The following is a 144,179-nucleotide window of genomic DNA, read 5'->3' on the forward strand; positions in this document are numbered from 1 at the left end:
CATATCCTCCCATGGCTTCTTCTTCATCACTCTGATCTTCCACTTCTCCAAAATCCATCCTTTTAATTCTCATTCGTCCTCTGGTCTCCAAACGTGTCGTTTTCTTTTTACTTTTTGTACTTGGATACATCCTAATAGTTGTCTCTGCTTTCCCCACTTCTATAACCTGCTCAGCCTCATTCTTAATGTGGTAATTGCCCTCTTGACTAATTACCGGAAGCTGAGGATAAACTTCCCTGAGCTCCATCTCCTTCTTATACGGTGGAGGTCTCTGTACTGGAACTACATGTGAGAAGGGTGCATCAATCTCTGCCATTAACTTCTCTGTTTTCTTCACATTCTTTTTCATTTCATCTACCGTCTTCTCTTCACAGTCTTTCTTCATCTCCATCCATTTCTGTCCCTCCTTCTCAAACAACTGGAGAATGCCAAGCTCCATTTGTCTCTTCTGTTTACGTCTTTCATCTTTTCTTCCTTTCTTTTCGTCTGCCTTATATGTGGACACAAGCACCTGTATTGTTTTTATTACTTCTGGATTAAAGGTTCCTATCACTGACCATGGTTGCTCAATTTCAGGCCAACGCTTACACCATTTCTGTGACATCATTGCAATACCTTTAATTAAAGAATTATTCTTCTGAACTACCTCAACAGGAGTAGTTACTTTTGAGTTATCCATCTTTGATATAATAGTAACACCCCCTTTTTATCTGTAATCAAATTCAACCTAATTAAAAATTACCTTAACTCTATTCTATTATCCTATTATTATGTTTATTTTAATTGATACACTATTATTATTACTACCTATATTCCCCCTTTTTATCACAATCAACAAACAAATGAATAAATTTGCCAGCTTCAGAGGATGCAAAAACAACCCTACAGATGTAAGAGCAAACAACGCCAGGTCCACACACAATATCAACCATATACAAACAACCGACCAAATTGCAAGGTACAGCTTCCCCAACTCAGCAGAAATTAAACTCTGTTATTTGAATGGTCAGTCATTGCCAAGCCTCAAACTGCAACATACATGTTATGTGCAAACAAATGAATATACTGTTGTTGTCCCAAATCTGATTACCAATCAAACAATATATGTATCATCAATATCAACCCTTAACAAATGCATAGAGGTCAAAAAGCAGGTAGATTAGAAAGAGTCTGTGGATAAAATCACACTGGCCTTATTGCTGGGTTCAGATGCGTGTGCTGTCGTCTGCAAGCCTCAAGTTTCATGTGAGGTAGACCAGCTGTTCTCTCCTCTGCCTCCAGACACCCCCCTTGTCCTTTTGCTTCCTTCTTGAACTCTCACCCCATAAAAAGAGACAACAGACAAACACTTTAACATTGTAGAAAACCACTAAGTACAATACACTCTTCAATTTGACTAACACATTCCTGCCAACACTTTCCTTTATTATTTCTTTAAATATAAAGTCCTTTTTCTGGGGCTCATATATTTTAACAGTTTCCAAAGTCCTCCAAGAAGAGGCTCATAGTATTTTAACCAAAAAAGTCCCGACCAAAGGCTCATACTATATTTATCAAACGTCCTTTAAAGACTCATATATTTAGCAAATGTCCTTAAAAAGGCTCATAATATTTTAGCACATACTAAATATGTAAGTGTATTATTATTCTTATCAACTAAATCTCTTATTTTACGATGTTAGTAACAACCGTTTTATTCACATATAAAGTCTAACCTATTACTTCATAATACCAGTTGACACACACACAACAAGGATCCACAGACAACAAATACAAAACACACAAATTTAAAGTGATCACACATTTCTCTTCCAAATAACTAGGCCTCTAACTTCTCTCTAACTTCTAACTAACTTCTTTTCACTAACTACTATTTTCCCTTTCTCTATTAACTATTCCTATTTTCTTCTCTTTTCTTTTTTAGGCGATTCTTTCTAGCGGTCCTAGACCTGCCCTAGTAGCCTCAAGCTATAGAACCCCTTTTCTCTATTCCTATTTAACTCTTATATCCTCTATTCCCATTTTCCTCTAAATTTACCTCTTTTTTTTAAACAAAAATCGAAATGTTCCAAATTCCCCCTGGGCCCAGGAGTTCTCTCTCTCTTTCTTTTTTTTATCCTATTTTTACTTTAAGTCAATTCCTTTAAAGCCAATAAAGCCAATTTTCACACTGCAACTAAAGACCATGTGTCTTACTAGTTACAGCGGTAAAGGGCCCGTCCACTTAACTTTGCACGATGTGAGTTCAGCGCCTCATGTTACTAATTAGGCTTTTCTACTCTTATTTCTTCTATTCCTTTTCTATTCTCTTCTTCACTTTTTCTCTATTTGTAGGCCTACTCTTATTTCCTTTTATTCCTTAATCCTAACTTCTCTTTTTCTTATCTTCTTATTTCCTTTAAATCTATATCGTCCTTTCCCCCCTTTTGCGTTGCCGGCAATAAACCCCCCAAATTTAGAAATTTAGAACGATGAACAACTTCTAACAGCAGCACAACAACCACCTCCACAAAGAATCTTTCTGGTGTGTCCCCACAGCAACACTGCACAGTCCCCACGAGCAAACCAGCGCACAATATTGTGAAAAACTCACCCTGTATATAAGCCGGCTGATGCGGGAGTCAGCTCCTCAGGACTGAAAACAGATGCCGAGAGGCCACAAACACATCCTGTTCGTGATGCCAAAATTGTTGTATATTGATGTGCTGAAAAAAGAAGTGATCACCGCTGACAAGTCTTATCTTGCATTTAAAAAGGTTTATTTACAAGAAAGAACAATGTCAAACTCTTGCCGAATCTGAGAGAGCTTCTGGCCAATCGTCGAATCCCCTCTCTCGTTCAGCTCCCACAGTCACCTTATATAAGATGGTCATCCCTGAGAACCCCCATACACAAACAAAACTTTATGTCTTATGTCCTGGTTAGTTTTACGAGCTGGCATCTGGTAAATGACCTTTTGACCTTTGAACTTTATACACACTTCACAACCCCCAAACACAGGAAAGGGACAGAAGAGAAAAACAAGAAGATAATATACTACACTAATTAATATTGATCCAATATTAATAGATTTATTCTTTCAGGATAAAGTGTATGCCTGTGAGTGGTGCCCCCTTTTGATGAGTGCAGTTATTACACTTAATTGTTAAATAATTTGATTTCCCTATATATATTATGGTGCGGTGTGCAAGGCTGAATCAAATCAACTTTTCCTGCAAACAAGTGCCCTGTAGAGTAGATGACACCACCGAATCTCTACCCCCCACTGAGGATCTCTAATGCTGCTTTGATGTAGTCGTGGTTTGTGTGCAACATTCAACTGTGTATAAGTTACTGTATATGTGTCCTTCCCTTTAAATGTGAGTAACTGAATCCTTATATTATTTTGAGCTCTGTTCCACCATGCTTGTGTCGCCGTTTGCTATATATTTAAAGGCCTTATTGACACAGAATCATTGCCGTGATGTTCCACAGTGATAATGTTTGTCATCTGTTTTAATTAAACTTTGCTGCAAAATTCCAGAAAGTTGTAATTAATTCAGACCCTCTGCATCATCTTATCAGCGTGAGAAAGCAACTGTGTTAAAACACTCAGCCTCTGACTTAAGTGTTTGACTTTTAATTCTGGCTAAAGCTAGACTTGTGTTGTCTCAGTGGACCTGTGCTAAAAAGAGAATTTTAAAATTTATATACAGAAAAGCTGCCGTTCTTATGTAAGTTGTGTCTTCAGACCGCAAATAAGTTCCTGATCAAACACTAATTACCTGTAGAAACTGTTAAGTTGGAAGTGGTTAACATTTGTTCTGAGGTCCCGTTAGAAAAGTAAAACTGAGTATTTTACTGTTGAGAACTGCTGTGGCATGTTTTGTTACACTTCAAGCATGTCTTATGAAAGCTAAAACTTAGCTACAGGGGGTTGTCCAAAACGCCCTCCTTCTTCCTCCATTTTGTTTTGCGGCTCACTCCTTGTTGTCGCTCTACAGCGCCCTCCTGGCCATTTTAGAGTGTTGAACTTCCTGTTTGCTCTTGTCTTTTTCTACCCTGTATGGACAGTGCCAACGCTAGCCAATATGAGTTTAAGCATTTAAAAGACAAAAATATCTCTCTTTTGTGGTAGCTTTGGTCAACTGAATTTGAGGTGTGTTATTCATTTGGTGTCTTCAATTGCTGATAATTCTGAACAGTATTAACTTAAATGTAAAGCTTTCATTAATCTTTTGAAATTTGAATTACTCATTCAATTATTTCCTTTCATATTTTGGTTAAAGTTTAGTTGTCATTTATGGTTCTAATCATTGTTAAGTTTAAGGTTGGATTCAGGATATTTTAAATGAATCCTTATAGGAAATTGTTTTGTTGCTGTTGCTTCCATAAAGTTACAGCTAGTCAAATTGTCATTTTGGCAGTAATGATAAACTAAAATTCATGCTTGCATATATTAACCAATTACCATAGCTTTTGGAAATTTTCAGTTTTTTATTTAAGTGTTACTACAGTAAATTGCTCACAGATTCAAATAAACAAAATTCTATTATACCTTTATTTGATTTGATCAATCGAATTAAAATACAAAATATTTTAAACAAAAATCTTAATCCCCAGAAAAGAAGAGAAGCTCAAATAAAGTAAAATAAAACAGAATAAAATAAAATACACCTTTGTATATACGAAACTTTGAAATTAACATATTTACTTGTTTTTCAATGTAATCATCTTGCCTTTTTGCATTTTCGTTATCTGTGAACACAACTACAACTCAAACTCATTAACCAATCTACGCTTAAAATCAGAATTAAAATGATGTGTCCAGTTCTGTGTATACCCTCCATTCTAGGAAACCTTCCCGATGATTTTGAATCAGCACTTTTGGAACTGATGAAACTTAGAAACATCCTAAATGAAAGACGTACAGAACGTGACAAGTGTGAGGGACTTGTTGAAAGAGCTGCTTTGAAAATAGAACGGTTAGAGGAACAAGCTAAATCCCAAGCTGAGTCCACAGAATCTGATCTTCAGTATATTTAAAAGATACATCAAAAACTGCTGCAAGCTGGGGACCGACCCAATATAGCACATTGACAAAAACCTGCAGAAGCAGAATTAACAAAAGTTAAAAGAATACTTAACCACACTCTTGAACAACAACACAAGCCTAACGTTTCTGGATAGTTCTTTTCAGGAACAAAGAAAGGATGTCCAGTCTTTGAAGACTTCAGAGGGAACGTGCCCTCTCGCAATGTGCCACAGGAACCGGACTGTGAAGGAGACATTCCTATTCAGCTTCCTAAACTGACCACTTCTACCTACACGGTATGTGAACATACAGACAGAGATCTTGACGAATCGCTCATAAAATAAGTCGCTTAGAGCCAACCCTTGGTGGCTCAGACCAAACCAGTCAGTATCTTAAAGACAGTGACTTCCATCTTCAGAGGTTTCCTAATGCCACTGTTGATGATAAAATCTATCTGATCAAAATGACCTCAAGCCGAGATGTCAGCAGGTTAGTTAAGCAGCAACCAGACTATATCAGAAATGATTATGATTTGCTCTGTGAAACACTGCTGACGAGAATGTCACAATCTTGAATGGCATGAAGGCCGGTCCCCTGAATATGTTTCGTCTAATATACACTTTGATTTTGATGACTGTGCCCTTGAAAACAGCTACAGCAAAGAAGAACTCGAAGTCATTCAACAACTGATTCACACCATGCGTGAGAAGAAAAAGGAAGAAGCTGACTTCTTTGCCTTCACTGGCACAAACCTTCCTTCACAGGTGGATAGAACCCACCGATCTGAAGTGACAGAGCAGTACTTGAGCTCCGAGAAGCTTAGTCATGTTACAATGTTGGGCTTGAATGACTTGACGCCCCCTGATGAAGTCTGGATGGATCAACCTGACTCAGAGGTGGATTCTGCCACCCACAGTCATCAGCCTTTCAAGACGAACCACCCTTTTGGCAATTTTTGTGCCATTAAAATGAAACAGGAAAGTCACCTAGATTTTACCTACCAGTGACACTGGAAGGTGAAATGGTGCATGAAGCACTTCTTGACATAGCAGCCAACGTCACCTTAATGTCTGCAGCACTCTTCACGAAGCTGCAGGGCAAACCTCGTCAGGCATGCAAGACCTTGTGGCTACAAGACTACTGTTCTGATATCCAACCCTACAGTACTGACTGTACCACTATAACAAACCTGACTTGGAAACGATAAAGAATTGGCCCAATGACCGTCATCCACCATGTGTACGTGTTTCATGTGGACTCTTTTCTGCCTTGTTGGCCAAGACCTTCTCAATCGATTTGAACCACTGATCGATTTTAAGTGCGAAAAGCTCTGGGCACAGGTTCGCGAGCCTCTGCCTATCTCCCCTTTTCAGCCAGACACAGCTCAATGCTATGCCTTGACGACACATCTTCAGAATCTCAACGAGGACTCTCTAACACAGAACAGGTGCTTCAAACTGTCAGTGTCTTCTCTGTTGAGTCCTCACCTGAATCTGTCTCTGCACAATCTCAGTGTGCTCAAACAGGGGGGTCTCTACCTGTGACCATCAGTCCAGAATCTTTTGCCCTCCCTCCCACCCCGGATGTCTGTGCACTTGACTCCGACACACCTGTCATCACATACGACGGTCTGCTGTCATTCCAAGTTCAAGATCCAGCACTTCATAGGCTGCATCTCTGACACAGATCTCGAGTCCATTCCTGGTCTCACACATTACTGCGACCGTCTTTCTTTGTGTATTGTCATGGACCTTCTGGTTTACTGCATGTCTCTGATGCACTCACTTCTGGTGCCCTCGTTGTACCTCAGATGCTAATATATGCCCATGACTCTCCAAACACTGGACACAAAGATGTCACAGCAACACACGAGACAGTACTGGCCACACATGCAGAAGAATGTCACTGATGACATCAAAGGTTGTCTGGTCTGTCACCAGTTTCAACCACCAAAACCACCCGACAAAGTCTTCCTACAAAGGAAAGGAATTTTCTACGCTAAGCATCAGCACATGACCGACTTGAACAAACACTTAAAGGCTACTTCTGCCTTTGCCCAGGAAAACATGAACAAAAGGATAAAAAGACGCAAAGATTTTTATGACCAGAAGGTCATAAAAGAAGTGGGGGACAAGGTGTACTACATCTTCACTACAACCACTGGGATCACAGACAACCTCTCTCTGGTGTACCGTATCCACACAAGGACAGGTCAAACAGAAGGGATCAGGGATTGAACAGAGACGCCAACATCTCAACTAGGTGTTAAATACATAAATCTTTCACATTCTGTGGTCATTAATTACTGATAGAAAATTAATCAGAATCAGAATTACTTTATTGATTCCAAAGAGAAATTACTTTTCATTAATTCAATTCAATTCAATTCAGTTTTATTTATATAGCGCCAATAACAATACAAATCGTCTCAAGACGCTTCACAAAAACCAGCCTGCAACCTCCAGAGCAAGCCTGGGGGCGACGGTGGCAAGGAAAAACTCCCTTTTAACAGGAAGAAACCTTGAGCAGAACCCAGCTCATATGGAGGGACCCATCTGCCGAAGGCCAGCCGGTTAGAAACAGAGAAGATAGAGAGAAAAGAAGAGCAGGAGAAACAAGATAAACAAACTTCTGTCATAGATACATACATCAAGCGGAAGGAAACATGTAGGGTCTAGTAATATAACACATAGCTGATGATCTGTGACAGTTTGTGAGTATAACAGGAATCATGGGCAGGTTGGTGAATTGTTCATCTAGGTAGGAGTGGACAACTGGAGGAGGCCATGATGACTGGGGCAGATGCAGTTTATGGAGCTCCACAGGTCTGACAGACCATGAAGACTGGGCTGGTTGATGAGGCCACGGCAGCAGATGTAGCTTAGGTCACAGGTCAGATATTCAGCACTCCAGACCAGAGACCCTCACAAGATGATGGAGGGGGCGGGGAGCGGAGGGGAGAGAGTAAGACACAGTGGTTAGTAAATTATAAGAGATAGAAAATAAAATGATAAGATATTAGAGGACAGGAGCCAGAGAAGAAAGAGGAGAGGACATGTCCTCAGTGCATCGTCCCCCTGCAGCCTAGGCCTATAGCAGCATAACTAAGGGATGGTTCAGCTCTAACTATTGTTGCTACCACATATGGTAAATTTGAGGCATTTCTCAATGCAAATCACCCAAATCATGCACGAGCATGATAGTTAAGTATGGGTGGGATTTATCATCACCGATTACTTCCCACTAAATATTAGACGTCCGATGGATGTACAGATCATGTCTATGTTGCATCAGTCCAAGACCAATTCTGGACGTCTACATGATGTGCAAACTAGGTCCGCTATTGGACATCTAATTATGACCACATTTGGACGTCAATATGCCATTCAAAATTTAAAGGTCATACTAGGTAACTTTTTTGGAGGTCACACAGACATCTAAAGCAGATGCACGTTTTTTTTTTTGTTTTGTTTTTTTGTTTGTTTTGTTTTGTATTGTTTTGTTTTTATCAAACTTGTTGTTACCAATGTGAATAATTAGAAATGTAAATTACTTAAGATTTAACACCATTTTATTATTAATTTATTTATTTTTTTATTATTATTTACCTTGAAATTTAAAATGATTTACCTTTAAATAAACTAGCAGAACCTAAGCTAACAGCACTGTTGGAAAAAGCTGCCACTGGCAGAACAGCGCCCCCACCTGTGTGGTGTGCAGGATGAATAATCATCTCCACTGTTTGAAATATTCAAGATCATCTTCCTCCTCATCATCGTCATTGATGGCAGGGTGGCCTGGCACGCGAAAAGTCTCCTCTTCCTCATAACACAAGTGCGCAGACAAATTATAAAAAATTAAACACACACAATCACAAGGGCATAAAACTGAGAAAAAATGCAAAAAAAAAACAACAACAAAAAAACAAAAACAAAACACTCATATTCATGATATATAGTTTGAAAAAATCTAGAAGTAGTTTAAACTTCTCATTGAATGACTATAATGTTCAACAGCAGTTACTTAATGCCCTTAGTTGTTTTGCCTTATTTATACAAATATCCTTTTTTACTATGCATCAGACTATGTCTAAAGATGGACATACAATGCTAACGCTAGTTTTACCTACACAGGGCGTATGAAATCAATTTGTGGGTTTCACGGTGATGTCACACCGCTGTCAATATGCTGTCTATCTGCTGTTCGGTCGGTTGCAATAGAGATAAGGCTAAAAATACAGGACTTACATTTTACAATATCCCCAAAAACAATGAAAGAAGACAGAAGTGGGTCGCTGCCATTAAAATGGATCACTGGACTCCCACAGAACACTCCAGACTCTGTGCTGAGCACTTCATCTCAGGCAAGTTATGTTTACGTACGTAGCCAAGCGTTAGCATGCTAACAATCGCAATATTAGTCACAGAATAAAAATAGCCACGATAAATCAACGCTTCAGTATTGTTTCAGATAATTAAGATTACTTCATTGTGTTTAATTTAATTGAATTACTAGTCAGTTAGCCAAAAACAAGCTAGCAAATGTAACACGTTTTCAAGCTCATAAAGTAGTAAATAAATATACAACTTACCTTTCCCATGATCCCATGATGGTCCTCCAGGTGATAAAGTTTTGCCTCGGTGACCCAACCTGAGGTGAAGTACCGGTAGGCTTCGGTGCTCTTGTAAGCCTTCAGGGACTCGCCTGTATAGGGGGATGGATTATGAATTAGATAATTGTATATGTCAGCAAAGGACAAATTTGGCAAATTTATGGCAATTAAGTAGGCCCCTGAGGGCACTGGTACAGGGGAGCCAAGAGGGGTTGAGTCCTCTCCTCATCCAGAAAACAGTGCATCTCCTCATCTAAATACACTGTTTTCAAATGGAAAGCTGATTTCAGTACGGATAAAATGATGATGATAAAAGCATGATATCAGGCATACTGTCAGAGCCGGTTAGCTAAAGATTACGTGGCAGCTTTTAGCCTACTGTGGCTACAATTGGCATTACACCTCTTCGTAATGTTAGCAAAAATGCCTATAGTTAAAATGTGATTACTTTTGAAAACGACCATAGTGCCTATATTCTGAAGCTTTACATTTACATGTATGCATTTAGTAGCAATGCGACTTGGTCAATTGGCAATTACGCTAGACTCCCTTAAAGGTTAAGTGCTTTGCTCAAATGTTGGCAGCTGAGATTCAAACTCAATTGGGCGGTTAGCAAACTAGGCATGCTACTTAACTGCAACAGGCCTCTTAGCAGCTCAACAATTGCTATCACTAACGTTACGTTAACTAACCTGAGCTAGGCTGGTAGCTAAGCTAAAACTTTTCCTAAGCTAGCGAAAAGATCAAGCTTCTAGCTTTATATCTCTCTCACGGCGGGGCATATTTTATAGGAACAAGCGAAAAAGGGGAGTAATTTTTTATTATCAAGAACTTTTGCTTGAATACAAGCCCTGGCTCATGCCAGATCTCCAGCCCCGTTTTGAGGGCACTCGCCTGGCTAGGAGGGCCCCGACTGGGAGGCATGGCCCTCTTGGCCACCAGGGGGGCAGACCTGCAGTCAGGCAGCCCCGGACCCGGTAGCCTGCAACTCCTCCAGTGCCTGCACCCTGGACCCGGTCACCCGCAACTCCTCCAGTGCCTGCATGTTTGTGTGTAAAGAAGGAATCCAGATTGCATCAATGTCAAAGTGTCTCCATTTGGAACAGTTGAATAGAGGGATGCTGGTCGGATACGCAATGTCTGTGCAATATGTTTGCTCCGTGCGCTGAATGACGTCTGCACTCTGTCGCTTGTGTATGCGAAAGTTTATGATGTTTCAAGGAGAAACGTGGATGCTGCCTTGTTGAGAAGAATTGTTTTTGTGGATGGATTTAAATATCCCAGTTCGCTGAAACTGAATGAAAAAGGGGTTTAAAAAAAATTAGTCAAACAAATGGCGCTGCCTCGTGCTCTGACGTGGAGTCTGGGAAAAGGGATAGGAAACTCACTGAAAAGGCTTTGGTGAATAAAATGAAAGGTTTGATACCAAAAATGAAGGAGCTCATAAAACAAAGGGAAAATGTGTCTCAAGTGAAAGAATTTTTGGGGAATTTAAACACACTGTGTGAAAACGCCACAACCTCACACAATGAACTGTTGCCTTTGCTTCCTCATGATGAACTCATTAAACAAAAGGAATGGTTTTCAAGCATTATGAACTACAGCAATATATTTCAAAAGGACACTCAAAAATGGATTGTTGAAACTGAACAAAAAATCGCTCAGGAACAACAGGATTCACCAGAAATAGCATTACTCTCTGTGGAAATGAATGAAGCAAATGGAATTGAGGATGACATTAAACCAAGTGACAGTGTTTCAAATGTTGGATGCTCTTCAACTCCTTCTGCATGTTTAGTGGCATAAGCCAAGCTGGCAGCCTTAACCATGACGCACAAATTATTAAAGGAGAAGCATGCTTTGGTAGAAGAGGAACAGCTCTTGCACAAAAGGAGAGAAGCGCTCACACTGAACACTGAAATCGCAGAAAAAATGGCAAAACTTGAAATTTTCAAGACAAAAAGCACAACTAGTGGAAAAAGAACATCAAAAGCCTCAGACAGAATGAAATCATATTTGGAAAAGGCACAAACTACACAGTTATTCAATGTCAGTGCAGATGAATTCATTCCAAAGCAAACTGAAACAAATATGTATTAAGCCCTTAGAAGCCAGGTCCAACTGGACAACCAAGCAGCAGACCAGTGGTCAGCTACTAACTATGTCAGAAACGAGATACAATTAGCCTAGCCACAGAAATAAAAAACACCAGCTAATTAGCCTAGACACCAGCAGTAGGTAATAGGGATGATGGGAATGCAACTACACTCAGACCAGGACATCTCATCCTTCTGCCTATCTCAGAAACGAGATACAATTAGCCTAGTCACGGAAACGAAACACTCGAAAGCACCAGCTTAATCTAACCGCCAACAGTAAGTAAGAAATTATGAGACATGCAACTATGCTTCAAACAACATTCCTCCCCTCTACCAAGATCAGAAGTTACACACAAGAAAACACCAGCAAACAAGCCTAACTAGCAACAGTAGGCAGTGTGCTGCACATCATTGGTTTTTTTAAGTGGGCAACTCCCTTCACTGACGTTTCGTTAAGTTAGGCCCACAACACCTTAAGAAGGCTTAACAGTAAGCTCCAGCGTCCCGGAGACCAACTCACACAGGAGAGCATGGCGGATTTCGCCACAAATCCACGGCAGTCGGCCTCCACTGGACGCACACAAGCGATCTCTCAGCTGCTAAGCATTTCAGAACCTGGTTGTGGCGCCAGGTGTATCTACCTTGGGAGAGACTAAGCCTACAACCTGACAAAATGTGACTGAGTGTACATGCACAAGAACAAAGTGGGCAGGCAGCATCCTCCCCTAGCCACTGGTTTAGGTTCTGGGGAGATGGCAGCACATCATAAACTGCCCCTATCATAAATCTAATCCTACTAGCCTCCATGCTCCACAGCTCTCTCCACGACACCTTCCCTTTCTCTACACTCTCCGAGTTCACCCACTGTCCTTGCTTAGCCTGGGACACTGCCTTCGTGCATCTCATTATTTCCTCTTGCCTACGAATTTCCTCCACTACCATCTTCCTCTTTTCTGCCGCGGACGCCTTGCTCCACAGAGGTTTCCCTGCACACAGTCCCAGGCCACCACGCCCTTGCTGCACATGCCCCATGATATCCCTGAGCCTGAGGGCAGCCTGCGCCTCCTGAACCGCATCTCTTGGGTTCTACTTCCTCCCTGTTTTGACCGTGGGGGCTGTCCACCTGATTACTTGATCTTTTGACTGAGTAAGTCATCTCCAGTCTAACCTTAGCACACCTAAACTCCTCTGTTAGACTAGTTACTGGGAGCTCCAGTATGCCTTTCCCATACAAGGCTGCACCGCTTAAGCAGCGTGGGACACCAAGCCATCTCCTAATTGATGAATTAATCATTCTTTCAAGCTTCTCAACCTTTGTCAGAGGGACCTCATACACTGTCAGTGGCCACATTAGTCGTGGCAATAACCCAAATTGCATGCACCATAATCTCAGCTTTCCTGGGAGCCCTGACCGGTCTATGCTTGAAATGCCTTGGATCATATGTTGTCTCAATCCCTCAAACTTTGCTACATCGCTGAGACTTGCGTCATACCACCTTCCGAGACTCTTCACTCGCTTCTCTATCACTATGGGAATCACCTCCTCATTTATAACAAATTTCTTACGGGACTCCATTAGGTCCGGGGGTTAAGGAGGCTCTTGCGCGCCTCACCACCTCCTCTTTCCACCTTGGTGGGCTAACATCACACTGCTTGCCTATTTTTCCGATTGGTAGAATATCCGAGGGTAGTACCATTTTCCTAAACCTTTCCTTATCTTTATGTACCTCCACCAAGTACTCCTCAAGTTCCTGTTTTGGCACCATCAGGCTGCCATTCTTCTCTTTAATAAATAGCGACTTCACAAATCTAAATGGGTCCCTATAGAGTGCTACTCTCGCCCGCTCTTTCTTTCTCCTGTTTTTCCTAATGCTCTCCGCTCTTCTTCGTGCTGCCAGACGTTCCTTCACACCAGCCTGCAAGCAATTAATGCCTTTCTTCTCCTCTGTGGCCTTCTTCCACTGCCCCTAAGCAATCTCCTCCCCTGTATAAGTCTATCAATTTCCTGCTGACGCCTAGACCTGACTACCTCTCCTTCTGGTTTCTTCAAACAGAATGCAACATCATGAACAAAACCAAATGCAATTTAATATGACCCCATTCAACACACAGGATTCACACGGACAACAAGAATTTAACACAGTGAATCTGGAAACCAGTAATGACGTTCTTGGCATCATGAGGAAACAAAACGAAATAACAACATTGCTAATGCAACAACAATGCCTCTCAGCCCTACCTAAGAGAGAGATCCCAATTTATGATGGCGATCCATTAAAATATTACACGTTCATTAAAGCTTTCCAGAATGGAGTTGAGAGGAACACAACTAACAGCTGTGATCGTTTATATTTTTTGGAACAACACACGAAGGGTCATGCTAAAGAGCTTGTGAGAAGCTGCCAACACACAAATCCAGAACGAGGATACACAAAGGCAAAAGCTTTATTAAAGGAACAGTTTGAAATGAACAAAAGATCGCCTCTGCTTACATGGACAAAACCCGTTCATGGCCTCCAATTAAAGCAGAAGACATAAAGGCCCTGCAGGACTACAGCCTCTTCCTCAGAGGCTGTTGTAACGCCATGGAGGACGTGCAGTATCTTTATGATATGGCTATGCCTTCAAATATGTTGAGCATTATTAAAAAATTGCCCTACAAACTCAGAGACAAATGGAGAAACCGAGCATGTGAGTTGCAAGAACGATGTGACCGAAGAGCTAGATTCACAGATATTGCTGACTTCATTGAAAGGCAAGTAAAAATCAAGACAGTTTGGCAAATGACAAGACTCTCAACCAATAACTATAAAGAAAGGAACAAACAAACCTAAGTCACAGTTTCGTCCTGGAAACAAGGGGAGCAGCTTTGTTACCACTGTGGGCCCTCTGGAGAACAAACATCAAGTAAAGAGTCTAGTAAAGACTGCCGTAAAAGGATTTCCTGTTCAAGATGTAGCCTTAAACATCCCGTACTTCATAAGGAACCCATTAATGATTCGGAGCAGACAGACAGGGCTCCGTGTCGATAACACACTTGTGTCAAGTGGTCTTACGGGGGCTGGAGACCAGTACTGCAAACTGCCTATTGTGCCGGTACAGGTTAAATCTAATAAAGGAACCAAAATTGTTATCACTTACGCTTTCTTGGACCAGGGGAGTACTGCTGTGTTTTGCACTGAGAGCTTAATGCAAAAGCTCCACCTCACAGGGAGGAAGGGATGCATTCTCCTCTGAACCATGGGCCAGGAGAAAGTTGTAAGCTGTAACATTGTGTCAGGACTGGAGGTTGCAGCACTGGAGGGAGACAATTTTCTTGAGCTGCCAAGAGCTTACACACAACAATCCATGCCTGTGAGCAGAGGAAATATTCCGACTGAAAGGGATATTAAACAATGGTCATATCTGAAAGACATTCACTTACCTCAGATTAATGCAGGAATAGAGCTACTTATAGGAACTAATGTTCCTAAAGCACTGGAACCGCTAGAAGTGGTGTGTAGCGTGAATGATGGACCACATGCTATCCGTACCTTGCTGGGTTGGACTGTTAATGGTCCACTGACAGGAAACAGTGGAGGTACTGTTAACTGGAAGCATCCACAAATAACTGTAAACAGAGTTTCAGTCATGAACTTTGATGACCTCTGGCAGCAACAGTTTAAGAATGACTTCCCTGAAAGCAGCATTGATGAACCACCTGCAATGTCAAGAGAGGATCAAAGATTCCTGGAGTTTGTCACCAACTCAGCACAACAGGTGGATGGGCATTATCAGATTTCATTACCTCTCAGGAATATTGATGTTACCATGCCAAATAACAAGAGAATTGTTAAGCAGCGTCTGTGTTATTTGAAACGAAGGTTTCAGAAGGACTCAACATTTCATACTGAGTACAACACCTTTAGAAATGACCTGCTGGCTAAAGGCTATGCTGAGAAAGTGCCCAAAGAGGAGCTGGACCGTGGTGATGGGAAGGTATGGTACATACCACACCATGGCGTTTACCACCCCACAAAAGGAAAGCTCAGGATTGTGTTTGACTGTGGAGCAAGATATCAAGGTACATTGAATCCTCACCTTCTACAGGGCCCTGATCTGACCAGTTCTCTGATCGGAGTGGTGACCCAGTTTAGAAGAGAACCAGTTGTGAGAGTCGAAGGGTGGATTTTGTCTCACAAAGCGGTTGAGTAACAGACCTGGAGTGTTGAGGTCAGTAGATGCATGAAGCCACCAGGCTTTGGAGAAGTGACTTCTGCACAGTTACATCACTTCTGCAATGCCAGCGAACACAGATATGGAACAGTTACTTACCTGCTGTTGGAAACAAGGAACTCAGAAGTACACAGTGCTTTCGTGATGGGAAAGGCTCGAGTAGCACCTTTAAAATGTGTCACATTCCCCAGGATGGAGCTTGTCGCTACAACTATGGCCAGCCGCATTGATATGCTGTGGAGGAAAGAGCTACAGATGGATCTGCTGGACTCTGTGTTCTGGACAGACAGCACATCTGTTCTGAAATACGTCAGGAATGAGACTTCTCGGTTCAAAATCTATGTTGCAAACCGAGTCTCACAAATCCTGAGGGTTTCCTGTCCGGCCCAATAGAGGTATGTAGACACCAGCAGCAGTCCAGCAGATGTGGCCTCTAGAATTGCGAGAGTTGGTGTGTTTGTTGCCGATGCTACATGGGTGTCGGGGCCTCACTTTATTTTGCATTCTAAGAGTGAATGGCCTGTTGAGCATGAAGACTTCAATCAACTTTCCTCTGGCGACCCTCAGGTCAAAAGCATTGCTGCAGTGAATGTTGTTCAGGCCAGAGAAGAACCTGTAACTCACCTTACTGAATATTTTTCCTCTTGGACAAGTCTGAAGAAAGCAGTGGCATGGCTCTTGAAGATTAAAACCTTGCTCATGTCCTGTGTAAAGAAGAGAAGACAGTTACACCTGACCTTTGCACAGTCTGACATCACCAAAGGAAAACAGGCATCCTCTGTGGAAGAGCAGATACAGGATTTTAAAAGGACAGTGGTGCAGAGAAGCCTTACAGTGGAAGACTTGAACCAGGCTGAGCTTGCCATCATCAAGTTCTGCCAGGGAAAAAGATTTCCTGAGGAGCTAACCAGTCTGCAGAAAGGGCAGCCTGTTACGAAGTCCAGCTACCTCCATAAGCTCTGTCCACAGTTGCAAGATGGAATCCTGAGAGTTGCCGGTTGGCTCAGTAGATTGTCCATGCCTATGGAAGAGAAACATTCAATAATCCTGGCAAAAGACCCCCACATCTCAGAGCTTTTACTTAGACATGTACATCAAGAAGTTGGACATGGTGGCCGTAATCATATGCTGTCTAAGTTGAGAGAGAAGTGCTGGATAGCTGGTGTGACTTCAGCCATCAGAGTTTTGTCAAGGTGCATCACCCGTAGCCGTCTGCATGCTCTGCCAGTTCATCAGCAGATGTCAGACTTGCCTCAAGGAAGAATTGTGCCAGATGAACCACCATTCACTCGTGTGGGTGTTGACTGCTTTGGACCATTCGAGGTTAAGGGTAGAAGGAGCATGGTAAAGAGATACGGTGTTATATTTACTTGCCTTGCCATCAGAGTGGTGTACATTGAGGTCGCATCATCACTGGATACAGATTCCTTTAATAATTCACTCAGGCGTTTCATTGCCAGGAGAGGTCAAGTTCAAGAGCTGCGATCTGACAATGGAACAAACTTTGTAGGAGCGCAGCGTGAGCTAAGGAGGGCCATTGAACAGTGGAATCAGGTGCAGATCCATGATGTCATGCTTCAGAGAGGAATCCACTGGCGCTTCCACCTGCAGGCTCACAGCATGGGGGAGCTTGGGAACGGTTGATATGATCCATTCGAAAGGTTCTCAACTCGACCTTTAAAGTACAAAACTTGGATGAGGGAAGCCTCCATACAGTGCTTTGTGAGATTGAAGCCATAATTAACAGCAGGCCAATCACCAAAGCCTCCATGGATCTGAATGACCTGGAAGCACTGAAACCAAACCACCTGCTACCATTGAAATCCTCAGCAACGTTATCACCAGGAGTATTCAAACCCTCAGACATATATGAACGTAGGAGGTGGAAACAGGCTTAATATATGTCTGATTTGTTTTGGAAGAGATGGGTTAAGGAATACCTACTTCAACTGCAGGAGCATAAAAAGATGGACAGGAGTGAGGAGGAATCTTGTCGTGCGAGATCTTGTCATCATCATGGACAGCACGGCAAATCGAAGCTCTTGGCCTGTGGGACGAGTAATACAAACCTTCCCGGTTCGTAAAGGATTGGTTTGTCAGGTGCGGATTAAAACCCAGGGCAGCCGCTTGGAGCGGCCTATTACAAAGGTTTGCCTACTGCAGGAGGCTGAAGCCACTTGAGGCTTTAGTTGTGACTTTGTTTTTTTTTGTTTGTTTTTTGGTCTGTTTTGAGATTCACCTTGGGTTTTTGACTGTTTGACTTTGGTAAGACTGTGGACTTTTGAGTCATGTATTGAAAAGACAACATTTAAAGGGATCAACTAAATGCCGCCCAGAAGCAGTCACATTTGGAATATTCAAGTTTGACACTGGGTTTCTTGCGTGTCGGGGTGTGGTTGAACGGGCTGAGGGCCTTTAGGAAGGGCTTCATGGGGAACGTTTTGGGAGAGGGCTTTGTCCTGGGTGGAGTCTTCGTCATCGGACAAGGACAACAGGGGATACTTCTGGAGCACAGAGAGGTCGAGTTTGGAGATAGAGTCAACACTGACGAGGTCATCCGAGCTGCCAGAAGAATATCACAGGAACTTCTGTCTTTGGAGAAGAAGTAATGCTTAAAATTAGATGTATGTAAAATTCAGAGCGCAGCAATTTGCAGCACATAAAAAAATAAATAAATAGCTGCAGCTTGTAAAAGAAGAAAGAAGATTTCTTGTTGAAAGTGTTGTTTGTTGTGTGTGTCTCCTACTTGACACTGTATGTGTCAAGTAGGAGATATGCCAGACAATGATATGCCATCAATCATTGTCTGGATTAAATAATAACCGTCCTTGGAGATATTAGCAACACAATAAATGCACTTGTAATAAGTAGCTAAATTGTGTCCTTGCCTCTTTACATGGTTGAAATGACATGCTACCGGGTCCGTGTCGCTTCCCGAGGTCCAGCATCCAGTTCCTCTGGTGGGGGGATGTGCTCTGGCAGTGGTATGCCGTGACGGTGCGTTGTGTTGTGCAGGACATCACGGGGCATTACAATGAGGCACACCTTTTCTGGTCATAGAGCAGCACTCCCCCCGACCTGTCTAAGCAGTGCCAGCGGCCCTTCAGCGGGCCGATTGCCCTCTCCACCAGTGCCCAAGTTCGGGACTGGAGGTCATTGTACCTCTCTTGTTTGGTGCCGTTCTCAGGGGGTAGCCACGGCCCCCTGGGGTCAAATAAAAGCAGAAGACGTGCGAAATAGATTTAGTTTCCTTTGTTCATACACGATTTGAATGAATCACACTAACTTTTTTCTAATTATAGGTACTTCAGCGGGAAACAAACAGCTAGGACAAAACCACTTTATTTAAGCGATAAATATTTTTACGAGAAGCCACCCGTGCGCACCGTGCCAGCCTCCAACCTGTTCCCAACCTGTTCCCAACCATGCTGTTGGTCATAATGAACGAGTCATGTGTTGAACCAGGCTACCTTGCCACGATGTTAGTATATCATATATTATTTGAACATTTATGGAAAAAGAAATTCATCCTGTAATGTCGCTTTTCTAGCAATGTGTATGCAGTCAATAGCTACGGTTACATTAGGCAAACCGGCTCTTGGTGTAAATTGCGCTTTAATGTTGGTCTGTTCAACAGCATTATATGGGAATTCGATGTACCTGGATGACATTCTGATGATGCCGTCCCACACAGCTGGCATGGCTCGGGTCAGGGTTGACTGATACACTCCTGACCGGTCGACCAGTTCCCGCTGGAAACCCCCTGTTGCCAGGAACCCCAGAGTGGTCAGCACCTGTGTGGGCACGGACAACCCCTGTCTCCGCGCTGTGTTGCGCTCTAGGGCTGGCTGTAGCTCTGCCCACAGCTCCAGTAATACTGGCCTTGGTAAACGAAAACGACTCATGAGCCAGTTGTTGTCGTTTGCGAGTATGTTCACGAGAATCTTTGTGTTCTCTAAACACTCTGGCCTAATATTATCATCTGCGAGGTCTTCTAACAAAGCCAAGGCTGCCATTGTTAATACCATTTTCTTCATCACTTTGGGCATGCTTTTATATCTATCCATGGTTACAAACCTCTGAGAACTACTTGATTTCACATTATTGACAGTTCATCAGCATCGCCTCTTAGTGTCGCCAAAGGAACAATAGCTGTGGACGTACGCCAGCCATGATGTTGGCGGATGTTTGATACATCTGAACATTGACGTTAATGTGGGCGTTCGCCATGTTTCTGGGCGCACGCAACTTTGACACATGAGTCCCCAGGGCTCTGGCTAGTATGGAGTGGAGTGGAGCTGTCCGGGACCTTAGGTCTGGCTCCGAGACGCTGCTCTGACCTCTCCAGCTGCATGCCAGGAAGCAGTGACATCAGGCACCTGGGAGTCTGGCTGTGCAGCGTTGAAGATGATGTGGTGCAGATTAGATATTCTCCTCTCCAGTTCTGAAGTGGTGTGAAGTGAAGCATATGTCTATCTATCTATCTAATTGTGCATTTTTTCATCTGCATATTTTGTGATACATCTGGGAGTGAAAATAAAACAAACAAACAAAAAAAATTAAGCCTAAATTTTTAAATAAAAGACTAAAACTTTTAAAAGACTAAATGTTTTATGACGATAATTATTCAATTTGGAAATTATAAAAACATTCGATTAAATGTGTGGGCTGTGCTCATCATTTTTTTTACAACCTGTATTTAAATTACAGAAAAATGTAAATTATTATTATTATTTATTTATTTATTTATTTATTTTAAGGGTTACAGTAAGTTACTTTCAGTTTCAAATAGATGGTTGGGTTAGGTTTGGGGACTATGGAAGAGTATTAGGTCCACCCATGTAAAAAAAAATAAAAAAAAAATAGACATAATATTAGAGGAGATAAATTTTGTTTTGTATCATGCACTTTGAGAAAAAAGTAGAAAATTTTGAGAAAAAGTTGAAATCTATTGTCATAAAGTAGACCTTCAAACTGGCAGTACCGTATGTGTATGGTAAAGCCGAAACTCTGCAGAAGAGAATTGGGGCTTAATTAGTAAATAATATCAAGAATACTCAGCTTCTATCGGCAGAGAAGGACATGCTCCTGAGCCTTGGAGTTTACGCCCCTCCCTCAGCAGACAAGGCAACAGTGTGTGACAATATCCACGTCACTGCTGACATGCAACTGTCCAATATAATATATCAGCACTTTAATGAAAGTCATTTATGACATCACTGTCAGAAATCTGATGACCTACTTTGTTGTCACTGCCAGTCCACTCAGTCTTCCTAGTGCCATGGAAGATCGCAAGCAGTTTTTTATTAATTTCTCTCTGTGCTCTCTAAATGCAACAGTCAAAGGGAGAGTACAGGCTACCCATAGAGCTACCCAAACAGTGTACACAGTATATAGTAAAGAAACTCTGTAGAGCCCTGTAGAGGATGTAAATGGCCCCAGAAGTACTTTAACAGTGTTCCTGGGGAAGTTATGAGTTGATTTAAAAAGTATACTTACATAAATGACCATGCTCTGCACAACAATTTGTGCAAACAACATATCTCAAACTTAGGGGTGTAATGGTATACATGTCATGTTTGCTTGCACAACATATTTTTAGCACTTGCTAGCACAATGTAGCAAGCTAGCACAAAAACTTTGTTTTGAAGCCAAAAAAGCGGAAATATATACGGCCAACCAATCAAGGATATGGGAGGATATGTCCTTTTTTGTAACTGTTTTGCCTTCATCTACCTGCGCTTTAGATGCGCAGTTACTGATGAAGGGGAGCCTTGACATTTAAAGAAGCATTAGGCCTACATCAGCAGCAGCACTCTATTGTCAATTTCTCATTAGGGCACCTAGTGAACGGTAGGCCCTAAGCACCTGCTTAGTTTGCTTATGCCTTGTCTCGGTTCTGTATAGCTCTGTGTGGGTCTATATATAGTCGTATATATGACTATATATGGTCATATATAGACCCACACGCATGCATGCACACAAAAGGTGCACACACATGCACACCCACACACATTCACACATGCATGTGCACACCATGTTAGAAGGTCCAGTAATATGGCTAGGACCGTTCTAAACTCAACCTCCAGCTGCAGTTACTACGGTACTGAAGCTGAATATACTGAATATACCGGAGCACTGTGTAGCTTCTCCTGTGAAATCAACAGACTGAACAAAACAGGACATGAGGATTTACTTTTCACAAGTAAGATTCAACATATATATTTGGTTGTATTTAGTTGATTCAATAGTTACTGTCCTGTAATAATCTGTTCAATCATGGCTAGCTAATTAGGGCTAACTCATGTTTAGTGCTAGTTATAAAAGTTATGCTACGAAAGTTAAATCTATGAAATTTTATAAATGTGTCCATCAACTGGGGGCCCAGGGGCCTGCTGAACCGTCCAATCCAGCCTGCGACTGGACTCCAAAATTGTAGATCAAGGAGAAAATATCATGTGGTCCACACTATTAAAATAACTGAAAACAGCAACGACAACTGAGACTCTTAACTATTAGTAATACCCACCATATATGACTCTATTTAATGAGGACAAACTCGCTGCACTGTGTAAATTAACATTTATTGTTTCACACCGTTTTTTTTTTTTTTTTGTTTGTTTGTTTGTTTTTTTTTACATAACTTTTCCTCAAGCCATTACTTAACATGGTTGTTTTTTATTTCAAAGTCTCAACAACAATCTTCAGACTAAACTTCAGTACAAAAAAAGGAGGAAAAACCAACTGGCGAAGATTATATTCTTTTGCAACAGCAACAGTTCCTTTGCAAATGAGGCATACAGATAACGCATTTCTGAAGGTTGGCATGATAAATGCGTACTTTTCAGTCCATTTGTCATTAAAGGATCTATTTTCCGCATCAACTTTTCGTTTCATGGCCTTTGAGAGTGCCATTTTTAGCCTACCTGTGTTAAGAGGCCTTTTCCTTCCACTAACTGAAACTGTATTGAAGCTAGTGATGTATTGGTCGCAAACAATCCGGCTCAAAGAACCAGCTCTTTGAAGTGAGTGACGGGAGCCGGCTGCTGATAGGGATTCGATTTGTTGTTGTTGTTGTTTTTTTCCTTTTTTTCTGTTAAAACCGCACGTGATTGGTGAAGATGTGTGGTGGCGTCTGTGTGTCAACACTGGGCAAAGGGGGGAGGGGAGGTTTACAGATGCACACAGCACAGGGAACGCTAAGTAGCACACGAGCTGGAGGGAGGGAGACAAAAGTGAGAGAGAACTTGCGCTAGAGACAGTACGCTGAAAAGGTGAGAGAATGCAGGACAGCAGAAAAAGTAGTAAAATTTGGAAACATTTGAAAATAATCGCCAATTCAATGTACACTATGTAAGGTGAGCATTTCTTACAGAGCAGGCTCCACAAACAACCTGCACAGACACCTAAGAACTGCCCACGCATCAGTTCAATTGGAGGAAAAAAGGCAAACAAGGGAACCTGCTGTTAATGAAGGTGCCAGTCTATCCACTGCAGACGCAGTGGTTAGTAATAGAAAAGAAATTATAAGAGATTAGAGGACAGGAGCTTGGTGCCAGAGAAGAGAAAGTGCATCTCAGTGCATCATTCCCCAGTAGCCTAGGCCTATAGCAGCATAACTGGTCCAGCCCTAACTATGAACTTTGTCAAAAAGGAAAGTTAAATGCGGCTATGGCTCAGTAGGTAAAGCCTACTGAGCCATAGTCATGAACCGAAGGGTTAGCGGTTCGATCCCCCGAGTGTGCCATATGCCAAAGTGTCCTTGAGCAAGACACTGAACCTCCAGTTGCTCCCAGTGCAACTGGCACTGGTGTGTGAATGTGTGTGTTTGTGCCATTCGCTTGTGTGCCATTCGCTTGTGTGAGCGAATGGGTGGATGTGTCTCTGACTGTAAAAGCGCTTTGAGTACCTTTGAGTAGGTAGAAAAGTGCAATATAAGAGCAAGACCATTTACCATTTAAAAGTATGGAGGGTGTCTGTCTCCCAAACCCAAACTGGGAGCTGGTTCCACAGGAGAGGAGCCTGTTAGCTGAAGGCTCTACCTCCCATTCTACTTTTAGAAACTCTAGGAACCACAACTACACCTGCACTTTGGGATCGTAGTGATCTGTTGGGACAATATAGTTCTATTAGGTCGTTCAGATATGATGGAGCTAGGCCTTTCAAGGTCTTATATGTAAGAAGGAGGATTTTAAATTCAAATCTAGATTTTAAAGGGAGCCAATGAAGAGAAGCTAAAACTAGAGTAATATGATCTCTCTTACTAATTCCCATCAGTGCTCTTGCTGCAGCTATTTGGACAGCCAGACAGTAATGCATTGGCTTCCTGCCTGGAAGACACAAATGAACTAGTTTTTCAACGTCACTCTGAGAGAGGATGTTCCTAATTTTGACGATATTATGCAGGTGAAAGAAAGTAGTCCTAGTCACCTACTTTATGTAAGAATTAAAGGACATATCCTGCTCAAATACACCACCAGTAGCACTGGAGGCCAATGTAATGCCATCCAAAGAAACCAGATGATTAGATAATGAATCTCTGCGATGTATAGGGCCAAATACAATGATTTCTGTTTTGTCTGAGTTTAAAAGTAGAAAATTACAGGTCATCCAAGCCTTTATGTCTTTAAGGCATGCTTGGAGTTAAACCAGCTGATAAGTTTGATCTTGTTTCATGGATAAATATAGCTGGGTATCATCTGCGCAGCAATGGAAGTTTATGCCATGCTTTCTAATAATATTGCCCAAGGGAAACATGTATAATGTGAATAATATTGGTCCTAGCACAGAACCTTGAGGAACTCCATAGCTCACTTTCTCATATATAGAAGAATCTTTGTTTACATGGACAAACTGGAACCTGTCTGACAGATATGATTCAAATCAGTCTAATGCAGTTACTGTAATCTTGACCACACTTTCAAGTCTCTGTAGTAGAATACTGTGATCAATAGTGTCAAATGCAGCACTAAGATCTAGCAGGACAATAGAGACAAGGCCATTGTCTGAAGCCATGGGGAGATCATTGGTAACCGTTTCTGTACTATGATGAACTCTAAAATCTGACTGAAACTCTTCAAACAAACCATTACTGTTTAAATGGTCACACAACTGATTGGCAACAACCCTCTCTAAAACTTTAGAAATAAAAGGAAGGTTGGAAATTGGCCTATAGTTGGCTAAAACATCTGGGTCAAGAGTAGATTTTTTTTAAGGTTTAATTGCAGCAGTTTTAAAAAACTGGGGCACGTCCTGTTAATAAAGACACGTTTATCTGATTTAATATGGAGATATTAATGGAAAAACCTCCTCGATCAATTTAGTTGGGATGGGATCTAGAAGGCAAGTTGATGGCTTAGATACTGTAATTATTTAAGTGAGCTCAGGAAGATCAGTTAGAAACAAAGAATCCAAATACTGACTCAGTCCTACAGAGGTTTCTGATGCCACTCCACTTACATCTTTGACAGCTGGAAGGATGCTATGAATTTCATCTCTAATGCCAACAATTTTATCAGTAAAGAAGCTCATGAAGTCATTTGTTTTTTTCCAGGCTATATGAGCTTCTTCAGAATTAGTGGAATGTCAAATTCTTTCCAGTTTTATACCATTGAGCTACCCTTCTCCAATTTATGACCTTTTTTCAGAGGAGCAACTCAACTTAAAGTTATACTTAGGCATGCTGTAGTGCTATCAACAAAGTAATCTATTTGTGTTGGAGTTACATTGTGGTTGCTGTTATCCACATCACTAACATAAGGCACTGAGCTAAACATTGGATAAGTGTCTGTCATTACTAAATATCTTTTCAGTGTAATATATTAATGTAAATTCAAATGATATGAGGAAATGATCAGACAAAAGAGTGTTATGTGTAAATATTGTCAAATCTTCTGTTTCTATGCCATATATATGTACAAGATCCAAGGTGTGATTAAAACAGTGAGTTGATCCATTTACATTTTGAGATAAGCCAATTGAATCTAATAATGACATGAGCTACTGTCACTGCTAGCATCTACATGGATGTTAAAGTCACTTAGTATAATGATTTTATCTGATCTAAGCACTAAATCACTTAGAGAAGAGAATTTGACTAAAAATTCAGAGTAAGGAGCAAGTGGGCGATACACCACAACAAAGAGAATTGTTTTTTGTGTTTTCCGGTCTGGATGAGCAAGACTAAGAGTAAGGCTTTCAAATGAATTAAATCTTTGCTTAAATCTAGGATTAATACATAAATCAGAGTGGAAGATTGCTGCCACCCTCCTTGGCCTGTGCTTCGAGGAATGTGAGACAGTTCTAGAGAAGCAGGAGAGAAGCATGTAGGACTGCAACTGTGCCTTTTGGGCTGAACTCTGGGTTGTCATGGTTTTGCGGGGTTAATAAAATCGGCCTAATTCCTAGAGATAAGAGAAGCACCTGCTTAGCTGGGGTGAACTCCATCTCATCTACACTGTGTTCCAAATTATTATGCAAATGATATTTTTCTCAGATTTTCCTAAATAGTCAATGCAAATGACAGTCAGCATAATTGTCAAGTCATCAACCAGTAGTTTAATGAATTCTAATGTTACTGAACAAACCTCCCAATGACAATAGTATATTTCAAAAATAAAAAACTTAAACTGTTCCAAATTATTACGCACAACAGAGTTTATAACATTTTACAGGTAGTTAAGAACTGAAAATGCTCATCTTTTGATTTTGCAGCATTGGGAGGTCGTATTTACTGAAATCAAAAGCTATTTCATTAAAAAACATCTTAACATGTCAAGTTACATATACCCCTCAGACCCCTTATTTTATAGCAGCTTCACAATTCTTGCATCCATTGGCATTGCTAGTTTTTGGAGGGTTTCTGCTTGAATTTCTTTGCAGGACATCAGAATAGCCTCCCAAAGCTGCTGTTTGGATGTGAACTGCCTTCCACTCTCCTAGATCTTTTGCTTGAGGATGCTCAAAAGGTTCTCAATACAGTTGAGGTCAGGGGAGGACGGGAGCCACGCCATGAGTTTCTCTCCTTTTATGCCCATAGCAGCCAATGATGCAGAGGTATTCCTTGCAGCATGAGATGGTGCATTCTCATGCATGAAGATGATTTTGTTATGGAAAGAACGGTTCTTCTTTTTGTACCACAGAAGAAAGTGGTCAGTCAGTCTGTTTGCTACTTTGTAATGGCATTCAACAGCTGCTCTCTTAATCCAATGTATCTGTCTGGCAGAAACCTTCCTCATTATGAAAGGAACCCGTGTGTGCTCTGAATCAGCCACAAATCTCTTAACAGTACAATGATCACGCTTAATTTTTGGGGAATATCTAAGGATTTCATACCTTGTCCAAGACATTGAACTATTTCACGCTTTTCGGCAGCAGAGAGATCCTTTTTCCTCCCCATATTGCTTGGAACTGCTTATCTGCTTAATAATGCGGAATGCCCTTCTTGAATAGTTTTTTACTTAATTGAGCTTACCTGGCAAACTAATTATCACAGGTGTCTTGGATCACTCTGATTTCAGTGATCCAAAGAACCCTGCGACACAGTGCCATCCATGAGTTTAATTGAAAAACAAAAAATATAATCTTTATGACACTTAAATACAATTCGCATAATAATTTGGAACACAGTGTAATGAAACCAGGCTTTCCCAAGAAAGAGTTCCAATTATCAACGTAGGCCACATTGCTGGATGAGGATCACTTAGAGCTTCTGCTAAATTCAATCAGAGCCTCAGGTAGGGTTCTTCTAGGGTTATTTTCTAAATACAATGAATTCTGAAAATAAATTTGATAATTTTTTCATGTGCTGTATGTCTTGTATGTGTTTTCCCTACAGAGAGGATGGAACAATAATCCATCTGCACACCAGTTCCAGTCCATTTTCCACTGTCTGATGGTTCGGTGTCAGGCAACGTGGTGACGCAGGATGACACTGTGTCTGCAGTGGACATGTCCTCTGTCATTTGACACAATATTTATATGTCAATGCCACACACATGGATACTGGAATATCTAACTGTATAAGATCAACAGGAACCTAAGTGCCTTCATCCAGAACTCAATGGGAAAGTGGAAAACAACTCTAGAGGTCATCTCAAATCGATTGCCCAAATCAAGTGTAGCATATACCAAGGAGGTGCACTATCACCACTGCTGTTCTGCACTGGCCTGAACCCCTTCAGTCAGATCATCACAAAGAGCAGATATGGGTACCACTTCTGAAGTGGAGCAACAATCAGCTACCTGCTCTTCATGGATGACATCAAGCTGTACACCAAGAATGAGCAAGCAATCGACTCAGTGATCCAGACCACCAGGATCTACAGCATTGACCTAGAGATGTCATTCAGATTGGACGTGTGGCTGGATGGTCTCTCCTCTTTATTAGGTACACCTGTTCAATTGCTTGTTAACACAAATAGCTAATCAGCCTATCGTGTGGCTGCAATTCAGTGCATTTAGGCATGTAGAGGTGATCAAGACAAATTGCTGAAGGTCAAACCAAGCATCAGAATGGGGAAGAAAGAGGATTTAAATGACTTTGAGCGTGGTATGATTGTTGGTGCCAGTATTTCAGAAATTGCTGATCTACTAGGATTTTCACATACAACCATCTCTAGGGTTTCCAGAGAATGGTTCGAAAAAGAGAAAATATCCAGTGAGCAGCAGTTGTGGATGAAAATGCCTTGCTGATGTGAGAGGTCAGAGGAGAATGAGCAGACTGGGTTGAGATTATACACAGGCAGAAGTAACTCAAATAACTACTCGTTACAACCAAGGAATGTAGAATACCATCTCTGAATGCACAACACACTGAAGAAGATGGGTTACAGCAGCAGATGACCACACCAGGTGCCTCTCCTGCCAGCTAAGAACAGGAAACTGAGACTACAGTTCACGCAGGCTCACCAAAACTGGACAATAGACGACTGGAAAAACGTTGGCTGATCTGACGAGTATCGATTTCAACTGCGACATTCAAATGGCAGAGTCAGAATTTTGCTTAATGGATCTATCCTGGCTTGTATCAACGGATCAGACTTGTGGTATAATGGTATGGGAGATATTTTCTTGGCACACCTTGGACCCCTAAGTAAAAACTGAGCATCATTTAAATGCCATATTCTACCTGAGTATTGTTGCTGACCATATCCATCCCTTTATGACCACAGTGTACCTATTTTCTGATGGCTACTTCCAGCAGGATAATGCATCATGTCACAAAGCTCATATCATCTCAAACTGGATTCTTGAACATGACAATGAGTTCACTGTACTCCAGTGACATCCAGAGTTACCACATCTCAATCCAATAGAGCACCTTTGGGATGTAGTGGAACAGAAGATTTGCATCATAGATGTGCAGCCGACAAATCTGCAGCAACTTTGTAATGCTATCAAGTCAATATGGACCAAACTCCCTGAGGATTTTTTCCGACGCCTTGTTGAAAGTATGCCACTCAGAAGTAGAAGAAGAAGGCAGATCTGGAGGCAAAATTGGGTCCAACCTTTTACTAGCAGGGTGTACCTAATATATACTATTTTCTTAGGCCTGAACCTTACTGATATAGTATAGTACAGTTGCATTGTGGCCTTGGTTTTGACCTCTCTTCCCAGTGCAGAATGTTTATGAAAACAGTGTTTTGAGTTAATAAAATAGAATTGGATGTGCTCTATATGGATGGAATAAAATTCCAGTTGGAAAATGTTTTTTGTATGTTGTGTCATAAATTAGCTTTGTGTTAATGGCACACTCTTTAAGAAGAAATCATAGACACCTAGACAGATACCTAGATACCTAGACACTGCATTGAGCCCTGACTCGTACTGAACGTTGCCGCCATCTTGGATGTGGCAAAGTGGAGTGATCGGTGCAGATTCCTCATTCATTTTCATCTGGAAGTGTACCAACTGGTTTACAGTACAAACCAGATCTCACGACATCACCTTCCACAGAAAAGAATGAAAGGGGACATCGGGAAATGTTGGAGGATGAGGCCGTGTCCCTGTCTGCTTTTGAGGTGTCCTCTTCTTCAGCAGCAGAACAAACTAAAATATGATATAATGTTCATCAATGCCACTCGTGTAGATAGGTATACATGGTCATTCCTACTATTCGGTGCTGTTTGAATCTCCACGACATTTTGGGTGAAAATGGGCTAATACTTATTTCTAAAAGCTTGGCTTACATGCTTAACTGTTCTCTACCATCGAATACAATGATATGTATGCAGGACTAGTTGAGATTACAATAATTTATTTTAAATGATAATTAAAAAAAATAAATACTTATATAAAATATAAATAATTTCATTACTATTTGTTTCCCAAATATATTAGTGTGTGTGAATGGGTGAATAAGAGGCGCTGTTTGTGATGTTGAATGTCTGCTGCTGTTAACAACGAGGATTTACCCATTATCTTATCTTATTAACTTGAAGCACTTCGCAGAAAGGCGCTTTATGAAGTTCAGTCCATTGCCTTTTTTAGTTTATGGGGCAGATGTGCCACATCTAATATGGCGGACGCGTTGACGTATCGCAGCAACGGACCAACCCTCTCAATGTGGCGTCTAGGTAGCTATGTCTATGGAAGAAATTTTCAAATTGGCACTCCATGTCACAAAGGTTGCCGACCCCTGCTATAGAGGGACAGCGGAGCTCCTGCTCCAACAGACTGACTCAGCTCCGCATCCTTAGCGAACGCTTCAGAACTTCTTTCATACCATTCTTGATTAAGCTGTGACCTACAAGAGATAACTCCACGTTATTCATGTTAATATACATTATTGCATTATTGTTATTTCTATGCATGTAATACACTATATATTTACTTCCGTCTCTATTTCTTGCACATTTTTGCACAAGGTAATACTATATTTTTTGCTTATACTATTTTATTTTACGAGATTTAACTAAGTTATTGTATTATTTATTTATTTATTTTATTTTTTTTTTCGTATGGTTCTCAAGAGTGTTTTTTTTTATGTGCAACTAAGCTACAGTGACCCAGCAATTTCCCCTATGGATAATTATAGTCTAAGTCTTGAGGCAAAGTGGAGATATTAGTCGTGGGTCGCGCGCAGGCGCACGCCATTCTCGATTTATCAATACAATAGTATAAGGACAGCCTGGAGAGCAGAGCCTAGATTAGTGTTCAGTATCTGGACCGAACCGCGGCGGAGAGGTAACAAATTTGAGGAGATGGAGGACAAAAAGAAAAGGAAGGAGAACGAAAACTCCTCCAAGAGCGACAGAGTCACTCTGAAAAAAGAGATTGGGCTTCTGAGCGCTTGCGCTATTATTGTTGGTGAGTAGACAGCTTTTGCCTTAAATAATGTTTGTGAAGAGAGGGTCGATGCGATGAATTTAGCACGAGAACGTGTTTGTGCAGACGGCTGGTGGAATAACTATTGTCATGTGGCTGATGTGCAGCTGTTGCTTTGTTTTTCAGGTTAAAAGAGCATGGCACACATTAGTAGCCAGACAGGGGAACAGTATAATTGTTTTTCAGAAAGATTTTAACTGTCAAACTTTGAAACAAAATAATATCTAAGATGTCTTTACCCTCAACTGCTATGTTGTCTGGTTGTATATCGGGTTTTGGGTTTTGTGTGTCACATCAGTCGTGAGTATCTCAACATAGACATGCCGACGTGGCTGGGTCATCTCATGCTGAACTTTAAAGTCCCACACAGACAAAGCGCAGCCTCCATGTGGTTCTGTGGGACAGTTGAGTACTAAATCTGTAATATTGTCAGGGTTAGCGGATAAACCGACTGAGAAAGGCATTCATGTCATAACTCCAACAGTAACAACCCGCCCATAGTGGTAGTGAACAACCTTTTGAATTCAACTTTTCAACCTTTTGAATATGGTAAGTGGAACGTTTGAGGAAGTTGAGCTGTTGCCTCGATTTCCTGTACAGTAAATTATGAAGCAGTCTGAACAGTCACGATAAGCAGTCCTGCCGAATAAAGCCTCATCGGGAATGGTAAACTCAGTAGGTTACGTAGTGTGGCTTAATTTAATGTATAAATAATCTGACAGTAAAGCAGAGTAGTTACTCCGCGAGTACCATCTGATAACCTGCCTATGTGTGGATGACTGACCGCTGTATTTGTGGAGGCAGGTGGAAAACACTAACACAACTCGGCTCATCGAGATTAAATTTAGCGCCTTCTGGCTGAAGGTGTAACATGTACTACATATCAACCCATGTTGGCCGCTTTAATAATAATAATAATAATAATAATAATATATATATAATTTATTTTTAAATAAAACAACAATGAACTATTTAGGGGGGCTTAAGAGTACTTCGGGGGGGGTTCAGCCCCCCTAAAACAGGCCTAACTGATTATAATAAAAAATCAGTTGCATGCAGTGTTGGATTTCTAAGAATAGGTGAATGAGGGAATGAAGAGATCACGTCATCCCTCTAACATCCATTTTACTCTTTAGTTACAACTTAACCTTGAAGTACTAGTTCATGTTTGTGTTTTTTTACGGCAGTCAGAAAAATCAGCTACACCACAGGTGCTTTTATAGTAGACTGCGGGACCTGGATGCAGTGACCTACTGCGCACGACTTACGCTCCTCAGTATGGCTCGTTCTGTAACAACGCCACCCAAACTCTAGGCGGCGCTGTAAATTTTTGCAAGTCGTGGTTTTTGTTTCTACTGCTTCCTTCACTTTCCACTTCCTACTTCACTTTCAACAAAGTCACCAAAATTTCTTCCGAACACTGCCAAAATTTCACCGAACAGGGGTCATAAAAATGTCTCTATCTCAGTTAACCTCCACAGTTAACATTACAGATTCTTAACTGTTCCAAAACAAACCAATCACAGCTCTTGCACTCTGCGTCTCCGTAGCACATACTTATTTATTTATTTTTGTCAATAAAACACTAACCAAATGTATGGCATAAGAAATAATATTCTAGAAATTTTGAAAACAACATTTCCAGATGTCATCAGCTCCAACAGCACACAGTGGTGATTAATCTGAGCAGTACATTTTGAGAGAGCTGTGGTGCATAGAGAATGAGAGAGTCAGTAGGATTCACGCTTTCAGCTGCGATGCCAAACTTTATGACACAACAAACACAATGCAGGCATTATGTAACTCTGCATCTCACCATGGCCTCCACAATCAAACTGGACAGTGATAAATGCACCCCTCGGTAGTCCTCTCTAGCTCTGCATCATTAGGGAGCATCAGAACCATGGCATGCATCACTGGGCTTTAACAGCTACATATTTTGAGTTTTCCATTTTATTATTTATACTCACTGAATAGTTGTCAGTACAACTTTCTGTAAAATGAATATTTGAACTCAACGGTATAACATTCATGAGATTATCCCTCCTCAATTTATGTACCCAATAAATTGGAAACATACAGTGGTGTCAAAAAGTGTTGCCCCCCGATCTGATTTCTTATTTTTTTGCATGTTGGTCACACTTAAATGTTTAAAAACAAAATACAAATTGGAATATTAGTCAAAGATAACACAAGTAAACACAAAATGCAGTTTTTAAATTAAGGGTTTATTATTAAGAGAAAACAAAATCCAAACCTTCTTGGCTCTGCGTGAAAAAGCCTAACTCGTTGGGTATATATATATTTTCTTTTTAGCAGCAACAACTGCAATCAATTGTTTGTGATAACTTGCAATGAGTCTTTTTTTTCCCAATCTCTTTTTTTTATGGTGGAGTCATGAACACTGACTAACTGAGGAAAGTGAGCCCTGTGGTTCTTGGCATGTTGTTGTGGGGTCTTTTGTGACCTCTTGGATGAGTCGCCGCTGTGCTCTTGGGGCAATTTTGGTCAGCTGGCCATTCCTGGGAAGGTTCACTACTTTCTAATGTTTTCACCATTCGTGGATAATGGCTCTCACTCTGGTTCACTGGAGTCCCAAAGCTTTAGAAATGGCTTTATATACTTTTTTTCTCATTTGCTTCTGAATTTCTTTGAATCTTGGCATGATGTTTAGCCATTGAGTATATTGATTTTGGTCTACTTCACTGCGTCAGACAGGTCCTTTTTTTAAATTTTTTTTTTAGTTTTTTTTTTATTCCTTTATTGAGAAATTCCTTTTCTGCATTTAATCAATCCATTCTTTTACATGGTAGTGTTTACAGGAGCAGTGGATGCCTGGCTCCCATCCCATAGCACTTTAAATTATTTCTTGATTGAGAACAGGTATGGCAGTAATCAGGCCTGGTGTGGCTAGAGAAATTTAACTCTGGTGTGATAAACACAGGCAAACACTTTTTCCACACAGGGCCATGTAGGTTTGGATTTTGTTCCCTCAATGATAAAAACATTTATTTTGTGTTTACTTGTGTTATCTTTGTCTTATATTTAAATTTGTTTGATGATCTGAAATATTTAGGTCATACAAACATGCAAAAAAAAAAATAAGAAATCAGGAAAGGGGTCAGTACTTTTTCACACCACCACCACCATGTCTTTGTCTGTCCAGCAGCAATCAAAGCACAGAACAGCATCATAAATAACGTGACAGCCACAGCAAAAGGTCTCTACTTTTACAGAAACGGGTAAAACGAGTTAAGGAAAAGCCTGCGGCTACTGAAACACTATACCCAAAGTATGGAATAAAGCTTTAACCTGTTCACCCAGCCACATGACATGACAGCCATGCTATGCAGTCACGTCTGTAAAAACATCACTACATACAACCATGGTCATTACCAAATAACAACTAAAAAATGATGATGGGATGGTGTCTAGTATGTTGGTGCATTTATTATTTGAAATGGCTCAGTTTCAGATGCATCAAATAAACCGCAAGTTAATGATAAAGGTGGCTTTTGGAGATTGCACAAAAAAGAAATTACACAAATCTCAAATGGAGGTTATGGATATGTGACATCACAGCTAGTGAAGTCTCCGTGGTTACAGCAACAGAGTGGCAAAAAGTTGGTAGTTGACAGTTGAAAACTAAATTAAAAAAATTATTTTTACAGGCCCCCGAAAGCCAAAGCCTCGTCACCCTTTTAACATGCATTGAATACTACAGTATTGTATGGTTAACATTACTTCTTGATAAATCTTTTATCTAGATACATTTATCATATCAAATGAACTAAAACTTAAACTAACTGAAACTGAGGCTAATCCACTTTTCCAAATCCATACTAGTACATATCGATCATTGTCGAGAACAATTGTTGTTAATTTTATCTGATAAGGCTTGCTGTATTTCACCATGTTTTTGCTCCTAATGAGGCGTGGCCCTGGACAACAATGATGTCAATAAGTCTCTTGGGATTTATTAGATGCTTTGCGTATTTCTCTATCTAGTTTTCATCTCAAAAATGTATGGAAACTCACTTCACAAAATTATCAAGCTTCAAATAAAAAACAATACATTTTGAATTCGGGTATTACAACTTTGTGTTGTGTTGTGCTCTCAGAGTACTCTGGATAAATATTTAATTTATGGGAAGTGTAAATAATCCTTGTAATCTTCTCCGAAGGGAACATCATCGGCTCTGGAATATTCATCTCCCCCAAAGGAGTGTTGGAACATGCAGGCTCAGTGGGGCTGTCACTCATTGTGTGGGTTTGTGGAGGGGCAATCTGTGCCCTTGGGTCTATGTGCTATGCCGAACTGGGTGTCACCATCCCGAAGTCTGGAGGGGACTATTCGTATGTGACAGAAATCTTTGGAGGCCTAGTGGGGTAAGTAGTGGTGTTGCTTGCCAGCTACTTCACTTTATTTTTAGCGCTGCAATTGGTAAACCACATTTTGGTTTCTATATAATATGCTGGCTGCTTGAAAATAATATGCACGTATATATGACCCATGGTATTTTTCATCCTCTTACAATAATGGCCTTGGCTCGCCACCACAACATTGGTGATGTACACTCAGTACTGTCTCTCAATGATTCCTCTGTAGACAGAGCACCAAAGCTGCTGATGGTCCGCTGCTCATGGTGTGTCTCCTGTATGGACGCAATGTTGTGTTGTGTCTTTGTGCTCTCCATGTCTGAGTATCTGTCTCTTAAAATTGATGCCAAAATGTTCTCAATCAAGCACTTAAAACCTGTGATTGTGCTGTCAGCCTTCAGTTTAAGTGCGAAGTCAGGATTAAACTGAAAGGGAGCAGTGAGGCCCTCCCCTCTCTAAATGACGGCCCACACATGACAGCTTATGGTAGCACTGTCTTTAAGTTTAAATTTACATGGTTAAACGGTTGTAATGAAAAAGCGTGTTTATTCTGATGCAAAATCCTGTTTTGTCTCTGCATCCTGTAGCTTCTTGTTGTTATGGAGCGCTGTCCTCATCATGTACCCAACGACGCTTGCTGTCATTGCGCTCACCTTCTCCAATTACGTCTTGCAGCCAGCCTTTCAGAACTGTCTACCTCCGTTCATCGCCACCAGACTCCTTGCAACCATCTGTATCTGTGAGTCACCAACAGTCAAACACCATCTCAATGTCCATTTAGTGCAGATTTGTTTAAGTCATGACTTACTAGTTCTTTGTAGTCCATTTAGTAGTGTATGCCATTTTCGTCTTTGGTGTCTCCAAATTGTACTTGCAGAATATCTGTTAATCATGGTTTCCAAAGCTCTTAAGTCAGTTTTCAATAGATGTTTGAGTTTCAGGAGTTGTTCAGCCAGGGTCACTACTTATGCTGATCACATGGTTCTTCTGTTGATGAACAAAAAGAAACTTAGATAAGTGGAGTGGTTTTCCAGAGAAAATGTTTGAAGTGCCAGGTATTTTTTTTTTATTAACAGTAAAGGCATTTAATGACGATTTGGAAGGATTCATATCTGAGCTTTATAAAATTTAGTCCATCATCTTGTACCACAGTGACAGATCAGCATTCACTGTAAAGTCAACATAATATGTTAAGCCTTTGAAATGTGTAAGAGGGAAGAGCTGTGTAATGCACAGAGTTAGTAACACAATCTGACAGCTGGGAATGTCTGACCTTCCACCTTAGGAATGCAGCCTTAAAACAACAAATTTAAAGCATCGACCCAGTGTAGGTGTATTCTCTACTGCGTTACTTGTGGGATAATAAACAAACACAACATTACAGAATTATTTTAACCAGCTGATGTCTTCATAACACTCTAAAAATATAGAATGTTGATTGTTTGTTGATGAATGACAGACAGTTTGCCCAGTGGTTCCAAACTAACTAGCTGGTTGATGACAGAAATGCTGGTAGGATGTGTCAGGTGAACTGGTTCAATAAATAGCTGATGGCATGTTGTTGATAGTCTGTCAGGCTGTTTGTTCCTGCTGTGTCCCCTGTCATTATGACACCCCGTTTCACAGAATGGTAGATCCACCCCTCTGTTGTTTTAGACATTCAGGTCATCTGACTGCATAAACCAGAAAGAGTCGGGGTGAGGTTATACTCTGCGCAAGGATCTTTTACTTGAGCAACATTATGAACCTTAGGGTCAATAGTAGTATCTTATAATACAGTTGTAGCTAATGTAATTTTCTATGCAGTCAACTCAGCAGGATAAACCTAGCTGCTAGTTTTTACAGCAACCAGTATGGGTGAGGAGAAGCTCACAAACTACCAAACGTGAATCAGACCAAGCAAACCAGTTACTTTTGTCACATAGCCACTAGAAGATAGTATTTTGCTGTTATTGTTTAAATGCTGTGCTCTTATCTGACCAGTGCCTTTGCTCGAAATGCAGGAGTACAGCAATCTGTATTTAAATAGCCAATGGCATAAGCAGCATGTCCACAAGCCAGCCAGTTTGGTCTTGTCTGAACCAGATGGAGAAAGGGAAACGGAGCGGGGGGACTTAGCATTTACAGAGTACACTAGCAGACCTCCACTATTTTTGGCAACAGAATGTTACAACTGCTGCTAGTTAGGTCAAGGGCCCGCTCTGCATAAGTCTGTTTTGGTGATGTAATTTTGAGTGTGGTCTGAGTTTGTGTGTGACTCAGTATCAGTGTCAGACTACATAATGGTGCCAGCCTTTGTGTACGCTGCTAATGACAGGGTGTGTTTTCACCATTGTGTATTGTTTCATGCTCCTGTCACTCAGTACCATGAAAACAGGAAATGGGTAGGATACCTTGCACATCGTTAATGGGTCTCTCATTGGCCAGCTGACATTCTGTTTTGATGTTTAATGTTCCCACTGGCTGTTGAGTATCACCCTCATCCTCCCCTCTGGTCCATAAATCATACATCAGACCTAGGGTCGCTAACATTGTTGTGGTCAGTATTTAGATAAGCTTCACCTGTCTCTTCCACATGTCTGTAACTTAGTCAGCAACTTGCGAGCAGGAAAAAGTATCAGGTTACACAGTAGCCTGATGGTAGATATTGTTGTGAAGCCCACAAGAAATTTTCTCTGAACTCTTTAATCCGCAATTTATAGTACAGTGGCACTTTGACGCCATAGCTACAACCTAGCTCTGGACCCTACACCTGACTGACCTGACCACCTCCCCTGAAACATACTGTAGACTGTAGACTACGCAAAGATGCACCTGAGACAGTCCAACACATAGTAGCAGGGTGTAGGATGCTAACTGGTTCAGCATACATGGAGAAGCACAGCCAAGTGACTAGGATAGTATACAGGAACATCTCTACCCAGTAGGGGTGGAGCAAAAACCCGAATACTTTGAAGGTAGATTTGTTTCTTAATTGTTCAATCAAAAAATATTTCATTTAAATCAAAATAAACATTTTCAATCAAAGATGAAAGGTGTTTGAATGTAAAAATAAATTTGAGACCCCGAAAAAAATAAATAAAAACATTTGAACACTTTTTTTCTCTGATTGAAAGTTTTTTTTTTTTTGATTGAATTGAGTTATAACTTGATTGGAAATATATTTTTTTGATTGAATCACTGTTTTTCGTGTTAGGGCCATATTGTTGGTAGGACAATTGTGTCTTTATCATTCAGTCCCAAAAAATATCACTTCAATCAAAAAAAATAATTTTCAACCAAAAAAATTATTCACTTCATTCAAAAAATATATTTTCAATCAAAGAAAAAAGTGTGCAAAAATAAAACTTAGCCCCAAAGCAATTAATTGGAAAACTTTTTTCCTTGATTGAAACTACTTTTTTTGAAAAGTAGTAAAATTGAAGTAATCTTTATTGTGTTTGGCCCAAACTTTTGCATTCAAACACTTTTTTTTAGTCTTTTTTTGGGGTCCAAGAAGCAAAGCTGCGAAGAACCCATTGTCATTCTACGTTTAATTGGGGGTCCAAGCAGCAAAGCTGCAGGAACCCCATTGTTTTTTGTTAGTGTTATTATTGGGGGTCCAAGCAGCGAAGCTGCAGGAACCCCATTGTTTTTGTTAGTGTTTTTATTATTGGGGTCTCTGAATAGGAACCACTGCTGGCCCATTTTTTTTACATCTCTCCCACCAGGGGGAGCTCAAAAGCCACACATTTGGGCCCAATGGGATATGAGGTCATATCTCGGGAACACTTTGATGTATGGAAGACCCTGCCCCTAGGACACATGCTAAATTTGGTGTCATTAGACCACTCAGGGCGCTGCAGGTAACAAAGATGTCACGTTCGGTTTGGATTTAGACCTGAACTGCTTTTCATTCCCCACTAGGGGGAGCTCAAAGACCACACATTTTCTACTGTCTCTTCATGTGAACCACTGCTGGCCCATTATTTTCACATCTCTCCCACCAAGGGAGCTCAAAGGCTGCACATTTCATCAATTTTCTAATTTCTTTTCATATGTACCGCTGACAGCTGGGTATTTTGCATGGCGTTATCTTGCTGTATGGAGTCCATGACTGCTTGGACCCCTCATTGCTGCTCGCAGCTATATTTATTATTAGGGGCTATGGGGCAACGCCCGAGCCTCCAGTCTACAGCAGCAAGCTGGAGACTGGAGGCTCGGGGCGAAGCCCCTATTGTTATCCCGCGTGTTTCTTCTTATTATTAGGGGCTACGGGGCTTGGCTAAGCTAGGGGCTAGGCGAAGCCCCGAGGCCCCTATTGTTATCCCGCGTGTTTCTTATTATTATTACTATTAATTTTCATCTTCCTCCTTTTTTTCGTCCTTTAACTATATATACGTTTATATATCAAAACATGCGGTTTGATCGGGATCGGTGTGCTATTACTTTTCTTTCCGAAATATAATATAATAAATTTCCCATTGGAAATGAATGGGACGGCTGAAAAAAAAAAAAAAAAACACGCAAAAAAGACAGTTCTTCAAAGGTCTACTGCTCAGGCATACTTTCACCTACAGACTTCATTTGAAGATGAAAATGTAGACACAAGCCTTGTGTATTGGTATATTATTTTCTTGTTTTGATAGGTCATATCGTTGTTGATTTATCACTGTTCAATGACCTTGATCTTTTTTCGAAAAATCTTGTTTTAGCGTGTGGAATGTTGCTACTTAGAGCGAGAGAGCGTGTGTGAAAATGCCTGACATTTGTCTCTTCCCATGCTCATGTTGCACCCTCAAAATGAACGGCTAAAAATCACGTCCATCTTCGTTTTAGCAACTTTTAATAAAAGAAAAAAACTGTCCACGGTTCAACACAAACACATTTTCTTAGCCTGTCTTTTTTTTTTTACAACGAACTTCACTTGTCCTCTTAAAGAGAGAGTAACATTTTCCTCTAAAGGACGAGTACAAACATTTCAAATCTTCAAAATATGCAAACATTCCAGTAAATGATATTTTACCCTTGAAATAATAATATGAATTAACTGTAACGTATGTAAAGCAAATTACTTTCACTGAATTAACAAATATGAAATTACTGTTCTACTTTGCCACATCCTTCCCCACTAAAAGAATAAAATGTTAGCAGCATCAGCATGACTACAGGATATAGAACGACTGTTTCTTTTCCTGCTTTGTTGTGTTGTCTTAATTCATCGGTACATTGGTAGGCCTCCCAAGTCCATTAAGTCACATATGGCAATATCTACCATTCCAACATACTTAATGTAACTTAACATTATACATGCAGAATACCTCTTATGTCACACTGTTACATTGCAACACACTTATTTCTGTATACTCCCTTTCCTATCTACTTATGTGTAGTTTCTCATGTCTTATTAGTCTCAAGAAATGAATTTCTGAAAATGACTAATGAATTACTGTAACTGTATTATTAAACCCATTAATTCAAACATATGAACTTTCCAATTAACATTTTACATTACCAACTATGAACTCTAGCTGTTGCTGTACTTCTATTTTCTTAAGGAAGTAATACTAGGTTTCTCTAATTCATCATATGTAAGAATACATCTTGGTTGACGTGTTCTTGTAGACCGTCTCTCCCTTTCAGCATCATGGTCATCTTCTGAAGACACTGCATCGTCTTGACACACTTGGAGTTCTGGTTCAGGGACTTCTGACTCTGAGTCTGAACTCATCTCCTGCTCCTGAATATCCTCCACGTGTTGTGACTCCTCCGTTTGACCATAATCTTGTGTGATACTGTTTCCATCTTGTGGCTGGCTTCTTCCTTCACGCATGAGTTTCTCAGCCTGGTTTCCTATCCTCGAGTGTCGTCCCTCTGTGGGATTGAATACAGGGGCGTGTGGGTTAAGGTGTGTGTTTTGATTCTGACCAGGCACCCACATCGTGTATTCCTCCTCACTTGAACTCTCAGAGTCTTGGACTTGCGCCTTTGCTTTTGGTTTTTGTGTGGTTTTCCTTTCTCTCTTTCTGTCTTTATTTAGATGCTTGGTACCCTCTACATCAACAAGGTAAGGACAAGGTAATAGAAGGTTTCGGTGTAGAGTTCTCTCTCTACCTTCTCCATCCAGAGGTTTCACCACATACACTGGACTGTTTGTTCCTCTTCTTTCTTTGACTACATGTACTTTCTTTTCCCAGTAAGCACGTATCTTTCCTGGTCCTTCTCTTTCAGATAGGTTCTGGATCAGTACATGGTCTCCAGGTTCAAGAACAGAACTCCATGCTCTCTGGTTGTAGTGTTTTTGTCCTCTCTCACCAGCTTTTTTCATGTTTTCCCGTGCAATGTTATAAGCTTCCTGCATTGACTCTTGCCATTTCTCAGCATATCCAGCATGACACTGTTGAGTTGCTCGTTCTCTGGGAAACATCAGATCAATGGGTAAAGTAGGTTCTCTTCCAAACAACAGGAAAAAAGGAGAAAATCCTGTTGATTCATGAACAGTGGAGTTGTATGCATGAACCACTTTGTTCAGATAGTCCTTCCAGTTAGGTTTTTGTGTCTCCTCCAGTGTCCGGAGCATGCTTAACAGTGTTCTATTAAAGTGCTCTGCTGGGTTAAACTGGGGATGATAAGGTGTTGTCCTTGAATGCTGTATCCCACTGTAGCTTTGTAGCTTCACCGAATCTCAGAATGAATTCATTAAAGATCTTACGTGCGGCTGTTTTACCAGACTTGTTTGGTGTAGCATAAGCTTGAGCAAACTTTGTAAAGTGGTCTACTACTTACCAGAATGTATTCCACTCCACCCTTGCTTCTCTCCAGATGCAGTCGTTATGCTTTGCAGAGGTGTTCTTGTTTTTCTGTTTGGTTTCTTTTGTTTCAAGCAATGACACATCTTTGTCACATAATGTTCGAATAGCTCTCTCATTTTTAGCCAAAAAAATCGCTCTCTGGCTAAAGATATCATCCTATCAGCTTCTAAATGACCCATTTCTTCATGGAGTTGCTGATAAATCAGTGACTTGAATGTTTCAGGAACCACGAGCTGGGATCGTGAGGTTGTCTTTTGCCGCAGGATTCCATCCTTATCCAGCTGAAGACGTGGCCACTCCCTCAAAATGCATTTCACGGCTGCTGATTCTTTGACCTTGTCTTTGTATTTCAGGCATTTGTTTTGCTGTTTTAGAGTAATAACTCTGCTGATTACTTCATCTTCTCTTTGACCTGCCTGAATACTTTCCACTGGTATTTCTTGAACTGTAACTTCACATGCAGTACTTAGTTCAGATAGCACATCCATGTTACATGAAATGGCTGAAATCCAGTCAGAGTTACCTGTGTTTTGTGCTTGTAATCCTTCTCCAACTGCTGCAATGTCATCTGGTTTACACTCCTCTGTGCATTCTTTCATCAGTTTGTCCATTTCTGCTGGTTGGCGGGATAAGAAGTCTGCGTCACGGTTAACAGATCCTGGCATGTATTTCAGAGTGAAGCGGGAATCTGCTAACTCTGACACCCAACGATGCCCCACAGCATTTAGTTTTGCAGTTTTCATTACATGTCAGGGGGTTACTATCGCTATACACTGTAAAGTGAGGGGCATGGAACAGGTAGTCTCGGAATCGCTCAGTTACATCCCACTTGAGAGCTAAGAATTCCAGCTTCCCTGAATGAAGCCTGTAGTTCTTCTCTGCTGGGGTGAGTGTCCTTGATCCATATCCTATCACTCTCAGTGCATCACCTTGACGCTGATACAAGACAGCTCCAAGACCTTCCTCAGACGCATCAACATGTAGCACAAATGGCTTCTCAAGTTCAGGATACACCATTACCGGGGGGTCGGACAACGTGTCAACCAGTCTTTCCAGTACTTGCTGGTGCAGTGCTGTCCACTCCACTGGCTGAGATGGAGGTAACTGGGGGGAACGTCCCTTCTTCATCAGCTTCTTTTCGGTCTTTGGGTAGGACAACAACTCATAAAGAGGCTTAGCGATCCTTGAGTTCCAAGTCAGCAATGAATAATCTGTATTAGCCTAGGAAGCTAACCAGGGATCTCACTTCTCTGTCTGTTTTTGGTTTTGCTCTTTTCAGTGACTGAACGGTCTCTACCTCTTTTGGGTTCATCCTTCCTCTGAAATTACATGACCAATGTAACACACTTCTCTTTTAAAGAGATCACATTTTTGTGGTCTGAGTTTGATTCCACAGGCTTTTTGTCTCTGTAGCACCTTCCTCACATTTTCCACATGAAGGTCAAAGTCTTTACTGAACACCAAAATGTCATCAAGGTAGGGTACACAAACCTCGTCTCTCAGGTCTCCAAGGCATCCTTACATATACCGCTGAAAAGCAGCTGGAGCATTTGTCAGTCCAAAAGGAATCCTGAGCCACTCATACAATCCCCAGGGCATGATGAAGGCGGTGCATGCTCGGCTCTCTTCGCTGACAAAGCCCTGATGGTATGCTTTACCTTGATCAAGCACAGCGAACCATGAATTTCCTCCAAGATTCTCCAAGATTTCCTGAATTCTTGGGATGGGGTGTCGATCAGGGTATGTCTTTTCATTCAGCTGTCGGTAATCTACACAGAGTCGGATGGAAGAGTCTTTCTTTCGCACAATCACTATCGGTGATGAGTAAGAAGACGTTGACTTCTGGATCCATCCTCTAGAAGTAGAGGAGTAGAGTAGATCTTGTATGTGTTTTTTCACTTCCTGGTATAGATGACGGGGGATTGCGTTGTATGTCTTTGTAACTGGGATGTCATCCTTAAGACGTATTGCCATCTGCAAATCAGGAATGCATCCAGTGTCCCAGTCATCCCTAGCAAAAACATCAGACTCTTCTCTCAGCATTTGTCTCACCTTGTCTTGTTGCTCTGGTGTAAGGTGGGAGAGATCGACTGGTGGATCCCAGAGTTGTCTTTCAGGTTTGCTTTCATTGCACTTTTCCTCTGTTGTTTCCTGACATGGCTTCAGATCACCATTGTCATTTTCTGGCTCAGCTATTACATTTGTGGCTTTTTCCTCAGCATTCTTTACTGCATCCACAGCAAACAACCAGCCAAGTATAGTTCTATTCTGTAGTCTGATATCATCATCTGTGTTGTTTTCAACCACAACTGAGATAGTAGCTTTATCTTTACTAGGCTGATTCACCTGTAATCCAGCAGGCCACTGTGCATTTTCATTAGGCTCCAGTACTGCATACTGCTCCTTTAATATGTTCTTGTTGAGTTTTCCACAGACCACTTTTACCATCTTGTGTTTTGGAATGACAACATCCTGTCTTCCCAGCCTTGCTGCCTGACTCTCTGAACTGCTTTTCTGCTTTTTCAGTACTGAATATACTGCTCTTGCCTTTTTGTGTCCAACATCTAATGCTGATCCAAGGCTGTTCACAAATTTGCTTGCTACTGTTCTGTCAGTAGACATGTTGGTCTGTGCAAGTGGGTGGGTGCTCTGTCCCATTTGCAGCAGAAAGATCCAATATACCTTCATTAAGGAATTCTTTCACCGATCGAATCTCAGCATCTGGTAAGTGTTTTTTTTTCCAGTCCATATCAACAATAGACACTTGGGATCCTGTATCCCACAGCACTGTAGTCGGAACCCCTCCAAGGTTACACTGGACAAGACTTTTGCGTCCCACTAGCTTTGCTGTCTTTTATTCTTTTCGTGACAATGGGGTCTGACTTGTCAACATAGCAGCATCATTTAACTTATCACTTGAGATTTTGATTTTACAAGTGCTGGCAGTGGTATCTTTTCTTTTGCGACAGCCAATAGCCCAGTGTTCACTGATTCCATTCCACTGTTTGATTTGTCACACTCACGACACTTTCTTGGATTTCGTTTAACACTGCCAGAGTCATTCTGCTTAGTTTTAGGTGGTTTATCGTCTTCTTTACTTGTCTTAGCTTGGCTGAGGCTAGCAACATGTGTGGTGAGGTTCTGAAGGGCTTCACAGATTACTTTATTACTAGCATCAAGTTTCTCAAGTATAGGGTTTTGCTTAGCTGCATGGCTTTTATTTCTCTTTGCACCACTAACCTGCTCAATGTCTGTGGTCTCTTCTTCTTGTATCATGGCCACTTTTACTCCTCTTTGCTTGGTTACAGATGAAAACTTACTTTTCCTCTCCAGTTCCACACTGTAGGCGGCACTCATTTTCTCGAGTAACACTTCATCCTGTACAGATGGGTCCTGCAGGTAAGGCTTGATATCTACACGTACAGCATCATCTTGTAAGCCTGTCAACAATGTTTGCAAGAACTGGGTCTGTATGAGTTCAGAGTAATACTTCAGCCCTACCTTGGCTCTCTCAGATGCAAAGAACAACACTTTTTGCCTGAGGTCCATGGTACGTAAAGCAAATTACTTTCACTGAATTAACAAATATGAAGTTCTACTTTGCCACACTTGTCCCGGCCATAATTTACACACTAGACACATAATTTTTTTCCACAGTTGTAGACAAACTTGCTGTGTCTCTCACAATGTGCTCGGCAAAGCAGTGAGACGAATTTAAACTGCGAGCCTCTGTTCGCGGTAAAGTACCTGCCTGCGCTCCATTCGCTCCAATGCAAAGATTTATGTTTCATTTATGTTACAACAATACACACCAACACAAACTACACAAGTAACTTTGTGATTACAGTTATACACACACATTCCCGCGTAAGTGCGCCCTCTTCATCCACACTCACACACACTACACAGGTAACTTTGTGATTACAGTTACACACACATGCGCGCGCAAGCGTGCCCTCCTCACCCACAAACCCCCACACACACACACTACACAGGTAACTTTGTGATTACAGTTACACGTATACATTCCCGTGCAAGCAGCGAAACTGCAGGAACTCCATTGTTTTTGTTAGTGTTATTATTATTATTGGGGTCCAAGCAGCGAAGCTGCAGGAACCCCATTGTTTTTGTTATTGTTTTTATTATTATTGGGGGTCCAAGCAGCTAAGCTGCTGGAACCCATTGTTTTTCTACGTTTTCTTCTTCTTATTATTATTATTATTATTCCGTCTTCTGTCATTGGAGTCTATGGCAGCCCATAGAACCGTATGGTAAAAAGTTGTGAAATTTTGTACATTGATTAAGGACAGTAGGATCTTTAATTTGCCTGAGTTACATGTCAGTAAGTACGCTCTAGCGCCACCAATGGGTCAAAGTTGGAAGTACATTTGCGTACGTAACTTTTGAACCGTACGCCCGAAATTTACAAACAATGTATCTTTGTGATCCTTGGATGATGCTGAGTTCATCCTACCCTATGATGTCAAAATGCGTCATGATAGATTTTCCGCCATCTTGGATTTTGTCAAAAACCTTTAAAAAGTTTCATGCGTCGCAAATTTTGTCCAATTCTCACGAAAATCGACTATCTTTAGACCAAGCCGCACAATAGTTACTAATTGCTGTCCTCGCCGTCGCATTTGTACGCCCACCACAGCCAATCAAATGTGGCAGCGTAGGCGCCGTTTTCGATGTGAGCTCATATCTCGTCAGACATGTTGACATCACATTTGAGAATATGGGTCCTGACTCGGACGACACCATGAATTTGGTGTCCTTTGGCCTCTAGGGGGCGCTGTAATTAGAAAAACGTGTTTTTTGCTGATATCTTTTGATGGGTTTGAAATGACTTTGTGATATCCACACGTACTAAAGGGTGCCCCATTGAGAGTTAATGCCAAGTTTTGGTGTTAGCCAATCGTTGTAGTCGGCAACGCCGCCGAACAGGAAATTTATGTGTATCTCGGCGACGCTTTGACTTCCGAAGACCAAACTTGGTCAGACACATTGGGACTGCCTCCGACATGTGCAATAAAAATTTGTCATTCGGCCACTAGAGGGCGTCGAAATTAACAAAATTGCGTTTTTGCTCTTTTCTCTTTACGTGTTAGGATTTCCGACTAGATTTTCATGCCTGCTGATCAATGTTCCCTCTAATTTTTCATGTGTCTGGGCATACACACAAGCTCCCTGAGCACACTGAGGACCACTGTGAGCAACATTTACAGAGTAGACCTTTCTCACTCGAAAAAGAAAAAATCTCACCCAGTTTCACTGCTTGTTCTTCTATTTGCACATTCTCCGACAGCCATTCCATCTTAAAAGAACCGCATTTCTTTTTTACTTTAGCTTGGTCAGTGGATGGGTCGCTGCCCGTTCGTTTCGGCATGGTAAGGGTTGTTGTTAGCTAGCTAGCCTGCACGGCGCATATGGGCAGGGCAGAGGGCACATAGGCAAGCACTGTCAAGGCTATGATTGGCTGCGTAGCATAAATGAACTGTATCGTACCATTGAATGGACACCTGTCACTCACTGAGTTACGTTGCAAAATGGCACAGAAAACAATATTATTGGTCTAATTAATTAGATTTGATTAGGTCTAATATTAGATATTAATTAATACGTTTATGTTGAATTTTATTTTATGTGCTGCATAGATTTTCTTGTGCGCTGAGAATGTGCAAGTAGTGCGCGATTGCGCAAACTTGCAGCTTAGAGGGAACATTGCTGCTGATACTGTGGAATGTCCCCTTTCAGGATCTGGCAAAATTTTTCTAAAAAAATTTCTCAGATTCTCACAAAAACCGTCACAGACCATCTTCAGACCGAGCTGCACAAAAGTTACTTAGTGGCATTTTCATTGTCCAATCCGTTTGTCCGCAATAGCCAATCGAAATAGATGGCAAAGGTTCCAGAAGGGATGTGAGGTCATATCTCGGGAACGCTTTGATGTATAGAAATTAAATCTAGCAACACGTCTCCAGACCCCGCCTCAGGTACAGGATGTGAGGTCATATCTCGGGAACGCTTTCACATATCGAAATAAAATTTGCCCGTACGTCTCCAGCACCCACCCCAAGGAGACATGGTGTCACTCAGGCACGAGGGAGACTGTAATTAACAAAATCGTTTTTGCTCTTTTCTCTTGATGTATTAGGATTTCCGAGTACATTTTCATGTTTGCTGATACTGTGGAATGTCCCCTTTCAGGATCTGGCAAAACTTTTCACGCAATCACAAGAATTTGCCCGCCATATTGGATTTTGTCATAAACCTTTAAAAAGTTTCACGGGTCGCAAATTTTGTCTGATCTTCCCGAAAATCGGCACAGACTATCTTCAGACCGAGCCACACAAAAGTTACCTAGTGGCGTTTTCATTGTTCAATCCGTTTGTCTGCAATAGCCAATCGAAATAGGTGGCAAAGGTTCCAGAAGGGATGTGAGATCATATCTCGGGAATGCTTTGATGTATAGAAATTAAATTTAGCAACACGTCTCCAGACCCCGCCTCAGGTACACATGCCAAATTTGGTGTCTTTAGGCCACTCGGGGGCACTGCAGGTAGTAAAAGTGTCGCGTTGCCTCATATACCGTCATGTATTTGGATGTAGACCTGAACTGCTTTTCATTTCCTAGTAGGGGGAGCTGAAAGACCACACATTTTCTACTGTCGCACATCTCGGCTGTTTTCTAATTAGTTTTGATGCCCAGAGGGCGTCATTCGCGCCATGCCTGCTATTAATTTTCGTGCTGATATTATTGAACTTCCAAAAGTTTTCCCATAGATATGAATGGGACACCGGGAGGGCAGCCATTTTCCCAGCGCGCAGTGCATTCTGGGAGTCGTAGTTTTCGCCGCTACCGACTGCTATGTGTTTTGCAACGGGAATCTCACAAATGTTGTCCTATAAACATGTAAATTACATTCGCAGATGCCGCTCATTCACCAAATAAGTGCTATGACCTTTCGTGCTGATATATTAAGTTTACGCATTGTAAGTCGCGTAAAACTGCCAGAAACGTCCTCATAGACATGAATGAGACGGAGGGCGGGCAGCCATCTTCCCGGCGCGCAATGCATTCTGGGAGTCTTAGTTTCCGCTGCTTCCCCGCTGTGTTTTACCATCGGAACAAATTTTGTCCTATAAACATGTAAAATACATTCCCAGTTCATTCCCATTCATTCACCACATTAGTGTTATTACTTGTCTTGCTGAAATATTAATTTTTCGCGACGTTAGTCGTTGGTTTCTGAACTGTCCATGCTGTGTTTTAGTTCATGCTGGTCGGGCTTCTCCCTCTCTCCCCCTCCCCTCGGAGAGAGCCCGGTGGTTACCTGTTCGCCCAGCATTTGAAACGTGTACCACACGTTTAATGTAGAAATGGAAATTGCTCCTAGTTTCTTTTCATATGAACCGCTGACGGCCGGGTTTTTGGAAATGTTGACTGAAACGGTTTACTATTTTGCATAATATGTGTAATAAATAAATGTCAGTTCTTCTTAAAAAGGGGACAAATTGGTTGTTGTTATTAAATGATCTGTCTTGTTTTCTCTGCATATCTATTATTGGGCTTCAATTAAGCAAAATTATGTTTTATCCGTTTAATTGATTAATCAATGGAATATTTGATAGAATATTCTATTACCAAAATATTCGATAGCTGCAGCCCCATATTGGTGTATTAATCCACATTTTGATCTCGGTCATACAGTTTCTGATCAATCACTGTTCAATGACCATGATCATTTTTGTAGACATTATGAGATTAGAATGGGTGCATGTTGCACAGAATGTTCGTGCTAGAGTGGGTGACATCATCAGCCAGAGTGGAAGAAGGTGTCTGAAATTGCCTGAAACTTTTCTCTTTCCACGCTCGTCCCATGTTCACGGTCACGTCCCTTTCAGTTTTCCATTGACTGTAATGCAAAGATTTTCTGAGAGAGGCAGAAGGGACCCCTGTTTTTAACTCGCACGTGTCTCCAAAAAAATTACTATAGAAAAAAAAAAAATATATATCAAAGACTTCAGGCAACCCGTTCTCATTCCCAACGCGAAAAATGCCGATGATTTGTCACGCCCCTAAATGTCTGATACTGACACAAAAGGTATCCTCTTACGTCTGTATGAAACGCTCTGGGTTCTCACTTGACTCCGATATAAACCCGCTCACGGCAGTAAGAGATGCTTAGAGCAGAGGCTCCAGCCGTCCATTGACTACAATAATAACCTGGTCACGGGAAAACATGACGCCGCAAGCTACAATCTGATTGGAGAACCGGGGATCACTAAGGATTTATTGTAATAACATCGTCAACATTTCTCAACATAAACATGTTATGGCTCTCGCTTTGAATCTTTTCTCATCCGATTCTGAGAAATAAACTTTTATACGTACATTTTTGGATAGCGTAAAAGCCTACACTACCCATAATCCTCAACCACCGACGATTCGTCATTGAAAATGACAGCCCGCCGTCTCCAAATATGGACGTAGGGGGTTGTGTCGGACGTTGAGATCCACCCCCCCAACCCTCCACTACCAGTTAGCTCAGGCTACAGCCGGTCACTCAAAGCGGGAACTCCCTTAATTATGCAGAATTTTAATCCTTAACAAAAAAATTAAATGAAAGAGTTAGAAATCTTTTGTTGGAGGTGTTTTTGGCTGCCTATGTGTCTGATTGTGTTAATTGGATTTGATTAGAGACCGTAGAGATTCAAAAGCTATTAACTTGATATTAAACTGCAAGAATGATGTTATTGGGTTAGCAAATGCTAGCTGTTTTAGCAATTAACTTTACTATGAATGTCACAAAGTGTTTTTCAGCTTTAAATCAATAATTAATAATTACAAAATTAATTATTGCCACAGACACGGTGGTCCATGACAAATTACCAAATAATACAATGCAAGACACAAATTATTATGTATGCGTCATAGGTTGCTATAGCGACAGGAGGCAGACAGTGATGCACAGGCAGGCCTCTCTGTGTCCAGTGTGTAATGTGTGTACCCCGGCTCCCTTCCCTTCCCTTGCATTTTGGCGGTTAATCTTGGCCGATAAATGCTGGGATATACTCCATCACCCCTGGAACCTCAACAGAGATAATTGGAAGAGAATGGATACATGAATAACTTGATCCACAATCCACAATGTGTTCTATAACCATTTTTTGACTACTAAATTACTGTCATTTCATTGAAATCCACAACAATACAACTATAGGAAAGCAGCCACAGGGGTCTAATGTGAGTCAATGTGTCTGACTCTGCATTTGCATAACCAAACTTAACATCAGTTGGTTTCTTTTTTGTGTGTTAGAGTGGAAAGGAGTGGCCATTGGAGTGAGTGCTGGAGAAAGATACCATCTGCTAATTTTGCCCAAGTGCAGAAGGGACTCCAGCGCCATTGTATTTGTTCATATACTGTATGTTGTTTTATAATATGTTGTTATTTCTTAATTGTTTCTGTTAAAATGACTTCCTTGTGTGCCTGAACCTCTCCATTGCCACTCAAGGCTGCATGTCTTTTGCAATTTTTCCTATGCATTATGACTTTTGACATTATGACAGCAGGATAAAGCTGCCGGGCATAATATTCACCACATAAAAACAGTAAAAACACACCAAAATTAGCACTAATAAATGTAAATGTTTATTGTTAATAGCGTATCTCTACTCAAGATATCAACATATGGGTTGGGAATATACCTTTCTGTTTGAAAATGAGTGGATATATGTTTTCTGAACTCTAACATCAACATCCTAACCCTGAAGAATTCAGGAACTACATTTTTCTCCGAGTCACGATACACAACAGCTTGCCGCGCCATACAGTTTGTAGTTCTGATGTGTTCTCTCCATTATGTAAAATTGTGTGTGATCTTAGCAAACTTTGCATGGGCTTTAGGGCCTGGGGAGCACAACTGTTTGATCAGATTTCATCTTTGTCATTGTTAAGAGGTTTTTTCAAGGTTTCAACACTAGTCAGTAGCGCCACATATTAGTTTGCAATTAGTGGGTATTACAGTAAAGGTCACTGGGTTGACCTATTTGCTGGTGAAACTCTGATGAAGGGTGCAAAAACCCTTCTATTACTGCCTCTCTGTTGTACTGTCTGCACAAAGGATTGGGAGAGGCAGGCAGTCCAGACACCTCACACCCTACACTGACACACATGGTGTGGCTGTAGATCCTGAGTAACTAACATATTGTCAATAAGAGAAAACCTGGCCTCTTTCCACTTTTGCGAGGACTCTGTGTTTCTGATCTCCAAGTCAATAGCAGCCAACTCAGATGACATCTCACAAGTCACTGCTGCATCCTCTTCTCCATCCTCCAAGAACTGAAGGAGCTCCTGACGAAGCACGAAGCACCTCAGTTTCAGGCTCTAACAGAAAAAATAAAGAAACCCTGCCACAAAGTCAACTAAATGCTGTAGGTGGTATGGCTTAGGACTGTGCAACAGCCTATACATTTCTGCTCAACTCAACTATAACAACTGTAAATGTCAACTGAAAAAATGACATCACAACATATCAAATTAAGTAAAGTACCTTTTGTTGGGTGACACTGGCAACATCACAACTAGGTCCTTCACTTCGACATTGATGCTGATCAGTTGACACTGAAAGAAAGAGATGGAATATTTACTTACTGAAAATCTTTGCTGAAATAAAGTTTTGAGCATGAATACTGACCACGTGCCGTGCCACTAGTACTTAGACTGGATGACAGCCTTTGATGAATAACATCTCCCCGTCTGTCGCATTTTTTCCAGCGCACTGGTCTTGGTTCAGATTTACCCTGTGCCTCATTCTACGCAATTAACAAGAAAACAAAACAAAACAAAAAAAAACACTTAAAATACAGTCCATGATTAAAGCAAAGCCTATCAAATATCTTAAGTTAATAGAGGTAACGTCACAGAAATTATATATGTGTGTGTGTGTGTGTGTGTGTGTGTGTGTGTGTGTGTGTATATATTATTGTAGTAAATGGAGGCTGTAGCCTCTGCTCCAAGCATCTCTTACCTCTGCAAGCGGGTTTATATTGGAGTAAATTGAGAACCCAGAGTATGGGGCCATTAGTGTAGCAAAACTATTTGCAAATGTGTATTGTCATCCACAAATGTGTAACCGGATCCACAAATGCGAAACCCAATGCACAAATGTGCAACTAGATCCACAAATGTGTAAAAAACAATTCACAAATGTGTAAAATAAATTTGCAAACGTGTACATTAATTTATAGAGACTTGTGTGCCTCTGTAGCTGTACAGCTCCATACCACCAGGAGGCGCACGCACGAATGATAGTGGCCACCGCTGCCTGGGCTGGTCGGATAGACTTCACGATTGGGACCAACGCTTCAGGGTGAAGCAGTTGGTGCATTCACATGCAGAGCTTAATCGAGCTATGCTCAAAATTCGACTTTCTGGCTACAGTCCTTGTCCCAGTTTACATGCAGCGCAATAAAATCAAATAACTGTTCTCCTCTTCCACACTAGGTGGCAATACGTGTCTTTTCAGCAGGATAATACCACGTTAATACGGCCCGTTTTCCGGTTGACTTATTACGTCATAACAAAGAAGAGTCGTTCATGCGGCAGACAGGCATTTCAAATAACAATAGTACTCAATAGTACATTTTTAAAGCTTGGACGTAATGTTCGCGGTACTTCTGGTGCAAATACGTTGCATGATATCCATCAAACGGTTCTTCTAGTGGCTCCGTTTAGCTTCTTCTTCTTCTGCAACCGACTTTCTTGGATGTTTTTGGATGCCAGAGAAAATTGAATTCCAACATACAAACTAGCTAAAATAGCGTTAGCAGTAATAATTTGAGCACAATGCAGTTGTTCTGCATTAGCTGAGGTTATCAAATAGCTGAAATAACTTCACCCGACTCCTATTTCCTAAATAATATAACTCACAAACAGACGTTGAACTGCCTGGGCGTGTTGCTGAGGTCGGACGCTGTTTCACCCTGGAGCGTTGGTCCAGGTCCCTGGTAGTATGGAGCTGTATAGCTACGGAGGCACACAATCCTCTATGCGCATTTGCAAATCGCTGCACGAATTTGTGGATCATCCGTGGCAGTAGTGTAGCAAAAGTCACATGGAAGAAGATGCCCGATCAGGAGGCAGGACAAATCATATAAATCAATGAATTGAGTGAATTCATTGATTTTTACTCAGCATGACTTAGGGCTAATTCACATATGCGCTTCCATTAAAGATTGTGTAGTTACATGATAGGTCTCTGGAAGATCAAGAGGAAGACTGATCTTACAGGAGTAGCTCTAATTTGTTTGTTTGTTTTTTTTATTTTGAGTGAGCACATAATTTGTTAGTCGACTTTATACTATGTTTTTATGTGTGACATCATTAGTCGACTGTAAAAAATGTGAAGTCGTTCAGCTATAATGTCTATATACAGCTCTACAGAAGATCTGAATAGAAAAAGAAATGTTCTTCCTGTCAAAGAGGCATGTTTTATGAAATTCGGTGGTTTGAGTGTTTCCCCAGAGGACATAATTAATCAAGTCACAACAAGGTTAAACTGTTAACCTACCTAATTTCATATGTTTGTTACACTGACAATATTCTCAACTATATATTGACTTAAGAATTGTGGAATGGATGAATGTCTTGTCTGTTGAGCAGGAGCCATTTCTGAGGTTAAAACCCCTTAATAAATCTGAGCTGAGTTGGGATCAGAATCCATTGAGACTAAAAGCAGTAGTTATTTAAGTATGCTAGTGCTCAGGTGGCCTATAATACAAGCCATGAAAGCCACTGGCACTAGTTTAATTTATTTTTCACAATATGTTTGGAAGTGATGGGTCCATAAAGTTTTTTATTTATAATTTTTAATTTTGCACAAAACACTCCTTGAACCGTCACCTTATCGTGGTGGAGGAGTTTGAGTACCCTGATGACCCTAGGGGCTATGCTGTCTGGGGCTTTTTGCCCCTGGTACGGTTTCCCAAGGCAGATTGGTCCTAGGTGAACGCCTGGTGGTCGGGCCTTTGTCCACGGGGCTCAGCCCATAAACGGTTACATGGACTTGCCTCCCTGTGGGCCCACCACCCTCAGGAGGTCCAGGAAGGGTCCGGTGCAGTGTGGATTGGGCGGCGGACCAAGGCGGGGGCCTTGGCGATCTGATCCTCGTTTATGGAAACTGACTTTTGGAACATGGAACGTAACCTCTCTGGCAGGAAAGGAGCCAGAGCTTGTGGAAGAGGCTGAGCGTTATTGACTAGATATAGTCGGCCTCACCTCAACACATAGCGTTGGCTCTGGAACCAAAGTCCTTGAGAGGGGTTGGACTCTCTTCTCTGTTAAAGTTGCTCCAGGTGAGAGGCGGAGGGCTGGGGAGGGCTTTTTGCTTGCCCCAAGACTCTCTGATTGTATGTTGGGGTTCTCCCGGATGGACGAAAGGGTTGCTTCCCTGTGTCTTCTGGTCGGGGACCAGGTCCTGACTGCTGTTTGCGCTTATGTGCTGAACAGCGCTTACGTGGGCAATTACAGCGTGACCTGGAGGGGCATGGCTAGGAGGAACGGCCTGCCTGATCTGAACCCAAGTGGTGTTCAGTTATTGGACTTCTGTGCAAGTCGCAGTCTGTCCATAACTAACACCATGTTCGAACATATTGTTCATCGGTGCTCTTTGCACCATGACGGCCTAGGTCGTAGGTTGATGATTTGAAGTCATATCATCTGACCTGTGACCGTATATTCTAGACACTCGGGTGAAGAGGGCAGCAGAGCTGTCAACTGATCACCACCTGGTGGTGAGTTGGATCAGATGGCTGGGGATTACCGCGCAGACCTGGTAGGCCCAAACGAATAGTGAGGGTCTGCTGGGAACGCCGGAAGAACCTGTCAATATGGTCTTTAAGTCCCACCTCCAACAGCGCTTCAACCGCGTTCCGGGGGTGGTGTGGGACATTGAGTCCGAATTGGCCATGTTCCGCTCCACCATTGTCGAGACGGCTGTTATGAGCTGCAGCTGCGAGGTCGCTGGTGCTGGTTGTGGTGGTAACCCCCGAACCTGCTGGTGGACACCAGAAGTGATGGGAGCCATCAGGCTGAAGAAGAAAGCCTACAGGGCATGGTTGGTCTGTGGGTCTCTGGAAGCAGCCTACGACCTTGTCCCCAGGGGCATCCTGTGGGGGGTGGTCCGGGAGAATGGGGTGGATGGCCCCTTGCTGAGGGCCATTCAGTCCCTGTACCAAAGGAACACAAGTTCGGTCCGTGTAGCTGGCTGTAAATTGGATTTGTTCTCAGTGAGGCTTGGACTCCGCCAGGACTGCCCTTTGTCACCGGTTCTGTTCATAACTTTTATGTCGAGTTTTGTGACCAGAGGATCTCATTCCTGCTTTTTCCGGATGATGTGGTCCTCTTAGCTTCATTGCACTGCGACCTCCAGCTCTTGCTGCGGTGGCTCGCAGCCAAATGTGAAGCGGCTGAGATGAGGATCAGCACCTCTAAGTCTGAGGCCATGGTTCTCAGTTGGAAAAAAGGGTGGATTGCACTTCAGGTCGAGGAGGAACTCCTGCCTCAAGTGGAGGAGTTCAAGTACCTTGGGATATTGTTCACGAGTGAGGGTAGAATGGTGCAGGAGATTGACAGACAGATCAGAGCGGCGTCTGCAGTGTTGTGGTCGCTTAACCGGTCTGTCGTGGTGAAGAGAGGGCTAAGCAGAAAGGCAAAGCTCTCCATTTACTGGTCGATCTATGTTCTAACCTTCACCTATGGTCATCAACTTTGGGTGATTACTGAAAGAACAAGATCACAATTACAAGCGGCCAAAATGAGTTTCCTCCGTAGGGTGGAGCCCCCTAGGGCTCAGCCTTATAGATATGGTAAGGAGCTTGGACACTCAGGAGGAGCTCAGAGTAGAACCACTGCACCTTCTCAGTTGAGGTGGTTCGGGCATCTGGCGAGGATGCTTCCTGGGCACCTCCCTGTAGAGGTGTTGCGGGCATGTCCCACCGGTAGGAGGCCTCATGGTTGCCCCAGGACAAGAATGAGGGATTACATCTCCCGTCTGGCCTGGGAACGCCTGGGGATTCCTCCGGAGGAGCCGGGGAGAGGACCTCCCTCCTCAAGCTGCTGCCCCTGTGACCCAGACAAAAAATACAATAACATAAAAAATAATGTCAAAATAATTGGACTTCAATCCTTTTATTTGAGTATTAGGCGCAAGAGGATGTAAGAATTTTTTTCCTGAAAAAAGATTAAATAAAAATACAGCTTTTATCAATTTATCCAATGAATAAAAGGAAAACTCAATATAATTTAGAAAGATAATTTGCTCTGCCTCGATAACAACCGCTAACTGCTAACGTCTCTTCCGCTTCTACCAATTACAGTATATATAACGTCAACATCACTGCGTTGTGACGTCATCTGGAAGTGCCAGATACTCAGAGCGAGCACATCTGGTAGGGCGAGCAGATCTAGTACCTACACTGGTCTGCTGTATGAACGTTCTTGTTTATATATGACGTAATGGGTCAACCGGAAAGGGGGTTTTATTAACATGGTATTATCTCGCTGAAAAAACACATATCGCCCCATAGTGTGGAGGATGAGGACATGTTCCCGGCAGTTATTCTGCGTATTTTCTCCACTGGGACAAGGACTGCATTCAGAAAGTCGAATTTCGAGCATAGATCGATTAAGCTGTGCATGTAGGTGGGGGTACAAGTGTAAGGTCAGTGGTTCCCAACCTGGGGTCAGAGATCACAGGGGGTGCATAAAAACTTCTCTGATCTGAGCTCAAAATAAGTTATATCCAGGGCTTAAAGTATTCCAGCACAGTGCAGGATTTAAAAAAAGATCAACATTTAGTAAAAATGTCGATGCAAGATATTGTCAGGTTCAAGCAGCCAATTGAGTTCATCTGCCAATAGAATGAGAATAGCACAGCTTTCCCTCTCCAAACTAAGGTCACTAGGTAATCATGGGCTTGGGAAAAAATTAGCTCTGTGTTGTCAAACTCAGAAATCTCTGCGTCCAAAAATATAAAAATACCTGCTGAACACCTTTTAATATTCAGCAAACAGTGAAAATATAACAAACTTATTATTTCTCCTCTGAGTAGGCCATGATATCGAAAGTCTGAAATTTCCCAGTTGAAATAAGAACTTCCGAGTTTTCATGAAGGCGTCATCTAACCAGCGTTTTTTCACGGAAGTCACTTGTCAGAAAGAAAATTTATGAAGCTAGGAGAATGTGTCATAACCACAAATAAAGGACAAACAAGTAGTATATATGAGCAGTAAACATACAGTGGATAAAATAAGTATTGATCACACAATAATTTTTCATAGTAAACATATTTCTAAAGGTGCTATTAATGAAATTTTCACCAGAACAAATAAGTTCAGGAATTAAGTTATGTGTAATAATGTGAAATGACACAGGGAAAAAGTATTGAACATGTTTACTGATATTTATTTAATACTTTGTACAAAAGCCTTTGTTGGTAATGAAGCTTCAGGACGCCTCCTGTATGGAGAAACTAGTCGCATGCATTGCTCAGGTGTGATTTTGGCCCATTCTTCCACACAAACAGTCTTTGAATCTTGAAGGTTCCGTGGGCCTCTTCTATGAACTCTGATTTTAATTCTTTCCATAGATTTTCAATTGGATTCAAGTCAGGTGATTGGCTGGGCCATTCTAGTAGCTTTATTTTCTTTCTCTGAAGCTAGTTGAGAGTTTTCTTGACTCTGTGTTTGGGATCATTGTCTTGCTGAAATGTCTACCCTTGTTTCATCTTCATCATTCTGGTAGATGCAGCAGTTTCTTTCTATGTATGGATTACTTGAGTTGTGACCAACACCTGGTGAAAATTCCATGTCAATAGCACCTTTAGAAGTATGTTTACTATGAACAATTGTGATGAGTTCAGTACTTTTTTTCCCCGCTTTAAGCTTGTGCACAATTATCTCCTATGTATTAACATAAACATGAGATACATGAATTAACACCGCCCTCAGCTGGCTAAACGGGGCATAGAAATGAGCACCCGTAAACAACATAAACATACATAAACAACTTTACAGCTGCAGGGAATCTCCCCTTTAACCAGGATCACAGTAGAAATACCCACATGACTGCCGGGCAGTTAATGAGGCAATTAAACACTACAACATGAACAACAATACTCACGTTTGTTCATACACTTAAAACCAGGAGTGTCAACACAAAGCCCACTTCCGAAACCCACATTAAACACATGTAACTCTTTAGTCCTTTCAGGTACGTATCAAACAGAAAAGACAAAGTTAGGTAGCACAGCTGCTGGCTATTGCTTTCTTCCGGCTTCCTTTTTTGTGACTTGTAGAATTTCTTGAAGACGTTTCACCACTCATCCCAGTTACTTGTTCAGTTCTGAGAGACTAGTGGGAAGTTGAGGTGTAAATAGGAAAACTCTGTGGGTAAACCCATCAGAAACATCCTTGACCAGAAACTGGTGCTATTCATTTCCATAATGGCTGAGTACTTGTCTCTTGTTAAGAGTGGGACTATATGCCTAGGCTACTACCCTATGAATGGTACTCTAATGAAGCAACTGTCCGTGGGAGCCTCCAGTCTTAAGGTGTGAATGGTGGAGACCGAAGCCTCAACATTGAAGTATATAGAAAACCCACTCTCACTGACCATCATTTATTATTTGATTCCCACCACCCCCTGGAACACAAACTAGGAGTCATCAGAACCCTTCAGCACTGAGCAGACGGTACCCACAAGACAGGATGGAAAGGAGAAGGAGGGCAAACACATCAAACAAACCCTCAAGACGTGGATCTCTTAATTGGGCCTTTGTTAAAAGCTCAAAAAGATATCCCAAAAAGGACAGGGAAGAGGAGTACAGAAGGAGGAGGAACATCGCCATCGCCTATGTGGCTGGTGTATCAGAGAAACTGAGGAGAATTTTTAGAAAACACTGCATTCCAGTTTATTTCAAACCTGGCAATACACAGAAACAGAAATTGGTGCACAGTCCCCCCTCTTAATGACAGATAAGTACCTAGCCTTTATGACAGTTGTGGCAACAGTTTCTGGTCAAGCAAGTCTCTGGTGGGTTTACCCACAGGGTTTTCCTATTTAAACCTCACTTCCCACTATTCTCTCAGAACCGAAGAAACTACTCGGATGAGTGGGTAAACATCTTCAAGAAATTCTGCAGGTCCAGTTGCCTTTAGTCAACACCTTTTGGACTACCATGACCTGATGACTGAAAATCTTCACAGACAGAAGTTAGAAACTGACCATGCGGACATATATTTGACATATAATACAAGTATCTGTCAACAAGCAAGCAAAGTGGACACAATGCACAAAATTAATTACAACATAATTTACAATGACAACATAGCCAAGAAGTCATACAAACCACAGATCTTATATTAAATCTAATGCACTGTACTTTAAAATCCTTTTTCAGTAGTCGTGATTGATTGTCTAGAGATTTCCATAGACTTCATTCTTGTATCTGTTTTGGAAATATCCATAAAGTGGACAAATCTTTAACAGAAAAGTGTTGTGGATCCCTATCCAAATATGAGAGAAGCATGTAAAACTACCATCACATTTATATAACTATTCCACACAACTGTCGTTTCAAGGCAGCGTCAACTTAAAAGAAAAGCACAGCTACTGAAATGTTTTTGTCTGTGTTTGTCATTTGTAAGTTTGCTATTTAGTTTAAGGGGACCTGAAAAGGCACTTGCTCACACAAAGACAGTCCGCAAGAAGGAAACAATGAGTGACTATAATAACAAAGATTTTGCATTTCTATTATGTATGTCTGCAGATAGGATATCTATGTGGGTTAGTAATCCAACAAAGAGACCTTATGATCAGAAATATGAAAAGAAGCAGAACACACAATATGTAGTCCATGTGAGAATGTCACAAGCAATGTTTTTCATCATATATTTCAACTGCACTTTGTTTGCGAGGTTAGAAATATTCAGCGTACTATGATATAATTTATTATGTTGTGCTTTATTATTGTGCTCAGTGTAGCATAGTAGTGCTTTGGCTTCATATTTAATACTGGTGATGATGATTATAAATAATAATGATGGTAATAAATACCTCACAACATTGTGTTTTATTGATCCAATACCAATAATTAAAGAAATTCAAATAAATCATGTAAATAAGTGAGTTTAAGTTCAACTCTTGAATTGAAGCAGTTGTATAGAGTTGAGGTTTCACTTCATAAAAGCGTTTTTTTTTTTCCTCTCTGTGTGTTTCTGTGTGAGCAGTATTCCTAACCTGGGTGAACTGCTCTAGTGTTCGCTGGGCGACCAGGATTCAGGATGTTTTCACTGTAGGAAAACTCCTCGCTCTCGCACTCATCATAGTGGTGGGATTCGTCCAAATCTCCAGAGGTAAACGCACGCACGCACGCACGCACGCACGCACGCACGCACGCACGCACGCACGCACGCACATGTATTTATGAACTCCGTCCTGACGTTAGTTAGACCTGGACAAAACTCAGATTATAACTCCAACCCTGGAAGTTTCCATATGTACCGTGATCTCCAGTAATAAAGGAAGATAAAGGTAGTCCGGTGTACATCACATACACATACATAACATGACCACATCAGTAATTAACAAATTCACACTTGTGTACTCACATTAAATGATGCATACCTCTTTTTTTTTTAATTTTTAATAGTTACAAGGTCAAAAATTTTAAAGGGTTCTTATTATTAATTACCATTAATTGTTATTATTAATAGTTTTTTTTTAGCGTAGAAGCACCCCTGTCGCTATAGACTTGAATATGACTCAGGATGCATAGCGTTCACACTACTAAAAGAATGCAGACACATATTCCACATTCCAAGGGTGTGGGTAGAAAGTTGTGGAAACTAAACTAAGAATGCTTTCAAAAATATAAATAATGTTTGTTTATTTTCATCAATTTACCAAATGCAAAATGAGCAAACAAAAGAAAAATCAAATCAATATTTTGTGTTACTACTCTTTGCCTTCAAACCAGCATCAATCCTTATAGGTACACTTGCACGAAGTCTGGGATTTTATAGGATAGTAGATCTTGTGCAGCAGATGAAAAACACATCAAGCTTATTTCCCAGTGTCCAGCAGTGCCATCACCTCAGAACTGAGTGGGACACAGATTCACCCATTTACTGTCCTGAGAAGTCTGGCCAAAAGTGATCTTCATGGAAGTGTTGCAGCCAAAAATCCATACCTCTGACATGGAAACAATGTTGTAGCATAAAGCAGTCTCTTCACCAAAGGGCTGAAGAACAGTACAATAATGAGTGTCTGCAATCAACAGTGAAGCCAGTTTGGAAGCCAGTGGCCAGTTTGGAGCTGCAAATGAAGTTGGGGATTTGGTCATAATGATGTCCTCAATGCTGAGAAATATAGGCAGATCCATCATGCAATACCATCAGAGAAGCGCATGGTTGACCCCAAATTTATTCTGCGGCACAACAAAGACCTAAACATACAGCCAAGGCCATTAAGAACTATCCTCAGCGTAAAAAAGAACAAGAAGTCCCGGAGTTGATGGCATGGCCCCCACCATTTAAATTTCTCTTCTTCTTTCTTCAGTGATCCACTAATTAATGCCGTGCTTTCATTAAAAGACACATATTTTTTATTCGCGTCTCTCTGTGGTGGATTATCAAAGGTCCTAAGCCTAAACCTAAGAATTTAGAAGAATTAAAAGCAGTAATTCAAGGAGAATGGGACAAGGTTACCCCTCAACAGTGTGAAAGACTTGGGGATTAGAGCTCTACTGTGTGCTAATGGCAGGACTACTAAATATTATATAAATATTATATATATGTCTGTCTAATATAGACCTTTTGAAACACAAAAAAAGATTTTCCACAAATATTTCATGATAATATTTGCGATTGTGTAAAAATTTAAGGGTGTCCGAAAAATTTTTCCACCACTGTATATCAAACGTCCATCTAACCCTCACGGGGTGGTATATGTGTCATCCTCAGGTTCGGGTCCTCTACCAGAGGCCTGGGAGTTTGAGGGTTCTGTACAGTATCTTAGTTGTTCCTAGGACTGCACACTTCTGGACTGAGGCTTCAGGTGTTGTTCCTGTGATCCGCTGGAGCCACTCTCTCAGTCTGGAGGTCACTGCCCCGAGTGCTCCTATTACCATGGGGACAACGCTAGTCTTAACCTTCCACATCTTTTCAAGCTGCTCTTTCAACCCTTGGTGCTACTTAACCTTTTCATGTTCATTCTGTCTGATGTTGGCCTTAGCTGATATTGCTACATCTATCACCACCACCCTCTTCTGCTCCTTGTCCATCCCCACTATGTCTGTGGTATGCCCAATTGGGTCTATACTGGGTACAGATGCTCCTGTCCACTATCCCAGCCACTTGGTTGTGCCTCTCCATCTACGTTGACCCAGCTTACATCTTACACCCTCCTACTATGTGTTGTACTGTCTCAGGGAATCTTTGCACAGTCTGCACTTTTGGTCTGATCTGCTTCGGTAGACTTTGGCCTTGATATCAGCCACTTCTTCAGCAATTTCTCGCTCATTCTGGAGTACAGCTTGATGTCATCCATGTAGAGCGGGTAGCTGATTGTTTCTCCACTTCAGAATTTGTACACGTAGCCTCTCTTTGTGATGATCCAACTGAGGATGTTCATGTCCATGCAGAACAGCAGTGCTGATAGCGCATCTCCTTAGTGTACGGCTGCACTTGATTATTGATTTGGGTGGTCGGCTTTGAGTTGGCCTCCACATTCCCATTTAGTTCTGGAAAAAGGCCATGGGTCTGACCAGATGTTATTTTCCTACCACTGAGACGACTGGTTCAGTAGAGAACATCTTGTTTATTCTCCTGGCCTCTGCCTCCTTGCTGTATCTCTTTTCCATGTTGCCTTTATCTTCGCCTCTAACCGTATCTTCTATCATGGGTGCTACCTGTTACGTAGGTACGTTTTATCCCTGTCTTCTGTGTGGTAGCTCGTATTTACATGTATACATTTATTAAATGAGTGAATGTAATGAGAATTTAATCCATTGAACAAGTTATGGTTTTGTAATTTAATTTGAAACTTTGAAACTTGTTGTATTTGCCTGTTATGGCAACTTCTAATTCTTCAACCTTTAGCTTGTTACAACTGTTAATCTTCAAATCTGATTTGGTTTGATAGTGAAGCTATGAAACTGTTGATTTTATTCTTCTATTCAATCGTGTCATATATATATATATATATATATATATATATATATATATATATATATATATATATATCTACCCCTGCCTTCCTCTCATGTGTCTCCAGGTCAATATGATCCCCTGCAGCCCAGCGTGGCCTTTAAATTCAGTCAGGATCCTTCAGTGGGACAGATTGCACTTGCCTTCCTCCAGGCCTCCTTTGCCTACAGTGGCTGGAATTTCCTCAACTATGTCACAGAGGAGGTTGTGGAGCCACGCAAGTATGACATGCACAAGCATAGTATTTTATACTTATACTATCACATAGTTTAAACTGTCAAAATCAGTTATGTTTTAGTAATTTTGTAAGCATCCTTAATCAACTTGCTTCATATTCTTATCATGTTTCTAATCATTAGGAATCTGCCACGTGCAATCTACATCTCAGTCCCTTTGGTCACTCTGGTCTACACAATGACCAACATTGCCTACTTCTCTTCCATGACTCCAGAGGAGCTGCTCGCATCTAATGCTGTTGCAGTGGTGAGCTGTTCAACATCTCCAGGGACTGTTTTACATGAAAACTTGTGTCAGTTTACAGCCGAACAAGAGTTTGAATTATCTGAAAACTGCCTGAGATGCTGAAGTGGAGAGCGGTAAATGGTCTTGCTTTTATATAGCACCATTCAAATCATAGATACAGTTACCCATCCAGTCACAAAACAAAACAAAGGAATTCGCCACTGAACCATCACAGGGGCTCAAGGAACTTGGCAGTAAACTTAGAGGGTTATGTTTTGTTCATTGGATTTTCGTTCAGAAGAGGATATTAAAAAACGAGAAATTAGTGATTATTTGATTTTCATTTTAAAATTCAAAAATTCTAATTCAAAGCATTTTTTGTTACCAAGGTCAAGATGACCAAACCTTTAAAATCCAGTTGATTTTCATTTACTGTTTCTAAAAACAAAACATAAAATTGTTAGAAGACAGAAACAAAAAACGCCCATTTTTTAATTTTGTTCGATCAGAAGTTGCCGTTTTCAAAGTAATAGTATGTATGTCAAAATAGCGCATATGACTTGTTACCGTGGTTTCCATCGAGGCTAACAGTAACGTTTGCTAATTATTCCCTGATTATATACAGCGTTAAATTAAACGGCGTTATTTTTTTCAGTAATCTAACTAATTACTATTTCCATCGTTAAAACACCGTTACTGATTTTTTTTTTTTTTTTTTTTTTTTTTTTTTTGGCGAGGAGAGGAGAGAGGGGCGACACAACCGTTGAAAGCCGTCACTGGTTAGGCCGGGTCGACCCGGGTTTTTCGCTCTGATGCTGATATATCTGCCTGTTACATTCTGAATCAACGCCAGGCTGTATCATTGTACAAGCTTCAGCTCAAAAACGAGTTTTGGTCTACTCCCTTTAAAACTGATCTCTGAAGGGCAGAGATTGTTGTTCCTTTTTTTCAATTAAACAAATCAAATGTGTTGATGCGCGATCGTTAATGGAAGCGTATAGGTCAACAGTCGATTGTGTTTATATACAGCTTTTATAGCGATCTGCCACACTTTTTTAATGATCATGGCAGCGCTCTGCATCCGAGAAAAGGTGGAATTTGGTAGCAGATATCGGGCAGTGTGCAGGACAAACTGGTTTATTCTAATATCAGCAGCCTTTTGAAAGAGCGGGGCTTTGACCAGTCCATTCTTTAGGTCATCAACAAACTGCAACGTTACTTGCAATGTACGCGATGACGTATGAGGGAGATAAAAAAAAAAAAAACAGGCACGCAACTCTCACAGCAGGAGGTCCGACCCAGGAATTTTGCCAATGTGAAAGCGGTATATATCTACAAGTTGGGGTCTGAGGTGCAATAAATATTAAAAGTTCTGTGTAAGTACGTGTCTGTGCAATTCTACTCTATGCAACTGGCTTGTGATACCTGCTACGAAAAAAATACGAATTATTAGACATATTTAAACTTAAAAGAAGAGTAACGCAATAGTTACCTTCCGTGGTAACTAGTTACTTTTATAGTAGAGTAATTCAGTTACTAACGTTACCTTTTGGAGAAGTAACTAGTAACTATAACTAAGTACTTTTTAAAAGTAATGTGCCCAACATTGATTATCTGTAGTTATTATTAGTTTTTACCTGAAATATGTGACTTAGTTTTTCTGCAGTCATGTAATCTTCACACACTCTTTTATTGTTTCGAAAAACAACGTACTGATCCATGTCCATCAACTTCTGTTAAATAGCAGCCCCTAAATTGTTTATCGCCCATACACAGGATGGTCCTTATAGTTGTACTTGCTCTTACTTTGAAAAATGCAACTTCCGGTCGAACAAAATGAAAAACGGGCGTTTATTTGTTTCTGTCTTCTAATGATTTTATTCTTTGTTTTTTAAAATTTTAATTTTTTAATTTTAAAATAAATAACCACTAAGTTTTCGTTTTTTAATATCCTCTTCTGAACGGAAAATCCAATGACCAAAACATACACAGAGCCATCACATCATTTTTTGATTTGATTGACAACTGAAAATAGAAAGAACCAATGCACAGACCATTTCCTATGGCCCCGTTTTTCCATTTCGTATTTTTGATCTGGGTCTCAAATTGAAATATGAAAAACCAGGCATTTTTCGTTTTCTGTGTTAGATTAAAAAACGAAAAACAAAATAATTCGTCAATTTTAGACTCAGATCAAAATACGAAATGGAAAAATGGGGCCACAGGATTTAGTTGCTCGGATCACATGACCCGGAGGTGGCTTTGCGCGCAGCAGTTCGGTAATGTAGCCCCTTTCATAAGGAGCGAAAAACAGGATTTTATCGGCTCGGCTAGACGCGGCTTGATGTGAACTGGAATGCCGTGTTGAGCCGGGTTTTTCGCTCTGATGTCGATGTATCTGAACTTACATTCTGATTTTGTCACTTGGTGGCCTGGCAGACTGTATCATTGTAGAAGCTTCAGATCAAAAACAGCGCAAAGTTGTGGCCTACTCCCTTTAAGACCGATCTCTGAAGGGCAGATATTGTTGTTATTTATTTATTTATTTTTCTCAATCAAACAAATCAAACGTGTTGTTACATGTTCATTAATGGAAGCGCATCTGTGAATTATCTCTACGTCATGTTCGGGAAATTGCACTGATTGGGAATGCACGTGGGACTGTATTCGTATAGCAATATCCCACACCTTTTTAACGATCACATAACACAGTCGCTGGCAACAGCATGAGATCCGCCAACTGCATATGAGGAGAAGAGGAGATACGACGGCAGTTATCGGGCTCTGTGTAGAACACAGTGATTTATTCTAATATCAACGACCTTTTGAAAGAGCGGGGTTTTGACCGGTCCATTCTTCAGGTCATCAACAAACTAGAAACGTTAAATAAATACACCATGTCCCCCCTTGTTTATCTGCAGTGTACTGCGCTTTCAAATGTATAATGGTGACGTTGTCGCGATGAGGTATGAGAGTCAAAAAAAAAAAAAAAAAAAAAAAAAAAAAAACAGGCACGCAGCTCTCGGAGATGGAGGTCTGACCCAGGGCTTCTGACGATGTGAAAGACCACCAAACCCGGGATTTTCGATGTGAGAGGGGTTCACCGCTGTTGAACAAGTCCTTGAACAACTAGTTGGTGAATTCCAATTCATTGCTTAACCCTCAATCGTAACCCTCAAATTTAAAAAATGCGCGTTCCTGCTAGTGCAAGTGCTGTCCCAATTGTTCAGAAAAATTAAGTTGAGGGGCAAGTTTAAGGGCTGTATCGCCCTCAATATTGAGATTTTCCGAGACCACCTTGGGAGTAAGGGCTACCCAGAATGCATTGCGTTTTTTAACCGAACTAAGATATCGCCGAAAGCAGCGAAGCGAATAAGCTTCAAATGTAAGTATTTTCTTTTCTAACAGAGATGTAAAACTTAGGAAAACCATTGTATTATCTTGGTATAGGCCCATTTTATGGATTTTAGAATTTGTGAAGGAGGATATTTTCCTCTCCTTCAGCCCAGGATCTTTATACCGTTTGAAAAGGGTAGTTCACCTACGCACAAATCACGCGACAATTTCTCACGTTTTGGATATTTATTTGGTACACAGAGAATAGATATTGATTTCAGCGCTGAGCCTTCGGTCAGTTCACCTTAGGGGTAAAAAGAACCAAAAGCCCCACTTCAGGGACGCACAGTGACCTTATTCTACCTAGACCCCGTCCGTAAGACAATGGGGAGGAGTACTGCCTGTCATGTGTCAGTGAGTTTCTATGTGTAGCCGATTAGCTTTATCTGGTTTCCAGCATGTGAGATATTAGGGTGTGATGTGTCCTAGTCTGTGAGAAAGCTGTAGCGAAGCGAAAGACAATGATTGATATGGTGAGATAGCGTAAGTAACATTCTACTTGATTGTTCCCAAGGTTATACATAGACTGAAGGCCTTATTAACCACTTTTTAACCCAACAATCTTTTGTCAATAGCCGGCCGGTGCGGACAAGCGGTCGTTTGCTATCGTTTACTTATCAATAAGCTGTGGTGTGCGGTAACTGTGAGCTGAATATGTCCGTGGTTGTGGTATTTATAGAGATTATTTGTATAACTATCATCCTATAACTAACTGATAGGTTACTATGGTATTATTTATTTATTTTTTTTAATTTTTGCAGCGTAAGTAATAACTGACAAACGGATCTGATGGACCCGTCATGGATGTGTGTGGTTCAGTGTGTGGTTCCCGCGCCGCCATGGTAGCCTACTACATTACCCCATATATGCATTACCCAACCGTCTTTAAGTCTTGTTTCGAAGCACTCTAGCGAGCTGTGTGGTGACAGTCATAGTGATCCAGTTCATTCACTTTTTGACACTAACTGCCTCAGAATAGAGAGCTACACAACAACTGAATGACATTGAATGCCACACCACTCACACTCATGCACTCCCCCAGTGCATTGCAGAACATATACTCCTTGCTATCGAGTATTTAATTCAAATGTATTTTATTATAGTTCGTTAGTTTTTTAAAAAAAATATAATTCTAAACTTGAATTTATGGTGATCTTGTAACATTTAAATAATTTGTTGTCACTCAAAATATACGTCACAATTGCCAATGTGCGACACCCACCAGCAGGTCCAGCCCACTATTTATTGAACTTTTCGACCGCATGTAAGCCAATCATGGATAAATCCCAGTTAGGTATGCATGAATACAATTCTGTTATCTCTGTAGCAGTTCTTTCATTTCATAAATGCAACACATTATAGTTTTTTATACATAGGCCTAGCATAGAGGTAAAACACGATATATGCAGTGTTATCTTCATTTTAGGTATCAAAGGGGTTTTGTGGCTTCCAGTGTTTTTATTTTTTCTGTGGGAAACGGGTCCAAATGGCTCTTTGAGTGTTGAAGGTAGCCGACCCCTTCACAAGATCATATCGTTGGGCAATAGTCGAGACAGGATAGTACCAAAGATTGCAACTGCTGAGCCTGATGTGCTGCCCTCCTTATCATTGAAATAGTTCTACCCATCTTAGCAATGCTATCTTATTAATACGTGTTGACCAAGAAATGTCTCATCAATAATCACACCCAGTAATTTGGCTTCTCTAACCTGTTCAATAATAGTACCCTGTACAACTGGATCTTACCATATATCTAGAGCCTATCACTATACTGTGAAACATTCAGTTTAAGCCTATTGTCACTAACCCAATTACATTGCTAACATTATCTCCTCTTGCAATAGTTCATTCACAGACACAGCATTTTCCGGTGACAGCCCTGGCAGAGTCCAGCTCTCACCAGGAACAGGTACGACTTACAGCTTCATGGACCAAACTCACTATCCTTTGGTACAGGGACTGAATGACCCTTAGGAAGAGGCCATCCACCCCATAGTCCTGGTGCACAGGAGGGTAAAGAGGTGGTCCTCCTCCTCCTGAGGTTCAAAGGTTATAAATCCATTTCCTCCACCACCCGACAATAGCCCCAGTTAATGTCAATTGCTCCCTGTCCCCATTGAAAGCGGTGTAAGTGGGTTGCCGTCTACCAGCCCTGAGACACTGGATGGTTTGCCAGAATCTTTTTGGAGTTGACCGATAGTCTTCTTCCATAGCCTCACCAACCTTCTCCCACGTGTGGATTTTGCCTCAGCGGACTGCTTAGTCATCCGTTACCGGTCAGTTGCAACCAGAGACCCACAGACCAACCATGCCCTGTAGGCCTCCTTCTTCAGTCTGAATCAGCACCAGTTGCAACTCGCAACACCCGCCTCAACAATGGTGGAGCGGCACATTGTCCTTTCAGACTCAATGCCCCCCACCGCCCCTGGGACACAGTTGAAGCTCTGTCAGAGGTGGGAGTTGAAGACCATCTTGACAGGCTCTTCCACCAGACATTCCCAGAAGGCCCTCACTATTTGTTTGGGCCTACCAAGTCTACCAGGTCTGATCCACTCTTCACCCAGAGTATCCAGAACATATGGTCACGGGTCAGATGATACAACTATTAAGTCCATCCTTGACCTACAACCTACGCTATCATGGTGCCAAGAGTTCATGATAGCGGCTATAGCTCAGTAGGCAGAGCGGAATGTCCATGAACCGAAGGGTTAACGGTTCGATCCCCCAAATGTGCCATATGCCGAAGTCTGCTTAAGCAAGATTCTCAACTCCCAGTGCCACTGGCGCTGGTGTGTGAATGTGTGTGTGCTTGTGTGAGCGAATGGGTGGATGTATCTCTGACTGTAAAAGCGCTTTGAGTACCTTTGAGTAGGTAGAAAAGCGCTATATAAGAGCAAGACCATTTACCAATAAACCTTATTTTTGAACATGGTAGTTATGGACAAACTGCGACTCCCACAGAAGTCCAATAACTGAAGAACGCTCAGGTCTCCTGTCTCCTGCATATAGACACTCAAGTCTCCTGTTAGCTGAAGCTAACAATATATTTAATATAAGTAGTAGGAAAACAATGCTTAAAAGTCTTTATTTAATTGGCATTAGGACCAACAATAAAATAACAGCAACTTGAGGGTCTTCTTCAGTTGGCATAGAAGGAAAGAGTGTTGACCTATTATTGTGTCCTCACTGTAAATCTTGATAAGTTCAGTGAACTCAGCAAAAAAATGTTAAAACTGATTACATTAATTTTTTTTAAATAATTGCATTTTGAGTTAAAAAAAAAAGCAGAACTGATTAAATATGCTTTACGTGTAATCTTAAGTGGCACTAATTAACTTGAGTATGTTTAACAAAACTTATCTAATAAGTATGTTCTACTAGTTATTTTGTTTTCACAGTAAAAATAAATCCAAGTGTAGATAACTTGAATGTTCTTATTATTGTGTTATTGGGTTTTTCGCTTATGTTTACTTAAAATGTTCAATTCAATAGATTCAATATGCCACACCGTTGCACAGATATGAGCTCACATCGAAAACGACGCCTTCGCCCCTGATTTTTGATTGGCCGCAGCGGACGAACGAAGTGGAAGTTAAAAAACCCATCTAGTAACTTTTGTGTGGCTTGCTCTGAAGATAGTAGAAGTCTGTGCCGATTTTTGTGACAATCTGACAAAATTTGCGACCCGTGAATCTTTTCTAAAGGTTTTTGACAAAATCCAAAATGGCGGAAAATCTATCATGATGCATCATGACGTCATATGATAGGTTGAACTCAGCATGATTCAAGGATTCCAAGGGTACCTTGTTTTTGAAAATCAGGCATACACTTCCAAAGTTACATGTGCAAATGTTCTTCCAACTTTGACCCAATGGTGGCGCTAGAGTGTACTTACTGGCAACATGTAACTCAGGTTCCTGCAGCTTCGCTGCTTGGACCCCCAATAATAAAACTAACAAAAACAATGGGGTTCCTGCAGCTTCGCTGTTTGGACCCCCAAGAATAATAATAATAATACTAATAACACTAACGAAAACAATGGGGTTCCTGCAGCTTCGCTGCTTGCACCCCCAAATATAGCAGCATGCAGCAATGAGGGGGTCCAAGCACATCAGCCAATCGGCCATAAGGCTAGACAAGAAGTTTCAAGCCAAACGGCGAAGGATTGGCGGAAACAGGAGCTGATTTCCTGGTTGGCGGCTTCGCCGGCACTTTTGATTGGCTGTAGCGGGCAAACGGATTGGACAATGAACTGCCCCAAAATCAGTGCCTTCGCCGTCACTTTTGATTGGCTGTGGTGGGCATACCCATGCGAAATGGAGAACAACAATAAGTGACTTTTGTGCGCATTGGTCTAAAGATAGTGTGTGCCGATTTTCATAAGAATCGGACAAAATTTGCGACCCTTGAATCTTTTTAAAAGTTTTTGAGAAAATCCAATATGGCAGACAAATTTTTGCAATTGCGTGAAAAGTTTTGCCAAGTCCTGAAAGGGGACATTCCACAGTATCAGCAGACATGAAATGTACTCTGAAATCCTAACACGTCAAGAGAAAAGAGCAAAAAAGCAAATTGTTAATTACAGCGCCCCCTAGTGGCCGACCAAGCCAAATTGGTATTGCGCATTCTGGAGGGAGTCTCGCAAGCGTCCGACCAAATTTGGTCTTCGGAAGTCAAAGCATCGCCGAGATTCAAGCAAACTTCCTGTTTGACATCCACAGTACCTGTGGATGTCACAAAGTCATTTCAAATACAAACCCAATAACAGATATGAGCAAAAACCATGTTTTTCTAATTACCACCAAATTCATGGTGTCCACTTGAGACTGGGTCCGGACCCATAATACCAAATGTGATGTCAATATGTCTCACCGTTGCCAAGATATGAGCTCACATCGAAAACGGCGCCTTCGCCACTATATTTGATTGTCTGTGGTGGACGTACAAATGCGACGCCAAGAACAGCAATAAGTAACGTTTGTGCGGCTTGGTTTGAAGATAGTCTGTGCCAATTTTCATGAGAAGGTCTTTGACAAAATCCAAGATGGCGGAAAATCTATCATGACGCATTATGACGTCATAGGGTAGGCTGAACTCATCATGATCCAAGGATCACAAGGATACCTTGTTTGTAAATTTCAGGCGTACGGTACAAAAGTTACGTGCGCAAATGTACCTCCAACTTTGACCCGTTGGTGGCGCTAGAGCGTATTGACTGGCAGTGTTGGGCATGTTACTTTTAAAAAGTAATTAATTATAGTTACTAATTACTTCTCCCAAAAAGTAACTGAGTTAGTAACTGAATTACTCCACTATAAAAGTAACTAGTTACCAGGGAAAATAACTATTGCGTTATTCTTTTACTCTTTTTCTCTTCTTTTTCTCCCAGCGAGAAGGTCTGGGTTCGAGTCCAGCTTGGGCCTTTCTGGGTGGAATTTGCATATTCTCCCTGTGTTCGCGTGGGTTCTCTCCAGGTACTCCGGCTTCATTGGGCTAATTGGTGACTCTAAATTGACCCTAGGTGTGCGTGTGAGTGCAAATGGTTGTGTGTCTCAGTGTTAGCCCTGCGATAGGCTGGCTACTTGTCCAGGGTGTACCCTGCCTCTCGCCCGATGCCAGCTGGGATAGGCTCCAGCAATCCCCGCGAACCTAGTGCAGGATTAAGCGGAATGGAAGATGAAATGAGATATCTAATAATTTGGACTTTTTTTTCTTAGCAGGTTTCAGCCAGTTGAGCCAGTTGCAGAGTAGAGTTACATAGAGATGCACTCACGCAGAACTTTTAATATTTATTGGACCTCAGACCCCAACTGGTAGATATCGAAAATCCCGGGTCGACCCGGCTCGACTTCGCCTTTGGTGCTTTCACATCGGCAAAAGTCCCAGGATGGACCTCCCGATGTGAGAGCTGCGTGCCTGTTTTTTCCTCCCTCATACGTCATTGCGTACACTGCAGATAAAGTTGCAGTTTGTTGATGACCTGAAGAATGGACCCGTCAAACCCGCTCTTTTAAAAGGCTGCTGACATTAGAATAAATCACTGTGTCCTGCACAGAGCCCAATATCTGCCTCCAAATCCCCCCTTTTCTCGGATGCAGCGCGCTGCCATGATCGTCAAAAAAGTATGAGAGATCACTATACAAACTCTATATAAACACAGTCAGCGTTCACCTATGCGCTTCCATTAACAATCGTGCAACGACACATTTAATTTGTTTGATTGAAAAAAATCAAAAAACAAAACAAAAATCTCTGCCCTTCAGAGATCAGTCTTTACGGGAGTAGAACAAAACTTGTTTTTGAGCTGAAGCTTCTACAATGCTATAGTCTGTCAGGCCATCGCTTCAGAATGTAACAGGCAGATATATCAGCTTCAGAGAGTAAAACCCAGTCCAACCAGTGACGGCTCGCAACTTTTCCTCCACATTCAGCATTTCTGCCGCTTCCCTCTGCTAGTTGGATGTGGGTATTGAGTTGTTGTGTGCGGTTTATGTGTAAACTGAACACTGCCTCTGATTGGCATATCATGAAAGTTTATTCCACCTTAGCCGATCATCATCACCTATGTGCACAAAACAAGACAAAACAAAAAAAACAGCTTTGCGGCTCCCGTGGCGGAGAACCAAGTCGGATGATAACAGACAACTTTAGTTTGTAACGCGCTCTATTTAATATTCAGTAACAGAAACGGCGTTAGATTACCCCATTACTGAAAAAAGTAACGCTGTTTATTTTGACGCCATTATTCCCATCACTGTTGACTGGCAACATGTAACTCAGGTAAATTAAATATATGACTGTCCTTAACCTATGTGCAAAATTTCACAACTTTTTACAATACGGTTCTATGGGCTGCCATAGGCTCCAATGGCAGAAGACGGGAGAATAATAATAATAATTAGAAGACAAAGAGTGGGGTTCCTACAGCTTCGCTGCTTTCACCCCCAATAATAACACTAACAAAAACAACGGGGTTCCTGCAGCTTCGCTGCTTGGACCCCCAATAACACTAACAAAAACAATGGGGTTCCTGCAGCTTTACTGCTTGGACCCCCAATAATAGGAAAACATAGAATCACAATGCGTTCCTCGTAACTTCGCTGCTTGGACCCTCAATAAGAAAATGTCGAATCACAATAATAATAATCATAATAATAATAATAATAATAATATGAAAGCGTAGAAAAACAATGGGTTCCTCGCAGTTTCGCTGCTTGGACCCCAATAATAATAAGAAAACGTAGAAACACAATGGGTTCCTCGCAACTTCGCTGCTTGGACCCCAATAATAATAATAATAAGAATAAGAAAATGTAGAAAAACAATGGGTTCCCCGCAGCTTCGCTGCTTGGACAATAACACTAACAAAAACAATGGGGTTCCTGCAGCTTCGCTGCTTGGACCCCCAATAAGAAAACGTAGAAAGACAATGGGTTCCTCGCAACTAGGCTGCTTGGACCCCAAAATCCATAATAAGAAGAAAACGTAGAAAAACAATGGGTTCCTCGCAGCATCGATTCTTGGACCCCAATAATTATAAGAATACGTAGAGAAACAATGGGTTCCTCGCAACTTCGCTGCTTAGACCCCAATATAAGACGAAAACGTAGAAAAACAATGGGTTCCTCGCAGCTTTACTGCTTGGACCCCCCCAATAATCATAAGAAGAAGAAAACATAGACAAACAATGGGTTCCTTGCAACTTTGATGCTTGGACCCCAATAATAACAAGAATATGTAGAAAAACAATGGGTTCCTCGCAGTTTCGCTGCTTGGACCCCAATAAGAAAACAGAATCACAATGGGTTCCTCTCCACTTCGCTGCTTGGACCCCAATAACACTAACAAAAACAATGGGGTTCCTGCCGCTTCGCTGCTTGGACCCCCAATTAGCTAAACACCGAGGTAAAATGACAAAGAATGTCAACTGACCAGAGAGGAGCGCTCTAAAGGGAAAAAGAGAAAGTAAAATTTATATCAGCCAGTTTAAAAACAAGTCACAATGGAATTAACTCCATAAGTCGTCTCTGGTAGTAGTCCGGAAGTGAAGTTCCCACAAGAAAGATGACTTTTCGTGCAAATATATCTAAATTATACTGTTGCTGCAAAGCTCGGTGCAAGCGGGAACTGGAACGTTCCACTCGTTCCTAATTGCCCTTGGGGATAAATAAAGTTTTTTCTGATTCTGATTCTGATTCGTCGGAAGTGACGTCACAGACGACAAGTCAAACAATTTGAGTTCATTGACAAAACTGAATTAAAGTTTTTGAGTATTGTGCTCTTAAAATTGAAAATACGTTAAGATAACTGAAAAAATTGCAGTCAATTAACTTTTTTTGAGTTAATACAACTTAATCCTTTTAACACACACTTTTACTGTTTGGTTTTACAGTGCCATATTTATTACAGCAACAATTAACAAAGAAAACTGCCGCACCACCTGTGTACAAATCATAGTTGAATACAGGTCTCTTCCCCTAGTGTATATTTGATGTCAGTGCGTGCAGTTTTGACCACTTAGGCTTCTTTTCCGTATTATATATATGTATTGAGGGCAGAGGTATTTTCATCAAGTTTTGCAGAAATTGTAACAGAACAGAGAGAGACAGAGGTGAAAGCATTTCCTTCTACCCCTGCATAAAGGACAGAGGTAATGACAATAATGCATCACTTTTATTACATTATTAGCCATTATTACATTATGAGCTGTTATTATGATCAGCACCAGTAAGGGTCATAATGTAATGTTATTACGTTGTTATTGCAAAGTTGTTATTATATTATGCACTCATGATTTTATTACATTATGAGTTTCTACATGGTCCAAGACAACTGCCCTGGGGGACACCAGATTGCATGGTCACTATGTCTTAAATTGTACACATTGTTGCGCAGATAACATCTCATTAACTTAATAGTACTGATGTCATAATCATATGCCAATAGCATCTTTATTAATAATTCATGGTCTATGATCAGATGCTACACTAAAGTCCAGGAGCACAGCACCAACCATTGACTTCCTGTCAAAGTGTTTTAGCCAGTTATCAGTCCTTGATGGAATAGCCGGGCCTATATGCAGTGTTGGCACAGTTGAACCTGCTTACAGATGACTTCCAAAACTTACTGAATACAGGAAGAATCCTTACAGGCCTACTATTTGGACCAGCAAAGGACTCTCAACTATTTTTTGGTAGTGGAGTAACCTTTGCAATCTTCCACATTTGTGGATAAACACCATTTTCAAAACATAAATTAAAGATGTGACATACAGGTGCTGCAGTGACCTTGGCTGCTAGACACAACAGTCTGCCATCTAAATGATCAACTCCACATGGTTTATCACCTTGAAAATAAAAGTTTGTCCATTTCTTTTATTCCCATCCTCATGAATTCAACCCCACACACCTTGCCCCTCGCAATCTTGTTTTTCCAAATAAAATCAGAAAACCCATCACTATCACAAGTGTCCGGATTTCTAATTCATTATTGCATTGACATTGCATTAAAATATTTTTTTATGTCAAAAGGTTTAGTTATAATCTCACCTTCTATTTCTATGGATTAAGGAATTTTGTTCCTTGTATTCCTACCAACAAATTCATTAAATGTATAGTTTCTTACTGTTATTTTTACATTCCATTACTTTACTTTGATAATAGTGTTTTCTTCTGTCTATTCATTTTAGTTATTTTATTCCCAAGAGTTTGATACTCTTGCCAATTCAGTTAGATTTCACTTATATAACGTCAATAACAATACAAATTGTCTCAAGGTGCTTTACAACAACACCAGCCTGAAGGTGACAGTGGCAAGGAAAAACTCCCTTTTGACGGGAAGGGACCCATCTGGAGCAGAAACAGAGAAGAGAGAGAAAAGAAGAGCAGGAGAAACACAATAAACACACTTCTGTCATAGATACATACATCGGACTGAAGATATAGCTCATAATCTTTTGTGACAGTTTGAAAATATAAGAGGAATCATGGGCAGGTTGGAGAATTGTTCATCCAAGTAGGAGTGGATATCTACAGACCATGAAGACTGGGCGGGTTAATGAGACCACAACAGCAGATGTAGCTTGGAACTCCGAAGGTCACATATACACCATCTGCACAAGAAGATGGAGGGATAGGGAAAGAGGAGGGGAAAAAGGGAAACACAGCGGTTGGTAATAGCTTTGTGCCAGAGAAGAGAAATAGAGGACATCAGTGCATCATCCCCCAGCAGGCTACGCCTATAGCAGCATAACTAAGGGATGGTTAAGTCCAGCCCTAACTATAAGCTTTGTCAAAAAGGAATGTCTTAAGCCTGACCTTAAAAATAGAGAGGGTGTCTGCCTCCCGAACCTAAAACATGAAAGAAATGTCTTTCCTATCCAAGTGTAATCTATTAATATAATTCAAATATTATGCGGAAATTATAGTTACTATGACTGGGTGGCATTGACTCATTTAAACTGATATATTCATCATCCTGCAGCCACGTTTCAGTCAAACTAAACAGATAAATCTAATGATCAGTCACTAAAAGAGATTTAGTTTAGAGAGATCTGACTTTTAAAAGACCACTTTCTTATTCTTATTTTTCAGTTGTACTAATGAATTTATATTGATTTGTTTAAGGTTCTTATGAATAACTTCACTTTTGTTTTTTGATTTAAGAAAATCTGGGAGCAGACAGAACACTTATGGAGTTTGGAAAGTTTTGGGTGTGAGACGGTTCTAGAGAAGTGGCAGAGAAGCATGTAAGACTGTAACTCTGCCTCCTGGACTGAGCTCTGGGTTGTCATGGTTTTGGGGGTTAATGAAATCGGCCAAATTCCTACAGCTAAGAGAAGCACCCACCAAGGTGGGGTGAACTCTTTCTCGCCTAATCAGACCAGGTGTTCCCCAAAAAGAGTTCTAATTATCAAAGAAGACCACGTCGTTGGACTTGGAATTGCTGGACACCATCAATTCAATTCAGTTTTAGTTATAAAGCGCCAATAACAATACAAATCGTATAAGACGCTTCACAAAAACCAGCCTGCAACCTCCAGAGCCAGCCTGAGGGCGACGGTGGCAAGGAAAAACTCCCTTTTAACAGGTAGAAACCTTGAGCAGAACCCAGCTCATATGGAGGGACCCATCTGCCGAAGGCCAGCCAGTTAGAATCAGAGAAGATAGAGAGAACAGAAGAGCAGGAGAAACAAGATAAACAAACTTCTGTCATAGATACATACATCAAGTGGAAGGAAACATGTAGGGTCTAGTAATATAATTCAATTCAATTCGGTTTTATTTATATAGCGCCAATAACAATACAAATCGTCTCAAGACGCTTCACAAAAACCAGCTTGCAACCTCCAGAGCAAGCCTGAGGGCGACGGTGGCAAGGAAAAACTCCCTTTTAACAGGAAGAAACCTTGAGCAGAACCCAGCTATTATGGAGGGACCCATCTGAGAAACAGAGAAGATAGAGAGAAAAGAAGAGCAGGAGAAACAAGATAAACTTCTGTCATCGATACATATATCAAGCTGAAGGAAACATGTAGGATCTAGAAATATAACACATAGCTGATGATCTGTGACAGTTTGTGAGTATAACAGGAATTATGGGCAGGTTGGTGAATTGTTCATCTAGGTAGGAGTGGACAACTGGAGGAGGCCATGATGACTGGGACAGATGTAGTTTATGGAGCTCCACAGGTCTGATACACAGCACTCCAGACCATGAAGACTGGGCTGGTTGATGAGGCCACGGCAGCAGATGTAGCTTAGAACTCCACAGGTCAGATATTCAGCACTCCAGACCAGAGACCCTCACAAGATGATGGAGGGGGAGGGGAGCGGAGGGGAGAGAGTAAGACACAGTGGTTAGTAAATTATAAGAGATAGAAAATAAAATAATAAGATATTAGAGGACAGGAGCCAGAGAAGAAAGAGGAGAGGACATGTCCTCAGTGCATCGTCCCCCTGCAGCCTAGGCCTATAGCAGCATAACTAAGGGATGGTTAAGTCCAGCCCTAGCTATAAGCTTTTTCAAAAAGGAAAGTCTTAAGCCTGACCTTAAACGTAGAGACTGTGTCTGCCTCCCGAACCTAAACTGGGAGCTGGTTCCACAGGAGAGGAGCCTGATAGCTGAAGGCTCTACCTACCATTATTCTTTTAGAAACTCTAGGACCCTCAAGCAGACCTGCACTTAGAGATCGTAGTGATCTGTTGGGACAGTATGGTACTATGAGGTCTTTCATATATGATGGAGCTAGGCACTTTCAGGGCCTTGTATGTAAGGAGGAGAATTTTAAATTCAATTCTAGATTTTAAAGGGAGCCAATGAAGAGAAGCTAATACTGGAGTAATATGATCTCTCTTGCTAATTCCTGTCAGTGCTCTTGCTGCAGCGTTTTGAATCAATTGGAGGCTTTTTAAAGAGCTACTTGGACAGCCAGACAGTAACGAGTTACAATAATCCAGCCTGGAAGACACAAATGCATGAACTAGTTTTTCCGCATCACTCTGAGAAAGGATGTTCCTAATTTTGATGAGATGAGGAAGGTGAAAGAAAGCAGTCCTGGTCACCTGCTTTATGTGACAATTAAATGACATATCCTGGTCAATATAACCAAGGTTTTTCACAGTAGTCTTGGAGGCCAAGGCAATGCCATCCAACGATGTATGTTATGTACAGAATTTTGGCAGTGTGGAGCAGAGTCCAGTTCAGAGTTCAAGTCCAGTTAAGAGTTCAACAGTTCAACAGTTTTATGGCAAGGGGGACAAAGCTGTTGCAGAACCTGGTGGACCTACACCGGATGCTCCAGTAACTCTTTCCAGTGGGCAGTAGGGAGAACAGTCCATGGTGGTTGTGTAACGGGTCACTGACGATGTTATGGGCTCGGGACATGCAGCACTGTGATGAGATGTCCCGAATGGAGGGAAGAGGGGTCCTGATGATCGTCTCCGCTATCCTCACCACATTCCTCACGTTCTTCCAGTGCAACCTCCACACCACACGGGGTGGCAGCTGTTCAGAATGCTCTCTATGGTGCTTCTGTAGAATTCTGAGGATGGGCCTTGGGCAGGTGGGCTCTCCTCATCCTAGGCAGAAGGTAGAAGCGCTTCTGTGCCCTCTTGACCAGTGATGTGGTGTTCACAGACCAGGTGAGGTCATCTGTGATATGCACCCCCAGGAACTTGGTGCTGCTGACCACCTCCACAGCTGAGCTGTTTGTTGATGGGCAGTGGAGTGTGGCTGTGTTCTTCCTGAAGTTGACGATTATCTCCTTTGTCCTGTCCACATTCAGGATTAGGCTATTGTCTCTGCACCAACCCACCAGCTGCTCCACCTCCTCCCTGTAGTGCAGGTCATTGTCGTCTCTAATGAGGCCCACCACCATTGTGTTGTCGGCAAACTTCGCAATGTGATTGATGGCGAACCTGGGGATGCAGTCATGTGTCGTCAGAGTGAACAGCAGAGGGAGCCTGTGCTGAGGGTGATGACACCTGAGGTGTGCTGTCTGAACTGCACTGACTGAAGTCTGTTGGTGATGAAGTCCAGCAGCCAGTTGCGCAGGGGAGTGCTGAAGCCCAGGTGTAATAGAATGTCAGCAAGTTGTTCTTACTGACAGAAAAAGAGTTCAGTTTCCTTAGTAAGTACATCCTCTGGTGGCACTTACTCAGGATCCCCTCTGTGTTGGAAGAGAACCTAAGTTATCAGTCCAGAATCGTTCCCAGGTATCTGTATTCCTCAACTGTCTCAACCGGAGGGCTGTGGATCATAGTGGTGACAGCTGCCGCCAGTTTCCTTTGGCAGCTGGAGAAGGTACAGAATGAAGAGCAGAGAGAAAGCACACATCCTTGTGGGGAGCTTGTGGAGGTGAAGAGGAGATCAGAGAGGTTATTGTTAATTCGGCCCTGCTGGGTTCAGTTGGTCAGAAAGTCCAGGATCCAGAGGATGAGCTGGCTGTGTTGAAGTTCTGGTGGAGTCTCTGCGAGGATGTGCGGTTGCAGTCTGTTAAAGGCAGAGGAGAAGTTTGCAAACAGGAGTCTAATGGAGGTGTTGGGAAGGTCCAGGTGTTTGTGGATTGTGTTGATGATGAAGGCTTTGGCATTGCAGACACCTTGGTGGCTTTCATATGCAAATTGGAGTGAGTTGAGTTGTGAATTGGTCAGGGTGAGAATGTATTGCTTGATAAACCTCTCCATAGCCTTCATCACCTGGGAGGAGAGGGCCACTGGGTGCAGGTCGTTCAGGGCCATGGAGGGGGGGGTTCTCTTGAGAATGGGGAAAATAGTTGAGCGTTTCCAACATTTGGGGACCTCTTAAGGGCCCTCACTACGTCCGTGGGGAGGGAGATGCAAGGGTGTTCAGGTATGAGGTTGGATCTGATGTCCTCTAGCTGGGTTGAGTTGTCAATCTCAAATGTGAAGAAGAAGTAATTAAGGTTACTGGGGTGAGATGCTGGTGTGCTGCCAGGCATGTTAACAGGGTTGTTGCTCATGGGAAGGTTAACAGCTGCCATTCTCTTCAGGCCCTGCCAAGCTGAGCGGAGTATTCCAGTAGAAAAGTTTTCTTCCACTTTGTTCTTATAGTTGAGCTTAGCAAATGTAACAGCCCTCTTGACCCTTTATTAACCTCCTTTTTCTCCATCTCTGACCCAGAAGTGAAGTTTCTTCTTATTGATAATAGTTTTTAGCTCCTTGGTGACCCAGGGTTTATTGTTAGGGAAGATGGCGACAGTCTTGGAGGGTATGATGTTTTCCTCACAAAAGTTGATGTATGATGAGACAACGTCCACCTGTTCGTTTATGTCATTTGAAGAGGAAAGGAGGTTGCTCCAGTCAGGAGGATAAATATTCAAATTTGTCCAGGGAGCTCTTGATGAGGTCAGTTGCTGAAGTGGAGTTAGCTTTGGGGAGTATGTAAACCAGGACAAAGAAGAGTTGACAGAAATCTCTGGGAAGGTAAAAGGAATGAAGAGACAGAGCCAGGAGCTCAATGTCTGGAGTGCACAGCTTCTCTCAGACGTGGACAGTGGAGCACCACCGGGTTGATATAAAAACACACACCACCACCATGTTGTTTACCGGTGACTTGTCATCGCCATGGTTACACCAAGGTTAAGCCAATGTTTAAGCCAAGTCTCAGTAAACACCAGAATAGAAGCATTCCTGTACTCGTGCAAATGGTTCACATTAGCCTGGAGTTCGTCCGTTTTATTCCTTAGTGAGCGAACATTGGCGGGGATGAATGTCGACAATGTCAGCCTTTGCCTGTTGCTTGCCGAAGGTGAGCTCTAATACCTCCCTTCTTTTCCCTCCCGTCTGTTCGCCTTGTGAAGTCTCTGTTTGGAGTTGGACTGAGATTGAGATGCAGTCGCAGCTTCCGCCAGTATGTAATCCTTATTGTCTCCATGGGTGAAGCAGCAATCACATAGACCAGCATGTGTAGAGCTGTCAGTGTGTAAATGATTCTGGGAAAATACATTCCGAAAGTGTAATAAAACAAAAAAGCCAAAAACACAAACAAAACAACCGACTGCAGGAGCAGTGACCCAGAACTGGAAGAAGACTTAATTAACGAATGAAAAAGAAACAGCATTTGAGGAAAAAAATGTCCTGTCGACATATCTGTTTTGGTTTTCATCACCTGCGTATTGCTGGTAAGCATTCACGCTGCCTATGAACTGCATCAGAGTTTACTTGCAAGTGAACCAAGACCCCCATTTCCAAGCGGACCAGAGTTCACTTCTTTGGTCCACACCAGTGTTCCCGACTAGAATTTGGTCCTGTGTTTACTCTGATGAGCATTCACGCTGCCTATGAACTGCATCAGAGTTCACTTGCAAGCGAACCAAGACCCCTGTTTCCAAGCAGACCAGTGTTTGGTTGATCTTTCACACCTACTCAGTCAAAGCAGGCAATCAGAGGTAGTGAACTCTGGTCCATTTAAAGCAGACCAAGAAGCTCTGGTGTGAAAATGACCTTACTCACGCTTGTTCTGAGGAACCACGATTATATTTTAAAAAATCCTTACAATTTGAAATCCAGGTTCCCTGAATCGTGTTATTCTTCTTAAAGGAACAGTCCCCACCATGGCTATAGTGGGTAGTGGACATTGATAGCTACTTTTTATGAAGTGTATCAACTCAGTCAGTTGAAGTCCAGTGACAGGAAGCATCCCACAGTTCGCAGGACTTCAGCATACCTAATGTTGATTGAATGCAGATTTTAGCACAGAGGCAGAATGAGGGTGTGACCAGCCAAGGAAGGAGAAGATTAGTGGTCAGAAACCAAGGGTCAAGTGGCCAGGTGTGGCTGAAACTAGGAAGTGGGAGGGCATCAAAATCGATTCGGAAAGTACTCTAGGAAAGCCAAATGGGACGGCAGAGAGTAAGTTGGAGAAAATGGGAGACCTTATTTACGATTATGGTAAGGAAAGATTTGGCACTATTGAGAATCGGAAGAAACCAGAGTGAGAGGTAGGTCTTGGCGTCAGCAGGAGATTGATAGACTAATACAGGAGAGGAGACTGCTTAAAAAAGTAGTGGACAAAAGCTACAGAGGAGGAGAAGAAAAGCATTAATTGTCTACAGGAAGGAGCGGTTGGCAGCATTGAGAAGGGCGGAGAACCTTAGGAAAAATACGAGAAAGAAAGAGCAGGCTAGAGTAGCATTCTATAGGGATCCCTTTAGATTTGTGAAGTCGCTATTTGGAGAGAAGCATGGCAGGCTGATGCAATGTTGAGGGGAAGGTGTTCTTCAGTGTTGTGGCACAGAGGTTGTCCAGTTACTTGGAGAAAAATGGGTTGATTCATAAGTCCGTGCAAAAGGCTGGGGAAAAAGTCTGGAAGGACAGAAAGAGAAGAGAGACCTGCATGTTGTATATCTAGACCTGGCTAATGCATTTGGATCAGTACCCCACAGTCTCCTATGGGAAGCTTTTGATTTCTTTAGAGTACCATGTAATATCAAAGGTCTAGACATAGCTATATGTTTTTCAGCCATATAGCTCTGCTTTACCACAGCAGAGTATAGTACAGCATGGCAGAAGCTGGAGGTAGGCATCATGGCAGTGCATACAATCTCTCCACTAGCTTTTACGATGGCAATGGAGGAAGGCCTCGAAATGGGTGGTAGCTGGAGAATAGGTGCAGGGAGGGCTTGGACTCGCAAAGTAAATCGTATTTCAGTTGTTAAAGGAAAGGTAGTAGATAAGAGGTTTGTTATACAAGAGGAGGTGGTTCCCGCAGTACTAGCAGTACTAGAAGTACTAGAGAAGCCAGTGAAGAGTTTGGGGAGGTGGTATGATGCTAGTCTTGTCTTCTAGACTCCATCCCAACTAAGTTGCTCAAGGAGGTTTATCCATTAATTAATACCTCCATATTAAATCAGATAAACTTATCTTTATTAACAGGATATGTGCCCCAGTCTTTTAAAACTGCTGTAATTAAACCATTACTTAAAAAACTCTTGACCCAGATGTTTTAGCCAACTATAGGCCAATTTCCAACCTTCCTTTTATCTCTAAAGTTTTAGAAAGGGTTGTTGTCAATCAGTTGCTTGATCATTTAAACAGGAATGGTTTGTTTGAAGAGTTTCAGTCAGGTTTTAGAGCTCATCATAGTACAGAAACAGCTCTGGTTAAAGTTACCAATGATCTCCTCATGGCTTCAGATAATGGACTTGTCTCTATACTTGTCCTGCTAAATCTCAGTGCTGCATTTGACACTATTGATCACAATATACTACTACAGAGACTTGAAAATGTGATCAAAATTACAGGAACTACACTAGACTGGTTTGAATCATATCTGTCAGACAGATTCCAGTTTGTCCATGTAAACAACAACTCTTCTATATATACCAAAGTAAGCTATGGGGTTCCTCAGGGTTCTGTGCTAGGACCAATATTATTCACATTATACATGCTTCCCTTAGGCAATATTATTAGAAAGCACGGCATAAACATCCATTGCTACGCAGATGATACCCAGCTATATTTATCCATGAAACCAGATGAAACTAATCCGCTGGATAAACTCCAAGCATGCCTTAAAGACATAAAGGCTTGGATGACCTGTAATTTTCTACTTTTAAACTCAGACAAAACTGAAGTTATCGTATTTGGCTCTAAACATGTCAGAAATTCATTATCTAATCACCTGCTTTTGTTGGATGGCATTACCTTGGCCTTCAGTACTACTGTGAAAAACCTTGGTGTTATATTTGACCAGGATATGTCCTTTAATTCTCACATAAAGCAGGTGACCAGGACTGCTTTCTTTCACCTTCGTAACATCATCAAAATTAGGAATATCCTTTCTCAGAGTGATGCGGAAAAACTAGTTCATGCATTTGTGTCTTCCAGGCTGGATTATTGTAACTCGTTACTGTCTGGCTGTCCAAGTAGCTCTTTAAAAAGCCTCCAATTGATTCAAAACGCTGCAGCAAGAGCACTAACAGGAATTAGCAAGAGAGATCATATTACTCCAGTATTAGCTTCTCTTCATTGGCTCCCTTTAAAATCTAGAATTGAATTTAAAATTCTCCTCCTTACATACAAGGCCCTGAAAGGCCTAGCTCCATCATATTTGAAAGACCTCATAGAACCATACTGCCCCAACAGATCACTACGATCTCTAAGTGCAGGTCTACTTGTGGTTCCTAGAGTTTCTAAAAGTAGAATGGGAGGTAGAGCCTTCAGCTATCAGGCTCCTCTCCTATGGAACCAGCTCCCAGTTTGGGTTCGGGAGGCAGACACAGTCTCTACGTTTAAGGTCAGGCTTAAGACTTTCCTTTTTGAAAAAGCTTATAGCTAGGGCTGGACTTAACCATCCCTTAGATATGCTGCTATAGGCCTAGGCTGCAGGGGGATGATGCACTGAGGACATGTCCTCTCCTCTTTCTTCTCTGGCTCCTGTCCTCTAATATCTTATTATTTTATTTTCTATCTCTTATAATTTACTAACCACTGTGTCTTACTCTCTCCCCTCCGCTTCCCTCCCCCTCCATCATCTTGTGAGGGTCTCTGGTCTGGAGTGCTGAATATCTGACCTGTGGAGTTCTAAGCTACATCTGCTGCCGTGGCCTCATCAACCAGCCCAGTCTTCATGGTCTGGAGTGCTGTGTATCAGACCTGTGGAGCTCCATAAACTACATCTGTCCCAGTCATCATGGCCTCCTCCAGTTGTCCACTCCTACCTAGATGAATAATTCACCAACCTGCCCATAATTCCTGTTATACTCACAAACTGTCACAGATCATCAGCTATGTGTTATATTACTAGACCCTACATGTTTCCTTTCGCTTGATGTATGTATCGATGACAGAAGTTTGTTTATCTTGTTTCTCCTGCTCTTCTTTCTCTCTATCTTCTCTGTTTCTAACTGGCTGGCCTTCGGCAGATGGGTCCCTCCATATGAGCTGGGTTCTGCTCAAGGTTTCTTCCTGTTAAAAGGGAGTTTTTCCTTTCCAGGCTGGTTTTTGTGAAGCGTCTTGAGACGATTTGTATTGTTATTGGCGCTATATAAATAAAACTGAATTTAATTGAATTGAATAGTCTTAGTGATGAAGCATAGTTTGAAGGATTGAGGCAGTACAGGCTGCTGTCAGGCATAGGGATATCATAGGTCATGTGCAGCAAGGCTGTGGAGGCTTGGGGCTGTGTGCAGGGAAACCTCTGTGGAGCAAGGCATCAGGAGCAGAAAGGTACGGTGGCTGACAAGGGCCAAACGGACAGCAATTGAATTGAATTGAATTGAATTGTATTCAACAGAAAGAAAAATTGAGCAGAACCCAGTCCATAGGGAGGGACCCATCTGCCGAAGGCCAGCCGGGTGGAAACAGAGAAGATAGAGACAAAAGAAGAACAGGAGAAACAAATAAACAAACCTCTGTCATAGATACATATATCAAGCTGAATACAACACACAGCTGATGATCTTATGTGACAGTCTGTGAGCACAACAGGAATCATGGGCAGGTTGGTGAATTGTTTCTCTGGTAATAGTGGACAACTGGAGGAGACCATGAAGACTGGGACAGATGTAGTTCATGGAGCTCCACGGCACTCCAGGCCACGAACACTGGGCTGATTGATGAGGCCATGGCAGCAGATATAGCTTAGAACTCCACAGGTCAAATATTCAGCACTCGGCAACAACCCAATACATCTCAGTTCAAAAAACACAGCTTAAAGTACAGAAATTATGCAACATCACAAACTCAAACACAGGTCTAAACGACATACAAAGAGGAACGTGGTGCAAACGTAAAAACGTGCTGAAAAAAAAGACAGATGCATCATCATGAAATGCGCTGCAAATAGAGAAACGATGCAAACCATGAATGATCTACAAACCATGAAACAATCTGCAAACCAAGAAACAATCTGCAAACCAGGGCTGGGTGTATTGATCTAAATACCAATAGTATCGATACCAAGGCCAGCATCAGTAAATTACTCGTCACAGAATTCATGCGAGTGCAGCTTCTCCCCAAGTCTGTGCGCGGCAGGAGCTTCTCCATCCTCACCTGTAGTAAAAGGTGGATATGGACAGAGATTGATACTCAAATCCTAGCATCACAGCAGTGTCACACAGCTGGAAATGATTTCCCTCTCTGTGCAATTTTTGATATTTGTACATTGTTTGTACATTGTTGCTTTTGTTTACTTATTTGCTCAAGTAACTACTATTATTGACTTTATTTTCCATTGTTGTTGTGTTGGTGGCATTGTTATATTTTTGTTATATTGTTCGTATCGTATGCAATTTTGTCAATAATGCAAACCATTGTGAGTTACAGTATTTCAAAAAACGTGTACTTTAACAGATCGCTGAAGGTCCGCTCGGTTCTGAAGAGCTAAAAAAGGTTAGAACAAGGCGCTCATGAATAGAACTACTGATAAATTCAGGCACACACAATATCAGCCTGTCCTCTATTTTGCCTTACGTGCTGGGCTGCACACACGCTCTCTCAGCAGACAGCGGACAGTTGTATGTAGTAAAAGGGGAATTAACATTTTATTCTGTTAAGTTGTGTTATACTGTAATTAGTTAAAATATATATTTGTCCTGTATTTTATCATAAACATAATCAACTAATTAAGGACAAAATTATGAAACTACTTAATTATCATGACGTTTCAAGAAAAGTATTGGTATCGGCGATACTAGCATAGTATTTACTTGGTATCAGATTGATACCAAAATTCCCACTAACTGCGTGAAAATACAGCGGGAACATTCAGGGTTTGCAGATCGTTTCATGGTTTGCATCATTTCTCTATTTGCAGTGCATTTCATGATGATGCATTCGTCTTTGTTTTTTGCAGCATTTTTTTCCATTTGCTGTGTGTTTTTGTAACATAAATGTATGGGAGACAGGGGTCAGCAGTATTAACAGCAGATATATCAGTCCCCGATTAATGAATTGGTCTCAACTGTGGCTCTGGCCTGCGGGTTAGAGGTTGCCATGGCCTCGATTAATGAATTGGTCTCAACTGTGGCTCTGGCCTGCGGGTTAGAGGTTGCCATGGCTGCAATCTTCTCCCTCTGAACTGGTTTCACATTTGGGCTTACAGTGACAAAACGGAAGCTCCTATTAGAAAAACATGCAGACCGTGGGCATCGTAAGACCTGAATTCTGAATACTTTGATATGATTTTTGTCTTTCTATAGTAAATATTTTGGACACACGTGCGAGTTTAAAACAGTGGTCCCTTCTGCTTCTCTCAGATATTAGATCTTAATATAGATAGATCTTTCCTACAACTCTTAGAGTTGTAGGACTAGTTAAGGGATGGAAAATGGAGGAAGAAGAAAAATAACCAGAAAATTCCCTCTGGGTCATTTTGAAAGGGCCACGGGGGACTACTGCCGGGGGTACAATCGACCAGAGCTAATCAGACAGACATATAATCATCTTTCACTGAGCACTGTTATTGAGGAGCTGGATATTCGCCTCACACCAAACCAAACAAATTTGGATGTGTAGTAGGGGTGGGGGGTTTTGTGCTGAGATCTGACCTCCTTCTCCTTTGCTGTTGATGTCTAAGGTGGTCATAATGTTTTGGTCGTCAGGGTGACTCAGCATTATGTTGCCACAGCGACTAAGTTCTCAGCTACTGTGTTAATGAGGCTACCTCTCATTTTGTAATGCTGTAATGGTGTGAGTGGTCATAATGAAATATTTTGGAGGCACATGCAAGTTTAAAACAGGGGTCCCTTCTGAATTTCAGTCAGGAGTTCATTATAGTACAGGTTAGTTACCAACAAGTTACCAACAATCTCCTCATGGCTTCAGATGATGGACTTGAGATGTTAGTGCTGCTTTTGACACTATTGATCACAGTATTCTACTACAGAGACTTGAAGGTATGATCAACATTACAGGAACTGCATTAGACACTAGGGGTTTAACAATTCATCCACTACATCGATGAATCGATTTATTTTCCTATGATCCAACTACATTGATCTGTGCTCGACATACATCATTCTAATATCGATTTAAAAGGTAATCAGTCAATTGTATTGATACTAGAAAATAACGCATTGGATTAAGCACATCAGAGGATCTGCTTAGAGCAGGCGTGTCAAACTCATTTTTGTTCAGGGGCCACATTTAGCCCAATTAGATCTCAATGGGGCCAGACCAGTAACAGAATAGCTTATTAACTGGTAAATGAGGACAACTCCAAATGTTTCCCTTTGCTTTAGTGCAAAAAAGTACAGCTACATGTAATGAACAACCATGAATTTCTTAAGAAGTGCAAGGTGCAAGTGCAATTTCTTATTTTATCAAATATTTTCAGCTGATATCTTCAGTGTAATTTTTGCAAATTTATCTGACGGGCCAGATTGGACCCTCTGGCGGGCCAGTTTTGGCCCCCGGGCCTTATGTTTGACACCTCTGGCTTAGAGTATTTACTTGAGAAACACAGACAAATTTTAAAAATGAACTATATACCGTTATACACAGTTAAAACACCGTTATACAAATATGCGTTAGCTTCCGGCAAACATCAATGGCAAAATTGATGTATATGCTAATGCTAACATTCGCCTTCACGTCTCCTTGCCTCTCCGCCTCGTCCCACCAGTGACACACAGTGACCTGAGCAAAAAGAAAACAACTCGATGAAAAGTCGGATAATTTAACGTGCAGTGTCGGTCACCACCATCATGTGATATTGTCGGCAGACCAGCGTGTAGTGAGAACGTCAGCGCAGGAGATAATGAACAGAAACGAACATGGTGTGTTTAACTTCTGGGCCATAATAACCTTGTTCTTTATTGATAAACCGAGCACAGTTCAGCGGATCAAGACACTTCAGGAAGTTTAAAAAGTGACTGTAACTGATAGATTAAGAACCCCAAAGAGATAGTTATCCTTTGGCGGCCCACCACTCCTAAATTAATGTAGAGAAAAAAAGTTACTGAATCGATTTCAAGTCACTGAATCGTTTCGGATCGTATCATTCTAAATTAACCAAAATCATCCTTGAATCGTATCGGCAACCATGAATCTTGATTCGAATCATTGTTAAAATGAATCGTTACACCCCTATACACTAGTTTGATCCTATCTGTCAGACAGATTCTAGTTTGTCCATGTAAACAATGATTCTTCTATATATGACAAAGTAAGGTATGGAGTTCCTCAGGGTTCTGTGTTAGGACCTTTATTATTCACATTATACATGCTTCCCTTAGGCAATATTATTAGAAAGCACTGCATAAATTTCCATTGCTATGTAGATGATACCCAACTATATTTGTCCATGAAACCAGATCAAACTAATCAGCTGATTAAACTCCAAGCATGTCTTCAAGACATACACACTTGGATGACCTGTGATGTTCTACATTTAAACCCAGACAAAGCAGAAGTTATTATATTTGGCCATAAACATGTCAGAGATTCATCTAATCACTTGGTTTCTTTGGTTGGCATTACCTTGGCTTCCAGTACTACTTTGAAAAATGTCGGTATTTGACCAGTATATGTCCTTTAATTCTCATAAAGCAGGTGACCAGGACTGCTTTCATTCACCTGCGTAATATTGTCAAAATTAGGAACATCCTTTCTCAGAGCGATGCTGAAAACCTAGTTCATGCATTTGTGTCTTCCGGCTGGATAATTGTAACTCACTACTGTCTGGCTGTCCAAATAGCCCTTTAAAAAGCCTCCAATTGATTCAAAAAGCTGCAGCAAGAGCACTGACAGGAATTAGCAAGAGAAATCATGTTACTCCAATTTTAGCCTCTCTTCATTGGCTCCCTTTAAAATCTAGAATTGGTTTTAAAATCCTCCTCCTTACATATAAGGCCCTGAAAGGCCACCTCCATCATATATGAAAGAGATCAATATACCATACTGTCCCAACAGATCACTACGATCTCAGTGCAGGTCTGCTTGTAGTTCCTAGAATTTCAAAAGTAGAATGGGAAGTAGAGTCTTCAGTTATCAGGCTGAGTATGGGTTCTGGAGGCAGATACCGTCTCTGCTTTTAAGGTCAGGCTAAAGACTTTACTTTTTGACAAAGCTTATGTCAGGCCGAGACTCAAAGCAGGACTCAGGACTCAGAATGCAGAGATGACAAAAGGCTTTATTTGGATTCCTCAGAGATCCCTCACAGAGGGACAAACAAATGGCCACAAAAAAACCTAGACGCTAATCTGACCACTGAAAACAAAAAAAACTCTCCAGAAGGAGGAAAACTCAAATCAAAGAAACGAATCAAAAAATAACACAAAACACTCCGAATGGAGGAAAACCTCAGGACTAAGGATCTAACTAAGAAAAGACTTAACAAACAGAAACTCTCTCTTCGAGAGGATTCACAGGCTTACTTGAAACTTCTTTGGTTGAAGACATGAAACAAGGCACAAGAACAGGTTGAAGACGATAACACTCTGGCACGAGACAAGGGGAACACAGACTACTTAAACACATGGAGAGAAATAGGGGACAGGTGGACACAATCAGGAATCAGGGAAGACAATCAGACTGGTGACACATGAGGAAGGGCAAGTGACCTGAAACGAGAGGAGAGTTACTTTTCAAAATAAAACAGGAAATGACAGGACAAAACAACCCCAAGACAAGACACCCTCACCACGGTGTGACAGCTTATAGGTAGGGCTGGACTTAATCATCCCTTAGTTATGCTGCTGTAGGCCTAGGCTGCTGAGGGACGATGCACTGAGGACATACTTTCTCTTCTCTGGCACCAAGCTCCTGTCCACTAATCTCTTATAATTTCTTTTTAATTACTAACCACTGTGTCTTCCCTTTTCCCCTCCCCTCCCCCTCCATCTTCTTGTGAGGGTTTCTGACCTGGAGTGCTGTATATCTGACCTGTGGAGATCCAAGCTATATTTGCCGTCGTGGCCTCATCAACCGGCCAAGTCTTCATGGCCTGGAGTGCTGTGTATCAGACCTGTGGAGCTCCAAGCTACACCTGTTGTTGTAGTCTCATTAACCTGCCCAGTCTTCATGGCCTGTGGTTACGCAGTCCTACCTGGATGAACAATTCTCCAACCTGCCCATGATTCCTGTTATACTCCCAAACTGTCACGTAAGATCATCAGCTATTTCTTGTATTATCAGATTCTGGGGCCTGGTAGTAGGTGTTACTGGAGCCTGGTGGTAGCTTCTACTGGGGCCTTGGGGTAGCTGCTACTGAGGCCTGGTAACTGCTGCTGCTGGACCTGGTGGTATCTTCTACTGGTCCTGGTGGAAGGTGCTGCTGGAGCCTGGTGGTTGCTGCTGCTGCCTGGTGGATGGTGCCACTGGGGAACGGTGGTATCTCCTGCTGGGGCTTGGTGGTATCTTCTACTGGGGCCTTGGGGTAGTTGCTACTGGGGCCTGGTGGTATCTTCTACTGGGGCCTTGGGGTAGTTGCTACTGGGGCCTGGTGGTACCTGCTGCTTAGGCCTGGTGCCTAGCCTGCTGTTAATGCAGACAGACAGGCCCAAATCTAGATACAGATAGTTTTATGTCAAATGTACAAGTCAAATGGTCAGATATTAATATACATTGATATTCACACGACTGAATGCTGGAAAATACTATAAGTATGGTGCCCATGGGAAAAGAAGGAATACTCTCAGATGTGTAGATATAAAGAATGCCATATATCTGAGAAACCAAACTCTGAGAGAAATGATCCTACGTAGGATGCAGATTTGGACAGCATATTCCCAACCCCAGCTGAGGATCTGTCCATCCCAGGATCTAAACAAAATCTCAAACAAATCTTCTCCCGTAATAAGTATGTATTTGAGTATTCAAGTATGTATTTAAATCATTATCTTTAATCATTATCTTAACATGTGCATTTAGTCAGCACTTCACTCATTCAGCAATACAGGAGTTGTCTCAACAGTGCACTGTTTTACACAGGGCCACACTAGCCGAGACCTGTCAATCTAAGCCTCCTGTACACAGTAGGACCCGTCCCCATCGCTACTGAGCCAATCACAAGGCCACATATTACACAGACTCTGCCAGGGTTCCCACAATTGGCTGAGAGCCTATTTAGTCCCCACGTGCAATCCCAGACGTATGCTGCAATATAAGCAGAAGAGAAGATAACAGCTCTACTCGCTTTGGCTTGAGGCCAAAATGGATCGCTTTGTTTACCACTTCCTCTTCGCTGGATGGTTCAGGCCCTTGACATTCCAACTAACCATATTTACATCACTATTCATACTGCCTCTGTGGATCATATGTTAGGGTTAGGTGGTTACATATCAGACCACTGATAATGTGCAGACTTTGTAACATCCATTGAAATGTAAACTACTAGTAGACAATTGTTTGTGGGTGACAGCAAAACAAATTAACCCTTCCAATGAAGACTTCCACTTCCTTATATAAGAGTATATGGGCATGGTAACAACTTAAACATCACATGAGTGGGTTTCCCACCTGAAAAGGCAACTTCAACATGAGTAGACCCATAATAAAGATAGATAATTAAAAATAAAAGAAAATAAATAATAATAAGAAGAAGAACAAAAGGATTAAGGATTGAGGCATGCAAAGAAAGAAGAAGAAGCCTTCTTTTTTCTCTTTTTTTCAGTGATGGGAATAACGGCGTTAAAATAAACGGCGTTAAAATAATTACTTTTTTCAGTAATCTAACTAATTACTATTTCCATCGTTATAACGCCGTTTCCATTACTGAAAATTAAATGGTGCATGTTACAAACTAAAGTTGTCTGTTCATCCAACTTGGTTCTCAGCCACAGGAGCTACAAAGCTGTTTTGTTTTCTTTTCTTTTCTTTTCTTTTCTTTTGTTTTTTGATGATTAGCTAAGGTGGAATAAACTTTCATGATAAGCCAATCAGAGGCAGTGTTCAGTTTACACACAAACCACACACGCACACAACTCAACACCCACATCCAGCTAGCAGATGGAAGCGGCAGAAATGCTGAATGTGGAGGAAAAGTTGCGAGCCGTCACTGGTTGGACCGGGTTTTACTCTCTGACGCTGATATATCTGCCTGTTACATTCTGAAGCAATGGCCTGACAGACTATAGCATTGTAGAAGCTTCAGATCAAAATCAAGTTTTGTTCTACTCCCATAAATAATGATCTCTGAAGGGCAGAGATTTTTGTTCATTTTTTTCAATTAAACATATTAAATGTGTTGTTGCATGATCGTTAATGGAAGCGCATAGGTGAATGGTGACTGTGTTTATATAGAGTTTGTATAGCTATCTCCCACACTTTTTTAACAAACATGGCAGCGCTTTGCATCCGAGAAAAGGGGGGATTTGGAGGCAGATATTGGGCTCTGTGCAGGACACAGTGATTTATTCTAATGTCAGCAGCCTTTTGAAAGAGCAGGGGTTTGACGGGTCCATTCTTCAGCTCATCAACAAACTGCAACTTTATCTGCAGTGTACGCAATGACGTATGAGGGAGGAAAAAACTCTAACATTGGGAGGTCCGACCCGGGACTTTTGCCGATGTGAAAGCACCAAAGGCGAGTCGAGTTGGGTCGACCCGGGATTTTTGATATCTACCAGTTGGGGTCTGAGGTCCAATAAATATTAAAAGTTCTGTGTAAGTACATGTCTGTGCAATTCTACTCTGCAACTGGCTCAACTGGCTGAAACCTGCAAAGAAAAAAAATCCAAATATTAGATATCTCATCTTCCATTCCGCTTAATCCTGCACTAGGTTCGCGGGGGTTGCTGGAGCCTATCCCAGCTGGCATCGGGCGAGAGGCGGGGTACACCCTGGACAAGTAGCCAGCCTATCGCAGGGCTAACACTAAGACATACAACCATTCACCAGTCACCAATTAGCCTAATGAAGCAGGAGTACCCGGAGAGAACCCACACGAACACAGGGAGAACATGCAAATTCCACCCAGAAAGGCCCGAGCTGGACTCAAACCCAGACCTTCTCGCTGAGAGAAAAAGAAGAGAAAAGGAGAAAAAGAGTAACGCAATAGTTACCTTTCCTGGTAACTAGTTACTTTTTGGGAGAAGTAACTAGTAACTATAATTAATTACTTTTTAAAAGTAACGTGCCCAACACTGACAATGACTCTAAAGACATCAAACAGCAATGGCCTTAAAGGTGGCTAGAATATGAAAGGAGAGAAATATCTTTCTAGGGTTAAGTACACTTCGCGTCGGACCATTCAGGCGTCCTCCATTAATTTCAGATAATGGACACCTCGTCAGGCATTATCCTGCTTATACCATGGTCACGTATGAAATAAATAAATATTAGGTCAATTATTAATACGTTAATGGTGTTTTGTACCGTTTAAATCATACGTTTTTCACGAATAGAAAAGTATAACGAAAAGTAATTTCCCCCTGGGATCAATAAAGTAATTCTGATTCTGATTCTGAAGAAGCTGCTGAGCGGACTATTTAACATTACGTTACATTACGTGATACAAAGTATCATTTCAGAAGGCCAGTGCACTTATAACCGCGTGTGTGTCCAGAGGATCATGTGAAATTTCCAGAGTCCATACATACATAGTTTCCTAAATCATTTTTATTGCAAGAAAGATGAACTTTGAAAACAGCATTACTTGTCTTGAACACCGTGTCGCTAATGATGTTTAAGACATTTAAGTGGCGATTAATGCCAGCTCTCAGACTCCTAAAATTGGCATCACATTGGCATCAGGAAGGAGGAAAATTGTCATTGTCCTCCTTCCTTGGTGGACTGGTCTGTGTCTGTGTTTCTGTTGCCACGGTTACCAAAGCATTTGAGCCAGCCCAATGATTTAGAACTGTCATCAGGCAATTTGACCAGAATGTGTCCATTTTTACGGGTGTCCATTATCCCCTTTTAATGTACACCCCGCAGCCAGTCAGAATCGAGAATTCACCTGGACCATGGTATAAGTTCAGATAATTGTCTACTTGTTAAGTGAAGGAGGGGTAAATTAAAAACTAACCAGAAAACCAGAAGTCCCTATTATTGGATTTTTAAAATAAAATCTCCGCCTATGGATTTTAACACATCTATACTGTTTTCTATCTCATTTACACATTTGTGTTTCTGTAAGCACAGTGTTAAAAAGTATAATGCATCTTTCAGTTAGAATAATCCATTTATGCATGACTGTTGAGAACTAAATCAAAAAGTCAGTCCCTCAGTCAAGTCAATAATTGGATCCATCATTTGTCATGTTGTTTCAGACATTTGGGGAAAAGCTTTTGGGGATGTTTTCCTGGGTAATGCCGATATCTGTAGCACTGTCAACATTTGGAGGAATTAATGGATACTTGTTCACCTCTTCCAGGTACACACAATACTTCATGTTATATATAATGACATACAATAGAAACTAATGTTCCAAGTGAGTATGAACAGATAAACTTGAACACATATGTGTATGTCTGTTTGTAGATTATGTTTCTCTGGGGCCCGAGAGGGTCATCTGCCTTATCTGCTGGCTATGATCCACCTAAAAAACTGCACACCTATCCCTGCTCTGCTGGTCTGTGTAAGTACTGCTCTGCCAGTTCTGTCTAACTTGTGTTGCTTCACATCAATGCAGAATCTATGCGTAATTAATTTTCGAATCTGATGTCCTACAGTGCTTTGCCACAGTAGTTATCTTGTGTATTGGAGAGACACATAACCTGATCAACTACGTGTCCTTTATCAACTATCTGTCCTATGGGGTGACAATTGCTGGCCTGCTCTACCTCCGCAAGAAGAGACCCAACCTGGCTAGACCTATCAAGGTACAGCAGCTGTTCTAACAAATGCTATTACATAGCTTTATGGAAGACACCAAATAATGTTATCTAACAATGAATAGATTCTTTAAAATGATGCATAATTTGTGAGAAAAATACTGACAAAGTCACCCAACCTAAAAGATCCTGACAGTTGAATTCCTCATAGATAGTGTAGAGAGTGAACGGTTCCTTCACAGTGACCCTGTAGAAATACAGAAGTAGATTCAATTCAATTCAATTTTATTTATATAGCGCCAATAACAATACAAATTGTCTCAAGACGCTTCACAAAAACCAGTCTGCAACCTCCAGAGCAAGCCTGAGGGCGACGGTGGCAAGTAAAAATTCTCTTAACAGGAAGAAACCTTGAGCAGAACCCAGCTCATATGGAGGGACCCATCTGCTGAAGGCCAGCCGGGTAGAAACAGAGAAGATAGAGAGAAAAAAAGAACAGGAGAAACAATATAAAAAGGGAGAGAGGGAGACACAGTGGTTAGTGATAGAAAATAAATTATAAGAGATAGAAAATAAAATTATAAGATAATAGAGGACAGGAGCAAGAGAAGAAAGAGGAGAGAACGTGTTCTCAGTGCATCATTCCCTTGCAGCCTACGCCTATAGCAGCATAACTAAGGGATGGTTAAGTCCAGCCCTAACCATAAGCTTTGTCAAAAAGGAAAGTCTTAAGCCTGACCTTAAACGTAGAGACTGTGTCTGCCTCCCGAACCCAAACTGGGAGCTGGTTCCACAGGAGAGGAGCCTGAAGGCTCTACCTCCCATTCTACTTTTAGAAACTCTAGGAACCACGAGTAGACCTGCACTTTGAGATCGTACTGATCTGTTGGGACAATATGGTTCTATGAGGTTGTTCATATATGATGGAGCTAGGCCTTTCAAGGCCTTGTATGTAAGGAAACGAATTTTAAATTCAATTCTAGGTTTTACAGGAAGCCAGTGAAGAGAAACTAAAACTGGAGTAATATGATCTCTCTTGCTAATTCCTGTCAGTGCTCTTGCTGCAGCGTTTTGAATCAATTGGAGGCTTTTTAAAGAGCTATTTGGACAGCCAGATAGTAATGAGTTACAATAATCCAGCCTGGAAGACACAAATGCATGAACTAGTTTTTCCGCATCACTCTGAGAAAGGATGTTCCTAATTTTGATGAGATGAGGAAGGTGAAAGAAAGCAGTCCTGGTCACCTGCTTTATGTGAGAATTAAAGGACATATCCTGGTCAATATAACCAAGGTTTTTCACAGTAGTCATGGAGGCCAAGGCAATGCCATCCAACGAAACCAGGTGATTAGATAACGAATCTGTGACATGTTTAGAGCCAAATACAATGACTTCTGTTTTGTCTGAGTTTAAAAGTAGAAAATTCATCCAAGCCCTTATGTCTTTAAGGCATGCTTGGAGTTGAACCAGCTGATTAGTTTCATCTGGTTTCATGGATAAATACAGCTGGGTATCCTCTTCATAGCAATGGAAGTTTATGTAGTGCAGTGATTCAAACCAGTCTAATGCAGTTCATGTAATTTTGATCACACTTTCAAGTCTCTGTAGTAGAATACTGTGATCAGTAGTGTGAAATGCAACACTGAGATCTATCAGGACAAGTATAGAGACAAGTCCATCATCTGAAGCCATGAGGAGATCATTGGTAACTTTACCAGAGCCGTTTCTGTACTATGATGAGCTCTAAAACCTGACTGAAACTCTTCAAACAAACCATTCCTGTTTAAATGATCAACCAACTGATTGGCAACAACCCTTTCTTAAACTTTAGAGATAAAAGGAAGGTTGGAAATTGACCTATAGTTGGCTAAAACATCAGGTCAAGAATGGGTTTTTTAAGTAATGGTTTAATTACAGCAGTTTTAAAAGACTGGGGTACATATCCTGTTAATAAAGCTAAGTTTATCTGATTTAATATGGAGGTATTAATTAATGGAAAAACCTCCTTGAACAACTTAGATGCACGAGAAAAATTAGACTACGACTCACTTGACTGCAATGTTTGTTTTCTAGATGCTGGATTCAGTGCTTCGCTGGATAGAGTTAGCCCACACTCAACACACTGGGCTCTTGGCTACCTCCATTCATAAAGCCGAACTTAATAAAGTTAGGGTTGTGCTTGCGCACAAATTTAACCTTTGAGGAAGGGTGAGTTAGCCCTACGTCATGTTTGGAAATTGCACCAGGGAATCTTGATGTGACTGCGTAGTTGTGTTTATATATATTATTCATAATGATCATGGCAGTGCACTAGCAAGACCGTGAGATCCACAAGCTGCTCTACATTCACTGAGAAGAGGAGATTCATTGCACTTGCAAATGTGTAATAATGACGATGTCGACATGATAACATTGTCGACGTGACGACGTGACGTCGATGTATGAGTGTGTGGAAAGAACAGACATGCAGATCTCACAGCAGGAGGTCAGATCCAGGACTGCTGGAAATGTGAAATCACACCAAAGGCAGGTAGACCCGGGTCTGAAAATCCTGTGTCAACCCAGTATTGTAGACGTGCAAGGGGTATGAGTCACTAAAAGGAATTCAGCCGTCATTAATACACCTGTGTTTACCTTTCAGTGAGGAGTCAACATGTTTAGTGGAGAATCCAACCACTGAAAGTAAAACATGAAACAACACAAGAGAGAAATTAAATGTAAAAGTAAGAAAAACTGGCAAATGCTGAAAGAGAGTACCCCACAAAATTTGAGATATACTTATATTTGTTACATTTATTCAAAATGTTGCTTTAACAGACAGTGGGGCCTGTCTCAAACCTGCAGCACATTTTACTTCACTTTGAAACAATGGAGTCAAAACACAGTTCTGCCTCTTCTTCTTAGTCTGTTAAGACTTCATTTGTTAGCTAGCATTCTAATAGGTAGCACATTTCTTTTGGCGTATTTCAATTCAATTCAATTCAATTCCATTTATGTAGCATCAATAACAATACAAACTGTCTCAAGACACTTGAGACAAAAAACAACCTGCAACCTCCAGAGCAAACCTGAAGGCAAAGGTGGCAAGGAAAAACTCACAGGAAGAAACTTGAGCAGCCCGTAAGCTCATAAGGACCCATCTGCTGAAGGCCAGCCAGGTAGCAACAGAGAAGATAGAGAAACAAGATAAATAATTTTTTCTTATATTATTTTTTCTGAAGGAAACACACAGAATCTAATAACACAAGAAATAGCTGATGATCTTACAGTTTGACAGTATAAGAGGAATCATGGGCAGGCTCGAGATAAAGGTTGTTCATCCAAATAGGAGTGGATAACTGCAGGGCATGAAGACTGGGCAGGTTAATGAGACCACTAAAACAGATGTAGTCGGAGTTCCACGTATCTGATACACACCACTCCAGGCCATGAAGACTGGGTCGGTTGATGAGACCACAATGGCAGATGTAGCTTGAAACTCCGCAGGTCAGATATACAGCACACCCATCACTCTCACAAGAAGATAGAGGGCGAGGGGAGAGAAGAGGAAAGAGGGAGACATAGCGTAATTAGTAACAGAAAAATTATAAAAGATTAGAGGACAGGAGCTTGGTGCCAGAGAAGAGATAGTAGAGGACATGTCCTCAGTACATCTTCCTCCAGCAGCCTAGGCCTATAGCAGCATAACTAAGGGGTGGTTAAGTCTTGCCCTAACTATAAGCTTTGTCAAAAAGTAAAGTCTTTAGCCAGCAGTCCTGGTCACCTGCTTTATGTGAGAATTAAAGGACATATCCTAGTCAAATATAACACCACGTTTTTCGCAGTAGTACTGGAGGCCAAGATAATGCCATCCAAAGAAACCAGGTGATTAGATAATGGATCTCTGCCATGTTTAGGACTTCTGTTTTGTCTGAGTTTAAAAGTAGAAAATGACAGGTCATCCAAGCCTTTATGTCTTTAACGCATGCTTGGAGTTAAACCAGCTGATTAGTTTCATCTCGTTTCATGGATAAATATAGCTGGGTATCATCTGCATAGCAATGGAAGTTTATGCCATGCTTTCTAATAATATTGCCTAAGGGAAGCATGTATAATGTGAGTAACATTGGTCCTAGCACAGAACCCTGAGGAACTGCATACCTTACTTTGTCATATATAGAAGAATCATTGTTTACATGCACAAATTGGAATCTGTCTGACAGATAGGATTCAAACCAGTCCAATGCAATGGTTGTTCTTGTTTTCTTCAATTGTTGATGAATATTATGCTGTTCTAATCTTACAGTGGAGTTAAATTGTGGTTGCTGTCATCCACATCACTGACATGTTTTCCAGTCTGGATGAGCAAGACAAAGAATAAGGCTTCCAAATGAATTAAAACTTTGCTTCGGTTAAGAGATAAATTAGAGTGCAAGATTGCTGCCACTCCTCCTCCTCCTGTGCTTCAAATAATATGATAGTTGCTATGACGGAGTGGCATGGACTTATTTAAGCTGACATGTTCATCATCCCGCAGCCATGTTTCAGCCAAACTAAATAGATCAAATTGATGATCAGTTATCAAAACAGTCAAAACAGAGATTTTGATGAGAGAGATATGACATTTAAAAGACCACATTTCATTTTCTCATTTTTCTGTTGTACTAATGAATTTGCATTGATTTGTATAAGGTTCCCATGAGTAACATCTCTATTGTTGTTTTTCAATTTAAAAACATCTGGGAGCAGACAGAACATCTATGGAGTTTGGAGAGTGTGAAACAGTTCTAGAGAAGCAGACCTCCCACTGTGAGAGCTGCATGCCTGTTTCTTCCCCTCTCATACATCATCACGTACATTGCAGATAAACTATTGGTGCCATGGTGTATTTTCTTTAACACTTTCAGTTTGTTGTTAACCTGAAGAATGGGGTGTTCAAATACCCGCTCTTTCAAAAGGCTGCTGAATTTTGGAATAAATCACTGTGTCCTGCACAGAGCCTGATATCTGACAGCAAATCTCCTCTTCTCCTCGGATGCAGAGTGCTTTCATGATTGTTAAAAAGGTGTGGGATATACAACCATACAGACAGTACATAAACACAGTCGTGCATGCATTCCCCGATCAGTGCAATTTCCTGAACATGACGTAGGACAAGAATTTGATTTGTTTGATTGACAAAAATTAACAAAAATCTCTGTCCTTCACAGATCGATCTTTTATGGTAGTAGACCAAAACTTGCTTTTGAGCTAAAGCTTCTGCAATGATGCGGTCTGTCAGGCCGTCGAGTGACAAAATGAGAATGTAATAGGCAGATATATCAACATCAGAGCGAAAAACCCGGGTCTACGTGGCGTTCCTTCCTCCTGCCGAGCAAATAAAATCCCTGCTCTAGATAACCAGTGGTGGAATGACAACATGCAACTAAACATGTCATCACTGGTCAGACTGGGCAGGGGTCCAGAGAAAACCTCCAACTGGCGTAACCGTTGGTCATTACTGCCAACGTGAATAACAGTTGTACCATGTTTAGCCTCAGGCAGCAGTTCCAGATAAGATTCAGTGTTGCCCGCTCTAGCCCCTGGAATGCAGCAAAATAGAGTCAGCAATTACCAGAGTTTTCAGGTTTCTCAGTGGCTGCTCGAGACCTGCTCAGGGACAACAGGAGCAATGCTAATGTGAACTGCGTTTGCTTGGTCTGCACTGGCTACAGGGCGCTGGCTAGCTGTTTTTTCCATGACGAGAAGCCGTGCTTCTAATTCAGAAAGCCTCACTTCCAAAGCTACAAATAAAATTCAGTTATTACAAGTACCATTCCCACTAAATGAGGCAGGGGCGTAACTAAACATTTTCCAAGATGAGCAGGAGAGAGAAGGAGAAGCAAAGGGAGACAGAGTAGCCATAGCTAACCGCTAAAAAGACCAAAGTTGATTAAGTAGAAATATTATAGTTATATATATATATTGTTATAGAAGACAAAGTGGGTGAGTAGAATGAAAACAAGAGTTTACCGCTAATACAGACAAGGTTTTTGTGATTTTAAAGAAGTTTAAACAGTCTGCAAGCAAACACAGCGGAGCCGCAGAATCAGGAATTGACGCAATAATGAACGTGACGAACGTGGGAACGTAGGACCTGTTGCAGCAGCATGAATAACCAAGAATCTCCGAACCAGTTCTAAGCAAAACATAACATATATTTAAGTTTTGTACCTGGGTAGCAGCCCACAGTATATGTTTTGAAACATTGATTGTAGACACTATTATCATTTGTCAAATTGAAAATAATACTGGACAAGTATTAATAATGCTCTGTTTGTTCTGTGCAGGTAAACCTGCTGATTCCCATCAGCTACTTGATTTTCTGGGCTGTGCTGCTGTGCTTCAGTCTGTACTCTGAACCAGTAGTTTGTGGCCTAGGAATGGTCATCATGTTGACAGGGGTACCTGTGTATTTTGTGGGTGTTCAGTGGAAGGAGAAACCCAAATGGATCTATAGGCTGATTGGTGAGTTGATCTGTGCCACTGTGCATTACGTATCAATTTTAAACCCATATTATTTATTAGTGTTTATCCAAACTCTGACTCCTATTGATGTCTTCTTATGTTGCAGAAAAAGTGACATATATGGGTCAGAAGGTGTGTTTTGTGGTGTTTCCTCAGGGAGACCCCTCAGAGACTGAACCCCTCACTTCCTCCAAAGCCACTGACTGAGCATCGAAGTCAGCTACAATTTCCATTTTTACAACAACACAGTACCACCTTCAATTATTATTACTTTTTTAAATGAGTTAAATTCTCATGCTAATGTGCCTTATGAAATATATGTGTCTTTATGTCGTTATGTGCAGGTCGGTGTAGGTATTTTGAGTGTGTAACAGTTTTTATGAGTTAAATCTGCAATATTTCTCTTTTATAGTTGCTACTTTAATCTGTTTCACTAATTACTCAAACAATGTTTTCTGTTGGTCAGCTCTGGATGAGTATTTTTTCTATCTGTGTTTGTGCATGTAGTATGTTGGCCATTCTTTTTCTGGGAAATACTGTAGTTGCCTCCATGTTATTATTAGAAAAAATATGATCTCCCCCAGCAATATTTAAGATACAGGAGGATGATGACCGAGTCGCTCCAAAATTAACATGCTGTATCACTACAACATATGACGAAAGACTTTTCTTCCAGGGTTTCTCCTTTTATGCATTGCAAGACTGTTGAGCAAGTACTTTTAGAAATACTCCACTCTGAACTCTCTCAAGGTGCTTGACCAGCCAACAGTTATTTAGACTCACGTTATGTTATGATAAAGATGATGATGAATATGATAAAGAACTAACCATTAATGTGGATATCATTAACAGAATTCATACTGACGGATAAATGGATGCTGGCAGTGAATGTTTACTGCATGTGCCAGTTCCCACTTTCCCTAAAGCAACAGCCACTGCAATGACACTTGGCTCTTTTTATCAATCTGATTTAAATATTAAGTTTCAGATGAGTCTTAATTATTCTGATGATTCACTATTATGTTCAAACTGAGTGACTCCTGAGTGCAGTTGCAGTACCCCATTTGTTTTTGCACAAAGATCCTTTTGTAATGTCGGATACAATGTTTTTAAATATGCCCTGGTTGTATCCTCAGATTTTGTCACTGACATCTTTATGAAACCTTTCAATATGGAATGGTGAGATTTTAAAGTAAATTTATGTATGCTGTTTTTATTGTGGCCCAGGAGATATTGCTGTTGACCTGTTGCATTTGGGTAATCCCTTCATAGCACTTGTTTATAAGGTGTATATGTTGTCCATATATCTGAACAAAGGAAGGTTTGGGAAACAGGATGTAAACTAAATGTTGGTAATTTCTTGGAAAATGTCTGTGCTGCATTGTTCAAGTGCTGTTAGCTCAGGTGAAATCTGTAAATATTGTGTAAAGAAAACAAACGCTAAAAACAGGCTTCTATAAAGATCACATTCCTCAGACACATATGCATACTATAATGGATGGGGGTACATCTGTGTTTTGTAAAGGACTGTTAAGTTGTACATTATTAACAATAAAATCACTTATTATAAAAACAACTTCTAAATATCATGATCCTTTTTGCGTGTCAGTTCTGTCCTTGTCCTTTGTCATCTAGCATGATAGTTAAGTCAAAAATGGTCATATGAGAACAACATGACAGTGAACATCCAAGCACGAGTGCAAAGTTGATGACATACACAAACTAGAGTTAGATCTACATGTTTGGAAATTGAGACATTTTGTGTTATTTTAGCTGTTAATCAAAACATATTCAAGTAACAGTTATGTAATAACTAGCTAAAGTGTTCATATCCGAACTGGAGGGAAGACATTTTTATACACAGCCCTCTAAACTTGAGTCAAAAGCTGTTTAATGGACAAATGCTTTCTAAACATATTGCTTTTTATTGTTGCAGGAACACTGGGACACACTAGTGAGTCCCAGTAAGCCTGGAAGTCCACGGAACACGACAGTCAAGGATGATTGCAAAATCATTTGCATGGAAAAGAAAAACCCCTCAACATCCAACCAAGTGAAGAACACTATGGAACACTATCATTTGTAGCCATAATAATCCCAAACACAATGCAGCACTGCGCAGTGCGCACTGTAACTTTCAAACAGTTTCACCTCATGAAGCTGTTGGAATTATTGTACATAAGTTATCCCATATTTACTCTGAGTGTTTATGTATCTATTAATCTTCTAGTATGCAAATGTGCAACAGTATATGTCTGTAGAGTTTCTTTGCAGGAAGGAGAAGTAGGAGGACGCGATTTCTGCTGAGCCATCCCAGAGCCATCAGTGACATGCAAGAAGTGTGTCTTCGCCGCAGAAATACGGCTGAAGACGAAGCATACCATCCCGAGGACAAGGTCAAAGCGAATAAACATGTACCAAGAAGATAGTGCTTGTATCGTTTGAGAAGTTGCAGCTATGTGCTCCCCCTCCCCATTAGTGCTGCAACTTCTGTTGTAATCAGGAACCACCCTAAGGAAATAAAGAAAGAGGGTACGGCAAGGTACACTTCAGATAGTAGGTAAGAGATTGTAACTGAACGTATCTCTGTCTGTTCTCCTCGCGGGTAAAAAGTAACTCTTGTCTTTCTCTTCTTTGTGCAATGTTTATGAATGTTTTAGGTTATTGAACCTGACAGAAGCTCTGTCCAGAAAGACAGATTTTATGTATATGAACCACAAAAGTCACTAATCAATGTCGAAGAGACATTAAGTTGATTTTTGTAGCCCAAGTCTGTCTCAACAAAGCAGATATGATTCTTCATATCAGACAGCATCATGGTTTTGAATTCTGAATATTTTCTGTGACCCTATTTGGTTTTCCTGCCCTGCTTTATGTCCTGTGTTCAGAATCAGAATCAGAATTAATTTATTGATCCCAGGGGGAAATTACTTTACGTTACAGCAGCTCCTACTCAAAGTGTACCAGTGTTAAGTGTTAACAAAGAGCAACGTAGGCAATAAGAATAAGTAAGGGTAAGTAGGCAACTGTAGTAAGAGTACATGTATCAATATAAAAAATATAAGAAATATATACAACAATATAGCTGCATGCAGCAATGAGGGGGTCCAAGCACATCGGCCAATCGGCCATAAGGCTAGGCGAGAAGTTTGGAGCAAATCGGCGAAGGATTGGCGGAAATAAAAGCTGACTTCCTGGTTGGCAGCTCCGCCGGCAATTTTGATTGGCTGTAGCGGGCAAACAGATTGGACATTGAAAATGCCACTAAGTAAATTTTGTGCGGCTTGGTCTAAAGATAGTCTGTGCCGATTTTGGTGAGAATCTGACAAACTTTGCGACACGTGAAACTTTTTAAAGGTTTCTGACAAAATCCAAGATGGCGGAAAATCTATCATGACGCATTTTGACGTCATAGAGTAGGCTGAACTAAGCATCATCCAAGGATCACAAAGATACCTTGTTTGTACATTTCAGGCGTACGGATCAAAAGTTACGTGCGCTGATGTACTTCCAACTTTGACCCATTGGTGGCACTAGAGCGTACTTACTGGCAACATGTAACTCAGGCAAATTAAAGATCCTACTGTCCTTAATCAATGTACCACATTTCACAACTTTTTACCATACGGTTCTATGGGCTGCCATAGACTCCAATGTCAGAAGACGGAATAATAATAATAATAAGAAGAAGAAGAAGAAGAAGAAGAAGAAAACGTAGAAACACAATGGGTTCCAGTAGCTTTGCTGCTTGGACCCCAATAATAATAACACTAACAAAAACAATGGGGTTCATACAGCTTCGCTGCTTGGACCCCCAATACTGATAATAATAATAAAAAAATGTAGAAAAACAATGGGTTCCAGCAGCTTTGCTGCTTGGACCCCAATAATAACACTAACAAAAACAATGGGGTTCCTGCAGCTTTGCTGCTTGGACCTCCAATAATAATAATAACGTAGAAAACAATGGGTTCCTCGCAGCTTCGCTGCTTGGACCCCAATAATAATAATAACGCTAACAAAAACTAACACTAACATGTTTAACACGAAAAGTTGGCATGAACTGTCAATGGGGCACCCCACAGTACCTGTGGATTTCACAAAGTCATTTTTAATATAAACCCATCAAGAGATATGAGCAAAAAACAAGTTTTTCTAATTACAGCTCACATCGAAAACGGCGCCTTCACCGCTGATTTCGATTGGCCGCAGCGGATGAACGAAGTGGAAATTACAAAACCCACCTAGTAACTTTTGTGCGGTATGCTCTGAAGATAGTCGATTTTTGTGAGAATCGGACAAAATTCGTGACCCATGAATCTTTTTAAAGGTTTTTGACAAAATCCGATATGGCGGACAAATTCTTGCAATTGCGTGAAAAGTTTTGCCAGATGCTGAAAGGGGACATTCCACAGTACCCCAGTAATGGACCCCAATAAGAAAACGTAGAAAAACAATGGGTTCCAGCAGCGAAGCTTCGCTGCTTGAAAAGATTTAACTCATGTGCGTCCAAACAACGTCTAAATTTGGATGAAAAGTGAAATGTGAAAAGCCGTCATTTTCATGTCGTTGGAAAGACGTCTTGAAAAAGATGTCCCTGTACAGTCTAAATTTTGTTGAAAAGTGAAAGGTGAAAAGCCGTCACTTTCAGGTTATTGAAAAGACGTCTACAGAGATGTCCCTGAATTACTCTTCATCATGATATCCATAATTATTACAATGTTCTGAAATATACAATCACAAATTCATGATTAATTTTACTCAAGGATTAAATATAATTCACAAAAAAGTAACATTTATTGTTTACAATTTACATGAAGGTAAGAGGGTATAGAAAAACACCATCTGTCAAAATTTAATTGATTGACTTTGATGGATCAAAGGGGCGTGACCAATGAAGTTGGCGTGACCGATCAAGTGGGCGTGACCGATCAAGTGTGCGTAACCAACTGTCAAGGTGGGCGTAACCAACGGTGGTTGGATGTTGTGGCATTTCACTTCCCTTGGGGGTAGGAATTCGGGGTCTATGTTAAAGTTTTTTAACTAGGTGAAACAGCGGTGTCACGACCCCCGGGGCAGGAATTCGGGGTCTATGTGAAAGTCTTTTTATCAGATGAAACAGCGGTGTCACGACCCCCGGGGTAGAAGTCAGAATCTATGTGAAAGTCTTTTTATCAGATGAAACAGCGGAGTCACGACCCCCCAGTCACACACAGGCAGATACACACGTGCACAGACCCCCCAGTCACACACACAAACACACAGACATGTTTCTATGAAAGTCACGTGATGCCACTCGACCCCGCCCATGCTTCTGGCCAAGTGAAAAGCTAATGATAACCGAAGATCGTTGCAGTCCATTCTCCAGTCCGCGCCTGACTTGAAAAATAAAAATTAGCAAGAGAACTTACACATCTGGTATCATTAGTGAGACGCCTGTGAGCGTAATTCAGGAAGCCTTGCCAGGGATGGCGCCGAGAAAACTGATGGTGTTTAAGTGCAGATTCCAGCAGCCGCCAATGGGCCCTCTCCAGGAAGAGTGGCGTTTGGAGACGGGTGAGAAATTTGGCTATTCTTTCAACTATCACACCGCTGAAGTGTGTATGTATCAATTCTATCTGGGACAAATCTTCAGTCCTGACACACCGAATGCCATAATCACTTCCAATGACTGGGGAGTACTGAACGGCTTGGTGGCCAGATGCATGAGAGGCGAGAGCATTCCATCTTGTGTCATGCTAAACGAAGAGGGAGAAGCCCATTTGAAGGAGGAGTGGGATCCCTTCGAGTTCCATGAGGGAGAAGAAGAAGAAATCAAAAAATTCATCAAGATAATATGGGAGACCAAATCTGACAGCTCCAGTAAATGGTTTTACCGAGTAAAATTGGAGATGCACGGGAAGAAAAGTCCAGGCAGCCACCTGGTGCTGGACCGTTTCAGCTCCAAGGTATTTCTCAGGTGCCTGAGTGTGCCTGTTGCTGAGAGGATGCAGATGCTGGATGAATCGGCCGATCGCATCACCGCTCTATTCCAAAACAGCCGCCTCTGGAAAGATGTGACGCTGGTGAGAAAAGACATTTTTCATCTGTTTTAGGACTACAAGGCCACTCCCCCCAACCCCGCCCACTTCCCTGACCACAGCATAAATTTGAACACCCGAGCCCCAGGTCAGAAGAAGACACCAACTTCAACTTTGACCACCATGTCTCTCGCCTTTGACTCAACTCCACCTCCGTCTCCTCTCGTAGAGGAAGAGGTGACTCTACCACCCACTCCACCTTCATCTCCTTTCGTAGAGGAAGAGGAAGAGGAGACTCCACCATCCACTCCGCCTTCATCTCCTGTGTCAGGCGTAGAAGAGGAGAGCTCTGCGGCGTGCCTCCCCGAGCCTACTACTGAAGACCAGCTGGATGCTGGGTTGCTGTCTTCCACCCTCCAAGAAAATATTAAAGCCGGCATCATCCATCTGCTGAACATTGTCCTGCAGGAGTTTCGTTGTGAGATCTGCTTCGGTTGTCAGGTAGACCACCCAAGCCAGAGGAACCATGAGTGCCTCTTTGAGGTCCCCAACTTCTTCTACAGGAGTCACTTTCACCGGCTGATGAGGAGACTCTGGACACCGAAGTTTATACCGGCCCTGCAGCAGCTGCTGACTACCCTTCGTATCTCCATCGATAAATCCAGAATTCAAGGTGCGGCTGAAGCCATGCTACATGACCTGAGGTCCTGTGAGAATATCTTTGAGACAATCGGTGAGCTGTACGATTCGCTGGTTGGAGAGGACATCATGAAAATAGCTCTACTTCGTGTGGTCGCCGATACCTGGAGAGGAGACTGAAAACCGCCGGAATAAATTCCTTATTTAGAACACATTTATCTTTAGATTACTTTTTGAGTTTGTATGTGCATTTATCTATATCTTTGTTGTTTTTTTCTTTACCATGGGGAATTGTTTGAGAATAGTGTTCAGGGCTGTGAGGCTGAGGTACATCGTGTGGGAGCTATCTGCTATACTAGAGCAAGCTGTTGCCAACAAAGTGAACGATGATAAAAAATTTAAAATCAGTGGTAGCCCGAAACCTGACGAAGTTAAAAAATTTGAAATGTTTTTGGATTTAGTATGTGCTCGGGCTACAAATGTTCAATGGGAAGTGTTCGTGCAAAAGGCTGTAACATCATTCTCTGAAAGCTCTGTGACGGATACATTCTGTGGTATAATCAATGATGATGAAACTGTTGAAATGAATGTGTTTCACCTGTTGGCACTTTACGCTCTGATCGTCGATGCATTGTCCCATTACGTTCAAGATCGGCCGAGCGATGATATCTTACAAATGCTGCAAACATTGCATGTTATTATACATCAGAAATTTCCAACCTGGAAAATGTTGAAATAATAATAATGATTTCTTTTCTGCCTTTGTTAATAAACTATAAAGTCGAAAACAGTAAAGAGGTCTCGTCATTCTTTAATGTACGAGGGTGAAAGATGGAGAAAAAGGAAGAACGCCTGATGAAAAAGCTATATTATTCACCTTCACATCCGGGAAGTTTTGGAGGGGTAGAACGGCTTCAGAGAGCTGTACAGGACGAAGGTGGGGCTAAAGTAAAAATTGATCGAGTAAAAGATTTTTTATCGAAGCAGGATGCCTACACTTTACACAAACCGGCCAGGATACATTTTGCTAGAAACAGAGTATTTGTATCACAACCCCTGAACCAGTTTCAAGCGGATCTATGTGATATGCAAGCTTTAGCAGAGTTCAATGACGGGTATAAGTATTTATTAACGGTCATCGATATTTTTTCAAAGGCGTACGTTAGAGCACTGAAGACAAAAACGGGAAGTGAAGTGAGCAGGGCTTTTGCCTCGGTGTTAAAGGAGAGCAAAGTGCCTGAGAAGTTACAGACGGACGCGGGTAAAGAATTCTATAACAAGACTTTTAATGCTCTGATGAAGAAGCACAGTATTACTCACTTTTCCACCGCTAGCGACCTCAAAGCTTACGTCGTCGAGCGGTTCAGCCGTATGCTAAATACTAGAATGTGGCAATACTTTACGGCCAGAAACACGCGTTGATATGTGGATGTTTTGCAGGATCTGCTTAAAAGTTATAATGAGAGCTATCATACGAGTATAAAAATGAAACCGAACGACGTTACAGCTGAGAACTCTCCTGTGGTATTTCAAAACTTGTATGGGACATTTCCTCTTCGTCACAAAAACACATGGAAAATTAATTTAAAAGAGGGTGATGTAGTGAGGATTTTCAAGCTGAGGGGTGTGTTTGACAAAAAGTATGAGCAGAGTTACACGGACGAGTTTTTCACCGTATCAGAATGTGTTCCCCGCCTTCCACCTGTGTACAAAATAAAAGATTATGATGGGGAACCTATCAACGGAACCTTTTATGAGGCCGAACTACAAAAAGTAACCGTTACCGAGGATAAACCGTACCAAGTGGAAGCCGTTCTGGATAAGCACACTAGTCGTGGTAGAAAACAGGTTTTGGTGCGTTGGAAAAACTCGCCTGAGAAATTTAATAGCTGGGTAGCCGCAGGTCAGCTGATTGATGTATAAAGTCATTGCACGCGACAGTCTCCGTATCACAAAGAGTCATGGACGCGAGAACAGAAGAGGGTTTTTACGTGACTTTACCCTCTAACGCCAGTCTCAATGTGTTTACTGAAAACACTATAGCCAGCTACCGAGTGGATTAAGCACAACATCTCCACCTGGAGGGCCCATGGCAGGTGGCACTGACGGAAATTTCCTATCCACACATGTGGCGATTGACCCCGTTATCGAATTGGACGAGAAAAAATTTACTCTGCACATCAAACCTTTTGAAAGCGGATATTATGACAACAAAGAGCAGATAGTGAAACAGATAAACGCCTGTATGAGGGAAATTAGCACCGACGTTACACTACGATATCACGAATGTAAACATAAGTTTCAGTGGCTAGGTAGCGACCGTTATAGTCTACGTTTTTTCCCTCCCATGGCCTATATGTTAGGATTAAAACCCGGTGAGTGGTTTACAAGTGGGTTACTCAGACACTCTCCTCGCCCCGCTGATATAAAAGCAGGGTTTTATCATATGTTCTGTTATAGCGACGTGGTTCAGCATCAGGCGGTGGGCGACGCTTATTCCCCGCTCTTAAGAACGGTTCAAATTGAGGGTAAATTTGGAGATGTTATTTCACACACCTTCAGTCCCGCCTACTACTTACGAGTTGCAAAAAGACATATTAAAAAAATCAGCGTCGAGCCATGGCAACCATGGCAAAACCTCATCTTTAAAACGCCGCTAAGAACATAACACCTGACGTAGTCAGCAGGGCTGTTCGGCGCGTAAGAGGTTCAGAGGAAGAGAACCAAGAAGGATCAGGACTTATGCTTCTCGCTCTACGAGCCGGAAAGAGACGATTACTAGAGATTACTAACGAGGATGGGACAAACTTGGCACAGGACGCTCGTGTGGGCCTGATCAACTATCCCCTCAACACCATTTTCTCGCAGGTCGACGTGACCCTGGGAGATAGATTAATCTCTCAGTCCAGCGCTACACACCCCTACAGAGCTTTGATAGAGCTTTAATTGAACTACAGTCATGAAACACTTGCTAGTCAGTGTTCCGCCGGTCTGTTTTATAAAGACACAGCCGGATTTATGGATTCAACCCTGGTGGCGGCTGGGTAAAAGAGCTCAGTTTAGTGCCGCCTCGAGCGAGTTTCACATGATGGGACCCCTGCACGGGGACATCTTCTTTAGCGAGAGACTTCTTTTGAACAGCGTCGATTTACGGATCAAACTAACCCGGGCGAGTGACGCTTTCTGTCTGATGAGTCAGGCCAATGCCAACTTCCGCCTCAAAGTACTGGGAGCTTCTCTGTTTATGAGAAAAGTAACCGTGTCCCCCGCAGTGCGATTAGGTCATTGAGCGGCTCTGATGAAAGGCAACGCCCTCTATCCCTTGTCGAGAATTAATGTGAAAACCTACTCCATTCCTCAAAACTCCAGACTATGCAATCAGGAGAACCTGTTTCTGGGTGTCATGCCTAAATACATTGTTCTGGGGATGGTGAACCACCATGCTTTCACGGGAAGAAGAGATCTCTCGCCTTTCAACTTTACTCACAATGACGTGGAGTACCTGGCTCTGTGTCATAACGGTCGACAAGTACCGGCCAAAGCTTTCCAGCCCCAATTTAATAACGGCATTTCCGTGAGAGAATATTATAACATGTTTAACGCCACTGGGAGACATTTGGAAGATTTACCTCTGACCATCGACCGCGAAGATTTCAAAAGAAGATACACTTGATTTGTTTTCAACCTGAGCCCTGACAAAGATGTGGCGGCTCTTTGCCCAGTATCCAGCGGTAGTTTGAGGCTGGAAATGAGATTTCGAGTCCCCTTACCTCACACTCTGACCCTGGTTGTCTACACCTGCTACGACTCCATTCTGGAGATCAATTCAAAACAACAGGTGCTGGTGGATTATTGAAACAATGAATTCTACTGAGCTGAGTAGACTACTGGGTAACGTATTCCGTGGTGTCTGAGCTTCAGATGAATTACCCTCCCTACAACCCTCGCTGCCCACATACTATATCGTGAACACCCACCCTCGTCATCTGCCAGGAGAGCACTGGCTAGCGCTCACTGTGGAAAAACATGGAAAGGCCACATTCTTTGACTCTTTCGGACTCAGCCCTGAATTTGAATATTATCCTACAAGCATCCTGTGTTTCCTTGAACGTCAACTTGGAATAAAACAGATCCTGCATTACAATCGTCAGCTCCAGCATGAATTATCGGATGTCTGTGGTCAGCACTGTGCATATTATTTGTGTCTGAGAGGAAGCGGCCTATCGACCGCCGACGTGCTATCTCACTATAAAGATGATCCTGTCCGCAACGATGCCATGGTATCTGAATTTGTTAAAAAATATCAAAAATGTCTAGCATACCCCTGCGGCGGGAATTCTAACCAGCTAGCCTGTTCTCTGCAAATGTTTAAAGATTGTTACCGTTTGTGAAAGGAAAAAGTCTTCAACGTTGAACGGATTCAATAAAGCTTTATTATTCAATGACTGATTTTCAAAGTCTTTATTGTCGTACAATTATCGCAATCATTTATTTATTTTTTTTTTTTGGTGGAGAGAAATCCGTCCAATCCATAGTCGGACGTTTTTTCTTTTTTCTCCCCCTCATTCGATGAACAGAGGGGGACTCTGCAACAGCAGCAGCAGCAGCGTGCGTCTGCAGGGTGCCAGAGTTTTTGAGTCTCCTTAACTGCTCACGGGCCTGGGGGTTAGTCACAGAGCTCTCGGGAATATTGAGCTCTGACAGAGTACTTAGAAATTCTATCCATCCTTCCGGTGGCTGATCATTCACTTTCTTATAGGAAGAGGTCAGATGTTTTACCAGATCAAGCATATGAGAGCCTCTCACGGCTTTACCCCTGTAGATAAATTCACCTCTCGGCATCCAGCTACTGGAGCTCTTGGATAGTTTTTTCATCACATACTCTGCGTTTTTTCGACTGCGTGTCGGAAGACTTTTTAAAACATCTTCCTCCTCCCCCACTTCCTGGCCTTTCACCTCTGCATTCTCTGCCTGATGTACCTCTTCTTGCGGTAGACTCAGAGTTATTGGTTGAAGTTCATTCTCCCCTTGTCTGCTGAGGCTGAGATAGCGTTGGAGCAAAGCGTTGTACTTTTTAATTTTTTCATAAGGATTTAAACCTCTCTCCTCTAAAATCTCACGCATCTTTACATCCAAATCTTGCTGGGCTGTTTGCCTGATGGTGCTACCTGTAGCAACTGTGGGTTGACTCAGGCGGTTTAACTGATGCGGGGACACCAAAAACATTTTCTGCGTCGTCTTCAGAGCCATGGGAGTAGGAGGGAGGATTGTCATCTAGCGAGTCCTCCTATTAATTCCCCGATAATAGGAATGGCCACTGTAAGCAGAGGGAAAAGGAAGCCTCCTGTTTGTAACACCCTGCGTTTACTCTTCACGCTGGCTTTCTTATCGGCAATGAGTCTGATATTTTTCTTATATGTTTTTAACTTCTGATATTGTTGCGGTGAAATATATATTCCCCTTCAAAAGATTCAGCGCGATCTCACACAACGTCTGGAGAAGATCCAGGGAGCACCCCCTTAATATATCCTTCCGTCTCATTGGTGTGGCCTTGGCCAGAACTTTAAGCAAGGGTGCGTTTCTTTTCAGACGAGCGCTGGTCATGATTTTTTCTGAATGTATACAACAGGCCACTCATAGGGTAGTAGCCCCGTTCTCAGTCTGAACCTGTCTGGACAACGGTGAGTTAAATCCAGTAATAAATAGGAGTGCGGTTGACTAGTGGCATCTTCGAGACTTTCTAAAAAATATTTTTTTCTGGAGGGAAACATCTGTTGAGCTAGTATATTCATCTGCAGTTTGTCTCTGGGATTTTTGAACAACACCAGATAATTGGTGTTTAGACCGATGGTTCGACTGAATTTCCCTTGATGAAGAACATTCTGAGTGAGCATTATGACGCCTCATATTTCGGTGATGCCGGTATTGGGTAAAAATCTTTACCACCTCTGGGTGATCAGACGCTTGAAAGACGACATCATCCAAAATAACCAAGTTGTTTGGTCAGCTGGAAAAAGAGACTCGTCTTCAAAAGAATCCGGTAATCCTTTAATAAATCTTATCTTTTTATTTTTCTTTTGCAGTTCAGTATACAAAGGTTGAAAAGAAGTATAAATCCATACAATATTATTACGTACATCATTCATGACATGTTCACAGTTTTCCAGAACATTTTTTACAAAAACAGTTTTTCCACATCCACTCGGACCCACCACCAGACACGAAAAAGGAAGCTGCAATCTGGAGTCAAACTCTGGGGTGAAGCCTTTTTTTTATCTCACATGATGTTCTGCTGAGGCACTGTAATGACGGCGTCGCTAAGAGGATTCTCAATGTAACCCTCTACCAACTGTTTAATACTGTTGAAGTTAATTTCTTTGCACTCTGATGGTTCAGTGTGATACCCTTCACGCGCAGTGACACTTTACCCCCTCTGGTCTGATATGCATAACTTTTAGGACCTGCTGCTGCAAACCCTTGAATGTAGTCCCCGCCCAGCTCGTCCGTCAGCTGCCCCAGGTAGTTACCTGTGGGAAGAGGCGTCTCCCCCTCTCTGACGACATAAATCAAGCTGTCGGTGTCAGTACAGAATCCTTTCCGGATCATGTACCATCTCCATATATCTGTAAAGAGTCAGTCGAGCGTGGAATGTGGTAAACGCTGCGATAAAGATGTTATTGCTTTTCCCGGGAGGGAGGACGTACCTGTTACTGTACTGCCACTGCACCATAGCCACCTCATCATTACGAAAGCCAAAACACTTCACATCGTACTGCTCTGAAAACAGAAATTTGAAAAACTCTTCAGGTTTTCTGATGAGGGTGGTCTGACCTAAGTTGGTTCTCTGGGCAAACTTTCCCCAAAAGCTGTTGAGACAAAGTTTGGCAATCTGTCTTTTTGCAGGATTAGGTGCGATTTTACTGCAGTCTAATTCAATACCTTGGTTGGCTGCGTAGTCTCTGATGTAATTATCTCTGCTAGCCTCATCCGATGCTTCAGGGGGGAAACCAGAAGCCTCCTGTTTACCCTTCAGAAAGGTGTTGATGTAGCCCCTAAAAATAGAGTCGCTCTTTTGCTTGAAATGCCAGACTTCTGTTATCTGGGCTACACGGTATCCACTGTCTAGGGCTTTTGTGAATTCAGGCGTCGTCCAGGTACCGGATAGAGCTCTCTCTCCGTCACTATGTGTGCACGAACTGGCTTGATGGTTGATCTCAGCACACACGTGGCAGAGAGTAAACACCAGTTTGCCTTGCTCAGTTTTATATAAATATATATATTTATATAAATAGCTTCCGAGGGGGATACACGACAGCTTTAATCAGACCGAAGTACTCACGGGGATCTTTAAAACCCTGACGGATAATTTCGGGGTGGCCGAGGGGGTAGTGAAAGTGTGCGTTAACGTACGGATACAAGGATGTAACATCGACGTAACGAACCTGCTCAGTGTCACTTGTCGTGTACCCCAGACGGATGGGACAAGTTCTGCCTCCAAACAGCGCATCGCGAGGTTTTAAGGGCTGCGATGCACTGTTTCACGGAAGGAAGGAACTGTTTCACTCCGTCATGAGATTTTGTCATTCGGATCCAGTCATGCTCCCATATGAACTGTACCGAGACGTGTAGCTCCGACCGCAGGGTCAGCAGCTTGGCCTGCCAGGCTGAGTGGAGCTGCTCAAAGGGAGTCTGCAACAAACGATTCACTTCAGTAGGCGAGTAACACTTTGGACAGCCGTGAAAAAAACACCCGAGAAACTCCCATGCTTTTTTAACACCGTCAGTCTCTGCATAGCCGTTCACAAAGTATTTTCCCAGTTTTTCTCTCCTCCGTTCAGAGGGTGTCGAATAGCGACATTTTCGTTCTGCGAGACTCACTCTGGATGCCAGAGTCGGAGTAGTTTTTGAATTGCCGGTTGTAGTTATCGGCAGGCGGTAGAGCCAGAGTGTTTGGAGGGAGGAAATTTGACTTTCATGCAGGCGGAAGCGATTGTAATGCATGTAAAGGGGTCATCGCGTGTCTCTCGGATGAATTCTTCGCAAAACTTTAAGCATGATGCTGCCAGGATTTCAGTATCGAGATTGCAGTAAAGCACTGCCTCTTTTCTGAAATCAAATGTACAGCTTTGGTGGCGTACCAGGCATTGAACTTTTTCAGCGTGTCCGAAGGCATCTGGTCTACGCTGTAAGTGTCCGGGGGAGGGTAAGGGCCTACATAATTTAAGTGAGCCTCTGAACTGAAAAGGTGGGTGAAGAAACCTTTGCTTAGTTCCTGGTCGCGTGGAGCATTCACAGCATCGAGGCCCATGGCTGCGGGCATATCTGCTTGTATGTATGTTTGACGGAACATCTCATCCACCATCTGCAACACCTTGCTGCCCTGCATGATTATACGGGGTGCCATACCTTGCTGAATTATATGATTGAGAAGCAGGTAACTGTCGAAACCCTTAGCGTTGTGAGCTATGAAGATGCAGCCTCTGTATTTCTGTTTTCTGAAGTGTTTAAAGAAGCTAGCTGTGCAACTAATGCCCCAGGAACCCCACTTCTTTACTAGCATAGACTGTGTACTGATGTAAAATGGGATGTGTCTGCCTGTTTCATCTACAAATGTTTCAAAATCATAAAACACTATGCGGTTCGAATAATCAGTCTCAACCTTCAAAGGAGTCATGTAACACAGAACAGACGGGACATGTCTTAGCTCGACATTTGTGCTGGGTGCTGCCGCTGATGGCTGAGTAATACACCACTCTGCAGGTATTGTACTTTTTAATTGTACCGCAGTTGCTGGCGGCTGTACTGGCGGTGGGGCGGTGACGAAGTATTTTATGTTTTAAATAACACGTGTCGGATTGACACGTCATATTACAATCGGGGCATTTAATCAGTTTAGTCTCGGTTTTTGTGCAGTCTGATGTGAAGCATACAGAACAACGGCTCGGGCACTGATGCTGCCATAAGTTAGTAAAACCTGTGTGGAAGTAACCGCAGATGTACCGTGCACCTAGAAATGTTTTCAGGTTGGTGATACCATAGTAATGGTTCTGATGGAGGAAGAGATGGAGGGTTTTAGGATGCATTCCTTCAGATGTTTGGAATTTAGACAGGGCCGGCTCACCGTCTGCTCTGAAGAAGACGACGATTTTGCAATCTAAAGCCTGTTCAAATTTGATAATATCATTAAAAGTCACAGGCGTGTCGTCCGCTAACCCCGCATGATTCTGTAGCACTTTAGCGTGCTCAGTGGCCTGACGCGTGGTTAATTCACGGTTTAAAAGCTGAGCGAGGTTAATGGCAAAGCAGAGCTGGTTGCCAGGATTGATGACAATGTTCAGGCAATGGGCTTTTTTCCTGCAGATTTCATCGTCAAAGATGGTTTGCAGTTTTCTTTTAACACCCCCTCTAGGACTACGTACCACCTGCACAAGTAACTCCATCTCATCTTCCGGCATAATGGTCATGTTTAATTGCACTAGGCGGTCGAGAGCCTCTTGAACATGGTTTAGAGGTAGACCACCATTGTGTGTGACTATGACAGAGGCGCTGTTTGATCTTTCCCCCCTTAATTCTAGTTGCAGCACATCCCCCTGTCTGGCATAGGATACAGCCCGTTCAACCGCTGCTTGGAGAGTCTCCATCACATTAAGATAAAACTCTGCGTAATTACTCACAGGATTGGGAAAGTTGAAATTTAGCATCTGTCTTATTTCAATGTTATTAAACCTGTCTCTGGAGACCCTCCTGGGGGGATTCAGGATTTTGACCCACATCGTTCTGAGCGACTGGTGTTGCAGGTGGGAAGTACGAGGACGGACCGGGTAACGGATCGTTTACGGGTAAAAGGTTAGACGGGCCAGGCACGGAATCTTCGGTTGGACGAACAGAGGGAACCTGAGTCGGCCGAGGTAATGGCACATTAGACGGACAAACGACGCAGGGTTGAGAGGGAGGAGGTAAGAGCTCCGGGAGTGGAGGACTGGACAAAGCTTCTCTTAAACGTTGAAGGGCTACATCAATACTTTCCAAATTTTGAAAATCAGAAGGTTCGTGGTGAGCCTGAGACTCGTTTGAAACCTCTAAAGGCTGTAATTCAATCGGTGGAGGTAAAAGCTCGGGGGATGGAGGACTGGACGGAGCTTCTCTTAAACGCTGAAGGGCTACATCGATACTTTCCAAATTCTGTAAATCAGAAGGTTCGTGGCGAGCCTGAGGCTCGTTTGAAAGCTCTAATTGTTGTTGTATTTCAACCAGTGGAGGTAAAGTTTGCGGGTAAGGGATATCTCTTAACACTTCAACCGTAGACTGTAAAGATAGCAGAGCTGACTGCAAGATCGAATTTTCCCCTTGATCATTCATCATTACAACACACACGACTCTACCTAGTCAAAGCTGAGGTCAATTCACAAACAGAAGTCAGTATTTTCCAAAAAGTCTTCACAACCTTCCCTCTCGATAGGCCCCGACGTCCTGAAGCTGATCTCCTCGTATTCCTCCTGCCACTTCTTCTACTGGAATGCTTCAGTTTGGGGTATGGCCTGGAGTCTACAGAATAGATAAAGAAGTATTTATTTTATTTAGCTGATTAGCTATTATTTATTTTAAGTTTGTATAAAATTTGTATTTTATTCTTACCATCAGTCACTGCTTTCTCTGGCGCTTCTGGTATGTTAATTTTGGATCCAGATGGTCCTCCGTCAGTGTCAGCTTCTTTAGCTATCAGAATCATGTTAAAATATCACAATGAGTGACATGGCTTACTAATAATCATTTAGTTTCTAAAAAAAAAAGAATTCTTACTGTTAGCCGGTTGTCTGCCTTGCTTTTCTGGCATGTCGGGTATGACAAGTAGTGGGTAGACACCGTCTTCGCTGGTACAAGTAGCTTTGTTCACCTTGTGAGCGGGTTCTGGTCTGCACTCTACAAAATGGAGAGAGACGGGTTTAGATTTATTTTACTTATTTATTTAAAATTTATACTTTTTTTTTCTTTTCTTCTTCTTACCGTTAGTCGGAGGTGTCTCGGGCCTGTCTGTTGTGTTAATTTCAGATTGAGATAGAAGTCCACTCTCGTTCTCGTAATCCAAAACGCTGTCTAGTATTGCATCGTCACCTGCTAAAGTATAATACAAGTCAATAGAATCTATCACATAAATTCTGGGATTCAGAGTCAAAGGAAAGTGGAAGAGTGTTAGTGCTTCTACCTTCAAACAGTCCACTCCCTGGCCAGATTACGGTCTGAGAAGGATATACTATAAACAGAAAACAATTTATTATTATAATACTTTAGTGAAAAACACACACACACACACACACACACACACACACATAAATATATTCACACATGCATTTTTTTTAAAGGAAAGTAACAAAAAATTCTGAACTGATACAGACGGGGTGGATGGGACTACTTCAGGGGTGCCTACAAAAAAAATACAAGAGTAATTCTTGTAAATTTCTGTAAAATTTATAGCTTCATTTGAATCAAATAACTGCCTTACATAAGATGCCCTGGCTGTCCTCATCATATGCACGGCAAAAGAAGGCCGCTTACTCAGTGTCTGGAAGAAAGGCCCTGTGTTATCCTTATACCGTAACAATGAAACATGTATAAAATCATGTAGGTCTTAAAATGTTACATACAAGAATCCATTTTTGATGCTTTCACGAAAAAATATCTGTGTTCTGTAAAACAGGTTCGGAAAACTATGTTAGGTCTAGTAAAAGGAATCACCCGATAATAAAGGTACGGAGATTACTTATCCTCCCCAGAAAAAAAAAAAATTGCTTCTTTGGAGACTCTCAGGCAGGACTGATGTGACGTCTTCAGCGGCAGGCCGTGATGAAGTGCGCATATGACATCGGCTGACCAGCGGTTTTATACGCGACACCGCTGTTTCTACTGATGAAAATACTTTCACATACCCCCCGACTTCCTACCTCGGGGGTCGTGACACCGCTGTTTTTACCTGATAAAAAGACTTTAACATAGATTCCGAATTCCTGCCCCGGGGGTCGTGACACCGCTGTTTCACCTAATTAAAAAACTTTAACATAGACCTCGAATTCCTACCCCCAAGGGGAGTGAAATGCCACAACATCCAACCACCGTTGGTTACGCCCACCTTGACAGTTGGTCACGCCCACTTGGTCGGCCACGCCCACTTGATCGGTCACGCCCCTTGGTCCATCAAAGTCAATCAATTAAATTTTGACAGATGGTGTTTTTCTATACTCTCTAACGTAAAAAAAAAAAACGTTTTTCAATACCTAAGAAATTAACATTTAACAAAAAATGCAAAAACATTGGCGGTAACATAATGTTTGCAATATTTGACTACAAAAAGTGCACAAAAAAAAAACTAAAATGTTCACAAAAAAAGTAAAAGATTAGTTCTCCATAATGTTTAATAACAATTCTAATAATATTTTTAAATACCTATTTCTAATTTCAGTCAGTCAGTCATAAACCAACTTGGCAGGAGGCTAGGCTGTGATGATGCAGTTCTATCAAAGCAACACAACACTAATGTTACACACTGTAAAATCTAATTAGTGGACCTTACTTAAAGTATGCAAACTCGATGCCTCAAAAAAAAAATTAAGAAAGTTCATGTAACTTAATAGCCATTAATTCAGCCTTAATTCAGCCATGTGAATGCTGAAATTCACAAACCGCCGGGATCAGTCTCTCATCGTGAGTCAGTACCTCCATAAATTACCGCTCTCAAAAAAAAACAAACAACAGCATACACGTGACGAGTATGCCTGCGACCGTTAGTTTCTCCTCAAATTTAACGTGACAAAAGTGTTTAATGTTCCCTATTTTCAACACCGAAGAAGTCGTGTGTTGAAAATATAACTCTTTTTCTTTTTTCTCCAAATCAGACGGACAACACATAGCTGATTTTTCAGCAATTTATGGACAAATTTGTACCACATTGGGCAGGCTAAACACAATCCTATTTTTAACGACTATTTTTGGACTAAATTTGGACCACATTGGACGGGCTTAACACAACCCAATTTTCAACAACTATTTCTGGACTAAATTTGGACCACAATTGACGGGCTAAACATAACCCAATTTTCAACGACTATTTTTGGACAAAATTTGGACAAAATTGGGCGGACCAAACACAGCCCAATATTCAACGATTCAATCGTCTAGATTTGGTCTAAAAATAGACGTTGATGTGAGGTCTTGATTTAGACGTCTAAATCGAGTCTAAATCTAAACTACATTTTACATTGATGAATGACTGTTAAAAATGCCATAATTTGGGCCATAATTAAAAAAAATAAATAAATAAATATTATATCCTACTATCCTATATTATATATTATATCCTATATAATATATATATTTTTTTAGTTTAATATTTAATGATTAATGCATTAAATTCTATCGTCTAGGTTTAGGCTAAAATATAGACTGATTATAGACATGCTAAACTTGGACTAGACGTCTAATGCTCAGTGGGTCTTGTCCCAACATTACTTTTGCAGTCATCATTTTAAAAACTGTACAGACACGAGAGCAAAAAATTCATCTACTTCGGACCGACCACATAGGAGGTACGTTCCGCCCACCTTCTAACAATGGAAATAGAAATTTAAAGTGGGCGGTGCGGGGCAGTGTGGAGGCAGGCCGTGTATGGAAATCCGGTTGAAGATAAAATTAAATGAAAGGTAACGAAAACAAAACGAAAGAAAAAAAGAAAAAAAAAAAGGCACCGCTGGGATTCGAACCCAGGATCTCCTGTTTACTAGACAGGCGCTTTAACCAACTAAGCCACGGCGCCAGCGTCCGTATATATATATGTATATATATATGTATATATATATATATATATACATATATATATATATATATAAAGAGAGAGAGAGAGAGAGAGAGAGAGAGAGAGAGAGAGACCCTCTGTATGACAAGTGTAAATGTTGCACATGGTGGTGCATTTTTTTTTCTCTTTTTCTCACACAAGGCAGGAAAGCACAGAAATAAGTAATGCTATAAAAAATATATCTCATTTGCTTTAAAATGACAACTACTACAAAGACGCGGAACAAAACAGAAAACGACCAATCGAATGGATTGAGACTAACCAAAACGGTAAAGACTCAATGATCAGGTCCCTAGCAAAGGCTACCTCAGATCGTGGCATCAGGCACTAGCAGAGCCATTTCTGGTGACATACCCCGATGCCACAGCAGATGGCACCGTTACACCACTGTTTAGTGGAGATGCCCAGAGGCGATTCTTGGCAAGTTCTTGGCATGGGCAATGTGAATATCCCGGATGAGCACGGAAGGACGCGGATGAACGAATATTTACACGGAGATGCCGCCTCCGCCGCCTCTGTCCTTTGGAACGATGCGCCAACGCGGCCGCCATCTTGCGCAGAGGAAAGTCGTGTCTACTTACTGTATTAGTGAATGGAGGCAGAGGTCAATCAACGATTAAATCATCATAACTCACTGAATTTTCAACCGGTTATTAAGCCGTTTAGTTTATTATAAATGTCAGACCTATATTTACAATACAATATAGATTGGTTAAATTAAAAACGCAAGACAATGTGCCAAGACAAACACCATTGAAAAGCTTCTAGGTATTTGTCAAAACGGATTTAATTCAATTCAATTCAGTTTCATTTATAAAGCACATTTCATGCACAAGGCAGACTCAATGTGCTTTACAAGAAGTATACATAGTTGCAATACAAACAGTTACATAAAAATCAGTTTGCAATCAATTGAAAGGTATAAGTGCAAGTAAACAATCATATGTATGCCATTTTCACCACATACACACTTAAACTCATGCGTACAAACTCACACAACCACACATGCACAGACACACACATCTCAGCAGAATGCTGTTGAAAAAAGATAGGTTTTTAATCTGTTTTTAAAGATGGCTACTGATGTGGCATGTCTAACTGTGTCAGGCAAGGTGTTCCATTTTTGTGGGGCATATACACTAAAAGCTGCCTCCCCTCCTTTGGATCTGGTGCGAGGGATGAGTCAATTGCCACTGCCTGTTGACCTAAGTGTTCTTGCTGGGGTGTAAGTGATGAGCATATCTGTGATGTACTGAGGTGCTAGACCATGTAGTGCTTTATAAACCAGGAGCAGTATTTTGAAATTGATTCTTGTTCTAACAGGTAACCAGTGCAAAGATTTAAGAATGGGTGTGATGTGTTGATATTTTTTGGTACTAGTCAGAATACGTGCAGCTGCATTTTGAATTTGTTGTAGCCTCTGAATACTTGAATTCGGGAGTCCAGTGAATAAACCATTACAGTAATCTGCGTGGATTAATTTTTCCGTGTCTGATTTTGACAGAAAGCCCCACAATTTGGAGATATTTTTGAGATGATAAAAAGATGATCTTGTAATGTGATTGATATGACTTCTGAAATTTAGATTGCTGTCGATAATTACGCCCAGATTCCTTGCTTCCGTTTTGCTATCAAGAGAGAGAGAGTTGAGATGTGCTGCGATTTTCTGAGTGAGGGATATTATGGGTGATAGGTCATCTGGGTGAGGTGAAAAATAAGGTTGCGAATCATCTGCATAATTATGGTAACTAAGATTATGTTTGTGTATGACATGAGAGAGTGGAAACCTGTAGAGACTGAATAGCAGTGGTCCAAGAATTGACCCTTGAGGTACCCCACATGTAATGTTCATTTTGTTTAAGTTGAATTCACCAATGGAGACATAAAACTGCCGATCATAAAGGTAGGTTCTGAACCAATTTAGAACTGGGCCAACCCACCTTTCAATCATGGCTGATTTCTAAGGCGTGCTGATCGCCCCTGCCCAAGATGGCGGCCGCATTGACGTGTCTGATAAGCCTGAATGTAGCATTTAGTGTATAAATCTATGAATTTTACTCAGGAAGTCGGTGGTATCAAACATCACTATCCTGAATGTCACTCAATCCGGGCAGGTGCACAAAAATTCACTGCGGTCACGTGGCGAAAGGCAGCTTTTTGATAGGAGTTGTGTTGTTCTCCAATACAAAGAATTACGTATTAAGTATTTGTAAAAAAAAAACAAACAAACAAAAAAAACATTATTTGTTCTTTTCTGAATAGAAGACAGTAGCAAATTAGGCCACATCCCCATTTGGGTGAAAACAAACCATTGGCAGTAAATACAAATCCCCCCATAATCAGTGTTTATTTTGTGTTGGTAGCATTTGTTGGCCAGAAAGCAAGTGAAATGGCTATCGCCACATATATAATGTCGTTGTCGAGCGACGATCAGCAACGTTGTATAGAAAATCTTGAAAAAATATGTGCCGTATGTCCATATAGCCTAACGACCGAGAAATAGGTGAACGTGTCACACCCGGACATTTACTCTTACATCATTGAATCACTCTGTAATGTGTGACATCTGTCATCAGTTCATAGTCATTCCATTGTGGTGACCCAAAATAGGGAACATAGTAAAGACATTCACCCAGGTACCAGAGTTTACATGGTTACATAGCAACCACAGAGTTTATGCTGGGTCCGGGTTCTATAGAGTTTATGTGGTTTCTTAGTTTCAGTGTTTTTGTTGTGTGGAGAGTAAACAGACTCAACTCACCTCCGTCTCCGATCTGACCAACAATGTCCATGGCGATGCGAGAGAAAGGGGTGTCAATGACAGGCATGATGATAAGAGGAGCCTGTCACCTTTCTTGTATGGTGCTGTGGGCATAATTCACAAAACTGAACTGTATCAGCAAACTACTGTTTGGCCAAAAGAGTCAACATCCTAGAATAGGTTTTAAGCTGGCCTAAGTGCCCTGACCAAGGTATAGAACGTGTTAACTTCAAAACAGTAGGCCTCAAGCTCTTAACAAGAGGGGGGTCTCTGACCCTGCTACGCTGATACAGTTGTTCACTGTTCAAAAAAAAAAAAAAATCTCCCTAACTCTGTCAATAATCTCAGTTGAGCTAGGAACACACTTAGCAAATAGGGGTGTTAGAGAGGCGTCCTGTCTCTGAAACTGAGCTATATCAATTGGTATGACTGTCGAGTCCTCACACTCTGGCTCCAGCACTGAGTCAACAATAGTAGTTCCCCTCACTTTGTCCTGTCTTCTCTGTGCTCTGCTCTTTCTCCTGTCTAGATCCCTCTACCTCAGGAACCTCACTCTGCAAAAGGAAATTCACTCCAACCCAAATCTGTCTCTGCGTGTTGTTCACTGTGTTTAGATCTGGTGACTGCAATCATATCCTCACATGAACCACTTGAATCCTGTACATCTGCCTAGGCTATGAGCTCCACTTGGTATGGAAGTTTACTCATCACAGCCACTGCCAAAATATGCTACTGACCCTCCACTCACAATCAATACACAGATTAGCAATAGGGTAATCAACATCATCGCCGTGAACTCATCATACTATAACTTTACCACTAAAAATAGCATCCCTAGGTAAACAATCCTGCCTGACAAGAGTATGGTTGCTACAAGCTGGAGGACCCTGTGCCGAAATTCTCTACCTCGACTACTACTTATGTTAGGGGGGCCCTGCTGTAAGTTTTTAAATCGTGTCCATTCCCACCCTCTATCTTACCCAGTGATGGAGGGGCCGGACAGGGTCTAGGAGATGTGTAGCTTCTAAGTGGATGTCGTTCTGCTGAAAGCCTCCGCCATCTCAGCTGCTTGTCTTGACGTGGTTGGGTCACGTTCTTTTACTCAGGTACAGAGGTCGGTGTTGAGGACTCTCAGGAACTGCTCCATCACAATAGCATTTCCTATCTGTTCCTTAGTCTTCTCTTTCAGGACCATCCATTTGTCATAAAGGTCTTTTAATCATGTTTGCAGCTCTTTAGGGGTCTCAGTTTCCTGCAGAGTGGCAGTGCAAACCTCCAGGATTTTATCCAGGATAGCTCTCTTCACCTTTACATAGTCCATTGTTTCATCAATATCCATGGCCACATAAGCAGCTTGTGCCTTACCATTAAGAAGTGGAGCTAGATGTAGTGCTCACTCCTGCTGCAGCCACGGACATGCAATGGCAATTCTCTCGTCCTCATGATAGGGCTGCATTCTTGGGCCTTTCCAACCAAGAGACCGCGCCATGCTGGAAGACTGTGCTACACCAGAATTCTCTAGGGGGTCCAATCTAGGCAGGGAGGACTGAGTAACTGAGGAACTGGCTCTGCCATAGACCTCAAAATTCTGCCAGGCTTAGCTGCTGCACCTTCCACCTGCTGCTGGTGCTCCCAGCATTCCAAATGTACCTCCTACTGAAGCTGGCTGAATTGGTGCTGGATCCCTTTCCATTGTTCCTCCTGGTGCTGCCTGTCCTGCTCCCATCTTGCTTCCCAGTCCGTTTGTTGCTGCATCAGGCCTCGAGAGAAAGTCAGAGAGCAAGCCTATTTGGATCAGTAGGTTGCTCACCCACTGCCCCCTGTTGGTTAGGGTCCTCTTAATTCCTCCATTGGCACCGGCTGTTTCTTGGGTCTGGTCGATTTGTAGGATAGTTTTAGCTTGAGCGTCTAGGAAGGTGGTAGGAAGGCAAACGCAGCAGACGTGGTTCCCAAAATAGTGAAGATTTATTATTCCCGTAGTTGCCAACATGTTAAAATTAGGCAAAAATATTTACAAAATCAAACTAACAGTACATGTTGACAACAGCATGCCCTTCCTTTTCCTTCTCGAGTACCTGATGGCCACTCAACTCTTAAACCGGGTTTCCATACACGCCCTACCTCCACACCGCCCCACTCCTCACCGTAACTGTAACATTACATCAACAAACCTGGGATATTAAGTGGTGATATGTTACGACAGCAATGGTAAACCATAACAAAATGAACACAATGAGGCAAACTGTGGTGCACCCGTAAGGGACAAGTGGTGAGCATGGTATGCATGCACAACCGCTTTGTCACACACTCCCGTCTCCCAGTGCCCCAATCGCCCTCACTACAGACACCTCTGACTATGCAATACCTGGCAGCTTGTGCGGCATGTTAACACGCCAGGGTGCAGTGTCAAGGCCCCTTTGCCACCTTTTGTAGTACCTGAGAAGCATTTAGATCATGTGAATGTGGACCTGGTGGGCCCCCTGCCTCCTTACCGCGGGTTCACTCACCTCCTCACCATGGTGGACAGGAACACCACACACGTCAACTACGTCAGCAGAGGTGGCCAGAGCATTCATTGCATCCTGGGTGGCCCGGTTTGGCACACCATTGGACGTTACCTTCTACAGTTCAAGTTGGAGCTCTGGACTGCAGCCGTTGAGCACCTGTGTGAGAGGTTTCATCGTGCCATGAAGGCCTCCCTATGGGCCAGCCTTACAGGCAGCGACTGGGTGGACTGCCTTTCATGGGTCAATCCTGGCCTTCGCTCTGCCCCCAAGGAAGACCTCCAGACCTCATCAGCCGAGCTGGTATATTGCTTGCCACTGCAGGTCCCGGAAGGGCCCATCGTAGTTCCCCCCTACGATGGGCCCTTTCGTATCTTGGAGTGGGGATCCAAGAACTTTGTAGTGGACAAAACCAGAACGGGGCAAAACCAGAACGGGTCACAATAGACAATCTTAAGCCTGCTCATTTGAACATGTAAGAGCTTGTGGAGTTGGCACAACCCTGCAGCGGGGGCGCCCCCCCCCCCCCTGTTTTGGCCTCTGGCCCTGCCCCTGCCCCTCCCCTTTCCCTTAACCCCCCTCTTGTTCAGTGCAGCCGTTTTGGCCACTGGATCCACCTTCCACCCAGCTGATTACTTCTTGAAGACTGTTCATTGTTTTGGGTGTTGAACTATGTTGATGGCATTATTTTTCTGTATGGGTAAATTCTAGTGGGGCCTGTGTGGTGACCCATGATAGGGAACATAGTAAAGACATTTACTCAGGTACCAGAGGGCTTGTACCTTTAAGAGCTAGAGTTTATATGGTTTCTTAGCCACCTTACGGTTTCAGTGTTTTTGTTGTGTGGAGAGTAAACAGACTCACCTCCGTCTCCGGTCTGATCATTATTATTTACATCTCAACACCATAATCTTAAATTAATGAATCATGACATAAATACATCATGAAGCTTAGCCAACATTAACCCTTCCATTAAAAAACAATTTGCAGTAACGTAACTGTGATCTGTAGTTACCTACTGTCATTCAGTTCAGCATTAATATCCACGTTGACTTTTTAACATGAATTTTGAAATTTTAACAATAACTAACAACTCTAACGACTGACATTAGTTAACGTTGGCATCATCATGATTAAGTGTTTGCCACACACATACACACAGCGCACACATCGACTATCAGGGTCCCATGGCTTTCCATCTTTGTACACCCATTTTATGGCCTGAAGTCATACATTCATTCGGTTTTTGTCCTTGTCTCACAGGACGTAGAGAAAACCTCAGAGAACACACACAACAGCACAACAGTTAACAACGATGTTAACCCTTTTATTGGAATAAAAACACTTTACATAACTTTGAAAACACTTTAACATTATAACTAACAACTCTGACGACTGACATTAGCTCACATTAGCATCACAGTTCAAAGTGATTATGTGTTTGTCATACACGTCAGGGTCCCACGGCTTTCCATCTTTGTCCACCCGATTAATGGCCTGAAGCCATACATTTCTTTCTTTTTTTCTTTTTTTTTTTTACCAGTGCAGAGATTTTCTCTGCACTGGTTAAAAGTACTTAGGTTACTCTCTTCCACCTAAATGATATAATAAAATAATGTTGCTATACATATTGCAATGTATAAAGGATGGGCAAAATGACCATGTATTCTGCTGAAGACATTTAATTATTTTCGTGTTAGTTGATTAGTCAAATCAACGACACAGCCGGTTCTTCCAAAGTCTGTCATATATGTACTTTATACCACATAAAATAAATAGGTTTTTATTGAATTCAAATGTGAAACTTCTTCTTTCTTAATACTCCATTTAAATAAATAAATAAATGTTTTAACTGAAGACTAGTTGGTTTTGAGCATAGTAACAAAGTAGTAAAATGGCTGTCGTGATCATTTTACCCCAGTGCAGTGGCCGTACAGTTTAATCGAGATATGCTCGAAATTCGACTTTCTGAATGTGGTCCTTGTCTCAGTTTTTCTTGTCAGCACAAGTAATTGGCAGGTCTGTTCTGGACCTAAGTGTACAATCTGAAAAAGCGAAGTACATCACTGCGCATGGCAAATGCAGGAAAGCCCATTTGGCACAGGCAGAAACACGTTCAGCAAGATGCTCTCCTCCTTCTATGCACGTACACTAAAAGGTTTAATGTGAGAGAAACAGACTGGCTCTCATCCTCCGTCTACACTCACTGAATTGACCTTTTCTTATTTGAAGGCCAGTTGCAGAAGACTGCCAAGATAAAGGAAAACTGTAGCATTTTGTTGCAAAGACTGTATGTTTCTGGAGGTGCGATGCCACAGATGCTGTTACAGTACACCAGCTTCTTGAGAAACAGACTGCAAAACCAGACAAACAACAGTCAGTTTTATATTATTATTGCATTTCCAATTCATAATATAACTTTATGTACTGGTATTTCATCACGCACAAAAATAGATGTATTCTCTGTCTGGTTTGCGGGTTTTTAGAAATTAATGTCTGAACCTTTGATATCGCTACAAGATTTTCTGGATCATCTGCCAAAGAATTGTTGTAAACCAAGAGGTGCTGAGAGATTGTTTTCTGTGATAGTGATGGCTAAAGGCAATTGCAGTGTTACATAGCAAATATCTGGTGGGGTGTTCCTGGGAAATATGTATATGTATGTATATATGAGTAAAATGTGAGAAAAAAGGACTATAGACAATGCATTACATATATCATAGTGCCCATAACAAATCAAGAAGCAAACTGACAACAAGGTGAACCAAGAAAAAGTACCATTGTTTGTTTACATAACTGAGCACAGTACTATAAATTGGGGTGTGCGAAAGCACATTACTACCAAGTGGACCAGCTCTTGCGCTCTGCATTGGCACGATGTAAAGTTACATTCTGGGGAGGTGCACGTCAGCTACGGTGCTAGGACCTTGCAGGCTTTGCTTAGGTGTCTGTGTTAACACTGTAGCTTCTGCGTAAATTTAACGCAGAAGCATGAACTGCGGATTAGACAGCAGACAGCCATGAGGAGGAGAGTGTGAGCACACATACTTATGAGGGGCACCCATAAACAATGCAGCATCTGGCTAAAATTTAAAGACATTGGGAATGGCAGAGCAGAGTGCCTTCACTGCTTAATGAAAACAATATTAAAAAGCAGGTTCCACCACAAACCTGACATGTGACCAGACACAAGGACTGTACATCCCACGGTGTGAATGGAGGAAAGAGGACAAGCTGGTTCTGTGTCTACTACTAACCCTGGTGTGTCTGCTCCCTCTACAAATATTGCAGCATCCACTGCTGTCCCCAAATGTATATGACAAGTACAACCCATCCTTCTGCAACACAGAGCACAATACTTCAATTTATACCAAAGCAGATGGCCCCAGCCAAAAAGCACAGTGTTGATGAGGAGTTGGTTTTATGAAACGCATGGTGAAACGCACCTGGTAGCAGATCAAGATGAAATATAAAAAATATACAGTCCTGCTCACCATTATTGGCACCCCTTCATTTTTTGCATAACCTCTACAATATCTTCAGAAATAAATGAATTTATATCTAAATCAATTATATATAAATTTATATCATCAGGATGTTTTAATTGGAGGTCCAAAGTAATTTAACAAAGAAAAATGTTTTTCCAACTTACATGTTATTTCAAAGAAGAAACAGAAAAAACGGCAGGAGCAGCAATAATGGCACCCCTTTGGCAGTGATGACAGCCTCCAGACGTTTCTGCCATCTATAAGCTTCTTGCACTTCTCAGCTGGTATTTTCTCCCACTCTTTCTTTGCAAATTGTTCAAGCTCTTGAATGTTTGCAGGTTTCTTTTCCCCAATGGCAGATTTCAACTCATACCAAAGATTTTCAATCGGATTGAGAGCAGACTCATTGCTGGCCATTTTAAAACAGCCAATTTTTTCCTCTTCAACCATTCCTGCGTGCTTTTGGATGTGTGCTTTGGGTCTTTGTCTTGCTGGAGGACCCATGATCTTTGACTTGAGTCTGTAATACGGTCAAAGCCTCCAGTACCAGATGCAGCAAAGCAGCCCCACAGCATTATGGATCCTCCTCCACACTTAACTGTGGTAGGGTGTTCTTTTCCTTGTAGGCTTCATTGTGCCGTCTGTAAATAAACTATGGGTGTGCATTGCCAAAAAACTCTATTTTTGTTTCATCTGTCCACAGAACATTTTCCCAGAATGATTGTGGTTTGTCCAGGTACTTTTTGGCAAAGATTCGGCGTTCCTTTTTAGGTCTTTTCTTTAGTAAGGGTGTCTTCCTTGGCCTTTGCCCATGAAGTAGTGTTTGGTTTAGTGTGTGGCGTATGGTACTTGTTGAAACCATGACCACGACTGTTCCAGGTTGGCTTTCAGGCCTGTGTATGTTTGATGTGGTGTTTTTTCCACCACTCGCACCACTCTTCGAAGACTTCTCTCATCAATTTTTCTCTTTCCCCCATATCCCCCCCAGGGAGGTTCTTGACAGTTCCATGCTTGGCAAACTTCTTAATAACATTACGCACTGTCGAAACAGGGATACCAAGGTCTTTGGAGATGGCCTTATACCCTTTGGAGGTCTTGTGTTTGCTAATTATCGCACTTCTGTTGTCCTCAGACAGCTCCTGTCTTCACCATTGTGATAAAGGAACAGGGGATGGCTTTTTAAAACACGGAAGTCATCATTCATTGGCTAATTCATGTCACATGGGCACAACAATTTATGAGTGATTCTCATTTGTGATTTACCACAGGTGAGTCACAATGTGTTTCCATACTGATTTACAGCAAAGGATGCCAATACCAGTGACACAGCAAGTTTTTCTATTTTTTCCCCCAATTGTTTATTGTTTTAAATTGTTGTTTATCATTTGCTCTTTTGTATCAAACATGAGTTATCTATAGAAAAGTAATGTTTAATATGATTCTTTTTTTTTTCAGAAGATATTCAACATTATGGACTTAAACGTCATGGGCAATAATGGTGAGCAGGACTGTAGTTCAGTCAGAAGACTTGGGCATAATGTCGTTCATGTTATACACAATAAACGTGAATCCTTCATTGAGAAATTGTGTCATCAATATCATCCTCATATATTCCAAGGTACCAGGGAGCTATATAAACTCCATCTCATCAAAAAATACAGAAGCTGGAAAATGTGTATGGTCACAGGTGAATTGTGTATTTTATTGAATGTAAAAGTAAAAACTGTTGCTTTTGTAACTGTAGGAAATAAAGAAAACTAAATGAAACGTGAATACATTGTCTTTATTCTGGGGATGGTGGTGGTGATGTACTAAACTGCAAAGTCAGTGTGGCAGATGATTTCCCTGACTATTCTGCCATCTAGACCATCTGCAGGATGGATGGGGTCATCTTGTAACTCCTCAGTATGTGGGGCATTGCTCTCTTCTAATAGGGTCAATATTATGAAGAACAACACATGCCACAATAATGTCACAGACTGTTAGAGGTAACCCGTAGGTGATGTGGGGTTGGGAGACAAGGATAACACCCGTCACCCAGCAGAAGTCCATCAAACTCACCGGTAATGTATAGAGGATACATTTTAGTGTATCAAAAGAGGGAGACAAATAGACAAGTGCAAGGCTTAAGGTTATTTACCACAGACCAGTCTGTAGCTGATGTCACACTCATGAAAATCCTTGAGTCATGAACAAACCCTGGCCTCTTGGCCTCCACATTCGTGATGATGTACGCAGCATCATATATGATCTTGACAATGCAGAGATGTTAGGTGAACTACTTTAATGCATTATTTAACAGTTTGAGTCAATGTACCTGCAGATTAATGCTGTGAATGAACCTCCTCCCCTTCATTTTGTGATAGAACAGTGATGGGAATGTGAGTCCCATCTATGCACCCTATCACGTTAAGGAATCCTACAATAAAATCAGATTTTTAATCCTAGTCCGAGGATGCAGTGCAATGCAGTAAGAGTACAATCATTAATTTAAACATTTCTACATAATTTACCTACAATCCTGTGGAACTCCTCCTTAATGACTCTCGGGTTTGTGACCAGGGAAAGACACAAAGATGTCCAAGACAGATTTTAAAGCAAGGCACACCTTCCTCACAGGTAGTTGCCTTGCTGATGTATTTTATAGAGAAAACTGCCATTGCCAAAGAAACGAAAGTGATATGTACGGATGTGAGAGCATGGCCACGGCTGGTGACATTGGTGATGTTGGCACAGATGAGGTTGTGAATGTAAATAATAGACCGTTCGGTGAAACAATAACGTTCGAGGAGAGAGAGATGTGCCTGGAAATTAAAAATGAAACTGGGTCTGATAGTGATCTGCCCACGTATATTTAATTTGTGACAAACCAAAATCCCCCCTTCATCGATTCATCTTCATCCTTGATCTTCCAAAAATGGACATGCCGTGTTTTAGTTGTTTAGATTTCCTATATAGGCGATAGCGAGAAGCCGCTTCAACTCGCTTTAATGAATGGATTGAGGAAATCAAACTGTCAGTAGACGGAGCCAGAGAATACTCGACGTTCACTGAAGAAAACCTGCTGGCAACCAGGTTAATTTCACAGACTCACTTACCATGGTAACCAACTCCCACATTTAAATTACCCTTCTTTCTGAAACGGGCCTGAGTTAGCCTGCTCTCTCTGGGTTGATTAACCTCCCTTTCTGAAACAGAAAACCCAGAGTTGCCTTCATTTAACAGAGTCAGAGTTTTCAACAAAACCAGCTATGTGAAACGGGCCTCAGGTAACGCGGTAAAGTGAGCCGCTGTTTGATTTTCGTTGCACCCGACTTCAACTTTCAGCTACAACTTTCGTTGTACCTGACTTTTGGCCTAATCTAAAATAAGTTCCTTCATACATGTGATTCTCATGTCTTTTGCATATTGTTCCTGGGGTGTTACTCTACTTCTGGTATCATTCTCATGACATTTTACTGTAGCAATGTGGAGAAAGATCACTTTAAAACCACCCATAATGACTCAACTCCATTTACAATATGCTGACCTTTGACCTTACGTCAGATCAATTCCTTCATACATATGATCCTCATTTCTTTTGCATATTGTTCTGGGTGTCTTACTCTACTTTTGGTATCATTCAGGTGATATTTTACTGTAGCAATGTGGAGAAAAATACTTTAAAACCACCCTCATGCTTAACTCCATTTACAAAAATCCAAGGTTGGCATTGAAGGGAATGCCTCCAGGAATGCCTCTGCCATCTAAAAACTATGACATAGTTAATGTAAATTGGTTTGGTCACATTTTAATTGTATGACTTTAAATCAGTTTAATTCAACTATGGGGAGAGGAGATTACTAAAATAGAGACTGAAACTAATTTCAGAAAACATGTATTTCAATAGATTAACATGTGTACCTTGATAACAATCACCCCACAGCTGATTCCATCCTTCTGCAGTGGATGTTGCAGTGTGGCTCCTCAGAACTTGATGTCCACCCAGTCCGCCTTGCAGTGGCAAGTCCTTGTGTGACTCCTGTGTGAGAATCATTTGTTAAATACTAAATGTAATATAAAGACATTAACAGCAGTCATCGTCTTCCTGAATTTACAGCTTGACTTTTTATTTACATGTGGATAACATCAAAAATGAAATAGGATGAATGAATGCAATGTATGCAATTAGCCTGAATATATATGGTATATAATTACCAGAACTTCTTGGCAGCAAAATCTGAGTCTGTGTGCTCATGCTCATGGCGTGCTGGATCATGGAGTGGACACTCTTTTGTGCTGCATTTATGTACTACAACAAGCAGAATAAAGTAATTGTTATTTATGATTTATTCACCAATATATGAGTAAAATCAAAGACAATGTAGATAAATTAATTTGGGCAGTACTAACCAGAAATTTCCAATGTACATTTCCAGTGTTTGCAAAGGAGATGATGGCTTTGTAATCTTCAAAATTCACCTGCAGAACATTGAAAAAGAAATTAACTTCACAATATAGAAATTATTGGTGGTGATAAAAAGGTCATCATCATTTTTACTCTTAACACTCGCATTAACTTTTTTTATCACCTAACATAAAAGCAATTATCAAGCTATTCACCAAAGAGCACATTATTTACCTTTGACAGCTTCTGCCTTCTCACTTCATCTCTCTTACCAAAGAGGATCAACCCAGCTGTGTAGTGACTCATTACATAGATGTCACTCCCCAAATTCAGTTTAGTTACAGTGTGGTGTAACAGGCACTCTATGATCTAAAAAGATATTTGAGACACAAACAGTATGTCAAACTTATATTTTACATTTATTTAAACTAAAACATTATTCATTGCTGTGTAATAATGTCCCCCTCACATCAAAAAGAAAAGTTAGATTTGGTTTCAGCATTTAATATAACGCTCATTTCCTGGTTTGTATCTGAAAAATTAACATTACAAAGGAAATTGTTGATGCATATAAACAGATGTCTTTGCAAATACTTAAGGGTAGTGTAGCATGGATATGCGATTCATTTGCTGACTGATTTGACATTTGATGCATGTTGTTAGGTTTATTACATCAAATTTAAATTTCTTTATGTTTTCATGATTATAGTTCTATTGGTATGGATAACATACCTCACCGATTAGCCAGTTGTGTGGTATGAGTGATCGGAGCTCACTGTGGTGAATTACAAAACTGTTGCCTCTGATTTGCGATGGGACCACAGAAACAACCACTTCTGTACCCGGTTTCTTCCACAATGCAGCAACTAGCTGAGGGTCAACAAAAAGTTAAGTTTTCTTTTTGGTTTTATGTATAAAGACTACTTGACAGAAAAAAGAATTAAACATAGACAGTTGCAATTTATACTTCATGACATTACCTTTAAATAATTATCCTGGCTTTGTATTAGCATTATCCTTGTATCATAAGCTTCATAACCATGATTCCTGTCATAGCAATTGTTGTCCAGAGTACATAATTTTCTTCAAATTATTTATGTATTTGCTTTAGTAGTGATTATGTCTCACCCTCACTGTTTATCTTCCTGTCATTGCACACACTTTTATTTATGTTAGTCCCCACATTCTTCTCTCTATTGATTCGTGTCTATTTATTGGCTGGGTATAGCCCAGTGGTATCTATATAATGAATATACAGTGAATATGGAAAGTTTTCAGACCCCCTTAAAATTTTCACTCTTTTTCAAAAAAATTTTTATTGCAGCCATTTGCTAAAATCAATTAAGTACTTTTTTCCCATTAATGTACACTCAGCACCCCATCTTGACAGAAAAAAAAAACAGAAATGTAGAAATTTTTGCTAATTTATTTGAAAAGAAAAACTGAAATATCACATGGTCATGGTCTTTTTTGGGGGTCACTTATTCACAACCTTTTCTTCATCTATTTTTACTATGATGTAACCCTTTTTAGTTATACTGTATGACAGAAACATCAGGGGAATATCATTTGAATATTAAATAATAAATAATTATATCATATATTTACATTTCAACACATCCAACATATTAATGCATTAACTTCATTGATTATACTTAATAGTACATAGAATCACCTCTGATGTTGAATCCTTGGAAGATGGAGTTGTACTTTCCTGTGTGGCCTTCTTGTTGCTCACTGTTGTACCAGATGCAGATGGAGAATCTGATGTGACGTCATCATGTTGTAAGTTCTGTAAATAAAAATTTTACTCATTATGACATTTTACATGATTCTCTAATAAATATTTAAACGGGATATCAATGTTATTGATGCTAATGGTGATGGGTGTTGTCTCATAATTCCCAACATAGTCATGAGGCACTTGCTAAGTCACAGCCTTATTTGACTCTCTTTTATAAATGCAAAAAAAAAAAAAAACTGTGACAGTTATCACACAAAACAATTTATAACATTTGACAGCTAAGGTGCCAAAAATTGCTTTAGGATTGTTGGTTGTGGAATTTAGGAAGCCAGTTACAACTTTTTAAAAATTTCTTTGTGTATTATATATACATCAATAAACATATGATGTACACAGTATATATATTTCACATATATTTCATGGCGACATCATTTAAAATTTAAACATTTCATATTAGTCCTACCTGAAGGGAAACTGGAGTATGTGTTTTCCTTTTACAGACATCTGTGCTCTTATCTGGCAATTGATTGGATAGTAACTTCTTGCAGGCCCTCTCCATTTCCTCCACTGTTTTCTCATTGTTATTCACAAAGTGAATTTTGAAGGGTGGAGATCTTGTCTTCTTCTGACCTATGTAATCTTTGACTGCACTGACAATAACATCAGCACATGCTGCCAAGGGAAAGTTGTAAATGCCTGAACTAACTGCTGGTATTGCAACTGAAGACAGACTATGTTCTTCAGCACTTTTCAGGACATTCACAATTCCAGTGGTCAGAAAGGGTTTTGCTGTGGAGACTATGTGCTTGGTGGGTTTTTTCCTCATGCATGGACCCACCACATGAATAATCTTTTTGCACAGGAGGATTCCTGCACCGGTCACAACCGCTTGTCCAGTTTCCAAAGGCCCATTCTTTGCAATATTTGCATTTCTTTCATTTTCAATTTGAGGTCCACCAACATCCAGCAGTGCATTTGCAAGTCCACCAATATGGGCAAGATTGGCATTTGCTGCATTCACCACTGCATCCACCTCGAAATGTGTTAAGTCACCTCTCCAAACAGCAACAGTTACATCCTTCAACTTTGTTGACATTATCACTGTAGAAGTGCCGGTTTGTTTGACAACATCCTGTTACAAGAGACTATGTATGAGTTACATTTTACTAAAGTCAATTATCACATTGCCTAAGTTTAATTTACCATAAATCATGACAAATTTTAATGAAGCCCTTGAGGACAATTACATGAATAATACATTCATCAATACATTGTCCTGGCCTTTGAATGTGAAAAGCTTTGCAAGTGGGGAAACTACTCCCTTTGACCTCTGACGTTTCTGTTTCTAATTTTCGTTCTCCACTCGAAAGTTCTAAAAAATGTGATTTAATATTTTAGAAATTGAATTTAGTTTGTATCGGTCTGTTTGTAACCATACCAACATGTGCGCACACACACACACACTTTTTTTTTTTTTTAATTACCTTTTTGGAGAAACGCTCTGTGTCACTGTATTCGCGCAGCAAGGCATCATGCATTTTTTGGTACCGTTGCACAAAGTCGTCCAACCTGGTAACCTTTCTTCGATGGAACCGTATGCTTTTAAGGTCCCACTGACTTTTTTTCCATGATGCCCTGTGTTTTGCTGTCTTGTGTGAAGTTCTGCAAAATAACACAGATTATAAACGTAATTAACAATATATTTCTTTTTAATTTTTACAAGATTTCTGCACTACATCAGAAAATGGGTTTCAGACTACGTCATAGAAAAAAACACACTGAATATGTGTTGTGGCATCAGGGCCCTAACTGATTACAAACAAAGCCAGTCCATCCTCATAACTGCCAGGCCAGCTTAACAGATTCTTCACTACAATAACAGATGCAACATCCACCACACAGGTAAACATAACTGTCATAACAGGTGACCAAAAAATTACCACATTGTTCTGTAATTGTTTTGCAATACCAAGTTGTATAAGAGAGGCCATAGTATTGTATTATTACTAATTTAGTTTATCTTTTACCTGTGTTTTCAATTGACTGACGCTTTTATACATCCTGCTGAAATGTTGGTAAGCAGACCCAGAACCATGTCGTCCAATGTCCTCTAAAAAAACAAACATATATATATGAAAACACAGAAAGCAAAAAAACAAAAAATAAAACATGGACTTGATTTTTGATTTTGATTCCATTTTGATACCATAACTGTCAGACTTTGCCACTCCATTTTTTGTATAAAAATATAACAAGGCTGCTCAAATTCATGCTTTAAAAAGATTTCAAAAGAGAAAAAAAGTATTATTAGTAGTAGTAGTAGTTTATTGTCCCCAGCGGAGTTAATTATGATATAGGCCCCCGACGCAGTTGGACCCCCAACATCTGTACTTTCATATTAGTTTATATATGTATATATAGGACTGGTGTACCTTGTCAGAGGTGACTGATGAATTGCTATCACTGTTACTTTTTCGAATGTCCCCCTCACTCAGTGTTGCCTGCCTGCTAGCTTGACACTGTCATTTCAGTCATTTCAATTTCGAGTTTACAACACATTTTTGTTTCTGAAAAGTACCAAAAACATAATTGATTGATTGTTATTGATTGCATTTTTTAACTAGAAATTCACAGTGTTACTGTCATCTCATGTCACAACTGTCCTAGGTCTCTTTAACAGGAGATATGATAGAGTTTTAATCTGTCTTTATTTCTGAAAACAAGTCAAGGCGTCCTTAGGGAAGCTGACAAACCCATCCTACCTTACTGTGTTGAGGGTCGTCCTCATTCTGTGATGGCAGGTTAATGGTGGTTCCATCACCACTCTCGTCTGGACTCATCTGTCTGTTAACAAAGGAAATCACTCATTTAGAAAAAAAAAATGGTCCAAAAAAATAAAATTATGTTTGTTCTATCAACCAATAAATCTTCATTTTTATAGTGCCAAATCATAACATAAGTCATCACAGGGTATTTTACACATAAATTATATCTACCAATCAAGATTGACAGACAAACATATCAACAAAAAGACATGGAAATGTGTGTATTTATTAATATGCCAGCTACACAAATTTACCATTGACCACTCTTCATATGACCTCTTAATCTTCAACCTATTGAGGAGAGATTTGGGAATTTGTAGGTCTTGACGGATATCAGCCCAGAAACCACTAACAGCATGGCAGCTGTGCTGTGTCACAATGGCCCCAAGTCCCACATGTTTTTCTATAGATGCTAGAATTTCTTGGACTGTCCTTGAAGTTTTCCGAGCCTTAAAAAATTGTTACAGAAATACAAACCTGTGTCACAACACATTTAAATCAGAGGGTACACTGACAGTAAAATGTTATTGCAAAGACATTTTTTACATCCCATACAAACCTTTCCAAAACTTGAGAACGTGCACAGTCTGAAATGTAAAGAAAATGTAAAGAAATATACCCACGAATAAGAAAACACAAAATATTAACCTACACATAGTTATGTTAACCCTCTGGGCTGTAGGTATTATGTAGACAATGATTTACGAGAGATTTTATGATCATACAGGCAAC

General features: G+C 41.4%; 1 protein-coding gene, 1 long non-coding RNA gene and 1 other non-coding gene across 4 annotated transcripts; 1 reads left to right on the forward strand and 2 right to left on the reverse strand.

The window, feature by feature from the left end:
- Positions 1 to 31,009: 31,009 nt before the first annotated feature.
- On the forward strand, positions 31,010 to 106,812 carry LOC125005276 (asc-type amino acid transporter 1-like). Its single transcript, XM_047580512.1, has 11 exons — positions 31,010 to 31,249; positions 35,452 to 35,656; positions 36,235 to 36,386; positions 61,733 to 61,858; positions 64,779 to 64,932; positions 65,071 to 65,194; positions 98,247 to 98,350; positions 98,458 to 98,554; positions 98,649 to 98,798; positions 105,059 to 105,236; positions 105,343 to 106,812. Exons 1-11 carry the CDS (start codon positions 31,144 to 31,146, stop codon positions 105,441 to 105,443), a joined length of 1,497 nt encoding a protein of 498 aa, XP_047436468.1. The 5' UTR covers positions 31,010 to 31,143; the 3' UTR covers positions 105,444 to 106,812.
- Positions 106,813 to 120,806: 13,994 nt separating this feature from the next.
- Positions 120,807 to 123,007, reverse strand: LOC125005872. 2 transcript variants are annotated; one of them, XR_007112500.1, is made up of 4 exons: positions 122,900 to 123,007; positions 122,696 to 122,815; positions 122,531 to 122,611; positions 120,807 to 122,440 (listed from the first exon to the last, which is right to left on the reverse strand). It is a non-coding gene; the product is annotated as an uncharacterized LOC125005872 (long non-coding RNA). The 2 variants fall into 2 exon arrangements; XR_007112499.1 differs by having other exon boundaries at positions 122,696 to 122,987.
- A 2,618-nt stretch (positions 123,008 to 125,625) lies between these two features.
- Positions 125,626 to 125,699, reverse strand: trnat-agu. Its single transcript has one exon. It is a non-coding gene; the product is annotated as a tRNA-Thr (tRNA).
- Positions 125,700 to 144,179: the final 18,480 nt, after the last annotated feature.

Source organism: Mugil cephalus, chromosome 3 (genome assembly GCF_022458985.1).
Source record: "Mugil cephalus isolate CIBA_MC_2020 chromosome 3, CIBA_Mcephalus_1.1, whole genome shotgun sequence".
Taxonomy (NCBI): Eukaryota; Metazoa; Chordata; class Actinopteri; order Mugiliformes; family Mugilidae; genus Mugil; species Mugil cephalus.

What these genes read in the sequence shown, in the direction of transcription:
- LOC125005276 (XM_047580512.1), top strand. Translation starts at nt 31,144, where the DNA reads ATGGAGGACAAAAAGAAAAGGAAGGAGAACGAAAACTCCTCCAAGAGC. An exon ending in CCTTGCAACCATCTGTATCT is followed by an intron (nt 36,387 to 61,732) that starts GTGAGTCACCAA and finishes CTGTGTGAGCAG; the next exon opens with TATTCCTAACCTGGGTGAAC. An exon ending in ACCTGGCTAGACCTATCAAG is followed by an intron (nt 98,799 to 105,058) that starts GTACAGCAGCTG and finishes TGTTCTGTGCAG; the next exon opens with GTAAACCTGCTGATTCCCAT.